The sequence below is a fragment of the Salmo salar genome, chromosome 24 (assembly GCF_965601325.2).
Source record: "Salmo salar chromosome 24, fSalSal1, whole genome shotgun sequence".
NCBI classification, from domain to species: domain Eukaryota; kingdom Metazoa; phylum Chordata; class Actinopteri; order Salmoniformes; family Salmonidae; genus Salmo; species Salmo salar.
Window position 1 is genome coordinate 20,871,853 of NC_138314.1, and position 141,685 is coordinate 21,013,537.

The window sequence follows — 141,685 nt, forward strand, 5'->3', positions numbered from 1 at the left end:
GCAAATGTTGTGAAATGGCTTTCTGTGAGATGTTCTATGAACAAGACAAGTGCCTGGCATTTGGGTGTAAAATATGGATACTGTACTAAACGCTTGGGGGACGTGTCTTGGAGATTTGAGATAATAAACTAAGTATTGATCATTATTTCTATCAATAATCACAGTATTATTTATATTTCCTGGTTTTGGGTGAGAAGCCCACACCACATCTCTCTCCAGTAAAAAGCAATGATCCTGGTGGATTTGACATGATTACTACTCTTTACAGGGTATATTGATTCCCTTTGTCCCCCTGAGACATAACATTTAATAATGCAATAATAAAACAGGGTAAACCTTTAGTGGATTGTTCATTGGAGGAAACGGGGAGGCATAAGATGCAGTATATTGAAGGAAGATTTACACATTCAACCAGGTTAACAAAAGGAAGTAAGGAAATACTTGTAGAACCTGTGCTTTAGGGGCATCTTATTTCAAATCAAATAAATTGTATTAGTCACATGCGTCGAATACAGTGAAATGCTTTCTTACGAACCCCTAACCAACAATGCAGTTTATAAAAATATGGATACGAATAAGAAATATAAGTAACAAGTAATTACAGAGCAGCAGTAAAATAACAATAGTGAGACTATATACAGGGGGCCGCGAGCAGGCGGGGGCACCGGTTAGTTGAGGTAATATGTACATGTAGGTAGAGTTATTGAAGTGACTATGAATAGATGATAACAACAGAGAGTAGCAGCGATGTAAAAGAGAGAGGGGTAATGCATATAGTCTGGGTAACCATTTGATTAGATGTTCAGGAGTCTTATGGTGTGGGGGTAGAAGCTGTTTAGAAGCCTCTTGGACCTAGACTTGGCGTTCCGGTACCGCTTGCCGTGCGGTAGCAGAGAGAACAGTCTGGGGTGGCTTATTTCAGTTTCTATCTGTCCCTCACTGTAGCACTAGCTTTTCTAGAGCATTTCCTCTCCCCTCCTCCCTCTAGTTAACAAGTCAACATCAGAAGGTGTGTTTCAGTTTGGTCACATACTGTATCTCACATTAGCAAGCTAATACATCTTACTGTATCCAGGGGACTGATTGGACAGCTGGAGTGATTTTGGTTAGAGAGAGGAGTGAAGGGAATAGAGAATAGGAGAGAAGTGCACAGGAGAGAAGAGAATAGGAGAGAAGAGAATAGGAGAGAGAGAATAGGAGAGAAGAGGAGAGAAGAGAATTAGAGAGAAGAGAATAGGAGAGAGAGAATAGGAGAGAGAGAATAGGAGAGAAGAGAATAGGAGAGAAGAGAATAGGAGAGAGAGAATAGGAGAGAAGAGAATAGGAGAGTGAGAATAGGAGAGAAGAACATAGGAGAGAGAGAATAGGAGAGAATAGGATAGAGAGAATAGGATAGAGAGAATAGGAGAGAGAGAATAAGAGAGAGAATAAGAGAGAGAGAATAGGAGAAAATAGAATAGGAGAGAGAGAATAGGAGGGAGAGAATAGGAAAGAGAGAGAATAGGAGAGAGAGAATAGGAGAGAGGATAGGAGAGAAGAGAATAGGAGAGAAGAGAATAGGAGAGAAGAGAATAGGAGAGAGAATAGGAGAGAGAATAGGAGAGAGAGAATAGGAGAGAGAGAATAGGAGAGAAGAGAATAGGAGAGAAGAGAATAGGAGAGAAGAGAATAGGAGAGAGAGAGAATAGGAGAGAGAATAGGAGAGAAGAGAATAGCAGAGAGAGAATAGCAGAGAGAGAATAGGAGAGAGAGAATAGGAGAGAGAGAATAGGAGAGAAGAGAATAGGAGAGAGAGAACATAGGAGAGAAGAACATAGGAGAGAGAGAACATAGGAGAGAATAGGATAGAGAGAATAGGAGAGAGAGAATAAGAGAGGGAATAAGAGAGAGAGAATAGGAGAAAATAGAATAGGAGAGAGAGAATAGGAGGGAGAGAATAGGAAAGAGAGAGAATAGGAGAGAGAGAATAGGAGAGAGGATAGGAGAGAAGAGAATAGGAGAGAAGAGAATAGGAGAGAAGAGAATAGGAGAGAAGAGAATAGGAGAGAGAGAGAATAGGAGAGAGAGAGAATAGGAGAGAGAGAATAGGAGAGAAGAGAATAGGAGAGAAGAGAATAGGAGAGAAGAGAATAGGAGAGAGAGAATAGGAGAGAAGAGAATAGGAGGAGAGAGAATAGGAGAGAGAGAATAGGAGAGAAGAGAATAGGAGAGAAGAGAATAGGAGAGAAGAGAATAGGAGAGAAGAGAATAGGAGAGAAGAGAATAGCAGAGAGAGAATAGCAGAGAGAGAATAGGAGAGAGAGAATAGGAGAGCGAGAATAGGAGAGAGAGAATAGGAGAGAAGAGAATAGGAGAGAAGAGAATAGGAGAGACAGAATGGGAGAGAAGAGAGTAGGAGAGAGAGAATATGAGAGAGAGAATAGGAGAGACAGAATGGGAGAGAGAGAATAGGAGAGAAGAGAATAGGAGAGAGATAATGAGAGAGATAAGGGGGTGAAGTATGAGGGTTGGCCCTTTGCCAGTAATTCTGTCCAGAAGTAGACTGTTCACCATTTACATTCTTTGAAAACAAAGCCATAAACTGAGATTAATTAGCTCCACATGTTGATAACCCCCCCCCTCATTTTTGTCACGGGGGTCCCCTATTGCAAACTGGCCCTGCCAAGAACATAGACTGGAGTGATAGAGAATACCCATAGAACATTTCATTCTTTTGTAAAATCATGAGAAATCAAGAGAAATGTTGGGAATTTTCACAGGTGGGATTTTGTTTAAACCTTTCTGTTTATGAGTTATTTTGTTGGCGTGTGTCCAACAGATTGATGATATGCTCAATGGCAATTATAGAGATCAGTATTCTGCTGCTGCCGGCCTTTACAGATGCTATCTGTGTGGTCAAACAGCCTGACCTCAGAGCCATACAAACATACTTTGTATTTCTGAAAATAAAGAAAGTTATAGAAAGAAATAGTCAAAGAAAGAGAATGCCTCAACATCTGCCTTGCAGCTGAGAGGATTTTGGAGAGAGAGCGAGACAGCAGGAGAGAAAGGAATTAAACATAAATGGGGGGAAAGGGGGGGGGGGCCTTGGGGAAGGGTGGGAGAACAGAGACAGAGGAGCCAAAATGGCAGGAGTGGAACAAAATGGCAGGGGTGAGGGAACACTAATGCATTTACTTGCTGAAGTTAGACAGGTTTAATACCCCATGCCATTCACATCTACCCTCCTGTGCCCTGCCCCTATTGGTTGAGTTTGGCGATTAGGCCTTGTCTTGGTGCACCCACAGCTGCAGAGAGGTCAGTAGTGGTAGTGTTTTAGCTTGTTACCTTGGAACTCACAGCACTGAAGTACCCCTTCCCTTCTTTCCCTTGGCTGGCTCGCTGTGTGGCTGGCTGTGTGGCTGGCTGTGTGGCTGGCTGTGTGGCTGGCTGTGTGGCTGGCTGTGTGGGGGGCCCAGCTGTCACTCCTACAGGGCCTGACAGTAATCAGGAGAAGTGAGTGCTGAGGACGTGTCAACAGTAACAAACCCTGCGCTTCGTTTAGACCAGATTAAGCAGATTGCTCATTGCCAGTGACATAATTTAGATGAATGGTGGGTGTAATGCATCAGACGGGTGTGTGGGGGGGAGAGGAGAGAGAGGGGGGCCCAGGGAGTACAACCCTCTCAGTGCCTAGCTGCTAGTAGAGATCCCATTACCCTACACCTGTTAACAACACCAGTCCTGCAGTGTAAACAGTAAAGTGATCGCTTTATCGGAGAGTGGGAACAGGACAGGAGAGGAAGGAAAATAGAGGGAAAGAGAGAGAGGTTTAGAGAGATGGAAAGATGGGAGGGAAAAGTGAGGAAAATAGGTGTTTTCTTCTGATTTGGGTGTTGGAGGGACTAGCACCTCTGGACATGATGGATGAGCTTGGGCTCTGGAGAGACAGGTCATGGACAGACGCTGCCACAACGAAACATGGTCCTGACACTGGGGCAACAGGGACATCTAGTGGCCAGGAGCCAGGAGCATACGAGACCTATAACATGTTCCACAGGGATGTGCTCTGTGTGAGTAGAGAATGACAGCGGTGAGACAGAAGCAGATGAATGCCTCCATTTCAACTTCAACCTGGTCCTGGATAAATATCACTCTGATACGTCAATGATTACAGTTACTGTGACTGCTAGAGAGGGCTCTTGACCCCACAATGTAATTAATGGCACACAAAGAATTCTATCTGTTGAAAACCATGTCAACAACCTTAATGCCGTGCAAGACAGTATCAATGTAACAGACTACAATCAATGAGAGGCAGTATTACAGTTCTCCACAACAGCCTTAAATATATCATAGTACTATAAAGTAACAGCAGATCTTCCCCAGACACGTGATAGAGATCCATGTAAATATGCTGCTGGGAGGTATTGTAGAATGTTCCGAGTTTATTTCTCTCCCCTGGCTGAACCGAGGCCCTTGTGACTGAATACCCAGAGCAATGTGTTAGCACTTACAATTAAGAGGAGCCAAATATGCACTGTGTGATTACTCTAATGGGAGCTTCATCTGCACACACACAGAGCTGTTGGAATTATTCCTGGTTTTGTGGATGCTAGTGGGACTTTTTCTTCAAAGGTACCAAGTCTCAGTTGAAGCGTATGATTATATGAACCTGTAGATTCTAGTGTGAAACACAAGATAAAATACTGACTGCCAGCTAAGGCATTTTGCCTTTAATTGGTAATTGCATTTGTAGAGATTAGTAACAAAATAAAAAAGGCCAAACTATTTCATATTAACTTGTAAATAATAATACCACCTCACTTTATTTGTCCATGTGGAAAAAGCATGTATTCTCCAGTTTATAACATGTCCCTCCTCATAGCCATACAGGAGTATGAAGGTATAGAAGCACATATAATAAATACTTCGGAAAGGCTAATCGTTTTTCCAGAGTCCTCCTCGCTCCCTCCCTCCCTCCCTCCCCACTCTGAACATTGTGTCTCTAACGAGTCACGTCCATCTAGCAATTATGATGAAATTAAAGCTATTTTCCATGGCCAGTGTTTGCCTCGGTAATAATCGCGGTGAGATAGGCTTCATTCATTCAGAATTTTAGTTCAGCTAAATTCCTGTCACATTAGGCAGAGGAGCAAAATCAGTGTCACTCAGATATTCCACTTAATGGTTTGGTGATGGCCTGGGATTTTTTCTCTTCCTTTCTCAATCCTCCTAACCCTATCTCCCCGCCAATTACGCCTTTTAATCTATATGTAGATAATGGTGTCCAGGACCTCCCTGTTGAAATGTCAGGTGTGAAGAGGTTATTAGCTAACTTTTAATTACTGTCCATCATTCAGCGCCGTGCCTGATAGATTGGGCCTCTCTGCCTGTCCGCTTATCTAGCCTCGCCATGTTGGCTGAACGCGGGGGTAAAGGTGACAGTTTAGAAAGCACCGGGTCGCTGACTTAATATCACCATTTTTACACAGGACTTTGGGGTGGGGAGAAATGAGATGAGGAGGGGGGACATGTAAAAGGAAACAAGACAAATTGTGTCAAATGGTACAATGGAGGATATGAGGAGAGATAAGGAAAGGGGGAAGGACATGAAGGAAGAATGAGGGTAAAAAAAGGTTTTTAGGGAACAGCTCTGGAGCAGCATCTCTAGCCTCAGGTGAAGTTATGTTCCAGGAGGTATAGGTGGATTCATTCTATGATCAGTGGTTCAGACATACACATTTTCTCATTCAAACAATGAATTGCAGATAAAACTCATTTTGGCAAGTTTAAAGTCACATGCAAGGTGCACCATCCATCTATTTATATAGACACATACACCTGCCCTTCACTGTCAGAGAGAGATCACGCTGTTCTTAGAAATTACTTTTAAATCTCTCACTCTCTCTCTGACCATTTTCCTGTACTGGCCTGGTGTAAAAGCCCTTATTGTACTTCCAAAAAAAAACCAACCCCATTCATCCTCCCCAATACTTCTAGTCCTAAAGCCCAGAATAACATGACCACTGAGGCTCAAAGCTCTGTCTGTATCCATTAGCAATTTAACAAGCTGCAGATTACTTTGGCTAAATTTATGACACAGGAAGGAATTAGATTACCTAGCAATAAGAAAAAGAATAATAATTAAAAGGAAAACAGATCTTTTGTTTCGTTGGCCATTTTTATTTCAGAAGTGAGATGTAAAAAGAGTACTCTTGCAGTTAAACTTTTAAAAAGCAGTTTGCTTCTCAATGTTATGGGATTGGAATGAATCCATACTGAACAAAAATATAAACATAACATACAACAATTTATATGATTTTATTGAGTTACAGTTCATATAAGGAAATCAGTCAATTGAAATAAATTCATTGGGCCCTAATCTATGGATTTTACATGACTGGGCAGGGGCACAGCCATGGGTGGGCCTGGAATGGCATATGCTCACCCACTTGGGAGCCGGGCCCAGCCAATCAGAATGAGTTTTTCTCCACAAAAGGGCTTTATTACAGACAGAAATACTCTTCAGTTTTGTCAGCTGTCCGGGTTGCTGGTCTCAGACGATCCCGCAGGTGAAGATGTCGAATGTGGAGGTCCTGGGCTGGCGTGGTTACACGTGGTCTGCGGTTGTGAGGCCGGTTGGAAGTACTGCCAAATTCTCTAAAACGATGGCTTATGGTAGAGAAATGAACATTCAATTATCTGGACATTCCTGCAGTCAGCATGCCAATTGCACGCTCCCTCAAAACTTGAGACATCTGTGGCATTGTGTTGTGTGACAAAACTGCACATTTTATAGAGTAGCCTTTTATTTTCCCCTGCACAAGGTGCACCTGTGTAATGATCATGCTGTTTAATAAGCTTCTTGATATGCCACACCTGTCAGGTGGAGGGATTATCTTGGCAAAGGAGAAATGCTCACTAACAGGGATGTAAACAAATTTGTGCACAAAATTTGAGAGAAATAAGCTTTTTGTGCATATGGAACATTTCTAGGATCTTTTATTTCAGCTCATGAAACATGGGACCAACACTTTACATGTTGCGTTTATATTTTTGTTCATTGTAAATGGAATTACATGTTTTATGTTCCCCCAATTTATGGTTCCCCCAGTTTTCAAATCAGCTTGTATGCTTAATTTACTATATGATACATTTTAAAGCTTTCCAGAGCATAACTATTACATTATTTTAGAAAAACCTAAACTCAAATCCTGTTCCCAGCAGCGGACTGAAATGTGACCTGATTCTGTGTGTTTATTTGAGTGTGTTAGCTAGTACAGTATATGTGCTTCATTTGAGAGTGTGGAAGTGTATGTGTGTATATTTTCCAGTCTCCCAGAGTGACCCATCAATAACACTGGAGCAAGATCATTACTTTTAATGTTGTGCCATGGTATTAAACCCTGTGTATTAAACCATAGACGCTTCATCATAACGTTGTTGAGACTTAGTGTACTCCTGGGTTTTTCAGGTGAGTTACAACCTGTAATGTAAAACATGTTTTGTTAAACAGCCTTGGCACAGAAACAGATACATGGACATGTGTTTATTGGCTGTTTTAGAGCACTGAGTAATGCTGCTATTTAGGGTGGTTTTGAGAATGCACCAGGGAGGATTTTATGCAATTTACCCACACTTTGCCCTCCTTCCCCCTCCCCCTAGAGGTGAATTGGGGGTAAATTTGAAATACTAGGCCAACCCCATTACCCTCTTTATTCCCCTTTCCTAGTGCCTGAGGTACATAGATACACACGCTCAAAAACACATATGTGCTTATTCAAAACCACAGTGAACGGGGTTTCTTCCTCTCAGTCCAGTATGGAAAAGACTACAGGACACAGTCTGGGAATTGTAGGTTTCCTGGTTGTCTGATATGATCACCAAAGTGTTAGATAGATAAACATACAGCACATACAAAACATACAGCTGATAGACATACTTGCAATCAAGACATTGGCTAAAACATTCCTACAAGCTCCCAATCACAACTGCACACAGCCTCGCACGGGCACCCTCACTGATTCAGGGAGAGCCATCACTATTCAGCCCTTGAAATGTCTTCGATCAGATTTACTATTTTAAACTGTGCATGGGCAGGCACTGTCACAATGATTAGAGCACTGTGGAAATACATATTTCCCAAGCTTAGCTTCTCTCTCCTCCCTCACCATCTTTTACAGCTTAGAGACAAATTCTGTTTGAAGCAATCTGCTGCTATTCCAGCACACAGTATCTCTGGTTATTCCAGGGAACTCCCTACTTTAGTGTTGAAGAGGAGCGGAGCATACAAAGGGACAGAACTAAAAAAGTAAAAGAATTGGTCAAATCTAAAACATTCTTGCAAGAGGAGTTAATTTAGACCAAGCAAGAAAAGAAATCTAGCCAACCTACTTTTCCCGCTGTCTCTCTCCTTTGTCTCCCCCTTACACCAGATATATACAGCACTGCTCTCCAATTAATTTAATCTTTATACATTTTGAAGAAATGTTTATTTACAATGATAGCCTGCAATATGACAGTGAATCCCTAAAAAGTCATGCTTACTGTGCAAAATAAAAAAAGAAACTCTACTTAATGAATATGCATTCGCGTGCTTACATAAATGACAAACAGTATTGAAAATGATATCTTGTAAGCCCTTGAGTTACCACTTGATATGGTAATGAATAAAGGTGTAACGTGTAAATTCTTTCCTGGCCTGTTCTGTGAACGGGTCCTGTGTGTTTTGACTCTGTGTGCTGAGCTCTGTGGTAAATTAAAAGTGACCCGTGAAGACCCTGGGCCCGGCCTCGCCGCTCCTACCTATGGAAACCCCTCATCTGGATCACATTGGGTTCAAATGGAAAGCAGAACCCCTTTTTCTGATACAGGGAGAGGGGAGGTGGGAGGTGGGAGGTGGGAGTAGGGGTCTATCGGGAGGTGGGAGGTGGGAGAGGGGAGGTGGGAGTAGGGGAGGTGGGAGTAGGGGTCTATCGGGAGGTGGGAGGTGGGAGGTGGGAGTAGGGGAGGTGGGAGTAGGGGAGGTGGGAGGTGGGAGTAGGGGAGGTGGGAGGTGCGAGTAGGGGAGGTGGGAGTAGGGGTCTATCGGGAGGTGGGAGGTGGGAGGTGGGAGTAGGGGAGGTGGGAGTAGGGGAGGTGGGAGTAGGGGAGGTGGGAGGTGCGAGTAGGGGAGGTGGGAGTAGGGGTCTATCGGGAGGGAGCAGGGTGGGGGCACTGCTGTTTCTACTCAAGCCTGTCTCTATGTGTATCAATGTGCAATACAATATCTTGGGCTCTTTCTCTCTCTCACTCACACACACACACACACACACACACACACACACACACACACACACACACACACACACACACACACACACACACACACACACACACACACACACACACACACACACACACACACACACACACACACACACACACACACACACACACACACACACACACACACACACACACGCACGTCACGTTCTCAGTATGGAGAATGAGAGACAGGTGTGTCCTTAAACTCAGTTAACATCTGAAATGGTGTGCAAGTTTCAATGTTCTAATTACCCGAAGCAAATAAATTACCAAGTAAGAAAATAATACGGAGTGGCTGTGGATCAGACTATTCCTGGACCTTTCTTCCTGACAACTAAAGGTCCAAGAGGGCCTGCGCATGTGCAGATATAAGTAGCACAAACGTCTCTGTGGACAAATGGATACTGGTTACCATTGTACAAATGGTGGCTGCATAGCTTTATCATCAGAGAGAGTCTCTCAGTCTCAGAGAAATGCAGACAGCTGACATTTTGACCATGGTTTCCATGGCAACAAGGATGTGAGGAAGAAGTGTATTCCAGGTAAACTTTTTTTGTGAGCACTCCTGAACTGTTTTTCATTAATCGTCTCACAATGTGTATTATCACCAGTCAGAAAAGTCAGAGTATGAAAGAATCATTATCATCTACATCATTTAATGGTCACAATTATGTGTGTGTGTGTGTGTGTGTGTGGTTTTGCTATCCTTGTGGGGACCAGAAGTCCTCACAAGGGATTGTAAAACAAGGAAAATTCGGACAACTGGGGACATTTCGTCGGTCCCCAAAAGGAAAAAGGCTATTTTAGGCCAGTGTGTGTGTGTGTATAGTTGTTTTCCTACCTTATCAGGACCCCAATGTCCTAACAATTAACCCGAATGTCCTGACAACGTAGAACTTTTTTGTTCTGACAACTTTTTTCATGTCCTGAATTTGTTTAAATGCTATTTTAAGCTTAAGGGTTAGGTTTAGGGTTTCGGGTCAAGGTTAGGGTTTTTGGGGTTAGGGTTAAGGGAACATTTTATTTTTAATGGTCAAACATTTTTACTTCCAAAAAAGTCCTGAAATGTAATTAAAAGAAATCTGCGTGTGAGATCTGCTATTATGACTTGTATAGCCATTTAAGGCCATGCGATTGCATATAATATTAGTCCTAAACATCCCTGGTGGGAGGCATTACTGCAACAATTGTAACTTAGTCCAGGATAAACACATATGTTTAAAGTGGAATAAATGACTCCTGTAATGTGATTGAAAATTCTGAGTAAAATAGAGCTTTCTTACATCATAATAGTGTACAAATTCACATATATCCCCAAAGTACATGCAGTGCTGGTTCAGAATGGTATTGCCCAATCATAATATATGATATCACTTCAAAGGGGCAGTCCGCATTTTAAACAAAGTGTTTCCCCACCACTGTTTTGGTAAAAAGCTGAAGGATGGGGCTGGAGAAATGTAACCACTCTCAAAATCATAGACAGACCTGTGGATGCAAGGACTGACCATCTATGATATTAAAAGTATAGTCTTAACCATGTTGAGGCTATACAGTGTTTGGATAGCCTTGATATATTGGGGGTTCTGATGGGGTACATGAGTTGAACTAAGCTCATGAGGCATTTGTAACTTATATTCTTCAAGAATCATTGGGTACATATAACTCAATTATGTAATTTATTTAAGTCCAAAAATGTATGTAGCAACTGCATATTTCCCCTTGACGTGCCATCTATGGAAAGTGTGTTCAATATCAAATTACAGTACTATCATCCTTATCTGCAGTGGTGCAGACCTTGGCCTGGTATGTGTATAGGGACGGATGGGAGGGCATATTGGTCCAGGAGAACAACATAGTCTTATTTTGGCCTAATACCTAACCTGGTTGACACACCTGATGCCATGAGCTAAACCAAGCACAATCATACCTTTATCACCAAGCTGTTGAACAATCACAACCAGAAGAGGAATCTAAGCAGGCGAGGCTTAATTTGCAGACAGCAGCAACACTGTCTTACGTGGGGCGTTACTGCCCCCTGCCGTTAAACCCTAGGAATAAAATATGATAACACAACATGGAGGGAAGGTGGGGGGGACATTGGACACAAACGTATTGTAAGGTGCTACTCATATACAGTACTAGTCAACAGTTTAAACAAACTTACTCATTCCAGGGATTCTATATTTTTGCTATTTTCTACATTGCAGAATAACTGTGAAGACATCAAAACGATGAAATAACACATATGGAATCATGTAGTAACCCAAAAAGTGTTAAATCAAAATATATGTTATATTTGAGATTCTTCAAAGTAGACACCCTTTGCCTTGATGACAACTTTGCACACTCTTGGCATTCTCTCAACCAGCTTCATGAGGTAGTCACCTGGAACGCATTTCAATTAACAGGTGTGCCTTGTTAAACGTTAATTTGTGGAATTTGTGGAATTTATTTCCTTCGTAATGAGTTTGAGCCAATCAGTTGTATTGTGACAAGGTAGGGGTGGTATACAGAAGATATCCCCTTTTTGGTAAAAGACCAAGTCCATATTATGGCAAGAACAGCTCAAATAAGCTAAGAGAAATGACATTCCATCATTACTTTAAGACATGAAGGTCAGACAATATGGAAAATTCCAAGAACTTTGAAAGTTCCTTCAAGTGCAGTCGCAAAAACCATGAAGCACTATGATGAAACTGGATCTCATGAGGAAAAGAAGATCCAGAGTTACACTACTGTTCAAAAGTTTGGGGTCACATAGAAATGCCCTTGTTTTTTAAAGAAAAGCACATTTTTTGTCCATTAAAATGACATCAAATTTATCAGAAATACAGTGTAGACATTGTTAATGTTGTAAATGACTTGAAGCTGGAAACGGCTGATTTTTAATGGAATATCTACATAGGTGTATAGAGGCCCATTATCAGCAACCATCACTCCTGTGTTCCAATGGCACATTGTGTTAGCTAATCCAAGTTTATTATTTTAAAAGGCTAACTGATCATTAGAAAACCCTTATGCAATTATGTTAGCACAGCTGAAAATTATTAAAGAAGCAATAAAACTGGCCTTCTTTAGACTAGTTGAGTATCTGGAGCGTCAGCATTTGTGGGTTCGATTACAGGCTCAAAATGGCCAGAAACAAATAACTTTCTTCTGAAACTCGTCAGTCTATTCTTGTTCTGAGAAATGAAGGCTATTCCATCAACTTTTCAGAGACTGCGTGAATCATGCCTTCATGGTCTAATTGCTGCAAAGAAACCACTACTAAAGGACACCAATAAGAAGAAGGGACTTGCTTGGGCCAAGAAACACGAGCAATGGACATTAGACCACCGGAAATCTATCCTTTGGTCTGATGAGTCCAAATTTGAGATTTTTAGTTCCAACCGCCGTGTCTTTGTGAGACGCAAAGTAGGTGAACGAATGATCTCCACATGTGTGGTTCTCACCGTGAAGCATGGAGGAGGAGGTGTGATGGTGCTTTGCTGGTGACACTGTCAGTGATTTATTTAGAATTCAAGGCACACTTAACCAGCATGGCTACCACAGCATTCTGCAGCAATACACCATCCCATCTGGTTTGTGCTTAGAGGGACGATCATTTGTTTTCCAACAGGACAATGACCCAACACACCTCCAGGCTGTGTAAGGGCTATTTGACCCAAAAGGAGAGTGATGGAGTGCTGCATCAGATGACCTGGCCTCCACAATCACCCGACCTCAACCCAATTGAGATGGTTTGGGATGAGTTGGACCACAGAGTGAAGGAAAAGCTGCCAACAAGTGCTCAGCATTTTCTTTTTGTAAATTCCAGCCCCCGTCCCCGAAGGAGGCTTTTGCATTTGGTAGGCTGTCATTGTAAATAAGAATTTGTTCTTAACTGACTTGCCTAGTTAAATAAAGGTTAAATAAAATTAAAATAAAAAAACTCCATCAAGACTGTTGGAAAATAATTCCAGGTGAAGCTGTTTGAGAGAATACCAAGAGTGTGCAAAGCTGTCATCAAGGCAAAGGGTGGCTACTTTGAAGAATCTAAAATATAAATATATTTTGATTTGTTTAACACTTTTTCGGTTACTACATGATTCCATGTGTTATTTCATAGTTTTGATGTCTTCACTATTATTCTACAATGTAGAAAATAGTAAAAATAAATGAAAATCCTTCAATGAGAAGGTGTCCAAACTTTTGACTGGTACTGTACATATTCCCTGATTTATTTATACTATAAGTAATTCAACCAGATGATGTCACACAAAAATGCCACTCTGATAGCAACTTTATACTATTACCCAATTCATAGGACACAAGATAATATTTCATTTCACTTCACAGGACACAAGATATTTAATTTATTGTGGACATTTTTACCATTATAACATGTTACAAATATTATACTTATGTTAACATTTGGACAATCCGATGTCTTGAAAGTATGCTTTCTTGAATTGATAAGACAAATATTTCCTCCAATTCAAACATTGGACAGGAAATTGTTGTTGAAGTGCTCTCCACAGTTTGAGGAGGATTGTTAAGCACAGGTGTTTTTCAGCATTGTGAACATTAAGGGCTCTGCATGTGTCAAATACACTGTGGTAGTAATCACACGCCGCTATGATTACTGCAATTAGAAGACCAAACACATAGCCCCAGTCACCTGTCTGTCACTCTACAGAGGCAGGCTGGGGTGGGGTGGGTGGCGTAGGGGAGCAGTGACTGGCTGGCTGAGTGAAAGCTGCCTACTGCAGACAGAATGAGAGAGCCTCCATGGGAGCCTTTCACACACTGGAGTACAGAGTGATAACGCAGTACGGTTGAGTGGCAACCTGCTGTTCCCACAGAGCGATAATATACATACAGAAAGATCATTCTTGGACTTAAAATTGGTCCAAGAAACACCAGGCCTAGAGAATGTTTAGCCGTTTTCTAAAAATAAATACCGTAGCGCTAAAACACAAGACAAAGAGGCACTTTTCAAAATGTGTGACAGTTTATTCCACAGAGAAAAGGACATGGGAAATGTGTTTCATCAATTCAGTATTCAGTAATGCCAGTACATAAAGGACAGAGAAGCCAAGGAAGTAAGACCTCTTCTACACTGTGGTGGTCACTGATTTGTTAGGTTGGTCATCCTTAAATCCTATGACTGAGCTATTCTGAAAAACTGCTTCATATAGTAGTTTGATCAATTTCATAGTCAAGCTTTGACAGTTGTTTCGTTATCATAAAATGTGGTCTCATTTTTAGGCTAAATCCCTTGTAAATAGGGGATGAGGACAACCTCGCTATGCCATAATGTTACTCAGCAGAAAACTGATAGATAAACGTTCTCATTAACACTCAGACACAGACAATCACCTCGTCATGCACACAGTTTGAGAATAAATGTACACACATGCATGCCCACACATGCACGCGGACACACACACCAAAGTGAGGTGATGGTTTGCTGAACCAAAACCTCAAAACCTTATAACTCTGAGCACATTATTTCAGTTTGTTTGTTAGATAATTAGTAGGTTCGTTTTTTTGTTAGATAATTAGTTAATTAGTAGGTTTGTTTGCTAGAGTTAATTAGTAGGTTAGTTAGTTAGATAATTAGTAGGTTAGTTAGTTAGATAATCAGTAGGTTAGTTAGTTTGTTAGATAATCAGTAGGTTAGTTAGTTTGTTAGATAATCAGTAGGTTAGTTAGTTAGATAATCAGTAGGTTAGTTAGTTTGTTAGATAATCAGTAGGTTAGTTAGTTTGTTAGATAATCAGTAGGTTAGTTAGTTTGTTAGATAATCAGTAGGTTAGTTTGTTAGATAATCAGTAGTTAGTTAGTTAGATAATCAGTAGGTTAGTTTGATAATCAGTAGGTTAGTTAGTTTGTTATATAATCAGTAGGTTAGTTAGTTAGTTTGTTAGATAATCAGTAGGTTAGTTAGTTTGTTAGATAATCAGTAGGTTAGTTAGTTTGTTAGATAATCAGTAGGTTAGTTAGCTTGTTAGATAATCAGTAGGTTAGTTAGCTTGTTAGATAATCAGTAGGTTAGTTAGCTTGTTAGATAATCAGTAGGTTAGTTAGCTTGTTAGATAATCAGTAGGTTAGTTAGTTAGTTAGATAATCAGTAGGTCAGTTAGTTTGTTAGATAATTAGTAGGTTAGTTAGTTAGATAATTAGTAGGTTAGTTAGTTAGATAATCAGTAGGTTAGTTAGTTTGTTAGATAATCAGTAGGTTAGTTAGTTAGTTAGTTAGTTAGTTAGTTAGTTAGTTAGTTAGTTAGTTAGTTAGTTAGTTAGATAATCAGTAGGTTAGTTAGTTTGTTAGATAATCAGTAGGTTAGTTAGTTTGTTAGATAATCAGTAGGTTAGTTAGTTTGTTAGATAATCAGTAGGTTAGTTTGTTAGATAATCAGTAGGTTAGTTTGTTAGATAATCAGTAGGTTAGTTAGCTTGTTAGATAATCAGTAGGTTAGTTAGCTTGTTAGATAATCAGTAGATTAGTTTGTTAGATAATCAGTAGATTAGTTAGTTAGTTAGATAATCAGTAGGTTAGTTAGTTTGTTAGATAATTAGTAGGTTAGTTAGTTAGTTAGATAATCAGTAGGTTAGTTAGTTTGTTAGATAATCAGTAGGTTAGTTAGTTTGTTAGATAATCAGTAGGTTAGTTAGCTTGTTAGATAATCAGTAGGTTAGTTAGCTTGTTAGATAATCAGTAGGTTAGTTAGCTTGTTAGATAATCAGTAGGTTAGTTAGTTAGATAATCAGTAGGTTAGTTAATTTGTTAGATAATTAGTAGGTTAGTTAATTAGTTAGATAATCAGTAGGTTAGTTAGTTAGATAATCAGTAGGTTAGTTAGTTAGATAGTTAGTTAGTTAGTTAGTTAGTTAGTTAGTTAGTTAGTTAGTTAGTTAGTTAGATAATCAGTAGGTTAGTTAGTTAGTTAGGTAATCAGTAGGTTAGTTAGTTAGATAATCAGTAGGTTAGTTAGTTAGATAATCAGTAGGTTAGTTAGCTTGTTAGATAATCAGTAGGTTAGTTAGTTAGTTAGTTAGATAATCAGTAGGTTAGTTAGTTAGTTAGATAATCAGTAGGTTAGTTAGTTTGTTAGATAATTAGTAGGTTAGTTAGTTAGTTAGATAATCAGTAGGTTAGTTAGTTAGATAATCAGTAGGTTAGTTAGTTAGTTAGTTAGTTAGTTAGTTAGTTAGTTAGTTAGTTAGTTAGTTAGTTAGTTAGTTAGATAATCAGTAGGTTAGTTAGTTAGTTAGTTAGTTAGTTAGTTAGTTAGTTAGTTAGTTAGTTAGTTAGTTAGATAATCAGTAGGTTAGTTAGTTAGATAATCAGTAGGTTAGTTAGTTAGTTAGTTAGTTAGTTAGTTAGTTAGTTAGTTAGTTAGTTAGATAATCAGTAGGTTAGTTAGTTAGATAATCAGTAGGTTAGTTAGTTAGATAATCAGTAGGTTAGTTAGCTTGTTAGATAATCAGTAGGTTAGTTAGTTAGATAATCAGTAGGTTAGTTAGTTAGTTAGATAATCAGTAGGTTAGTTAGTTTGTTAGATAATTAGTAGGTTAGTTAGTTTGTTAGATAATTAGTAGGTTAGTTAGTTAGTTAGATAATCAGTAGGTTAGTTAGTTAGATAATCAGTAGGTTAGTTAGTTAGTTAGTTAGTTAGTTAGTTAGTTAGTTAGTTAGTTAGTTAGTTAGTTAGATAATCAGTAGGTTAGTTAGTTAGTTAGTTAGTTAGTTAGTTAGTTAGTTAGTTAGTTAGTTAGTTAGTTAATCAGTAGGTTAGTTAGTTAGATAATCAGTAGGTTAGTTAGTTAGATAATCAGTAGGTTAGTTAGCTTGTTAGATAATCAGTAGGTTAGTTAGTTAGATAATCAGTAGGTTAGTTAGTTAGTTAGTTAGATAATCAGTAGGTTAGTTAGTTAGTTAGTTAGTTAGTTAGTTAGTTAGTTAGTTAGTTAGTTAGTTAGTTAGTTAGTTAGTTAGTTAGTTAGTTAGATAATCAGTAGGTTAGTTAGTTTGTTAGATAATTAGTAGGTTAGTTTGTTAGTTAGTTAGATAATCAGTAGGTTAGTTAGTTTGTTAGATAATTAGTAGGTTAGTTCGTTAGTTAGATAATCAGTAGGTTAGTCCGTTAGTTAGATAATCAGTAGGTTAGTTCGTTTGTTAGATAATCAGTAGGTTAGTTAGTTAGTTAGTTAGTTAGATAATTAGTAGGTTAGTTTGTTAGTTAGTTAGATAATCAGTAGGTTAGTTAGTTTGTTAGATAATTAGTAGGTTAGTTCGTTAGTTAGATAATCAGTAGGTTAGTCCGTTAGTTAGATAATCAGTAGGTTAGTTCGTTTGTTAGATAATCAGTAGGTTAGTTAGTTAGTTAGTTAGTTAGTTAGTTAGATAATTAGTAGGTTAGTTAGTTAGTTACATAATTAGTAGGTTTGTTTGTTAGTTAGATTGTGGGGAGCTGTCATGTCCCAATAGAGCGATTCCATGCCAGCGGAAAATATTTTTTCTATCTCAGATTGTTCTGGCAATTCTCACAGAAACTTCATTGGGAGATGGATGTTTGACATGCTTTTTACATTTGTATCATCATTTTTTGTTGCTGTTGAAAATCATGATGAAAGTAGCTATTTTAGATCCTTTTTAGACCTATACATGCCTCCTGTAAGACCCCTTGAACAGTACATGACACAGACATCTTGGTGTCATTATTCTTCTTATAGTGTACTGTAAAATATGTATGTCTTGGTTCTGAAATAAAACCTTTCACAACTATTAATATGAATACCTAAAAACTACCTTTTTAGAATTTGTTTCATTTTAAGACATATTGTTTGGAACAATATACTTTACTACAGGAATCATCAACTAGATTCAGCTGTGGGCTGATTTTACTTGAGAGGAAAGTCGGAACATAATTACAAATCATTTGTAGACTGCAAATTGACCGTAAGAAACCTAAACGGATATAATATTTGACTAAAACAATAATTTCAAACCTTGCTTATATTTGTATACGATTACCTGTCTCTCTTATGTGTGGGAATACATTTCCTAAATGAAAACTCACTTGGAGCTGATTTCCTGGTGTTTTTGCAGTATTTTATGTACAACAATGAAAATTCAAAAAAAATAAAAAAAAGTAGGGGGCCAAATAAAACCACCAGCGGGCCTAATTCGGCCCATGGGCCACCAGTTGGGGAACCCTGCTCTACAAGTAAATCAAATTTCCGGAGTGGACTCTGCTAATTCTGAAGGTATGGTCAATTTTATGAGCATCACTAACACAGTGAATGGGAAAAAGGAAACTCTGTCGGTGACCTAAAGGAGGACTGGAATTGGTTAGTGACCTATGTCAATATCTATGTATAAAAATGGATCATATCATTAAAAGTACGATAGAAGCCACTCTGGAAATTCGACATGGTTTGAAGAGTATATTGTTACAATGTCTAAAAATAAGCCAGACTCCAGCTACCCAAGTCATAGACTGTTCTCTCCGCTAACGCACAGCAAGTGGTACCGGAGTGCCAAGTCTGGGACCAAAAGGCTCCTGAACAGCTTCTACCCCTAAGCCATAAGACTGCTGAACAGTTAATAAAATGTCTACCCTGACTATTCGCATTGAGCCCCTTTTTATTTGTACTGACTCTCTTGCACCGGCACTATGCAGACTCACTGGACTCCACCCACACTGACACTTCAACACACACAGACTACATACACTCACACACGCATACTGATGTCACACACTCACACTTTCACATACGCTGCTGCTACTCTTGTTTATTATCCATCCTGATTGTCTAGTCACGTTTAACCCCTACCTACAGTTGAAGTCGGAAGTAAAATTAGGTTGGAGTCATTAAAACTCATTTTTCAACTACTCCACAAATTTCTTGTTAACAAACTATAGTTTTGGCAAGTCGGTTAGGACATCTACTTTGTGCATGACACAAGTCATTTTTCCAACAATTGTTTACAGACAGATTATTTCACTTATAATTCCCTGTATCACAATTCCAGTGAGTCCGAATTTTACATACACTAAGCTGACTGTGCCTTTAAACAGCTTGGAATATTCCAGAAAATGATGTCATGGCTTTCGAAGCTTCTGATAGGCTAATTGACATAATTTGAGTCAATTGGAGGTGTACCTGTGGATGTATTTCAAGGGCTACCTTCAAACTCAGTGCCTCTTTGCTTGACATCATGGGAAAATCAAAAGAAATCAGCCAAGACCTCAGAAAAAAAATTGTAGACCTCCACAAGTCTGGTTCATCCTTGGAAGCAATTTCCAAATGCCTGGAGGTACCACGTTCATCTGTACAAACAATAGTACACAAGTATAAACACCATGGGACCACGCAGCCGTCATACCGCTCAGGAAGGAGACCCGTTCTGTCTCCTAGAGATTAATGTAATTTGGTGCAAAAAGTGCAAATCAATCCCAGAACAACAGCAAAGGACCTTGTGAAGATGCTGGAGGAAACAGGTACAAAAGTATCTATATCCACAGTAAAACGAGTCCTATATCAACATAACCTGAAAGGCCACTCAGCAAGGAAGAAGCCACTGCTCCAAAACCGCCATAAAAAAGCCAGACTACGGTTTGCAACTGCATATGGGGACAAAATATCGTACTTTTTGGAGAAATGTCCTGTGGTCTGATGAAACAAAAATGGAACTGTTCGGCCATAATGACCATCGTTATGTTTGGAGGAAAAGGGGGGATGCTTGCAAGCCGAAGAACACCATCCCAACCGTGAAGCACAGCATCATGTTGTGGGGATGCTTTGCTGCAGGAGAGACTGGTGCACTTCACAAAATGGATGGCTTCATGAGGAAGGAAAAGTATGTGGATATATTGAAGCAACATCTCAAGACATCAGTCAGGAAGTTAAAGCTTGGTGGCAAATGGATCTTCCAAATGGACAATGACCCCAAGCATACATCCAAAGTTGTGGCAAAATGGCTTAAGGACAACAAAGTCAAGGTATTGGAGTGGCCATCAGAAAGCCCTGACCTCAATCCTATAGAAAATTTGTGGGCAGAACTGAAAAAGCATGTGCGAGCAAGGAGGCCTACAAACCTGACTCAGTTACACCAGCTCTGTCAGGAGGAATGGGCCAACATTCACCCAACTTATTGTGGGAAGCTTGTGGAAGGCAACCCAAAACTTTTGACCCGAGTTAAACAATTTAAAGGCAATGCTACCAAATACTAATTGAGTGCATGTAAACTTCTGACCAACTGGGAATGTGATGAAATAAATAAAAGCTGTAATAAATCACTCTCTACTATTATTCTGACATTTCACATTCTTAAAATAAAGTGGTGATCCTAACTGACCTAAGATAGGGAATTTTTACTAGGATTAAATGTCAGCAATTGTGAAAAACTGAGTTTAAACGTATTTAGCTAAGGTGTATGTAAACTTCCGACTTCAACTGTACATGTACATATTGCCTCAATTACCTCGTATCCCTGCAAATTGACTCGGTACCGGTACTCCTTGTATATAGTTTTGTTATTTTGTGTGACTATTTCCTTTTTTGCAAATGTTTCTTACTTTTTACCTCTGCATTGTTGGACTCGTAAGTAGGCATTTCAAGGTAAAGTCTACACCTGTTGTATTCACCGCATGTGACAAATAAAAAACATTTGATTTTATTTGACTAAGATATCTGTATCATGTACGGTTCACAGATCATACGTCTTACAGGAGGCATGTATAGGTCTAAAAAAAAAGGCTTAAAATGGCTACTTTCATCATGATTCTCTCAAACAGTTTGTGATACAAATAAAAGCATTTCAAACATCCTTCCTCCCAATGAAGTTTCTATGTGAGAATTGCGAGAACAATCTGAGATAACAAAAATATTTTCTGCTCCCACTGGCGTGGGATCGCCCAATAGTTAGTGTTCTCACTCCATTTCAGGAGGTTAGTAAAATGTCATACGATCAAGGACACAAGGATGTCTATGCTCATGATGACTCAGGAAGTAAAGACAATATACTGCATGGCCTACTAGATGCTGTTTGATCTCACCAAGGGGCAGGGTGGAGTGGGTGACAGGATTAAAAGAGTCACATATGAAAAAAATACTATAGTATACTATGCTCTAAATACTGTATATTACTATATTTATATACTATCGTATTCAGTGTAGTGTTTTTACGGAAGTATATTATAGTTTTCACTGTAGTGTTTTTGCAGAAGTATACTGTAGTATTCACTGCGGTGTTTTTGCGGACATAACTAATATACTATAGTATTCACTGTAGTTTTTGCAGAAGTATACTATAGGTTTTCACTATAGTGTTTTTGTGGACATAACTCTAGTATACTGTAGTAAAGCTTACTACAGTATAAATACTGAAAATATTACTATAGTAAAAACAATAGCATATAATATAGTAATTAGTGTCGTTTTTACGGATATTGCTCTAGTATTTACTATGAGGTTTTTTTGTAGTATTTTTTTGTACTTTTTACCCCTTTTTCTCCCCAATTTTGTGACATCCAATTGGTACTTACAATCTTGACCCCTCGCTGCAAACTCACGTTTGGACTCGGGAGAGGCTCATAGAAATGGAGGATTTCTCCTTGAGGAAACCTGCTGGGCAAAAATAGCAAATGTTCCATAACCTGTAGGTAGGTAGATAGAACTGGAGTCTGATCAGATAGTTCAGAGCATCTGTTCTTTTTTATAATCTGTAGGGAAGACAATATATGGTCTATACGTGGCATGTAGGTATCTCACTCATAGTTAGCGCAAATTGAGATATGGGGGCAATGATGAAATAAGCACCAAATGTCCATACTTGAGTAAAACTAAAGATACCTTTAAAAGAAATGACAAGTAAAAATGAAAGTCACCCAGTAAAATACTACTTGAGTAAAAGTCTAAAAGTATTTGATTTTAAATGTACTTTAGTATCAAAAGTAAAATATTGTAAAATTCCAGATGGCACAATTTTCTTGTTTTTTTTTTATTTACAGATCGCCAGGGGCACACTACAACCCTCAGACGTAATTTACAAATTAAGCATGTGTTTAGTGAGTACGCCAGATCAGAGGCAGTAGGGATGACCAGGGATGTTCTCTCGATAAGTTTGTGAAATAGACAATTCTCCTGTCCTGCTAAGCATTCAAAATATAACGAGTACTTTTGAGTGTCAGGGAAAATGTAAGGAGTAAAAAGTACATTATTTTCTTTAGGAATGTAGTGGAGTAAAAGTAAAAGTAGTCAAAAATATAAATAGTAAAGTACAGATACCCCAAAAAACTACTTAAGTAGTACTTTCAACTATTTTTACTTAAGTACATTACACCACTGTATGGGGGATGGGAATGTGAAGCATACGCAAATTAAAATAATCTAGTATAACTATAGTTTTAAAAAACTGTTTTTGTGGACATTACTGTAGTATTTACTAATGTTTTTTTCAGATAATGCTGTATTATTTAATCTAGTATTATACAGTATACAATAAAAATATATAGTAAGCACTACACATGATCGAGGGATACTACGGTGTGTAGTATAGTATTCTACAGTATACAAAAAAATTATATAGTTAGCAGTACACGATAGAGGGATATTACAATGTGAAGTGTAGTATTCGCCAGTATACTACACAATCCAATAGTAAGCACTATACAGTCAAGAGATACTACAGTGTGTAGTATAGTATTCCACAGTATACTACAGTGTGTAGTATAATATTCCACAGTATACTACAAAAGTATATAGTAAGCACTACACAATCAAGGGATACTACAGTGTGCAGTATACTATTCTACATTTTTACATTTTAGACATTTAGCAGACACTCTTATCCAGAGCGACTTACAGGAGCAATTAGGGTTAAGTGCCTTGCTCAAGGGCACATCGACAGACATCGACAGATGTTTCACCTTGTCGGCTCAGGGATTCGAACCAGTGTCTTTTCGGTTACTGTATACCGTTATAGTATAACACAAAATTATATAGTAATTCTACACATGATCCAGGGATACTACAGAGTGTACTATAGTATTCTATAGTAAAATGTAGCATTGTTTTATGTGGGAAGATACAGTATGTTAGTAAGAGCAATGAATCAATGGCCAACTTGTTAAGCCTCATATGGGGTGGTTAGTATACCAGTCACCACTCAGTTAGTAGTAAAGCAGGAAAGGGTTGCTATTTCCTTTGGTTTATCTTATAAGATAATACACACCAGTGTCTATGCAGACTGCAAACCAAGCACTGAGCTGCAACACCTTTTGGAGGTTGGCCACACAATGGACAGAGGGACAAAATGTTGTCAGCCATTATTTCTTAAGATAGAATACTACAGCTTTAATGAAATACAATTCTTTAGCTTTAATGAAATACATGAAATACAATTCTTTAGCTTTAATGAAATACAATTCTCTAGCTTTAATGAAATACAATTCTTTAGCATAGTTACTTTACGATTTGTAATATATATTTTTTTTAAATCAATCGTCACCCTGAGCAGAAGTGTGTGGTCAACCTAGGTGCGCTTTTTCTTTAAATCTATTGGTTGATCCAGTTTTCCATCCCAGATCCTGGAATCACTCACCATTGTGCTTTAGGGGGCCAAAAGTAACATGTCTCAAGCAACATATCACACTTAAGGTTATAACAGATTGATAAATACATAGTTCTTGTATATGATTTTGGGTGATCTGTGTCTGGCGGGAGAAGGGTTTCAGGAAAATGTGAGAGGACTCTGTCTCAGACTCAGGGCACAAAGCAAAGGGTTAGTCAGTGTGTTAGAAATCACAAGTCCAGCCAACATCATCCATAGTACAGTTGAGTATTAGTAACAATAGGTCTGTTAGCAGACGTTAGTACTGTTAGGTATTAGAGGGGTATTGTTAGTGTATTTATTAAGGAATGCCAAGAGAGCTGTTGACAGTTGGGGGTTTGGTTTCAGAGTGTAAGAATATTAATGACAGTAACAGCCCCACTCTTAAACACACAATGTACACCCACACACCTTCCCCCCCCACACACACACACACACACACACACACACACACCCACACCCACACCCACACCCACACACACACACACACACACACACACACACAGTGGTTTTAACAGACCATTAGGTTTTAACCAGGGAGAGTCAGACAAGGCACTTCTCCAGTGCTTGGGTTTCAGTTTGGTTGATTAGTGAATGTTAGACTGTTAGTCCAGGTTAGTAAACCAGGATTACCCCACTGTTGGTTAGTTCTTTGCGACTCCAGCTAAGGTTACTCAGAGTTACCAGTACATGCAGCAATCACAAGACAAACAAGGCCTCAGGAAACCATCTAAAAACTACGGCGGTAAGATTGAGAGACACCTCCAACACAAACACAGCTACACACACTGACACAACTGTAACATCCTCAACATTCCTGTAACGTTAGGGTAGACTAATGTTACCAAACCAGCCGCACAGGCTTGTCATGGGTATGCTCCCTGCTAGCTTGGTTAGGAGCACATCATTGAAATGAACAGCAAGGCCATCTCAGCAGACTCAATCTTGTTAGTCATATTAGACGTCCGAGATAGGAGGAGGTGAGTAAGGCGTTAAAGTGTTGCCAAGGTTACAGAGAAGAGAAAGGACAGTGCTGACAGCATGAGGAGAAGCAGGCATCAGAGAGAGGTGTTAGTCAACTGCAGTGTCAGTGCTTTGATCAGCTGAACAGTGTGGAAGGGGGATCAGAACGTGTTAGAGTTATTTTACAAAGGAGGGGAGAGAAAGCATCCCTCAGTTAAACAGTATTTCAGGGAAGGAAATGCAAAGCACCAAAGCATCAGACACACAACACTACAACCCCACCCCTTATGAGTCTCTCTTATGGCATGAAATGTGGTCCTATCCAATAAAGTCCTGAACAATGTGGCATAAAAGACTACAAGTAGCCCTTTGCTGCAGTCAAATGACCAAATCACCCTCTAGTGGACTCATGGGTGGAATGTTATTCATATCTTTCATCATTAATAAACATTATTTCAAAAACCCGCCGAGAATTCTGTGTTTCTATGGTTTCGTAATGTTTCAGTCTTCTTTGATGTATATAAACTGTAATATTGGGATGCAAACTCACAATTGAATACATTTCAAATGTATATCTGATATGGTACAGGTCTTTTTTTAAGCCCATAACCATGTGTGTGAGGTGTATGCTCTTGTTTCATAGCAGATTTGTTTAAGACAACCAAGAAACACTGTGACTGATTTAGCGCATTACAGTAAAAGGTTAAAGGGGAACCAGCAATGTGCCAATGACACTTCCATTTTAAGTAGGCTAAGTAAAATATCCAAATAATCACAGCAAGGTGATACACTTCTAACACATATTGATAGCTAAAGAAGTGTGGCTGTGCCCCATCAGCAGTGGGTGAATGCCAATGTTGTGCCCCTTTCTCAGTGGGTGAAAGCCATAGGTCCCAGTTCCCGTCCCAGTTCGGTAAGGATGAACCGCGTTGACAACTGCAGGGGGAATGACATGACAACACAGTCACTGAGTTCTGTTCTACACAACACAGTAAGATGTGTAGAAAACTGAGCAGCAGAGAAAGATGAGGATGATGAACTGAGTAGTAGACTGTTTGACAGGCTCGGAGAAATAGTCATTGTGGCAGTTGTACTGAGGACACCTCAACTAAGACAAATGGAGGGAGCAGAGAAGCAGGCATTGGTTCAGGCTGACATGGTGCTATGGTGAAGAGGACAACAGACATTTAGTCTGCACTTTACTGTTTCAGTCTGCACATGAAATGTCACTCATTTTGTCACAAACTTCAAGTCATAAGCAAGAGGGCTTGTGTGTGTGCAATCAGGTTTTTGCCAATGGGCAGGATTCTAAGAATTACTACAGTTCCAGGACATATGTATTACCTTGGTAAACCACATATGTAGGCTACCCTTCCAAATGCAGCCTCTATTTCTCTCTAGCTCTTGGTTGACCTGACCCAACCAAACATTTTATAGGCCGATCTGGCATACGTCAGACATTAAAACTCATCAGCCATGAAAGCAGATTAGATTAATCTGATTAAGTTATGGTTCTGCTTTCAGGTTGTTTTGTTCTCCGCTTTTTTTCTCTGGCAGTATAGGTTGACTGCACTGTTAAAATGCGGTGGATTTACAGTTGAATTCGGGAAGGTTACATTCAGCTTAGCCAAATACATTTAAACTCTGTTTTTCACAATTGCTGACATTTAATACTAGTAGAAATTCCCTATCGTTGTTCAGTTTGGATCACCACTTTATTTTAAGAATGTGAAATGTCAGAATAATAGTAGAGAGAATGATTTATTTCAGCTTTTATTTCTTTCATCACATTCCCAGTTGGTCAGAAGTTTACATACACTCAATTAGTTTTGGTAGCATTGCGTTTAAATTGTTTAACTTGGGTCAAACGTTTTGGGTAGCCTTTCACAAGCTTCCCACAATAAGTTGGGTGAATTTTGGCCCATTCCTCCTGACAGAGCTGGTGTAACTGAGTCAGGTTTGTAGGCCTCCTTGCTCACACATGCTTTTCTGCCCACAAATTTTCTATAGGATTGAGGTCAGGGCTTTCTGATGGCCACTCCAATACCTTGACTTTGTTGTCCTTAAGCCATTTTGCTACAACTTTGGATGTATGCTTGGAGTCATTGTCCTTTTGGAAGACCCATTTGCGACCAAGCTTAAACTTCCTGACTGATGTCTTGAGATGTTGCTTCAATATATCTACAGAATTTTCCATCCACACTTTTCCTTCCTCATGATGCCCTCTTTTTTGTGAAGTGCACCAGTCTCTCCTGCAGCAAATCACCCCCACAACATGATGCTGCCACCCACGTGCTTCACGGTTGGGATGGTGTTCTTCGGCTTGCAAGCCTCCCCCTTTTTCCTCCAAACATAACGACGATCATAATGGCCAAACAGTTCCCTTTTTGTTTCATCAGACCAGAGGACATTTCTCCAAAAAGTTCGATCTTTTGTCCCCATGTGCAGTTGCAAATCATAGTCTGGCTTTTTTATGGCCGTTATAGAGCAGTGGCTTCTTCCTTGCTGAGCGGCCTTTCAGGTTATGTCGATATAGGACTCGTGTTACTGTGGATATAGATACTTTTGTACCTGTTTCCTCCAGCATCTTCACAAGGTCCTTTGCTGTTGTTCTGGGATTGATTTGCACTTTTTGCACCAAAGTACTTTCATCTCTGGGAGACACAACGCGTCTCCTTCCTGAGCGGTATGACGGCTGCGTGGTCCTGTGGTGTTTAAACTTGCATACTATTGTTTGTACAGATGAACGTGGTAGCTTCAGGCGTTTGGAAATTGCTCCCAAGGATAAACCAGACTTGTGGAGGTCTACCATTTATTTTCTGGGGTCTTGGCTGATTTCTTTTGATTTTCCCATGATGTCAAGCAAAGAGGCACTGAGTTTGAAGGTAGGCCTTGAAATACATCCACAGGTACACCTCCAATTGTTTCAAATTATGTCAATTAGCCTATCAGAAGCTTCGAAAGCCATGACATCATTTTCTGGAATTTTCCAAGCTGTTTAAAGGCACAGTCAATTTACTGTATGTAAACTTCTGACCCACTGGAATTGTGATACAGTGAATTATAAGTGAAATAATCTGTCTGTAAACAATTGTTGGAAAAATGACTTGTGTCATGCACAAAGTAGATGTCCTAACCGACTTGCCAAAACTATAGTTTATTAACAAGAAATTTGTGGAGTGGTTGAAAAACAAGTTTTAATGACTCCAACCTAAGTGTATGTAAACTTCCGACTTCAACTGTATAAACACACTAAACGAATCCCTTAATTTCTGCCTCACCCTCCCTTTCATATACCCCCTCTCTCAGCACGAGGAGATACTGTACAGCAGTACCTCAATGGTAGCACTGTTCTTTGTGTGAGTATAAGGCCCTTGAACCAGTGTGTAACGAGATGTCTCATTGCTCAAACGCCTAACAAAGCCTATGTCATATCTAGAGAACAGAGAAAACAGTCTACCTCAGTGTCGGTTACCAGTTGGTCTCCTTAACAAGGTCATTTAGCAAAAAATAGTGCCTTCTTAGTCAATGACTTCAATGGAAATCTACATTAGCTTGATAAATAGTGTTACCTGTTTAAAAACAGCTTTGTTGACAGCCTTGTCGGTCAGGACATGTTGTTGACTCGTCTAAATAGGCTCTGAGGTCTGGCACCATCCCAGCATCTTCCTCAGGATATATCTGGAGATAAACACAGAGCAGAGAGCAGCAGAAAGTGGAACGCAACCCCCTGGAACACCTGTCCCCAAAACCCTACCAAGGACATGCTGGACCATTGGCCTTGACTACTGTAAGTCGCTCTGGATAAGAGCGTCTGCTAAATGACTTAAATGTAAATGTAAATGTACTGCCAATAGATACTATGAACTGCAGTAGGCCAGGGTTACTAAATGAATCTGCAAAATCACCAAGAATCATAGGCGTTGAGGAACAGTATCTAATGGACCTGAATAACCTTTTTTTCTAACTTATTTGACATTTTTTTTACCTTGAACTAACCTAATTTAAATGAATAACTTGTTACGGCAACTCCCCTCATACCAACAATAGTCAATAAAAAATATCAAGGAATGGAGCACACAAGACAAAATGACCATCAATAACGGCTGTTAAACCTCTGCCTTTACAAGAACCCCCTCCACAGTATGAGGATATACTGGACACATACCCATTTGTCTCTCCCAACTCCTGTATTCACCAGTCAGTCAGGGACACCAGGGAACCCCAGTCATCATGGGGACTTGCATCCCGCCAGCTGGGCTGTGGGTTTGGCCACTGTATACAGAGGGCATCCATTAGCCAGCAGCACTATTTAAACAGCAGCAGTGGAGGTGGACAGGGTGAGATAAGAAATGTTTGTAATAAATCTAGATTGCAGGGCTAGTGTGCATCATCATCACATGCTGATGCCATAGAGGGGCTGCAAGAATAAATGTCTGCCCAAAGAAAAATACATGTTGATTATTCCTATCCTATGATTACATTTTTAAACTCCATCGTGGAACAGCAGATTGCCAAAACGGACAAGGCATAGGATGCTGTGGTGGCTCACTCACACTCACTGCGCAGTTGCTGCATTCAAATGTCTCAATTATTAATGTAGGGTTAGACTAGTTGGTCCTGCGGAGCTTTGTGTGTGCTTGTCTGCTTGTATTTGGCGTTTGCCTTTAAACTTCACTGAAATGGGTATTGAAAGGGTATTTAGCTCTTATATATCTGTCGAGCTACACGAGCGCATCCTAAAACATCTTTTCAAAATGTACCTCGCAATGACGATTTGTCAAACCCAGCTTGAATGATTAAACACCATACATTATGATTGTTTTACTCATCTTATTTATACCCTATGTTCTCATACGCGTGATGCAAATGCGACAACAATTGTATGTCTGAGGCTACGGTCTTAAAAGCTAATCACATATTAAAATGTTGAATGAAATGTCATGTTATTAAACGAATATCAGAAAATCGGTCAGTGGACTCCTACCTTTTGCAATTATGTAAGTTTGACCACCGGTCCAAAATGCACCAGTCTCGCAGCATCTGTGTCAGTAAGGGTGCGATGAAGCGCTCGAGCTGTGTCCGATCCTCTTCGGGTAGGATGAGAGATGTGCAAAATTATCACTCATATAGTGTTGATATACTAAATTAAAAACGAATCCTTACCAATTGTTTTGTGATGCGCAGTGCACAAAAACCTATTCCAACTTACCCATGCATCGATCTCCTCTAAAATGAGGACGAGCTGTGGAGTGCGTCACGTTGCTTGAGCTGAGGTCTGGCGAGCAGCTGCCTTTGATGGGCGGTTAAAAGAGAGTAAATAAAAAGACAGAAGCCTGGACAAAGGAGTGTTTGGATGGCATGAGGAATTAACCAGTATGCAGATGTCTGTATTTTGTATGCAAGCGCGTGTAGGCTACGGACTCCAGCTGCCATAAATATACGTCCTATTGTTACTGCAAACTCGTGACAGAATGCCCGTAGGTCTCCTCCACCATCTGCGTCCCCTCTGTAATCGAAACGTGTCTGTATGCGCTGTCCCAACCTTTTCAAATGGGCTACAACAACAACATAATCTCTGCGGTGAGATAGAATAGAATGAAGCATACTGTAAATACGGGGCCTATCCTATGCCACAATGTAAACCCAGTGTCCAGTTTGGTAACAAAAAATAAAAAATATGAAATGATCACATTAATAGCCTTGCCTGCACAGCGCCATGGAGAAATTAAATGTAAGCACACTCCTGTCTGTGACCCCCTATAACCTAATCTAAATAAGAGCTTAATCTCATACATAAAGCAATTATATGCACATATACACACACACACACACACACACACTACCAGTCAAAAGTTTGGACACATCTACTAATTCCAGGGTTTTTCTTTATTTTTTACTATTTTCTACATTGTAGAATAATAGTGAAGACATCAACACTATGAAATAACACATATGGAATCATGTAGTAACCAAAAAAAAGTGTTTTGGAAGAATCTGAAGAATCTTATATTTGAAATTCTTCAAAGTTGCCTTGATGACAGCGTTGCACACTCTTGGCATTCTCTCAACCAGCTTCATGAGGTAGTCACCTGGAATACATTTCAATTAACAGGTGTGCCTTGTTAAAAGTTAATTTGTGGAATTTCTTTCCTTCTTAATGTGTTTGAGCCAGTCAGTTGTGTTATGACAAGGTAGGGGTGGTATACAGAAGTTAGCCCTATTTGGTAAAACCAAGTCCATATTATGGTAAGAACAGTTGAAATAAGCAAAGAGAAATAACAGTACATCATTACTTTAAGACATGAAGGTCAGTCAATATGGAAAGTTTCAAGAACTTTGCAAGTTTCTTCAAGTGCAGTCGCAAAAACCATCAAGCGCTATGATGAAACTGTCTCTCATGAGGACCGCCACAGGAAAGGAAGACCCAGAGTTACCTCTGCTGCAGAGGATAAATTCAAGTCAAAAAGGCAAAGAGTGGCTACTAAACACTTTTTTGGTTACTACATGATTCCATATGTGTTATTTCATAGTTGTGATGTCTTCACTATTATTCTACAATGGAGAAAATAGTACAAATAAAGAAAAACCCTTGAATGAGTGGGTGTGACCAAAATTTTGACTGGTACTGTATATACATATACACACATATCAACTGTTGCTAACAAACTTAACTATTGCTAATACTGTACAATTGAAACACTTGCCCCCCCCAATCCCCCCTTCCCTGATACATGTGAAAATATTATACTATAAATTGGACCTTCCTGTATTATACATGATCTACTTCATTCATCGCACACACAACACTTTGTAATTTGGGTGAACTATCCCTTTAAAAGAAACGCGTTGTATGATGTGCTCACTTCGGGATTCCGTAGCTGAGGAAAATAAACAGACGTCACTTTGCTTCTTCCTGAAAAGAATGTGAGCTCGCGCACTGAATTGGGGTGGTTTGTATTTATTTTTTCAATGTTTATAATTGGTAAAGGATATTTTGTTATAACTATTTAACTATTTTAATAAACCGAGAGCTATGATCAAGTTGCTGTTGATTAGCCGCTTCCTAGCAACTGGCTGGCTATGTTAGCTGCATGGAGATATTTTTCCATCCCCCCGGCGGCTCCCCATTAAAGCTCGTTAAAGGGGCAACCGACGCCCTTGCAATTGAATGGAGCATGTTTTATGCAGAGCCGGTCGCCACGTGTGTGTATAGCGGGCTGCATACGTTCCAGTTGGACGCAGATGACAAACGACGTAAAAAGGAATCGCGCAGTCAGCCGTTCGGTTGGGGCTAGAGATTCTGGCTACGTTCCAGGCAGTTAGCTAAATATTTCAGACTCGTTGCACAAATTATTACGAGGTCAGTCATACAGAGAGCTGATCATACATGTTGTTAGTATTTGGGATGCAAGGTCAGGGGATTTGTTTATTAGTGATTCTGCTCAGTCCAATTCCCCTCGAACATGGTGATAAAATAATCAGTTAAAGCTAATTTCCTGAAGTTCTACACTTGCCATGTTAATGTTATCTGAGATGAGTGACTAAATCAATGGGGGTCCCAAGCCCGGTCGGTATTCGGCCATAATTACTTCAAGTTTAGATAGATGGCTAGACTAATTTACCAATCTAAAATATTGTTGAGTGACTGACATAAGACCATAACCACATCTCGAAATTGCACCTTGTGTAGTCTACTATTTTAACTCAAAAATAAGTTGAGACACTGACTGAGTTCCTAAATATTGTTTAAAAAGTCGCAACATATATACTTTAAGGCCGACTTACACAGCTCTAGCACAATATCAGCTCTAGTGCCCCAAAGCCTGTTTTAGCATGGGCAGTGCCACTGAAGACTTGTCAAAGGGATCAGCCAATGAATTATACTCCTGAATAAACATTCCATAACTGAAGAGGGCAGTAAATCAGCAACCTTGTCTTTTATACCTGTTCAGACAACACACTTCAGGTGGCAGTAAACACCCTTGACTACTTTAAAAATGGAGAAAGCCCTCAATGGTGCTGCCCATTTTAAGGCACAGCTGCAAAGAAAGGCCCCCAATATGGTAGGCCTACCTGTGATGTTCAACACCTGGCATGTATTCATTACGCCATTTCTGTTGCAAAAAGTTTCTTAAACGAAACGGTGAGGGGTCTACCTGAATTTACAAGCTGCGTGATGAATGGCACTTTGTCTCCAATCTGCAGTTGCACTCAGCTCAACGCTAGGATTGCTGTGGAGTAAGTTTGAGGGGTGAGTGTAGCACATGGGGATGTCCACATGCACTGCTGAATAACTAGCTTTTTGCGTGGCACAACTGGCAAGACACTTGGTCACATGTGCTAACAAGGCAGAGGTCCTGGTTTCGAGCATTGGCATGAGCCTAATCAGGAGTAGGCGGTACTTGCTAAGCAGGCAGCGTGATGTCCGCTACATATGGCCATGACACACTTATTTACTTCCCTTCAATAATTTGAAAGGAAATGACTGGTCTAAGAAATATAGTGGAAACTTCCCCTAGCCCAGCCCATTGTGCATTCCAAATGGCACCCTATTAGCTGCCTTTTATAGGTAGCTACTTTTGACAGGAGCCTTATGGGCCTTGATCAAAGTAGTGCACTATATAGGGAGATTTGTGGAAGATGGAACCCATGTCTCCACCAAGCCAATGCTTTTAGATGTGTTAAGTAGTCTGCAGGTGCTTGGAATGCAGACAGATTATTCTATCAATTCATGTGTAGTTGCCTAACAAGTGTCTTTCTCCCATCTATTTTAAGTGTCATCTTGTCTGCCAGTCAGCTATCCATGGTCCACACACAACACTGCCTACGTACTTCCTTTGGTTAACCTGTTTCCATGCATCAATCTGGTGAACAGAGACTTGCAGGTTTGTGTCAAGTTACCGAACACCTTTTCCTCAGCAACGGCAGAGCTGCAAATGATAAGGCTGTCATATCTCGTTTCAACATCACCTGCATCATCAATGCCACACAAAACATCACAAACACTTCCACTGCAGAGGTGGAATATGTCCATATTCCTGTTACAGACTCTCCATCTTCTTCTCTGAGCGACTTCTTTGATGAGGTAGCGGATAAAATCCAGCTCGTTGGGGAGCAGTGTGGACGCACATTGGTTCACTGCAATGCAGGTGTGAGTCGCTCAGCTACGTTATGCTTGGTGTATCTAATGAAGTACCATGGAATTACACTTTTGGAGGCCCACAAAAAGGTCAAATCTTGTCGACCTATTATTAGACCAAACAGTGGATTCTGGAAGCAACTCATCCAGTATGAACGCAAGCTCCGTGGTTGTGCCACAGTCACAATGATCACGTCCCCCATGGGTGAAATACCTGACATTTATGAAGAGGAGACCAAAGATATGCTTCCTCTTTGATATGCACTGTTTGTTAAAATGATTGTCAACCCCATTGTAAAAATGCATTAGTACTCTTGTTTTATATCCAGTATGTTGAGTTGGAAGTGGTCCTCTCAAATGTATTTGTAAACTTTGATTCAGAAATAAAAATTTGTTGTACAATGTCACTTTACGATTTACAACTAAACATAAAAAGGTTTGTCTGTTTTGTAAAGGCTACAACTTCAATAGTGTCATCCAGGGTAAGAAGTGTCCACAGGTAGAAAAGTTTAAAAAATAAAATAAATACATTCAAATGACAATGAATATTGTTAAATACATTTTATTCATTTCAACTCCCACCAAAAAAGAAAAACATTTGCATTGTTGTGAGACAGTGACCAAACCACAGCAAGTATAGTATAAAATGTCATTTCTAATCCAATTTATCTTAAATTGGTCCAGCATACAAAAAGGATCTGTGCAAAATGACTACTTCCATTTGCCATATACTCAACTATTGACTATTGAAAAGCACATTGTACGGAAAGATCTCTAGGAAACAAGGCCCTGGGTAGAAATATAGTGATCATTTAGGACGCAGGCACAGGAGACAAATATACACTGGCTCAGTCTTAAAAATATTATCCAATAGATATTCTTCAATCTTCTACATTCCTCAGAATGTTAATCAATACTCTTAATTTTGTCAAACGTCTACCCTACCTAAAGCCCTCAAAGGACAACTTTGTTGAGACCATGAAGTTTGGGACAGATCAGCTATTTTTGGGTCCCGAGTGGTGCAGCGGTCTAAGGCACTGCATCTCAGTGCAAGAGGCATCACTACAGTCCCTGGTTTGAATCCAGGCTGCATCACATCCGGCCGTGATTAGGAGTCCCATAGGGCGGCGCACAATTGGCCCAGCGTCATCCGGGTTTGGCAGTCATTGTAAATAAGAATTTGTTCTTAACTGACTTGCCTAGTTAAATAAAGGTAAAATAAAAAAATCATTTTGTCCCTCTTTAGGAAGAACATAAATTACATAATGCCACCCTTCACATGCTAGATAGCTCAAATCCTGGGCATGAATTTTAGCACTAACCAAGCCCGCCACATTCAGGCACTACCCTACCCAGGCCCAATTACTTTGCAAAATTTAAAGGCCCAGCCCTGCCCGAAACCAGAAATAACTTCCTCACTTAGTAAATCCATTAGCTGCTCCTCTCTGTCCATCTCTCGCTCCCTGCGCGCAAGCAGCACGCTCTGCATGCGCTATGCTCATGGTGGCTCAGTCTGTGTAACCATAGCAACGGCTCCGTTTGGGCTGCTCTGCTCAATGACGAGACATGCGAGAAGTGTTAAAGCCATTGATCCGGCAATGTCGTCAACCAATCATGTCAATGCAGAGCTATACAAAGCTATAGGGAGCCCTCCGCATTGATACAAAATCTGGGAGGCGATGTGGCCTCTGCAAGACACCGGATGAGCCGCAGCTGCATCACACCCTCTGTACAGAGCCTCCGGAGGCCGCATGTAACAATGCTGGGAGCGCCGTACAGCTCCACATTGACATGATTGGTTGATGGTAGGTGGGGGTGGCACATCCCGTATAAACACAAACACACTTCCTTGACAACAACTCTGCTCTACTCCTCAAGAAGTATGAATGCCCTGACTTCTGCAGAGACCACATCGCAGTAAATGCTCTACGGCCAATTCAGATGCCAGATTAACCATACATCGGCTTTTAGCTACTTTTTGTCACTAAACTTCTACAAAACTTAAGGAACATTATTTGTGAAATAAGCTCTCCTGTTATATTTGAAGCTCTTCTGACACCATGTTATGATCTTAGATATGACTGTACGGAGCAGAAAAGCACAAGCAAATGGCTCAGCTTCAAAATGTTACTGATCAATTTAGTGATACCCGAGCCCTGCCCGTACCCTAGTTATTGATGGGGGAAAAAAACAGGCCCTACCCGGCTCTAACCGATGTATAATGTTGGGGCCCATCGGGCTTGGGTCAGGTAGCAGAGCTCTAATCCAGGGGTGACAAACATATGGGCAGAAGCTCATTCAATCCGGCCCGCGGGGGGGGGGGGGGGGGGGGGGGTTGAATAAAAAATGCTATATATATATTAAATTAACTGTTTTAAACGACTTCAATTGACATAAGATTTACTAAAACCAAATCGAAAGTGGAAAAATTATAATGAATCTACATATATATAGTCTCTTCAGTCTGTCCAGCTTGCTAACAGTGATCTAAACCTGGGTTTCCCAAACTCGATCCCCCGGGTGCACATTTTGGTTTTTACCTTAACACTACACAGCCGATTCAAATAATCAAAGCTTGATGATGAGTTGGGGGGGGGGGGGGGTTTGGGAAACCCTGATGTAATCGAATGCTAGACAGTCAGAGAGCATCAAAAATTACCAAACTGATGGATATGGGAATATTTTTTTCTGATTCTGACAGCTAGGAAACATAACATTTTACGTGTGGCCCTCCGGACCTCGTGAAGATAATGCTTTTGACACCCCTGCTCTAATATATTTGGAACTTAGGCCTAGGTTAACTTCAGTATCATTCATCCACATGCATTATCAGTCACACAATCACTTTCACTGTTTCACTTACTCCACTCCAACCAACACAATGCAACTAAAACGTCCCTTTCCTCTGCCATCTCAGAAGGGATTAAGCTAAAAAGAAAATACAACACTCCAAAACATACAAGAAGTACATTTACATTCATCTGGCCAACATTGTGGTCATCATAGCAGGTGTCCAACTACTGTTCAATAGTACTTGCGAACACTAAGGGACCAGTTGGAATCCTCACAATATAACAACTTCTTCTGTGACAAAAAAAATCCTCCTGAGTCAGTACATCAAGGTATTATATCAGTCAGATGGACTGACTGAGAACACAAAGGACTCCCGAAAGTAGCACAATAACACAGGAGTGCAAACACAAGCATGCTTATCTTTCTCAGCAACAGTATCCTCTGCATAGTCATGCAATAAGCATCCAAAGACAAACATCTATTAAGTAATACCCATTTGTTAAAAAAAAAAAAAAATCTATATTGATTAAACCAAGCAAGTCTTCTTTCACCAGGAATCAGTTTGGTGCCTTATTTCATCTTAACACCTATATCCAGTTTTCTGGCAATGACTTCATGACAGTGATGCACCTTCACTACTGAAGAAAATAAACAAAATTAGTGCCAGACAGGGAAAGAACATACAATCTGCTTCTGAAACCCTGCAACACACATAGGGAGCGTCATATCTTTATTCAGAACCCTCCATGTATGGACAGAGCAATAAATAAAACAATAAAAAGGGATTGAACTGACTATGGAATCCATATTTTTCATACTTACATTCTGTTCCAGCTTGGTGTACTCTGCGCCTTTGGGCCGACGTCCCGATCTCGACCTCTTTCCCTCGACGCAATAGGCAATGATCTGACAAAAACAGACAATAATAGGCCTGTGTCACAACTTGTTTCATTGACTGTTCTCTTACATGTTTTTAGCTAACACATTCATATCACTAGTGTCTTGGATGTGCTCGTTCTGGAGGTATCTTTTTATGGACTAATTCATATACTGAATTAAAATATAAAAACGCAACATGCAACAATTTCCAAGATTTGACTGAGTTACAGTTCATATAAGGAAATCAGTAAATTGAAATACATGAATTAGGCCCTAATCTATGGATTTCACATGACTGGGCAGGAGAGCAGCCATTGGCCCACTCACTCGGGACTCAGGCCCAGCCACTGGGGAGCCAGGCCCAGCCAATCAGAATGAGTTTTTCCCCCACAAAAGGGCATTATGACAGACAGAAATACTTCTCAGTTTTATCAGCTGCAGGTGGCTGGTCTCATAATACTGCAGGTGAAGGAGCCGGATGTGGAGGTCCTGGGCTGGGGTGGTTACACATGGTCTGTGGTTGTGAGGCCGATTGGACGTATGGCGGCTTATGGTAGAGAAACATTAAATTCTCTGGCAACAGCTCTGGTGGACATTCCTGCAGTCAGCATGCCAATTGCGAGCTCCCTCAAAATTGAGACATCTGTGGCATTGTGTTGTGTGACAACACTGCACATTTTAGAGTGGCCTTTTATTGTCCCCAGCACAAGGTGCACCTGTGTAATTATCATGCTGTTTAATAAGCTTCTTGATAATCCATCCACCTGACAGGTGTGGCATATCTTGGCAAAGGAGAAACACTCACTAACTGGGATGTATACAAATTTGTGCACAACATTTGAGAGAAATGTGCTTTCTGTCCATATGGAACATTTCTTGGATATTTTATTTCAGTTCATGAAACATGGGACCAACACTTTACAGGTTGCGTTTATATTTTTGTTCAGTATAATAGTGAATGTATTTTATATAGCGCTTTTCATTACATAGAGAATCTCAAAGACGCTCATTATGACCCAGATTATGACCAAGAATCAAAAGCTGTAATGTGTAAATCGATATTAGCCAAGTACCTTCCGCTTGTTGTGGTAGCTAATGTAGAGCACTGCCACCAACACAGCTGTACACACAAGATAAGCAAAGAAGTGACTGCTCTCTGCCTCATCACGTGTGACGTGGGTTTCCTTTCCAGCCGGGTCTACTGGTGCCGTTTCCTTTCCAGCCGGGTCTACTGGTGCCGTTTCCTTTCCAGCCGGGTCTACTGGTGCCGTTTCCTTTCCAGCCGGGTCTACTGGTGCCGTTTCCTTTCCAGCCGGGTCTACTGGTGCCGTTTCCTTTCCAGCCGGGTCTACTGGTGCCGTTTCCTTTCCAACCGGGTCTACTGGTGCCGTTTCCTTTCCAGCCGGGTCTACTGGTGCCGTTTCCTTTCCAGCCGGGTCTACTGGTGCCGTTTCCTTTCCAGCCGGGTCTACTGGTGCCGTTTCCTTTCCAGCCGGGTCTACTGGTGTCGTTTCCTTTCCAGCCGGGTCTACTGGTGCAGATGTTTCCTTTTCAGGAGAGTCTACTGGTGCCGTTGTCATTTCCTTTCCAGCAGATACTCCTGCTTCTGGTTTATTTCCAATAGTTACTCCTGGTGCTGACATGTCCTTTGCAGAAATGATCTGTGCTGGCATATCGCTTACATGTAGAGAATTTGGTACCAGATCCTTTGATTCTCCTTGAAGAGCAGATAGATTATAGATTTAACAGATTAAATGAACATTTTGAGCTGATTTCAAATGTTTTGAAAAACTATTTGCTGAACTGCCTAGTGAAAACTAAACTGACTGCAGCACTTATTTATAGTAAAACCTGGAGCGCCCCCAGGAAGAAATCTGCAGCAGAGTACAGAGTGTTTAAACCAAAATGTGAATAAAAAAAATAATGTGGCACTGGCAGTATAGTGTCTGATTTAGCTAGCTCCCTCCATCCAACAATTATTTGATCAGATTAAATAGCCAGTTCAGTATAACATTAGGACACTAGCAAATCTAGCTTTCAAAAACCCTTCTCCGCAGGGTTTTCAGCTGTTAGCGTTGCCCACGGTTGCCTGTGTGTGAACTACAATTCAGACGCTGTGTTTTAACGTTTAGAAACATCAAAAATCACCACTTGCGAAACATGTGCTGATATGCCCCTTATCTTTCATATCAGCGAGAAAGATACTTTCAAATAAAAAAAATATACACTTCATGTAGCAGTTTTGTACAGATCCACAAGCTGTGTGTGCCTCCAGTTGACAAACTACACTTCCTCCCCAGTTACGCTTACACACAGGTGTTCGGAGCACGCTAGATAGTACAGGTGAGCACCTCTCGTGAATCGCAGACTACTGCCTTGCCCCTACCAAGTCTCTCAGAGAGCCCTCTGTTGTCACCCGTTGCTGACGAAACTCTGAGGGTAACTTCCAGAGAATGGCGGGGATCAATAAACCCGTGACACACTCATGACTTAAATGATGCAATTCATGTTCCACTTTTAAATAATAAAACGAGCATGAAACTCAAATTAACAAATATCCTGTCGTTTTACAAAATATAAACCTCAGTAAGAGTTAAACATTTAATTTGGGAGGTATTTATCTTTTACATGTGTCAAGCCTCGACATCAGACAAACAAATGCATGTGTCATAATTAGGCACGACCTCTCCATTATTTTGCATCAAGTAGTGCAAACTCATGGGATTCCACTTTACTAAGAAGCCGGCAGCGTTGCAGGCTCAGTCAAAGTTCATACCGGAGGGGCTAATTAGTCCTTGCACCCTCAATAATTTCCACGCCCTCAGCTTTCGCAGATGCCTGAGTGAATGTGCAAATGGAGGGGCGAGGGTGATTTGGGATTCAGCCACTGTCTTCAGTCTGTCTGCAGTAAACAAGCACTGTAACATGATATGGCCAGTGTGGGAACAAAACCCTATAAAAAGGGGCAACCTGAGTGGCGCAGCGGTCTAAGGTACTGCATCACAGTGCTAGAGGCGTCACTAGACCCAGGTTCATTCCCGGATTGTATCACAACCGGCCGTGATCGGAGTCCCATAGGTCAGCGCACAATTGGCCCAGGGTCATCCGGGTTAGGGGAAGGCTTTACCTGGCTCACCGCGCTCTAGCAACTCCTTGTGGCGGGCCGGGCGCCTGTAGGCTGACCTTGGTCGTCAGTTGAACGGTGTTTCCTCCGACACATTGGTGTGGCTGGCTTCCGGGTTAAGCGGGCGGATGTTAAGAAGCCCTGTTTGGGATAGGGGGCAGTATTTTCACGGACGGATAAAAAACGTACCCGATTTAATCTGGTTACTACTCCTGCCCAGAAACTAGAATATGCATATAATTAGTAGATTTGGATAGAAAACACTCTAAAGTTTCTAAAACTGTTTGAATGTTGTCTGTGAGTATAACAGAACTCATATGGCAGGCCAAAACCTGAGAAGATTCCATACAGGAAGTGCCCTGTCTGACAATTTGTCGTCCTTCTGTAGCATCTCTATCGAAAATACAGCATCTATGCTGTAATGTGGCATTTTCTAAGGCTTCCATTGGCTCTCAGAAGGCGCCAGAAAGTGTAATGGGGTGTCTGCAGTCTCTGGGCGAAGTACAGCAGCTCTGTTTGTGAGTGGTCAGGCTGGGAACAGTGACACTGGAGATGCGCGTCCACGAGACTACTCCATTTTTTTCTTTCAGCATTTGAATGAATACAACGTCGCCCGGTTGGAATATTATCGCTATTTTACGAGAAAAATAGCATAAAATTTGATTTTAAACAGCATTTGACATGCTTCTAAGTACGGTAATGGAATATTTTGAATTTTTTTGTCACGAAATGCGCTCGCGCGTCACCCTTCGGATTGTGACCTGAACGCACGAACAAAACGGAGCTATTTGAATATAACTATGGATTATTTGGAACCAAAACAACATTTGTTGTTGAAGTAGAAGTCCTGGGAGTGCATTCTGATGAAGAACAGCAAAGGTAATCCAATTTTTCTTATAGTAAATCTGAGTTTGGTGAGGGCCAAACTTGGTGGGTGTCAAAATAGCTAGCCATGATGGCCGGGCTATGTACTCAGAATATTGCAAAATGTGCTTTCGCCGAAAAGCTATTTTAAAATCTGACACCGCGATTGCATAAAGGAGTTCTGTATCTATAATTCTTAAAATAATTGTTATGTTTTTTGTGAACGTTTATCATGAGTAATTTAGTAAATTCACCGGAAGTTTGAGGTGGGTATGCTAGTTCTGAACGTCACAGGCTCATGTAAAAATATGTTTTTTTTATATAAATATGAACTTGATTGAACAAAACATGCATGTATTGTATAACATAATGTCCTAGGGTTGTCATCTGATGAAGATCATCAAAGGTTAGTGCTGCATTTAGCTGTGGTTTTGGTTTTTGTGACATATATGCTTGCTTTGAAAATGGCTGTGTGATTATTTTTGGCAGGGTACTCTCCTGACATAATCTAATGTTTTGCTTTCGCTGTAAAGCCTTTTTGAAATCGGACAATGTGGTTAGATTAACGAGAGTCTTGTCTTTAAAATGGTGTAAAATAGTCATATGTTTAAGAAATTGAAGTTATAGCATTTTTGAGGTATTTGTATTTCGCGCCACGCTCAACCATTGGATATTGGTGAGGTGTTCCGCTAGCGGAACGTCTGTCCCTAAAAGGTTAAGAAGCGTGGCTTGGCATGTTTCGGAGGACGCATGGCTCGATCTTCGCCTCCCAAGCCCGTTGGGGATTTGCAGTGATAAGACAAGATCGAAATTGGGGCGAAAAAAGGGGGTAAAATATACTGCTCAAAAAAATAAAGGGAACACTTAAACAACACATCCTAGATCTGAATGAAAGAAATAATCTTATTAAATACTTTTTTCTTTACATAGTTGAATGTGCTGACAACAAAATCACACAAAAATAATCAATGGAAATCCAATTTATCAACCCATGGAGGTCTGGATTTGGAGTCACACTCAAAATAAAAGTGGAAAACCACACTACAGGATGATCCAACTTTGATGTAATGTCCTTAAAACATGTCAAAATGAGGCTCAGTAGTGTGTGTGGCCTCCACGTGCCTGTATGACCTCCCTACAACGCCTGGGCATGCTCCTGATGAGGTGGCAGATGGTCTCCTGAGGGATCTCCTCCCAGACCTGGACTAAAGCATCCGCCAACTCCTGGACAGTCTGTGGTGCAACGTGGCGTTGGTGGATGGAGCGAGACATGATGTCCCAGATGTGCTCAATTGGATTCAGGTCTGGGGAACGGGCAGGCCAGTCCATAGCATCAATGCCTTGCTCTTGCAGGAACTGCTGACACACTCCAGCCACATGAGGTCTAGCATTGTCTTGCATTAGGAGGAACCCAGGGCCAACCGCACCAGCATATGGTCTCACAAGGGGTCTGAGGACCTCATCTCGGTACCTAATGGCAGTCAGGCTACCTCTGGCGAGCACATGGAGGGCTGTGCGGCCCCCCAAAGAAATGCCACCCCACACCATGACTGATCCACCGCCAAACCGGTCATGCTGGAGGATGTTGCAGGCAGCAGAACGTTCTCCACGGCGTCTCCAGACTCTGTCACGTCTGTCACGTGCTCAGTGTGAACCTGCTTTCATCTGTGAAGAGCACAGGGCGCCAGTGGCGAATTTGCCAATCTTGGTGTTCTCTGGCAAATGCCAAACGTCCTGCACGGTGTTGGGCTGTAAGCACAACCCCCACCTGTGGACATCGGGCCCTCATACCACCCTCATGGAGTCTGTTTCTGACCGTTTGAGCAGACACATGCACATTTGTGGCCTGCTGGAGGTCATTTTGCAGGGCTCTGGCAGTGCTTCTCCTGCTCCTCCTTGCACAAAGGCGGAGGTAGCGGTCCTGCTGCTGGGTTGTTGCCCTCCTACGGCCTCCTCCACATCTCCTGATATACTGGCCTGTCTCCTGATAGCGCCCCCATGCTCTGGACACTACGCTGACAGACACAGCAAACCTTCTTGCCACAGCTCGCATTGATGTGCCATTCTGGATGAGCTGCACTACCTGAGCCACTTGTGTGGGTTGTAGACTCCGTCTCATGCTACCACTAGAGTGAAAGCACCGCCCGCATTCAAAAGTGACCAAAACATCAACCAGGAAGCATAGGAACTGAGAAGTGGTCTGTGGTCCCCACCTGCAGAACCAATCCTTTATTGGGGGTGTCATGCTAATTGCCTATAATTTCCACCTGTTGTCTATTCCATTTGCACAACACCATGTGAAATTTATTGTCAATCAGTGTTGCTTCCTAAGTGGACAGTTTGATTTCACAGAAGTGTGATTGACTTGGAGTTACATTGTGTTGTTTAAGTGTTCCCTTTATTTTTTTGAGCAGTGTACAAAAAAAATATACATCTAATACAAAAATATAAAAAGACGTAGTAATTTTAGCTTTTTCAAAATTGTTAACTTGAAAGATACATTCCTTAATGTTTCCAAAACCGTACCGCAAGCGATGCGTTTTAACGGTCAGATGGAGCGTCTGGGCTGTTAATAAATTTACACTGGACAGAAGATACTACAGATGGGTTAGCTGACATCACAAAAACGATGTGCGCTTCTATCGGACAGAAGTCAGCGTGTTGTTATTCTGGTTGGCCAGAATTCTAGCAAGAATGACAAGAAACTGTCATGTGGGAAATCGTAAATTGCTCGTTTCAGCTCGTTATTGATATCATGTCTTGTTTTGAGGTGTTTTGACTGATTTCATGTCAAAGCTAATATGGCTAATATTCGCTAGCTTGCTAACTAACAACTGTGACAATGTATTTTAGAGGCGTGCTCATTGTGCAAATGTATTTATGTTTTCAATAAATATTGGAGAGGAAATATAGCTTACATGTTGTCAACAATCTAAGGGTGTGTTTGTAAATTCACTCTGTAGAGTCAGAGTACGCTCTGGGCGTTCGTAAATTCAGAGTGTTGTCAGATTGTCCATTCATAAATTCTGTGTTTCGCTTTAAGAGCGCACACTGGACGCTCTGGCCGAGGAGTCGGGTTGATCGAGGGTTCTAACCTCACAACAGCAGTCAAGCACCCAAGCTAACTGGTTAGTTGGCTACCTTGCTACCTACCTACTTCCAGACAAATTAGAGAACACCTCACTCTGGCCATTTTACTACCCCTAGCAGAGGTGGTTCATGTTATCTACAGCGTTGGTGACTAACTGTGTTGCTAACAACAATATAATTACTTTTTTTGCCAGTGTTTACTCACACCAGCCATATTCAACGGGTGTTGTAAATTCATCAGTTATTCTACGCTCTGGCACACTCAAGTAGGCTGGACACATGAAATGTTTAACAAAGCTTTTTTCTAATAAAAAGTAGTTCATTGCATCTGCAGTGAAGCCCAGTTTCATAATATTACCATATCCCAGCTGCCTGCCATAGTTTTGAAGTAATCACGAAAAAAAACAGGCCTTATTTTAGGGCATTTTTCACCCTACCAGCTCCTATTAGTTCTGAGCACTGTGGCACCAACTCGCCTTCCGAACGTTCTAATTCAATTTTGTTGTACTATGTAACAATGGCAGCGTCGCTATAGTTGGCAATGGAGACCTGCTCACGTTGTTTATAGTTCAAATGTAAACAAACAATTACTCATGTTACTCTGAGGTCGGAAATATAGGCATGTCTGTCTATTTTGCCAAATATCTCGCAATGTGTATATTTTGATTTTAATTAATTGGACACCATTTTAATCATGAGAATCTCCTCTCTAATTATGTGAGGCTGGGCAGTGTATCTCGTTGTCATCAAACGCTAGACCAGAAATAGTCAGAAGTTGCCATTTTTTTTCCTACTTCCTCGTTATGCAGACATAAGCACACTTGGCACCATTGAGGTGCGGATGTTTACTTTCTACACAAGTTGTTATTTTTCAGTTTCATCCTAAGAACAGATTGTAGTGGTAAAATAAAAAGGGATACATGTTTTGGTGCCATTTAGGCTAAATGGAATTCTAAGCTTCACTCTAGTCAAAACAGGCCCTGCGAACGTTCCATTCCATTCATTTGCTATGGGCTCGCACTAGTGTTCCAGCTTAGCCAACGTTCTAAAGCCGTTTTTCAGCCTTGGGTGAATTTTGACTTATTCTATTGTCCAGCCTAACTCAAGCTTCATGTCCAGCAGATGCGTTCGACTTGTTGCGTTCCTGCGGAAGTCACGCCTCGATCACCCCAACAGCGTTTTTACATTTTGGTACACCAGAAGTACATTGATTTCAATGGAACGTTACGTTTGCCTTGCATTGCAGAAGCAGTTGTTCCGTGTGGTGAATACGTTGGATTTATCAAACATATGCATCAAACGGCTTGACAGAAACGGTTGAAGGTAAATGTTGAACTTTTGTTGCACACATATCCAGATGATGCTGTGTACCATTTTGCGTAATGATGCTGTCAGTGTGATCAAGGCGTCATTCATTGTCAATGGAGCAGTCAGCAACGCTACGTTTGGGTGCGGTGTATTCCGTGTACCGCATGCATTCAATATTTTCAACTTGAACGCTGCATGACTTTGCGGTGGTACAAACGCAAGATCATAAAAGTTCCCATGGCGGAGGTGACACCATACAGAGGCCAAATGATGATGACTATTGTGTAGTTAGAGAAGAGACCGGCTGAACGACAGGAAAGTTGTCTCAGGTAAGAATGACAGACAATTCATCATTACTACACTTGGGTAGTGCGCCCTATTGGCTAGTTTTCAGGAAACCAGCAAACAGAATGGTGTGCAAAAATTAATTAAGCACAGAACTGTCCTGTGCACAATTTAGCCTGCCATCATGCAGGACAAGCAAGTGATTTGAAATCAGTACTCTATGTGAACAACCAGTTTAATTTATTGATGTCTCCAGTGGTGAGTGACAGAAGAATAGAAACAAACTAGATGAATTGTTGCAATGCACCCTTCTGTTTACCAGCCTGTTGGTAGCTCTACCGGCCTAAAAAAAAATTGTAGGTGAATAGGATAACAACTTTCATCTGTTCTAATTATTAGTTTTGGTCGAACATGGCAAAAATTATTTCAACCATGTTTCAAACCGCTCTGAAGCCTTGTGAAGCACATATGCAGCAAGTACAGACATCTGGCAAAAACAAACAACAACACGCATGTGCCTCTGGTGGGCATACGGCATCAGACGAGAGTGCTCTGAAATTGAAGTAGATAGCCAGTCAATTTAAGAACACACCCTAAACTAACCCAGTCTGTTTGGCCCAACCCGTGTTTGGGGTAGAAAAACTGTCATTGGCCCACGTCATTGGGGTAGCTAGCTAACGTTAGCTAGCTGTGTCATGTTCCAATATCCCTCAGATCAAATCGATTATCTAACGTATAGCCAGTCTCGGTACACAAAACACACAAAAACAAAGATTGGCTGCTCAAAGTTATTGTAACGTTACTTGAGGTAAAACATTTGTTTAAGTAACGTTATATAGGAGGTATGGTATGCACGTGGTCTAAGATTAGCAGATTGAGCGCTAAATTAGCTAGCTAGCTTTTTTAAATATTTGACAAAAACTCTCACCTCTGACACCACCAGACAAATAAACCAGCACGATAAATATAGTTCTCATTGTAGCTTTGAGGCAACACAAACCTAGTCAGATATAAGAAATTACTACGGAAATCTTTCCAAATAATGCCTGGCTCACAGGTGATGACTCAAAACCTGATATAAACACTTCCTCCTTCTACTGTTCATGTCTGCCAAAACCCAGAGTGTAATCCAGTGTAATCATTAGTCCAAACAGTTCCGTTTTGCGAGTAAAACGACAGTTTCTATTGGACAAATTCAGCTAGATCCCGCCCGTTTCTTTCCGTTTGCTTCCGTCTAAGAAACGTTTTGCAACAGAATAGGCGTAATGAATACACCTCTGATTTTACGTCACAGATTGAATCATTGTCAAATAAAACTGAGATGATAAACTCACGATTTCCAAAATCCGATTTTTGTACATTAACAGTTGGCTATGCAACAATGTGATGTGCGTTCACACAACTCCAATCGCTCCAAAATGTCAATTTTTTTGGTCGGCCAATTGCAATATTTAAAGGATTCCAGCAGAGATCAGTACAGGCCTACTGATGATGTGATGAACCTTGAAGTTGATCACCAGTATCACAGAATATCACATTAAACCATATTTTCCAGTATGTCTTAGAAGTGGTTTAAATTTATACCGGTCTGTTTAGACGCCTATATATACAGATTCATATTACATTTGTGATACATTTCCAATCAGCATAGGCCTGATAGCTACTAGAGCCTGTCACAATCTGTATAGGAGAAAGGCCAGTTTGCAGCTAAGGTCTAATGGGAGATGTTTGCAGACCCAAATGCTACCTGGTCTCAGAGCATTTCGTATTATTCTGTATGTAAATCCGAGACACTCCATTTAGTATAATATGTTACATCTGGTATGGTTACATAAGACAGATGTTTACTTGGTCAGGGTGGGTGGATGGATGGATGGCTGGCTGGCTGGCTGGCTGGGTGGGTGTATGATGCAAACGTCTAGTAACCCAAAAGTTGTGAATTCAAATTTCATCACAAACAACTTTCCCAACTACTTTTTAGCTACTTTGCAAGTACTTAGCAAGTTGGCTAACCCTAACCTTAACCCTTTTAGCTAACCCTTCACTTTTAATTTTTTTCATGTAACCTTTATTTAACTAGGCAAGTCAGTTAAGAACAAATTATTATTTAGAATGACGGCCTACCCCGGGCAAACCTGAGCGACACTGGACCAATTGTGCTTTCTATGGTACTCCCAATCACAGCCGGATGTGATACAGCCTGGATTCAAACCAGGGACTGTAGTGACACCTCTTGCACTGAGATGCAGTGCCTTAGACTGCTGCATCACTCGGGAGCCCAAAACCTAACCCTACCCCTAACCCTTTAGCCTAACTCCTAAATGTAACCCTAACCACTAACCCTAAACCCTAGCTAACGTTAACAAGCAAGCTAACATTAGCCACCTAGCTAGAATTCGTAACATACCATACATTTAACAAATTCGTAACATATTGTACAAATCTATACTGATCAAAAATATAAACGCAACATGCGTATAAGGAAATCAGTCAATTTAAATAAATAAATTAGGCCCTATATCTATAGAGTTCACATGACTGGGAATACGGATATGCATCTGTTAGCATCAGATGCCTTAAAAAAAGGGTAGGGGTGTGGATCAGAAAAACAGTAAGTATCTGGTGTGACCACCATTTGCCTCATGCTGTTGATTTTGGCATGTGGAATGTTGTCACACTCACTCCTCTCCAATGGCTGTGCATTAGTTGCTGGATTTTGGTGGGAACTGGAACACGCTGTTGTACACGTTGATCCTGAACAACCCAAACATGCGTAATGGTTGACATATTTGGTGAGTATGCAGGCCATGGAAGAACTGGTACATTTTCAGCTTCCAGGAATTGTGTACAGATCCTTGTGACATGGGGCCTTGGATTATCATGCTGAAACATGAGGTTGATGGCAGTGGATGAATGGCACATCAATGGGCCTCAGGATCTCATCACGGTATCTCTGTGCATTCAAATTGCCATTGATAAAATGCAATTGTGTTCGATGTCCGTAGCTTATGCCTGCCTGCCCATACCATAACCCCACCACCACCATGGGGCACCCTGTTCACAACGTTGACATCAGCAAACCGTTTGCCCACACGATGCCATACACGTGGCCTGCAGTTGTGAGGCCGATTGGACGTACTGCCAAATTCCATAAAATGATGTTGGAGGCGGCTTATGAAAAATAAACATTCAATCATCTGACAGCTCTGGTGGACATTTCTGAAGTCAGCATGTCAACTGCACGTTTCCTGAGAACTTGAGATATCTTTGGCATTGTATTGTATGACAAAACTGCACATTTTAGAGTAGCCTTTTATTGTCCCCAGCACAAGGTGCACCTGTGTAATGATCACGCTGTTTAATCAGCTTCTTGATATGCCACCCCTGTCAGGTGGATGGATTATCTTGGCAAAGGAGAAATGCTCACTAACAGGGATGTAAACAAATTTGTGCACAAAATATGAGAGAAGCTTTTTGTGTGTATTAAACATTTCTGGGATCTTTTATTTCAGCTCATGAAACATGGGACCAACACTTCACATGTTGCATTTATATTTTTGTTCAGTGTATATCAAGTTTTGCAAATTCCTAACATATAACACAAATTGTAATTCGTAACATATCATACAATTTAATACATATAAATGTAAATATCATACTAAATGGAGTGTCCCGGATTTACGTACAGAATAAAACGAAATGTGCTGAGATCAGGTTGCACACTGTTGTTGGTTCAAATCCCATAAGGAGCATTTTTTGATCCTTCAAGGTGGTTTGGTTTAAGAAATCCATTGTTTTCATTAGGTAAAGGTTTCTTATGTATTTTGTCAGCAGAGCCTAGCGGTTGGAGTGTTGGGCCAGTGAACGAAAAGTTGCTAGTTGCGTGAAATAGGACAAATATAATTATTATTTTATGGTGTCATATTAAATTACATTGGGATCCATGCCGATCTTACTGTGAAGACATTCATATACAAATGCAGAGAGATTCAGTGGGGTCTGAGTAGTACCGTGGAGTTGTTTGTCAATTTGTGCGATTAAAAAGCTCTCGATCCTCCTAGGCATAGCAAAATAAACATATTTCAATATGTGCAAAAGCCTTGAGATATTCCTCCTTACGGAATCATCAATAAAATGCAACTTGTTTGAGCACATGACCTAAGATTGTGGGAGTGATAATCATCCAAATGTTAATGAGAGGTATTTTACATTTCAGCTGGAAACGAGAGACCTGTGGATTCTTGTCATGAATGTGTCTTCATTATGGTGTTTGACATTTAGAAAGTTGGATCATCTATCTCATTCTTGAGTTACATTTGCATTCCCTTCTTTAAGGTCAAATGGGTATGAATAATACATTAAGCCGGGGGTTCTTAAGCTCACAGCAAGCGGTACCTGTCTTCATAGAGGTGCCAGCTGAGTCTTGTCAAACTGGGGGGAAACAATCAATTAATATCACGTTGAGAAAGCAGGGTAGAAGCAAACACACTGGAACCTTCCAGACACTTCCAACATCCTGATATCTATCGATATGAGCACCAAGATAATGATAGCAAAGGAAAAAGCAGGCGTGATTGTATAAGTACAGAAATAATGACATATTTGAACCCATATTTGAACCCTGTATGCATGTATTACTTTAGTTGATAATCTGGTAGACTCTTTCCGTTCTGTCTGTAGACAATAGCATAATTGAAATTTGAGATAAGCAGCACTACATTTATTTTTTGCAGCCCTACCCCTCCTAGACAGTCCATGTAGAATGTGGATTACTTACTCATTCTGACTGTTATTATGGCTCATATATCAAATCAAATTTTATTTGTCACATGCGCCGAATACAACAGTGAAATGCTTACTTACAAGCCCTTAACCAACAATGCAGTTTTAAGAAAATACAACAACAAAAAAAGTAAGAGATAAGAATAACAAATAATTAAAGAGCAGCAGTAAATAACAATTGCGGGGCTATATACAGGGGGTGCCGGTACAGAGTCAATGTGTCAATGTGCTAGCCAGACCTGAATATTGTAGCCTATAAGCCACTACTAGGATTTGATATCCTTTTGACAGCATGCTACCTGCATATAATAACAGGATGTTACAGTGTCTGCTGAATGCCAATCTGAATGGATCCTTCTCTATAATCCAATAGTATTATTTATTTAATTCAAGAATTAACCGCTGATATTCTAACCTGAGAGAAATCGTATTAACTTCTCTGTCTAATGGGGTTCTTATTTGGGTCTCTACAGTGGAGACTTGTCTATGTAATGTCTCCATGTCATGCATTTGAAATATCAAAGGGTTAACCTGGAATAAATTTGAGATCAAAGGAGTGCCCAAAAAAGAACCTTGACAAGAGACTGCAAGAATTTAATGATCAAAATGAACATGTATTAAATCTGACCTTGTGCACATGGCAGATATCTAGTAGAGGCAACCAAATACAATACTTATTATTGGATAAACAGTGACGAGTAAGCGCTAGGGATGCACACTTACAATGGGTGACAATAACCCCCCCTCTTTGAATAAATATACAGTACCAATATCTGTTATTTTCAAATGGGATCAGGAAAATGTATATAGGTAGAATGCTATTGCTACATTTTTAGTTACGTCATAAGATTTAATTGTCACTCTATTATAGTTAATCAACGAGGGGCTAACGATTCAGACTCTACAATGTTGTGCAAATAAAATCTAAAATACTAATATCAAGAAAAATAAATTCTGTTTCTAGCCTATATGTATGAAGCAACAAATACGATAGCATTTGTTCAAATATGTATTTTATACATTGCAGCTACATGCACTACATGACCAAAAGTATGTGGACAGCTGCTCGTCGAACATCTCATTCCAAAATCATGGGCATTAATATGGAGTTGGTCCCCCTTTTGCTGCTAAAACAGCCTCCACTCTCCTGGGAAGGCTTTCCGCTAAATGTTGGAATATTGCTGCGGGGATTCAGCCACAAGAGCATTAGTGAGGTTGAGCACTGATGTTGGGCAATTAGGCCTGGATCACAGTCAGTGTTACAATTCATCCCAAAGGTGTTGGATGGGGTTGAGGTCAGGGCTCTGTGCAGGCCAGTCAAGTTCTTCCACACCAATCTCGGCAAACCATTTCTGTATGGACCTCGCTTTGTGCATGGGGGCAATGTCATACTGAAACAGAAGGCCTTCCCCAAACTGTTCCCACAAAAATGGAAGCACAGAATCCTCTAGAATGTCATTGTATGCTGTAGCATTAAGATTTCTCTTCACTGAAACTAAGGGGCCTAGCCTAAACCATGGAAAACAGCCCCAGACCATTATTCCTCCTCCACCAAACTTTACAGTTGGCAGTAGGCATTCGGGCAGGTAGCATTCTTCTGGCATCCGCCAAACCCAGATTCGCCTGTCGGACTGCCAGCTGGTGAAGCGTGATTCATCACTCCAGAGAACGCGTTTCCACTGTTCCAGAGTCCAAAGGCGGTGAGCTTTACACCACTCTAGCAGACGCTGGGCATTGCTCATGGTGATCTTAGGCTAGTGTCTGGCTGCTCGGCCAAGGAACCCATTTCATGAAGCTCCCGACGAACTGTTCTTGTGTTGACGTTGCTTCCAGAGGCAGTTTGGAACTCAGTAGTGAGTGCTGCAACCGAGGACACACGATTTTTACTCGCTACTCGCTGGTCCCTTTCTGTGACTTTGTGTGTCCTACCACTTCGCGGCTGAGCCGTTGTTGCAGCTTGACGTTTCCACTTCACAATAACAGCACTTTCAGTTGAACTGGGCAGTTTTAGCAGGGCAGAAATGTGACGAACTGACTTGTTGGAAAGGTGGCATCCTATGACGGTTCCACGTTGAAAGTCACTGAGCTCTTCAGTATGGGCCATTCTACTGCCAATGTTTGTCCATGGAGATTGCATAGCTGTGTGCTCGATTTTATACACCTGTCAGCAATGGGTGTGGCTGAAGTAGCCGAATCCACTAATTTAAAGGGGTGTCCACATACCTTTGTATATATAGTGTATGAAACAAGGTACATCTAATACTATTGCCTCATCACAAATTGTGCACCTGTATTCCTATGATAATTTTGAAACAAGAATGCAGTGATGGATATTGACTGACATTCATTGACATTGCTTGACGCAGCCATGTTTTGAAGCAGCATTAAATGGCTTGAAGCCAACCTGGAATAGCCAGCATATTTTAAATCATTCACCTGGAGTCTCTCAGTTTTATATGTTACTGACTATAGAGAATGCAACATTACAATAGATGTATAGCCTTGAGGAGAGAGTTTTATCAGCTGTTTTTGACAACTCATTACCTGTCATTTCAGTGATGGATTGGAGAAGTAGCTGAGGGTAGGCAGGCATGGCACCCGAGACCACAGCCTCTGCCTGTGGTGAAGTAAGACAGAGGAAAACAAGGAGAGACTAATAATGAGTTAAAACATTGCTGGGAGACTGACATCTCAGTATCTCACCGCAGGGCAAAAATGGAAACAAATCCTCTGTGTGCACACGTCCGTCAGTCTGTCGTTCGCAGTTCAGGCCATAAAGAACCCAGTCTGAGAGAGAGCGAGACGGCATTGTCCTACAGCTGTGTTGAGGAAATGGTTCAAGTTATCGATTATGGACAACACTAATGAATGAAAGCTATTGGTATTGGTTGCATACATATGGAATTAGAATAAAACTCATCATTTTGTGTACAGAGCCATATTATTTTACTCTGTTCCATCAGAACTAGGCTAATCTGTACGTTCATAGCCTCTCAATCAGAGCTGATAAGGATGCTGAGCATGGCAAGCAAATGAGTGTGCATGTTGTCGACCATTGTTAGTGTTACACAGGAGGGGATACCCTGGGGAAACCAACGAGGAGTGGATTTGGGACAGGAAGGCTGGTCAGTCTCCTACCATCTGGATGTTGCAGGAATACAATGACTAATTGCTTACTTCTTCTATTTGATTTTTAGAATACCGAAACTACCAATTATCTCAATGGCAATCTAACTGTAGCTCTCCTCTCCTCTCTCTTCTTTGTGCGAAGTGTGGGTAAGGACAAGGTAAGGTCTAAAACAGAGTCACAGGGCGAAGGAACTTCAATGTGCTCGTCCAGGCTAGTACCACAGCTAGAGGCTAATTGGACCATCCCTGGCACTGGTCCTCATCTCCAAAGCCACCAACAACTGTAACCTACCTTGTGTATTTTTGACTAACTGAATAGCCTAATGAGGTCCCAGGAGCTACATCCCATTACCTCAGAGTTAATTAAGCCTCAGCACTGTGCCAAATGGTGAATAAAGATGCAGTAAAACTGTGCGAGGGAAAGGGGTTTGGTGTGCTGGGGAGGAGGCTGACCTGCTTGTTTGTGCTTGTTATGGAACTCTACATTCCAGGATGTCTTATTTTTTTATTTGTATTTATATTTGGCTTAAAATGTTGTTACCTTGGCACAGGTTCTCATTTTCCAGCGTGTTTAGCCTAAATTCACCCTATTAAAGATCAACTATTGATTCTTCCCCCACTATCGTCATGATATATTTATTATCCACAACTAAAGTGCCCAAAATACAACATAACTGATGAATGACCACTTCCAATATTTATCTTGAAGAACTTCATAGTGCCTCCATCAGCTGTTGCTAAGATTTAACTCCCAGCAAATAGGCTCCTTCCAACTTAGCATCTGCACCTGTATTTACATCTACCTGGTTTGAATCTGTAGGAAATGTGTACATCGCTTCAAAATTCATATAATGTGACAATTATGTTATTGATTCATATTCAAATGAATGTGCATGATCAGAGAGTGATGAAAATAACACTCGTCTTGCAGAGTGCATGGAAGAAAAGAGAAGCAGGCATTTATAAAGAAACAATCTCAAAGGTTTATTTAACATGTCAAAAGGAAGGTCACACACTTGGGAATTTAAAAGGGATTGTTGAAATTACTGAAATAATTGACAAAAACTATGAATTAAACTCAATACTAACATTAAATCAGGTTTTGGTTAAAAGGAGAGGGTGTTTTTTCTTTTCCTTGTTTTTTCTTAAAGAAACATTTTATACATGGGTTATTTTATACAACTGGTTCATTGGATAAATGCATCAAAAAGAGAAACCAGTTCTGTAGTAAACTTTACAAAAAAATACATTTTGTTTCATTGAGAGTAGAAAAGGACGGGATCAAATATTGACCAATAATATTTCTTCCTTTTCATCATTTAAAAAAAGTTGTTCTAATATCTATTTTTTGAAAAGTAAAAGCAATATACAGCACAATAAAAGAGAAAGGAATTGCTTTTGTAGATTTAGTCAGACGATTTGGTTACCAAGGAGAGGGGCTGTGACTGGAACAGGGCATGATGGGAATGCAGGGCTGCTTGATGGAAAGGAGAGGGCGGGGAGAGCATCGAGTGGTGTAGGGAGCTGAATGGGATTGGCCGAGAGAAAATTGGTGCGGAGTGGCTGGAGTGGCTGCCTGAAGTACCAATAGGGATAGAGATGCTTGGGTGGGACGAGGAGGAAGAGGAAGAGGATGAAGATGACGAAGAAGAAGCCGATCCAGAGGGCTTGCCAGTTAGGAAATGATGGTGCAGGCGTCCCTCTGGTTTGGTGGTGAGGGACAGGGGCTGGGCCTGCTCTGAGTGGGTGGCGGCGGGCGCAGCCGGGGAGGCCAGAGCTGCAGAGGGTGTGGCTGGAGAATCCAGCATGCTGCCGTGAGACGAGGCAGGGCTGTCACACATCTTCTCTGAGGGTAGGTACTGCACACACTGATTCTTGTTCCTGATTGAGAAGTCTGGGTAAACAAAAGGAAGGGGCTTGGTCAATATTGCTGTTAAAGAAGCCGACAATCGTGTCCTTCAACAGTGCCCGTTCTCTTGTACACATGATAGCTGGCCAAAAAATACAAAACATTCACAGACAATGTACAGAACATGGAAAACCAAAAGGTCTGGGACAAACGGATAAACTTTGAATTAATGTATAAAAAAAAGGCGAAGTTGCTGAAGTGAAATTAACAACAAAATGGTATATGCTTTTATAAATAAAACAAATCGGGCGGAAAAAAGTCTGTGCTCATATAAACAAAGTCGATGACACGTTAAATGCCTGCATGTAAATGAGGTTTGAGTGTTGTGCTGCAACAGACCAAACCACTGCGGGTGGAGTGGAGAGCAGTGGCCTGCAGTTCAGCCACACTGGTTCATAACAGCAGACATACCTGCCACAACGTCACTATTAGCACTGAACCTCATATGCTGCTTGTCATAGTATAGAGGGAAGAGAGGAGTTAGTAAGGAGTTAGTAAAGAAGGAAAAAAACTGAAGTCAAAAACATAAAAAGGTGTTATTTTGCATATTGCATGTTGTATTGGACCAATGACAAGTCACATGACCAGCAAAGTGAAGCTTGAGGTACTATTTCACACAGGCCTATAGATGGAGTTCTTTCTGCCCTAAACCGAGAAGAACAGTCCAAGAGAAGGACAGAGAGAAAGGGGCCCCTTACCCTCTGGTGTTGAGTCTGGCTTATTATCTCTCTTCCTCTTTTTCCGCTTTCCCTGAGCAGATAAACAAAACAATGTATTTAGAAAAAAACTGGTCTCTATCCAAGTGACAGCAACATGCTTCAACACTACCTCATACAACTTCAGTGTATGAGAACAACAGTACAGTTATTATTACAGATACAGTATTGAATCATTTTCAAACCAAGTGGAAATGAGGGGGCGCTTAAGCAACCCACATTTCCCTCATTGTTGAAAGATCCATGGAAAGATGTCCTACTCACATAGTTATCTCGTGCTGACCAGCCTGGGTAGAGTTGGGAGTGGAGTTGCCTCTCTTTCCTTGCCAGCTCATAGTATTTCGCTTGCTCTTCTCTCGATAGTGAGTGCCACTGTGAACACAAACATGACAAAAGTCAGAGAACTAGTCGAAGCATGTACAGAATTTACATCCACAAACACATTCCCAAACTGTTGTGTTTGTGTGGTCAGGCAGTGTGCTGTGCTCACCCTTCGGCCCAGTATCTGGTTGATGGCAGCGCTCTCCTTCAGAGTGCACTCAGCCACCACCTTGGCCCTCATCTCCTTCATGTACAGCATGAAGGCATTCAGAGGCTTCTTGATGTGAGGCTTCTTGTCCTCCTCCTTCTTCGCCGGGCCAGGAGACTTCCGGCTGAGACAACAAAACACACATTCAAATGTCACTTAAAATAGTCCTTTTGTGTGAGGTCTGATTCCCTTCCAGAAGACCTGGCTGACCCATTACAAAGAGTCAGGATATTCTTGAATCCTGGCCCTTTAAACGGAATTATGAATAGAGACTGGATACTCAGTCAATAATCCATTTGAATAAGATCAGAGTATAAAGAGTTTATATGTTTGCCTATAAGTATAAGTAAATGTGAAGAATCTGTTAGTTAATGGTCCTTACGAATGCATAGAGGGGCTCATGTGGTCATGACTGTTGGGCTCCTGCTTGATGGCTGGTGATACGATAGCAGGATGAGGGATGCCAGTCTGGTGCATGCCGTGGGGGTGGTGGGGCATCATGTGGGGGGAGAAACGGCTGGACACCAAGCTGGAAAACAACAAAGACAAACACCTGTTAAACTTTTCACAGGCACTTTCTGTCTGCCCTGTCAAGTCAACTTCGACCGCTTTGACTGTCTGTCTGGAGTCTAGACTCAAGTAATGTCCAAAATTAGCTACATATTATTTTTTTATTTTTTTCAAATAAAGGCTCAAAAGCCCCTTTATCCGACCATGCCTGGAGAAAAGTGGAGTGTGTGGTAACCATGGTGACCAAGGGGCCCTGACACCTGAAACCACTTTCCTCCCTGTGTTCCAAACCATGGAGGGACTTCCACAGCTACCAGAACAGAACATTCAGATAACTGTCGGAAAATGAGAGTGGTGCTAACACAACACAATGGTACATTGTACATGACAAAGGGGGATATTAAGGTCCGTGCTCCTCTGCCACGCATTCCTGTTAAATACATGATTGAATGGAAAATCCTTTAACGCTTCATTAAAATCTCATAACATTTAAGACAGATATGGTCCATGATTTACTATAGCCTTGTACTGTAAGTTTGTGAGTGTGCACAGACGCTTCCCTTGCTATACTTCCCCAGAGTCAGGTGAACTTGTGGATGACATTTTTATGTCTCTGCGTCCAGTATGAAGTTTGAGGTTGTTTTGCAAGCTGTTCACATAGACTTCCAATCATTGCGATAATGCTAGTTAGCAATTGCGCTAACGGTAGTTAGCAACTTCCATCAAACTGCACCCAGACAAAAATGGTATCCACAAGTTTATCTGACTCCAGGGAAGTAGATAAAGGGCTTCATTGCCAAAATTCCGAAGTATCCCTATAACAGTAACAAGTGAAACTGAGGATAACCCAATAGGGTAAATTTGATGAAAATAATCTCTTCAATATTTTTTGACTCAAACTATAGTATCATACGTAAGAGGGGCCTCTTCAACCATTACCAACCCAGCAGCCCAAAAAAACAATGAGGAAAAGAAAAATATAAAAAACATAAAAAGTCAAGCGGTCATTTTGCTACATACTGTTTGAGATACAGTACATAAAGTAATATATTTATGACGAAACTGTCAAATATTACCTGACACACGTATCAAGTCTTGTTCAAGGGGGGCGGACGGTAAGACAAACTTTGTAACAATGTGGCAGGATCTGAGAGTACTATTGATCCCATTGAGACCCTGATTAATATTTCATCCCATACTAGCACCGGAAGGCTCGCTACAAATCTTTCACATTTTGACAGTGGGGCAGAGAGTTAAATCAGATGGGAGTTGTCGGTTCAGATTAGCTTTGATTTGTCCTAATCGATTCTTAGCCCTTTCATCTTTGTGTGTGTGTGTAGCAGAGTAACTCAGAACATTGGCCTGAGTGAGAAAACACAGTACCGTCTACGGGGTAGGGTTTTGAATGCCAATAGTCTGTTCTCTTTGGATGGAAGGCTGATCTCATCTTTAGAAGACTTAGCCCCCACATTCCTTTGTAGTCCCTACCCCACTGGCTGTCCATGGTTGGATACCCCTGTCCTAATACTGTTATAAACTAATGAGCAATGACAAGATCAGAAACATGACTACAGAATGTAATGTAACCACTAGATATTAAATATCTCAATTTCTAGGGAGGGTTAGGGGTTGGTGAGACTGGGTGACAAAAAGCAGAGAGATCGACTCACCTGGACATGGATGCATTCATTGCGAGGGCGGGATAGGGGTGACGGAACCCCCCTGGGGGGATAGAGTACATGTGCTGGCCCTGCCTGAGAATGAGGGAACGAGAGGGAGGCAACAGTGAGAAGAGGATCAGACACAGCTGAGAGAGAACGCAACAGCACTAATCCAGCCCTCATCAACTGCAATCCCCTGCGTGAGGAACAGCACCATTCAAATTGATTACAAGACCCATGGCAAAACCCATCGAATGTGAAGTATTTATCATATATATCTCAAATATGACAGTGTTTTAATACTTTAATATCAGAACGTGCTTTAACGTTTAAGAAATGCATCAGACTGTAGTCAATGTTTCTCCTATACAACAGTTGAAGTCGGAAGTTTACATACATCTTAGCCAAATACATTTAAAAACTCTGTTTTTCACAATTCCTGACATTTAATCCTAGTAAAAATTCCCTGTCTTAGGTCAGTTAGGATCACCATTTTATTTTAGGAATGGGAAATGTCAGAATAATAGTAGAGAGAATGATTTATTTCAGCTTTTATTTCTTTCATCACATTCCCAGTGGGTCAGAAGTTTACATACACTCAATTAGTATTTGGTAGCATTGCCTTTAAATTGTTTAACTTGGGTCAAACGTTTTGGGTAGCCTTCCACAAGCTTCTCAAAATAAGTTGGGTGAATTGTGGCCCATTCCTCCTGACAGCTGGTGCAACTGAGTCAGGTTTGTAGGCCTCCTTGCTCGCACACGCTTTTTCAGTTCTGCCCACACATTTTCTATAGGATTGAGGTCAGGGCTTTCTGATGGCCACTCCAATACCTTGACTTTGTTGTCCTTAAGCCATTTTGCCAAAACTTTCGAAGTATGCTTGGGGTCATTGTCCATTTGGAAGACCCAATTTGCCACCAAGCTTACACTTCCTGACTGATGTCTTGAGATGTTGCTTCAATATATCCACATACTTTTCCTTCCTCATGATGCCATCTATTTTGTGAAGTGCACTAGTCCCTCCTGCAGCAAATCACCCCCACAACATGATGCTGCCACCCACGGTTGGGATGGTGTTCTTCGGCTTGCAAGCCTCCCCCTTTTTCCTCCAAACATAACGATGATCATTATGGCCAAACAGTTCCATTTTTGTTTCATCAGACCACAGGACATTTCTCCAAAAAGTACAATCTTTGTCCCCATGTGCAGTTGCAAACCATAGTCTGGCTTTTTTATGGCCGTTTTGGAGCAGTGGCTTCTTCCTTGCTGAGCAGCCTTTCAGGTTATGTTGATATAGGACTCGTTTTACTGTGGATATAGATACTTTTGTACCTGTTTCCTCCAGCATCTTCACAAGGTCCTTTGCTGTTGTTCTGGGATTGATTTGCACTTTTTGCACCAAAGTACTTTCATCTCTAGGAGACACAACGAGTCTCCTTCCTGAGCGGTACGACGGCTGCATGGTGCCGTGCTGTTTATACTTGCGTACTATTGTTTGCACAGATGAATGTGGTACCTTCAGGCATTTGGAAATTGCTCCCAAGGATGAATCAGACTTGTGGAGGTCTACAATTTATTTTCTGAGGTCTTGGCTGATTTCTTTTGATTGTCCCATGATGTCAAGCAAAGAGGCACTGAGTTTGAAGGTAGCCCTTGAAATACATCCACAGGTACACCTCCAATTGACTCAAATTATGTCAATTAGCCTATCAGAATCTTCGAAAGCCATGACATCATTTTCAGGAATTTTCCAAGCTGTTTAAAGGCACAGTCAACTTAGTGTATGTAAACTTCTGACTCACTAGAATTGTGATACAGTGAATTCATTATAAGTGAAATAATCTGTCTGTAAACAATTTTTGGAAAAATTACTTGTGTCATGCACAAAGTAGATGTCCTAACCAACTTGCCAAAACTATAGTTTGTTAACAAGAAATTTGTGGAGTGGTTGAAAAATGAGTTTTAATGACTCCAACCTAAGTGTATGTAAACCTCAGACTTCAACTTCAATATGAGATTTGGACTGTATGATTTAACGCTGTGTGTTACTCACTGTGGTACCAGCCAGCCCAGAGGATGAGGGATCTGTCCCACTGCACCTGGAGACAGGGGGTAGTACGGAGAGAGCTCTGATGGGTGGGGAGTCCGAGGAATGCCTGAAGGGAACACAAAAGGGGACAGTTTAAGCATTTAGGTCATTTTACTAGTCCCAGTCAAGGTCATTTTCTCTAAGAAATTAGCCAATGATTTAAGTCAGACATACCTCAGTTAAAGTTGAATGCACACCATGTCATGCTTTTGGATTAGAGGCTGTACTAGGCAGCAACATGATATTCCATGAGGTTATGTGTACCTGTCTTTGGGTCAAGGATCTCCGGGGAGAGGTGTGAGGGAGGGGTTCCGGGGGAGAAGTGTTCATTGCTGTAGGTGATGAGGGGGGTCAGCGGGTGGACGTGGTGAGCATGCTGCACCACTGGGACCTTGTTGGACTGTAGGAGAGACAAGAGGAACACACAGAGGGACTTTAGACATGGGAGAGAGAGGATAGGTTAGAGCAGGGGTTTACTGGTATCCCTGGGTCTCCAAACACTCTCACAGAAATAGGCTCATTCATAACTTACAGATAACACAGTCTGGCATTTGTAACACATTATGCATGATGTTTGACATTTTCAAGTGCTATGATGAAACTGGCTCTCATGAGGACTGCCACAGGATAGGAAGACCCAGAGTTACCTCTGCTGTAGAGGATGAGGTCATTAGACTTACCAGCATCAGAAATTGCAGCCCAAATAAATGCTTCAGAGTTCAAGTAACAGACACATCTCAACATCAACTGTTCAGAGGAGACTACATGAATAAGGCCTTCATGGTTGAATTTCTGCAAAGAAACCACTACTAAAGGACACCAATTAGAAGAAGAGACTTGCTTGGGCCAAGAAACACATGCAGTGGACATTAGACCGGTGGAAATCTGTCCTTTGGTCTGATGAGTCCAAATTTGAGATTTTTGGTTCCAACCACTGTGTCTTTGTGAGACGCAGAGTAGGTGAATGGATGATCTCTGCATGTGTGGTTCCCACTGTGAAGCATGGAGGAGGTGTGATGGTGTGGGGGTGCTTTGCTGGTGACCCCGTCTGTGATTTATTTAGAATTCAGGGCACACTTAACCAGCATGGCTACCACAGCATTCTGCAGCGATACACCATCCCATCTGGTTTGCGCATTGTGGGCCTATCATTTGTTTTTCAACAGGACAATAATCCAACACACCTCCAGGCTGTGTAATGGCTATTTGACCAAGAAGGAGAGTGATGAGTGCTGCATCAGGTGACCTGGCCTCCACAATCACCCGACCTCAACCCAATTGAGATGGTTTGGGATGAATTGGACTGCAGAGTAAAGGAAAAGCAGTGCTCAGGATATGTGGGTACTCCTTCAAGACTGTTGGAAATGCATTCCAGGTGAAGCTGGTTGAGAGAATGCCAAGAGTGTGCAAAGTTGTCATCAAGGCAAAGGGTGGCTACTTTGAAGAATCTCAAATATAAAATATTATTTGATTTGTTTAACACTTTTAGTTACTACAAGATTCCATATGTGTTATTTCATAGCTTTGATGTCTTCACTATTAATCTACAATGTAGAAAATAGTAAAAATAAAGAAAAACCCTTGAATGAGTATGTGTGTCCAAACTTCTGACCGGTACTGTATATTTCCTGAGTTTTATAATATCTCCTAGATATAGGACAGACACTTGTGTTGTTTTCGCATTGTTATTATGGGGTATTGTGTGTAGATTGATGAGGAAAGTAAATAATTTCATCAATTTTAGAATAATGCTGTAACGTAACAAAATGTTGAAAAAGGTCAATGGGACTGAATACTTTCCGAATGCACTGTATGTTGTTGGTAGTCACCGTGTCACTGAGTCATGTGTGTAATGGTGATGGTGAGCCCCTATGTCTGTGCCTGCCTGTCGCTCTTCCTCCCTGGTAAACAAAGCTGGCTGTGGCTGTGCGTGTGATGGGCCCTATGATGCAATCTGGATCCCTACCAAGGCACAGTGAAAGCCTGCGGATACATGCCAACACCATTACGGCCATTTAGTGGCGGAGAGAACTGTTTGTTCAGCCTAACAGGCAAAACAACAGGGTCCAAGATCCAAAAGTCACACCTGTAAGTACTCTAGGTACCTCAATGCCCATACACATGACTAGATCCCTTATCTCACGTCGCTAACTCACCCACACAATATTCAGCCCTCAGTTGATCAGAGTGTAGGATGACGTTACCCCTAAACAGATTTTTAGGATCTCTCATTGATTTGGTCTGAGTACACTACACTGGCATTAGATCTATCTATATGGTCTACGAGAATAAAATCCTATATACACTCAAAGCACTCACAATACAGCATAAATCACAATGGGAGTTGGGATATACACTTCAAGAAGTTAGACTTTGATTTTGTTGGAGCAGACTTATTGTTATTTCAGCTTTTTTAATAGAGCTGTGTGGTGCCAAAGAAACTCCAGATCCCCATAGCCTGCTAGCTAACTTCACTAGAGCTGGCCAGGACAGCCAGGAGGACGATGATGATGATGATGATAATAATAACCAGCGTCTCTACTTTCATTAGGCAGCGTTCAGCCTCAGTCATTTCCCCTGGCTGCCCGGCTCAATGGAACGCTTGTTGGCCCAACTCGTCACATGGGAGGGTCAGGGGTGGGGGGGGGAAGGAATCTTGTTCCTCCAACCTAACCTTTCTTCAGTATCCCTCCCCAACTCCTTCTCAACCTCTCGTCTAACCAATGCGGTCCAGGAGGGAACAAGGTTTGCATTGAGACGGCTGTACACTCTTACTTCACGCTGCTTAGAATTGTTCCAAATATCAGGCATGCTTTTCTGCCCTTTTTTATATCAGTTCCAACCTTTCCCCCTTTTAAAGTCTTAGCAAACTTGTTTCTCCTGCTTCCAAAGCCTGCTTTGATTTCTGAAATGCCAGTTGTGACGAGGATAATATTTACAAATGCAAAGCGAGATAAAATTAACTTAAAATGTTTAACGCCTTGTAAAAAGGGGAAGTATACATTTGTTCAAAGTGCACATTATGTGTGTAAACAACCAAAGAACCCATGATACGGATAAAGCTATCATATTATATGATGGTTGCATAAAGCATTATGTAGAAAACCCAGTGCTCAAATGTCATGTATACTTTATGCAGGCTTTGTTGTTCTACTTCATGTACAATGTGATAAAATTTCCCCTATATTGTGGATGCTGTTTGAGACCTCTGGACCTGAGTGCCAACACATTTTGGGAAGCACTTCAGTGAGAATTGGAAATGATCGGCATTAATAATTAGTCCTTTGGAATACACCAATCGCGTGTTCACTTCGAACGGATTTTTAAGTTTAACAGCGCCAGCTTCAACATGGATACCAGACTCTGCATTTTAGCAAAGCGTTGCCAAAAAAAGTGTGGAACAGAAATATGTACTGTAGGTGTGGGCTGTTCACATTCAAAACCATTTTGGCCATCGGCCTACCTGCTTAAACCATCTCCAGAGGAGAGGTCCCTCTGTGGTCTACCTTAAGGGACATAGATGGTTACCTCATTAGCTTCGACTGGCTTGTTAGGTATTGACTGAAAAGTAAGTACCTCCCTCTAGATCTGAATATTACGAGTGGCTACAATTAAATAAAAATACTTAAAAAAATTAAGGCAATGGTATTACGCTTCTTCAGTCACCTGAACGTTCAGCTGGAATGCAGTTCAACAGTAATTACCAGTTAGTAAATGTGAATTTCCCACAACAACAAGTCGTCTTAACATGTAAAAGTGATTAAAGAAATACTGATTAAGTTAGTTTAAGATGTGGGTGGGGGGGGGGGGGGGCTTTCTAAGCTGACATATGGAATTTTTTTATGAAGGTCATACCATGGATCATTTAGCCATTTGATTTTGAATTTTAGGACCCCTTTAGGTAGGCCTCAAAAACATGAATTTGATAAAATATTGAATTCGGCCTTTACTACTATAGCCCATAGAATAATACATTAATGAATTGCAAAATAGACAGTCAAAAAATACATCATAAAGTTGAAGGTTTTGAAGTGTCTGTCCTATATCTAAGAGATATTATAAAACTCAGGAAATATACAGTACCGGTCAGAAGTTTGGACACACCTACTCATTCAAGGGTTTTTCTTTATTTTTACTATTTTATACATTGTAGAACAATAGAAGACATCAAAGCTGTGAAATAACACATATGGATTCATGTAGTAACCAAAAAAAGTGTTAAACAAATCAAAATATATTTTATATGAGATTCTTCAAAGTAGCCACCCTTTGCCTTGATGACAGCTTTGCACACTCTTGGCATTCTCTCAACCAGCTTCATGAGGGATGCTTTTCCAACAGTCTTGAAGGAGTTCCCACATATGCTGAGCACTTGTTGGCTGCTTTTCCTTTACTCTGGAGTCCAACTCATCCCAAACCATCTCAATTGGGTTGAGGTCGGGTGATTGTGAAGGCCAGGTCATCTGATGCAGCACTCCATCACTCTCCTTCTTGAATCAAATAGTCCTTACACAGCCTGTTTTGGGTCATTGTCCTGTTGAAAAACAAATGATTAGCCCCACGAAGCGCAAACCAGATGGGATGGCGTATCGCTGCAGAATGCTGTGGTAGCCATGCTGGTTAAGTGTGCCTTGAATTCTAAATAAATCAGACAGTGTCACCAGCAAAGCACCCCCACACCATCAAACCTCCTCCTCCTCCATGCTTCACTGTGGGAACCACACATGCAGAGATAATCCATTCCCCTACTCTGCGTCTCACAAAGACACGGTGGTTGGAACCAAAAATCTCAAATTTGGACTCATCAGACCAAAGGACAGATTTCCACCGGTCTAATGTCCACTGCATGTGTTTCTTGGCCCAAGCAAGTCTCTTCTTCTAATTGGTGTCCTTTAGTAGTGGTTTCTTTGCAGAAATTCAACCATGAAGGCCTTATTCATGTAGTCTCCTCTGAACAGTTGATGTTGAGATGTGTCTGTTACTTGAACTCTGAAGCATTTATTTGGGCTGCAATTTCTGATGCTGGTAACACTAATGACCTCATCCTCTGCAGCAGAGGTAACTCTGGGTCTTCCTTTCCAGTTGCGGTCTTCATGAGAGCCAGTTCATCATAGCACTTGGTGGTTTTTGCGACTGCACTTGAAGGAACTTTCAAAGTTCTTGACATTTTACATATTGACTGACCGTCATGTCTTAAGGTAATGATGGACTGTTATTTCTCTTTGCTTATTTGAGCTGTTCTTGCCATAATATGGACTTGGTATTTTACCAAATAGGACTATCTTCTGTATACCACCCCTACCATGTCACAACACAACTGATTGGCTCAAACGCATGAACTTTTAACAAGGCACACCTGTTAATTGAAATGCATTCCAGGTGACTACCTCATGAAGCTGGTTGAGAGAATGCTAAGAGTGTGCAAAGCTGTCATCAAGGCAAAGGGTGCCTACTTTGAAGAATCTCAAATAGAAAATATATTTTGAATTGTTTAACACGGTTTTGGTTACTACTACTACACCATTGTGTTCAAGAGTGTCTCCCCTTTCTACAGTGGGGTCATATTAGTTTGTAGCCCAAACGGTTCGGACGCAACAGACAAATGTTGGGACATCAACTTTAGATGAGTCCCGTGGGGCTTGCAAGAGCAAAACGGAGAACACCACCGTGTTTGTGAGAGTCTTCCCTTTCTATAGAGTCTTTCTATAGAGTGGTCATATCAGTTTGAAGACCAAACCGTTTAGATGCTACAGTGCTTTTTGTGAGAAGACCAAGAAGTCTCCTCGTCTGACAAACAGCGCTGTAGCTCTGCCACTTTCCACCGCAGGAGTGGAAGGGCGACATATGGGGATGCAGTGGATTGAGATGCAGCCCATTCAAAAAGCTAGATACTATATTTCTAGCTTAAACTGACTGATTTTGATGGGGATTTTTTTTTCTTATGCTGCGTTTAGATGGTACGAGGTAGACAGCAAACCAGATGTCATTCTTTTCAATGAGACCCCGAATGTAAATGCTGTAGAGGATGGCGGCGGAAGACGAGACTTGCCCCCAGAGTTAAAATATTTAAAGTTTTGCCGTCTGCTGCAGCATTGTTTTCTACCGGATGTTGATTTGCACTGTTTGTTTACTGAAATCTCCATAGCAACGCATACTGTCGTTTTTCTTGCTTTTGCTGTCACCATCATTCTTGCTTTCTTGTCCCGCTTTGCCAACAGGTGGTTTTGCATCCCTAAACGCAGCATTAGATTCCAGGTGTGTCAATAGACTCTAGGTCAATAGACTCTAGCCCATCAATACCTCTATTCATCCTCTAATAACCCTCCTACCCATGACAGCTTGGCTTCATGATCACATGGGCATTGCGTATTAAGGAAACCACATGGAACATAAGCCATGTTTCAAATATAAACATCTACGTGACGGCCGGGACAGAGAAAGAGCAATCTGGAGCCAGATGGGCTCTGCAGTGACCTGCCTACATGTTGAAAACTGCCCAATCCACTGTACCAAAACACAATGCCTTCACAAATGGCGTGTGGCAACACTGACTAATGGTATTAGATTTGAGTCGACACGGTAACAGGAAGAAAAGTTGCTGAGCCAGTGCAGATGGGTGTAGGGGTGGATTTCATTCAAGCAAACATGTTTTTGGATCCTGCACATCTGAATTGAATTACTACACAAACCGCCGATGGGGAAGAGAGCGCAGAACAAACTATGTGTATGCCTTTCTACTACGCAATCACTTCAGGTTGGGAAGTTCAGAGGCCTTTCAAAACTCCAGGAAAGAAAGAGTGAAAAGATTGCATGGCATGCTGAGAAATCCAAGCCTTGTTTGTCAATGACAAAAGGAAACAGACGTTAAGAGTTGACTGACCGTATCACATGATTTTAGAATCAACCCACCAAATACTATGCAATTAATCACAGAGAAGCTACGCCAGTTTGTCTGACCAGTCATCCCCTCTGAAAGGGTCAATGGCAATAATGTTTAAGGTTAAGAAAATGGCTGTGTCACTTTGCAGTGGCTAGACACCAATAAATCATTTAGTGTTTCACCTAGGTCACCTGAAGAATTGAGAGGGCAAGCTAAAAACATGGTGAATTGATTAACTTCACTAGGGTAGGGGGCAGCAATCGGAATTCTGGATGAAAAGCGTGCCTAAATTAAACTGCCTGCTACTCAGGCCCAGAAGCTAAGATATGCATATAATTGGTAGATTTGGATAGAAAACACTCTAAAGTTTCCAAAACTGTTAAAATAATGTCTGTGAGTATAACAGAACTGATATGGCAGGCGAAAACCCGAGGAAAATCCATCCAGGAAGTACTATTATTTTGAAAGGCTGTTTTTCCATTGAAAGCCTATCCACCATACAAAGACTTAGGACCCAGTTCACGATCTCTATGGCTTCTTCTACATGTGGCCAGTTTTTAGGCATTGTTTCAGGCTTTTACTCTGAAAAATGAGGGAGATACAGCACTTTCAATGAGTGGACAGTGGAAATTTCCAGACATGAGTTCAGCGCGTGATCGGAAGTGCGCCTTTCTTGTTTCTCCTTTTCTATTGACGAAGCTTTTGTCCGGTTGAAATATTATTGATTATTTATGACAAAAACAACCTGAGGATTGATTTTAAACATGGTTTGACATGTTTCTACGAACTTTTATTGTACTTTCTTGACTTTTCGCCTGGATGTTGAGTGCGCGCTTTGTGCCTTTTGGATTACTGAATTAAACGCACCAACAAAACTGAGGTTTTTGGACATAAAGAGGGACATTATCGAACAAAACAAACATTTATTGTGTAACATGGAGTCCTGGGAGTGCCACCAGATGAAAATCATCAAAGGTAAGTAATAAATTTAACTTTTGTGAGTCCTCTCCTTGGCTGGAAAATGTCTGTATGGTTTCTTGTGGCTAGGCGCTGTCCTAACATAATCGCATGGTGTGCTTTCGCCGTAAAGCCTTTTTGAAATTGGACACTGTGGTTGGATTAACAAGAAGTGTATCTTTAAAATGGTGTATAATACTTGTATGTTTGAGGAATTTTAATTATGGGATTTCTGTTGTTTGAATTTGGTGCCCTGCAATTTCACTGGCTGTTGTCGAGGTGGGACGCTAGCGTCCCAATGAAACCAGAGAGGTTAAAAGAGGTAGCAGAGAATAATTATTCATCAACGTCTAAATCATTAACATGGTATATAAACAAATAATATATAATTATATAATCAAATTCCTATACGTTTGACCTTTTGATAAAGATACCTTCTATGCAATGTTCCCTCTAATCTGCGGGAGGGCGTGCAGCTCCCCTGGGACTGCCTTTCAGAAGAAATATCAGCCAGCGCAGAGAAGCACGAGGTTGAACTTCACTCAACTTTCTATTTTTCCCCTTTAACACTGTCAACGTCTCCCTCTACTGTGGGTATTGCGAATATTAGCCACTTTCAATGAAACATACCGAAACAAAAATAACTATGCAAGAGATTTTCTTGTAGGCAGAACGCACCGGAGTAGGATTCTATTGCATTGACAGGCACGACTCAGCCCATACTCTACAGACCAGTGATGCATAACCAATCAGAGCTGCACTATCCCTATATGCAAATAGACCATTGCCATATATGGATGTGTGAAATTCACTTTTAACTGGACAGTGTTACATTACAGCATTAATGGTGGTGAGTAAATGCGCTTGTTTTGAGATCAAAGCGAGAGCAGCATGTAGCCACACGTGCACATTTGTTCATATACATTGCTAATAAGTGAGTTATTAGCCCAGTTATAGCTCATTTCTAAATCAGCAATGGGGGAGTGGTTGCTTCCTACAAGAACACAAAAAGCATTTCTATCCATCTTTGAAAAGCGAGTCAGGTAAAGAGCATTTTTTCTGTCTTAATGGGACAGTGTTGTACTTTGAGACTAAAGTAGCCAATAGGCAGAAGGAAGCATAATTTTTCTGATTCTCTGTAATAATGGTATGGGAATAATAATTAACTTTATTTTGTAAAGTGGTTTCTTGCATCAAACAGCACATTTTCAGTCACCTCCTTGTCTGAAGGACAAGTGGATAAATGTCAAGCCCTGCATATTTTTTCCAAAAGTATTACGGAATGTTTGCCTACAATGAACACCCCACATTGGCTGCTACTGTAGGCTGAATGATAGAACAGCTATTTCCATGTTAAAATGTTATGGGATGCATTTTCTCTATTGTTTTTGATGGTAGGCCACTTGATAGGCCTACATTATGACCACAGTAGCCTACTTGGCCACTGTTATAACTGTAACTTAAAGCAAGTACAGCCTCAGTCTTCACAATAAACGCGTCCCAGAAGTTGCACAGAATTTTCACAACGTTCAAGTTTGCGCTCAGCAGACCTGAAATTTGCTCAGTGCCCCCAAATATTGAGGGAACAAGTGCACTTTCTTGTTTATTAGTGGCTATGTACTTGGATATTGGGACCTGATTCCTATCGGTGTGTGTCTATAAAAGCAGTGTTTCCGCAGAGCCATGGAAGGACTGCAGCCTTCCCATCAGTATTCAGTTCAGGCTTCCCAAAGCCTTTGATTTCATGATGGACTCTGGTTGTTCAATGCGTAATGCAACACTGGCAAATCTCAGAGGACACCCAGTCAAAGGTCTTTCAAACTATTTTGGACTGCGAGCTAGCAGAAAGTATCTTTGGCAAACCCAACCTGTACCGTTCTCTGTCGACGTCTTTACAAAAACTTCTACTCAGTCTAATGTGTTAAAATGCACGGGCACTTCATGGAGAAGCCATCATTGGAATGGAAATCCATGGCAATGCTGAGGTCTTACCCCTTCAATTCAATTAACAAGCAACCAGGTGACCGTCATACTCCACTAAGTGAATTATGACATGCTGCTGACACACGGGGACCAAGACAGCGCTCCTGTCATCATGACTGCGCTGTAATGGGGCATTGAAACACAGAGAAAACAATTATTCTACCTTCGCCAAATTCAGAACAGGACGCCATATTTGAGCTGTGAGTGCTGCTCATCTGAAGACAGAACCGGGCAGATAGACACTGAAGTCAGGACTATAAGACCTCGTTAGGAAGTCACATTACTTCGTAAACTTGCTTAACAGTGAGTCACTTGTTACCAACGACATGTCTAACATGGAAAAATCAGTAGGAATGGTAGAATGACTTGAATGAGCAGATGTGTGTGCTATTGACACAGCTTGATCACCATGGTGATGATTAGGCAGAGTTAGTCTAGTCTGAGGAGTGTGTTATTGCTGCTGTGATCTGAGGAGCCAGAAGGCAGGCGGCTCTCTCCCTGTCCAGTCTAGTCCGGCTGGCATACTGGTGACTGACAAGGCTGAGGCTGACACCCACAATGCATCACCTGGCCTTCCATCGCCTTTGATGTATAATGCATGAATAGGCAGCTCTCTGAACACAGGGTGTGATATTGGGGCGGTGGGGTGGTATTCACAGACAAGCTTGTTCCCTTCTCCACATCCAGCCCCCCACCCCAACCCCAAACCCCGCCCCCATACTTCCAAAAGCAATACTAACTGAATGCTAAATAAACCTGTCTCGTGAATAATTGAGGATCTCGGCCGGAGCAGGCTCTGATTAGCATACAGGCCTTATGGACCCAATCTGCACAGCAGCGACAGGACAGACAGCCTTCCCTGTTCCCGGGCTTCTCAAATGCACAGAAGGGTTTCATTTCTATTTCAGACTCCTCTCACTCCTGGTCCACTAACACAACGAGAGGAGTCCTAGTGAGACCAGCTCCATCATTCATTACAATGCACATTGTTGTCTGCTGCAGGCCAGGCACCGTGAGGGACAATTAATGATCTGAGGCACCAGGAATCTGATCATAACCAACGGCATCATCATCTCATTACTGCTGTAGTGCTGCAGCTAAATATTAAATCAGCAAAGACACTAAGGGAGGAGAAGGCCTTTCAACAAACACATTCGAGGGCAGATAAGTCATATCAATTAAGAGCCATATGTGCATGAACAGTGGAAGATACTTGACGGTCATCCCCAGAAGTCCCACATAATCAATACCAGACAAAAACTCGTCTCCACACCAGCCGTCATGAATATACAATTATAACATGTAATGAGTGCTTGCAGAAGAGAGCAAGAATACATAAAGATGCTGCTGTCCCCCGGCTCCCTCTCCTCAGGTCCCTCTGGCTGGCTGGCTCTGGCCCCTGGCCCCTGGGCAGTAATCCCTGGACCCCCACGGACCCCATCCGCTCCCCCTGCTCTCATTAGTGCAGTGCCTGGGCCCTGCAGGCCTGGGGTGCCTGCCTCCTGCTCCCCCTCTCTGCTGCTGGGGTAATGAGCACATAATCAGCCTGGCTCCCTGGCAGCAGCTCACCAGAGGGGCATGTGGGCTTATGGCCATGGTGTGTGTGTGTGGGTGGGAGGGAGGTGGTGGATGGTGGGGGTAAGGGCACAGTGGGGCGTTTCAGTCTGAATGGCCTGGGTATCAGAGGACGCTTCTGCTCACACATCTGATGACCTTGTCTCTCAGATCACCGGATTTTCTCTTGGCTACTTCCTCTTCTGGTTAACATGACCACTGTAAAATACGCTGTTGCCAGAAGAGATGTAGCTGAAGGGCAAGAAAATATAAACGAGAAAGGAGACCGTGACTTGAAATCAGAACAAGCAAACTGTCCACTACAAAATCTAAAGTTATGCAATTAAAATAAGTAAAATATTCTCCTTCAAAATCAACTAAATCCTTCACGTCTGAATGTCAAAGTCCTGGTCCTCATTCACTATAAGTCTCTCTCTATCAACCTTCCTGGTTCAATGGACATTCAATAAAGATGAAGGTTGCACAGATATAGAAGGCTCGTCGCAGAGAAACATTCGTAGGTTTCTTTTATGCAAATCTTGAGTTCAGCCAAGGTAGGGCAGCATGGAACCAAGCCAAAGACCTCAGGTTCCTCGTCAACTCTTCAATAGCCCCTTTCATTTCCTCCTACTTCAAATGCAATTACTCTGCTCCTTATTCACATTTTTTTGCTGCCCTACAATACAGGCCCATGCATTTCATAATGTCATATATTAAGTAAATAAAATAAAATCCATTGGCAGGAACAAAACAGGGCACAGCGAGCCCTGTGTCCCGCAGACAAACGAGCCATACTCACAGAGAGTCACTGACAGGTCATCACTGACAGGTCAGCACTGTAATAAAATATATTTAATTGGCTTCCAATTGAGAGGGAAGTCAGCCACAGAGAAGCTCTGGATTCCCCAGGGCAAGACATGCACTGCTCCCACTGACAACAGCTTCCCATTGACGCCACTCAATGAAGACTTTGTCAAGTGCATCATTGTGTTTATGCGATCCGACAAACACACCACAAACTAAACAGACCCGTCTAGCCGGAATCACTAAGGTCACAGGCTGAGTCACTGTGATTATTTAACCACAGTGTGGTAACCATGGGTGGCTGGCTGAGCACAACTACAGATCACTTCCCTAACCCCAGATATGAGGCACGATACGCTGCTCTACTTCCTCCCCACTTCATGGTATGGAATAACTAGATGACTGTTGTAATGATGTAGTAGTAGTAGAAGAGGGTGCTGGGAGCCTTTACTAGACACAGTGAGTGGCTGGATGGCTGGTGTGGTGTACTCACTAGGTGTCCTGGGGTGGGGGAGCGGGGGTGGCTGGATGGATGGTGTGGTGTGGTGTACTCACTAGGTGTCCTGGGGTGGCTGGATGGCTGGTGTGGTGTACTCACTAGGTGTCCTGGGGTGGGGGAGCAGGGGTGGCTGGATGGATGGTGTGGTGTACTCACTAGGTGTCCTGGGGTGGGGGAGCGGGGATGGCTGGATGGATGGTGTGGTGTACTCACTAGGTGTCCTGGGGTGGGGGAGCGGGGATGGCTGGATGGATGGTGTGGTGTACTCACTAGGTGTCCTGGGGTGGGGGAGCGGGGATGGCTGGATGGATGGTGTGGTGTACTCACTAGGTGTCCTGGGGTGGGGGAGCGGGGGTCTTTGAGTCCGGCAGCTCCAGGGACATCCAGTAGAGGCCATTTCATCTGCAGGTACTGTGGGGTGAAGAATAAGTAACATGAAACACACATGTCTGGACATTGAAATAATACAGTAAGGACAAGCATACAAAAACATGTAAGGGGGAGGGGGACGGGGGGGGGGGGGTGAAAAGAGTGAAAAGGCTTTGCTGTAATGTGTTTAGACCAACTCGCTAATACTTGATGAGACTGAATTGCATGAAATATGGTTGATCTATTCCAGAGCAGACCATGTCATAAATGGTGTGGGAGCCAGCAGAGAGCCAGAACTCTGACAGACACCTGTATGAGAATCATGTTGTTGGAGTCAGACACCGGCTTTCGGCAGCGCGGAGGAGAGGGAAGTGAACACAGCAGACTGGAGGGGGACTGTGAAATCGCCCTTTGTCAGAGAAAAAACAAGAGTCCAGCTGTGGGCGCCCATCGACTAGCGGGTGGGAAGGGACAGCTGGAAGGAAGCTCCATCAGAACGGGAGGGAAAGGCAGGGGTGGGGTCTCAACACTAAGCCTATGGCATCCTGGTGAATTGTTTTGGCCTTTTGACCCAAACCAAACTAATCCACTTTCCTTGTTATCATAGTTATCATTATATGGAGCATTAGTGTTTTCCTTTCATTTTGGGGGGGAAAGGAAAACACTAATTGTTATTTTATAGCAGCCCAGCCCATGCATCCTCACTTTGGAACATGATCATGTATACAGGAGTTGTTTTATCTCCTGAAAGCAACATGTTTCAAATATATTTTCCCTATCAGTCTTGGTGCTGTGTGGAGCTGGTGCTGTGTGGAGCTGGTGCTGTGTGGAGCTGGTGATCTGTTCGATGCAGAGCTCCACCATCTGGTTTGTGAATCAGTTTAAATACCGGATACAGCAGATTGTCATGCATGTGGATTTTCTCCATGGTATCCAACGACTTCAAATTCATTAAAAGGGTTTTCATTTCAGCGTATGCTGCATTTGTGCGAGCACACATAGACATGTGGTATCAAAGTTCATCTGAATACCAACGTGATTCCAACACCTCTGCATGTGTCATTAGTAATGTAGCAGCATTGCTGTTTAGTAATGGATCCACTAGTTGCCAGAAGTTTAGCACATTACTCAGTAGTTGAATTTATGTTGAGTGTGACACTCCCCAAAATGGCGAGGTCAGAAGCGGGCTACATAGAGAGAGAATGATGGTCCCTGTAACCAACCTCAGCCACCTATGCTTAGGTCTTATCAGTGGACCTTTGACTGTTTCACTGCACTGATCTAAAAGGTTAAGACCATTTTAACAGCTCAGCTGTTTCAGGGGCTAGTGCACTTAAACATACATGCCCGCTCTCTCTCACACACACACACACACACACACACACACACACACACACACACACACACACACACACACACACACACACACACACACACACACACACACACACACACACACACACACACACACACACACACACACGACTCATACCCTCATTGTGTCCTGCTGTTTAACTTCTCAAATCCACATCCCAGAATCAAACAAATGAAAAATAGTATTTTGCATGGGAAACGGCCATATTGTACAATAAGACATGGCACGTTTCCTCATATTATATAAACCAAGGCTGTGCACTTTCATTAATAAATTATACTGTTGCATAAAGTGATGTATATATGGTGGGGAAAACTCACTGCATGCATGTGAAAGATGGCAAAAGCCAATTCAAGGCTTAAAAGAGTTATCAATCATCTGTGCAGGATTTGATTTTTAAAGCTTCATTCATCACTCCGAGTTTGTAGAGAGGAAGGAAACTTGGATGACTGTGGGTTAAAAATGGAACAGACATTATAGCAGCAGGGGGAAAGGGAGAGAAGGGAAAAAAACATTCAGGAATGAGTTTGTCGGAGCAGGCAGAGGGTATTGTTTCCTGACAGCTGGGGTCCAATAGAGTACTGAGGGAGGAGGGAGGGGGACCCTTATTCCATCTAAAAGGGGGGAATTCTTGGAGTTGACATCAGCCCTTTTCATTTTCACCACACTGCTCAAGGCTGAATCGCAGGTTCCAACTAATGGGCCCAAGTCCATACAACTGTCAGAAGGCCCTTGCTTTTAGAGGCTGCTAGCTCCCCATTGAACATGTATTATGCGCTGTGCATACTGCCTAATGAATGCTGCTTTCTGGGAGAAAAAAAAACTAAAAAACAATACAGTTTTCACTGTCTAATCTATGTCATTCACGAGTCCCTCCACAAACGAAACAAGCCCTATTGTGAGCGTTTGGTCTACCCTGACCATGCCTTCCCCCAGCTCTCCCACCCCCTCCTTCCCTTATTTGACAGCTTCTGCCAGGACTGGGGAACATGCCCTAAGGCACTTTTATATTCAGAAGAGTCAGCCTCCTTTAAATAATTGCCACTGTACTCTATGGAGCGGCTGGTTAGAGAAAGAAACCCTCAAACTACCATCTTCCACTACCCTCCCTACAAATGTCTACTCAACCGTACACACCCTACCTCACTGTAGTCAACTACACACAACTCACTCACTCACTCACTAACAAGAGAGCAAGAACAGTCCAGTGGGCTGTGGTAGGGGAGACAAGGAGAGCAAGAACAGTCCAGTGGGCTGTGGTAGGGGAGACAAGGAGAGCAAGAACAGTCCAGTGGGCTGTGGTAGGGGAGACAAGGAGAGCAAGAACAGTCCAGTGGGCTGTGGTAGGGGAGACAAGGAGAGCAAGAACAGTCCAGTGGGCTGTGGTAGGGGAGACAAGGAGAGCAAGAACAGTCCAGTGGGCTGTGGTAGGGGAGACAAGGAGAGCAAGAACAGTCCAGTGGGCTGTGGTAGGGGAGACAAGGAGAGCAAGAACAGTCCAGTGGGCTGTGGTAGGGGAGACAAGGAGAGCAAGAACAGTCCAGTGGGCTGTGGTAGGGGAGACAAGGAGAGCAAGAACAGTCCAGTGGGCTGTGGTAGGGGAGACAAGGAGAGCAAGAACAGTCCAGTGGGCTGTGGTAGGGGAGACAAGGAGAGCAAGAACAGTCCAGTGGGCTGTGGTAGGGGAGACAAGGAGAGCAAGAACAGTCCAGTGGGCTGTGGTAGGGGAGACAAGGAGAGCAAGAACAGTCCAGTGGGCTGTGGTAGGGGAGACAAGGAGAGCAAGAACAGTCCAGTGGGCTGTGGTAGGGGAGACAAGGAGAGCAAGAACAGTCCAGTGGGCTGTGGTAGGGGAGACAAGGAGAGCAAGAACAGTCCAGTGGGCTGTGGTAGGGGAGACAAGGAGAGCAAGAACAGTCCAGTGGGCTGTGGTAGGGGAGACAAGGAGAGCAAGAACAGTCCAGTGGGCTGTGGTAGGGGAGACAAGGAGAGCAAGAACAGTCCAGTGGGCTGTGGTAGGGGAGACAAGGAGAGCAAGAACAGTCCAGTGGGCTGTGGTAGGGGAGACAAGGAGAGCAAGAACAGTCCAGTGGGCTGTGGTAGGGGAGACAAGGAGAGCAAGAACAGTCCAGTGGGCTGTGGTAGGGGAGACAAGGAGAGCAAGAACAGTCCAGTGGGCTGTGGTAGGGGAGACAAGGAGAGCAAGAACAGTCCAGTGGGCTGTGGTAGGGGAGACAAGGAGAGCAAGAACAGTCCAGTGGGCTGTGGTAGGGGAGACAAGGAGAGCAAGAACAGTCCAGTGGGCTGTGGTAGGGGAGACAAGGAGAGCAAGAACAGTCCAGTGGGCTGTGGTAGGGGAGACAAGGAGAGCAAGAACAGTCCAGTGGGCTGTGGTAGGGGAGACAAGGAGAGCAAGAACAGTCCAGTGGGCTGTGGTAGGGGAGACAAGGAGAGCAAGAACAGTCCAGTGGGCTGTGGTAGGGGAGACAAGGAGAGCAAGAACAGTCCAGTGGGCTGTGGTAGGGGAGACAAGGAGAGCAAGAACAGTCCAGTGGGCTGTGGTAGGGGAGACAAGGAGAGCAAGAACAGTCCAGTGGGCTGTGGTAGGGGAGACAAGGAGAGCAAGAACAGTCCAGTGGGCTGTGGTAGGGGAGACAAGGAGAGCAAGAACAGTCCAGTGGGCTGTGGTAGGGGAGACAAGGAGAGCAAGAACAGTCCAGTGGGCTGTGGTAGGGGAGACAAGGAGAGCAAGAACAGTCCAGTGGGCTGTGGTAGGGGAGACAAGGAGAGCAAGAACAGTCCAGTGGGCTGTGGTAGGGGAGACAAGGAGAGCAAGAGGGAGAAAAACAACTCAGGGATCAACTCAGAGGAGCCTAAGTTATTCAAATGCTTCTTGTAAATCTTTCCTGACACACTCTTACACACACACACACACACACAAATACAGTACATTCGGAAAGTATTCAGACCGCTTAACTTTTTCCACATTTTGTTACAGCCTTATTTGAAAATGGATTAAAATGAAAAAACAGAAATATCACATTTACATAAGTATTTAGACCCCCTGTACTTTGTTGAAGCACATTTACATTTACGTCATCTTTGCCAGTGATTACAGACTCGATTCTTCCTGGGTATGACGCTACAAGCTTGGCACACCTGTATTTGGGGAGTTTCTCCCATTCTTCTCTGCAGATCCTCTCAAGTTCGGTCAGGTTGGATGGGGAGCGTTAATCCACAGCTATTTTCAGGTCTCTCCAGAGAGGTTTGATCGGGTTCAAGTCCGGGCTCTGGCTGGGCCACTCAAGGACATTCAGAGACTTGTCCTGAATCCATTCCTGCGTTGTCTTGGCTGTGTGCTTAGGGTTGTTGTCCTGTTGGAAGGTGAACCTTCACCCCAGTCTGAGGTCCTGAGCACTCTGGAGCAGGTTTTCATCAAGAATCTCTCTGTACTTTGCTCCGTTCATATTTCCCTCGATCCTGACTAGCCTCCCTGTCCATACCGCTGAAAAACATCCCCACAGCATGATGCTACCACCACCATAGGGATGGTGCCAGGTTTCCTCCAGACGTGACACCTGGCATTCAGGCCAAAGAGTTCAATCTTGGTCAGACCAGAGAATCTTGTTTATCATGGTCTGAGAGACCTTTAGGTGCCTTTTGGCAAACTCCAAGCGGGCTGTAATGTGCTTTTTACTGAGGAGTGGCTTCCGTCTGACCACTCTACCATAAAGGCGTGATTGGTGGAGCACTGCAGAGATGGTTGTCCTTCTGGAAGGTTTTCCCATCTCCACAGAGGAACTCTGGAGCTCTCATCGGGTTCTTGGTCACCTCACTGATCAAGTCCCTTCTCCCCCGATTGCTCAGTTTGGCCGGGCAGCCAGCTTAGGAAAAGTCTTGGTGGTTCCAAACTTCTTCCATTTAAAAATGACGGAGGCCACTGTGTTCTTGGGGACCTTCAATGCTGCAGACATTTTTAGGTACCCTTCCCCAGATCTGTGCCTCGACACAATCCTGTCTCCGAGCTCTACAGACAAGTCCTTCCATCTCATGGGTTTTATTTTATTTGTATTTATTTTTAGGTTTTGCTCTGACTTGCACTGTCAACTGTGGGACCTTATATGGACATGTGTGTGCCTTTCCAAATCATGTCCAATCATTTGAATTTACCACAGGTGGACTCCAATCAAGTTGTAGAAACATCTAGGATGATCAATGGAAACAGGATGCACCGGAGCTCAATTTCAAGTCTCATAGCAAAGGGTCTGAATACTTATGTAAATAAAGTATTTCCGTACATTTTTATTTGTTGCAAACATTTCTAAAAACCTGTTTTCGCTTTGTCATTTTGAGGTATTGTGTATAGATTGTGTGTAATTTAATACATTTTAGAATAAGGCTGTAACGTAACAAAATGTGGAAAAGGGAAAGGGGTATGAATACTTTCCAAATGCACTGTATATTGGCAAAAGATCAGTGTTCCTCATGAAGAACTTTAAGTACGGTGAGGAAGCTTCAAATCCAAATGGGAATGACATGTTCTCTCTGCAAAATAACAGAACATTTAGGCCAGAGGTTGCTACAATTACCAGGAATTCTGTTAAAAATGTGTTTCATTTCGAAAATTGGTTCTCCAAGTATTCCCACGAAAAAAAGAAAAAAAAAGAGACAAGTGATCATGTTTCAATGTAATCTAGTTATGAAATGATTCTTATGTTCAAAACAATCTATTTTGGGGCTAAGGTGTAGTCAATTTGCAGTGAACAAATGATTAGAATTCTGTTCCTGCCCATCCGCTCCGACAGAAATCTGCCCGCGGCTGAATCTACTGCGTCCCCGATTTAGGCTAAGAATCGAGCCCCTCCCCCCCATTCAATCAAAATCAAATCCAAATTGTGTTTTTGACTATAACACAGAAACCTTGTTAGGAGACTTCATTAAATCCCCCCCAAAATATAAAAGGTACTTAAAAACCCAGAAAGGAAGGCACGGTAAATAGGAAGATACTATTGAAAAGGAGGTTCCCATGGCTGCAGTTTTATTGAATAGTCTGTAAAAGATTGAAAACACTGACAAACTAAAATCAGCAATTACATTTTACAGTAAACTTCAGGCAGTCCTGTAATGCTTCGCAGATGTCCTTAATTTCATTAGAAACTATTTGAGCAGGCCTATGGTTGGCCTCCATTGAGATGCTGGTTTCACTGTAGAGACTGCTCTAGAGAAGAGTGTCAGATAGAAAGCTGTGAGAGCTGTGCAAATAGTCAACTTCTGCAAATATCTGATCCATTTCCATGCCTCTCTGTCTTCCAGCCTCCAGAACTCAAAATAGACATCAGTAGAATACTGTGCTACATGTCAGGGACCCAGATGCAACAAAGGTGGCAAAGTTGCCACAGAAAATTTCCAAAAAGCCAAGATTAACTCTTTGGTTTTTCGAACAGAGAGAATACAGCATATGCTCTGGGGCATGCTGACTGCCAGAGTTGGGTTCTAATTGTTAAATTTCTCTCACAGAGCAGGGGGGGAACATGGCCAAGTGTCTTTGTCATCTCTGAAGTGTGTGGTGCCATACTGCTGGCCAGGCAACATCAGAGCATGGAGGAGAGGAGAGGCAGATGTCTGGACATTTGTTGTCAAAGTAAATCAGACACTGCCAGAGAGAGAAAAAAACAGGCCAAAACTTTTCCACCAACTATCTGCAGACTTTGGAGTGTTTTAAAAAGTGTTATCAATCTGATGTCAATCTGACACATCCTCAGGGTCTTCTGTTCTAGTCAAACAAAACTACAAAAAAATGTGTCTTTGGAGTGTCTACAATGTCTATTTTAAAGAGCAATCTTGACTAAAAACCCTATTGTAGACCCATTTTTATGGTTACAAATTACTAACCAAATGACTTTAAAATGTTAATACACTGTTCTAAGAGTCCAATGGCAAAAGATGAATTGGCAGTGACAGTCCAGCTCAGACCTGCCTTAAAGCTGCCTTGCACTGTGGCATCAAGCCCCCTCCCACCCCTCTCCTCTCCAAACAGCAGGGCCAGAGGAATGCTTCCAGGGATTGCTCCAGCAGATAATGTCAATCACCTACTGTGTGGTGAGCCCCTCCCTATGGTTTTCTTTTGCCCTCCAACAGAAAACAAATGGGCCACACAGCTTGCTGTTAGAGTTAGGTGTTAATGATCCTCTACCCATATGAATAGCAGCTCCACACATTTGCCTTGTCAAACCTTACACCATAGTCCCCCCCGTTTCTCTCCGCTCAAATCACCTGCTTATGCGAGCCATTGACACCTCCACTTGATCTATGCATGACATACAATTATAAGCTTGCAGAGCAAAGACAATTGCTGTAAGTAGTCCCACCTTGTCACCGAGTTTGAATTAAGACCCATTGTTTACAGACATTGCGGGCAATTACATAGACATAGGCAAAGTCCAGCCCTCATTGTGCTAATTAGTGGTTAATTGATGGGGAAACGACAAGCAGTTCCGCTGGTCAGCTTGGCTGCTACTGGGCACAGGAATAGTTGTTAGTGGGTCGTTCCACCTCAAAAAGCACAAGAAAGAGGACCCACCATCTCAGATTGTTCTGAAATTGTTTCATTATTTTGATGAAACATAATTTGATCTGAGAAGCTAATTTATTGCACCCAAAATGACCATTTAAATGTATAGGATTAATTTAATATTAATTAAATATAATACCTAATATCTGATTTGGACCAAACCTTTTTCTAACAATGAGTTAGACATGAGGAATACAAAGATAGGGACAAAAGCCACCCCCGGACCCTCTACGCCCCACCCCAACAACGAGTATATAGTATCAGTTCTGAATTCTCTATGTCTCACATGTAGTATGGTGATGTTTATTTCCCCTGTTCAGAGAATTTGTCATTTAAGTTAGGTTTATGTCCCATCTTACATCCTGATATTACCAGGTTCTGACCACTAGATGGTGCTGTTCTAAGTCTTTTTTTTAAAGAATCACCACACCTCAATGTTAAAGGGATATTTCACCCAAATTCGAAAATGACATATTGGTTTCTATACCCTGCACGCAGTCTATGGACAAGGTATGACAGCAATCCATGTGTTGGTTTTGTTGCCCACCGTTTCAAATCCAATTAAGGTAAATTGTACCCAAATGCTAAAGTATTAGCATTTGAAACAAAGGCCAGTTAAACAAAACCAAAGCATGTATTGCTGTCATACCTTGTCCATAGACTGTGTGCAGGGTATAGAAACCAATATGTCATTTTAGAATTTGGGTGAAATATCCCTTTAACATTTGGACCAAACACTGAGGTGTGGGGGATTAAACATTTTTATAAAAATCACCTGGTACAGAACCATGTAGTGGTCAGAACATGGTAACATCAGGATGAAGGATGGGACATAAACCTAATCACTTAAATGACTAATTCTCTGTACAGGGGAAAAAACGAAATACATTACATAGGATAAATAAATAATACTCCGAGACGCATCTGCACTGAACACAAATATAAACGCAATTTGTAAAGTGTTCGTACCATGTCATACGCACAAAAAGCTTATTCCTCTCACAAATGTGTTTACATCCCTGTTAGTGAGCATTTCTCCTTTGTCAAGATAATCCATCCACCTGAAAGGTGTGGCATATCAAAAAGCTGATTAAACAGCATGATCATTACACAGGTGCACCTTGTACACAGGTGCAAAATAAAAGGCCACTAATACGTGCAGTTGTCACACAACACAATGCCACAGATCATGTCTCAAGTTGAGGGAGCATGCAATTGGCATGCTGACTGCAGGAATGTCCACCAGCGCTATTGGCAGAGAACAGAATGTTCTGAAACAAAGCTGAAAATGTCCCAGTTCTTCCATGGCCTGCATACTCACCAGACATGTCACCCATTGAGCACGTTTGGAATGCTCTGGATTGACATGTACGACAGCGTGTTCCAGTTCCGGCAAATATCCAGCAATTTCACACAGCCATTGAAGAGGAGTTGGACAACATTCCACAGCCTGATCAACTCTATGTGAAGGAGATGATTTGCATTGCATGGTCACACCAGATACTGACTGGTTTTCTGATCCACACCCCTACCTTTTTATAAAGTATCTGTGACCAACATATGCATGTCTTTTTTCCCCAGTCGTGAAATCCATAGATTAGGGCCTAATGGATTTTTTTAATTGACTGATTTCTTTATATGAACTGTAACTCCGTACAATTTTGCATGTTGCGTTTAGATTTCTGTTCAGTAAACATACTACTAGTCAAACATAGAAAACTGATACTGTATACTTCTTGTTAGAGAAAATTATATTTCAACAAAATAATGTTGCGGGAATGCTAATATCTGTTTGTAACTACAGAAATGATTTCAGAACAATCTGAGATGGTGGGTGTCAAGGCTTGCTGAAATGACATGGAACGACCCTAGCGGAAAAACAGCCCATTATCCAGTCTGACTCTCCGCAGTAAAGTGGATTACCTTAGGAGGAAGTTGTCAATGAAAACAATCCTGAGGAAAACTAAGGAACTTACAAGGAGAAATAAAACATGGAGAAAATATTATGGTGCCTACATAATTTATGGAAATAACAATTCTTTACTGTGAATATATCCACACACTGTATTTATCATGTCATACCTAAACATAGATATACACTGGCCACCTTTATAGGGTTGTCAGTAAATAACAAGATGCTCTTCACATTAAAGACAAATATTGTCTTAAACCGTTATATTCTTAAACTAAACAATGTAGTGTTTACATTTATCTTGGTGTCTCCTACAAATGTATGAACTACTCCAAGGCAATACAAAGAGACATTATCAAATCCCTTTCAATGTCCTTATCAGAGTTGGTACCATAATCCCCCCAAAAACGATGTGCCAAATGCCATTAAATGGATACAATACCAACTAGGCCATTTTGAATATGAGTAAATAAAAAATTATAGATGTGTGTGGTAGGATATGTGAATAACAGAATGATATTTCTCAATGCCCCCCAGCCCAGAGCAAACATCCAGTTTATGTGTGGGGTTAACCATGAGAAGGCCGCTGTTTCCAGCAGTGTCACTAGCATCCTGCTAATGGCTAGCACATTTGAAGTATCCATTAGTAAGTAGAGGAGTGAAGTTAAGTGACTGTGACAGGGGCACTCCCTCCGCTCGTTGGGCCTCTATTGTGACCCGGTTGGTCGCCCTGCTCACTTATTCACAGCCAGGGAAAATGGGTCAAAGGTCAGCCATCCAGAGTGCACTGGTTTCTATGGCAACATGGCCTATGAAGGCCAGGCTCATTTGCCTCTTAACATGCTCTTGTACACAAAATAACTATTAGTGCAAAGAGGGAGAGAGGAGAGTGAAGAGGGAAGGCAGGCTGAGGGTGGTCTTAAAACACAGTGGAGGGGCTTTTCTGAGATTCTCAACCAGTTAGACTGTGCCAAAGAGTCCCAGATAAATCCCACATAACATCCATCGATGCTTCCTCACAACTATCAGTCTTAGTCCAATACAGAGCTGACATCACTGCCACGGTCCTCTACAAGCTACAACAAACAACTTGCTAATTCATCCACACTTTTGGTATTGGTTTGTTACTCAACAGGGAAAATACTTCTAAATATTACACAAACATACCAGAGATTCAATTTCATTGAACTCAATGAGCTTTCGTGTCGTATGACTAGCTCATGCATATTTTGAAAAATGCCAAACTGGTCTTCAAGCCCCGAGTTATTTAGGCTGCAAACATTAGGTTTTGTTTGTAAAGTCCCACTAATGAATTTGGACTTCAGTCTGAATACACAATCTCTTTTTACATGAACATGAAGTGCAAGTCCAAGTTATGTGTTGGATTTTGCTTACTCTTATTTTGGCCTTTCTGAATAGTGGCTTGGGGGTTTTACTAGAGAGGAAAATACTGTGGCTTTAGTGAGACTATGCATTTTTACAGCTCATGCCGTTATTTCAGGGTTAATTTTTTTTTTTTTTATGTGATCCTGAATTATTGCTTCCTGTAGCCAGAGCTTAAAGTGTGTTGCTACGGCAGCAGAGTGAATGTCTGTTTAAGGGAAGCACAGTATAGTTTTTATTCTATTTAATTGACTTTAAGGCCATTTCAATAAGATGTGGTTAAGGAAAATAAGCACTTTGTGAGGCCTTGTTGGGGTGAAAGTTTGGAATAAGTGAGCAATTGTATTACAGAACACAACAACAGGTAGGTCAAATAAAACTGAATGTATAATTAGAGCCACAAGAAAATAATAATGCGTCTGGCATGAGAGGACAGGAGGCTGCCATGCTGTTGCAGTCAGTTATGTGGTTTTCCATACCTGGGGTATCTGGTTTCAGTTGTGATAGGCTTCTCTGTTAAGCTTAGTGTTAATGCAGTCCAATATCAAACCATGCTACACCAATAACGAAGAAGACGTTGTCTGTGTTTCACATCATTTCTACTGGCATTGTTTGTCCAGTTGTGCAGGAACACAACATTTTATTGTTTGGGGAGCAGCCTACTTTCATTGAAATGCACAGCCGTAACCCTCTGTGTAATTAACTCCAGAACATGTGGTGGTTAACAGTGGTTGGCTGGATGTTCACTGTAAAGCTCAACAGAGAAATCAAATGAACTCTATGTGCATGTGTGTGCATGTGTGTGCGTGCATGTGCGCGTGCGAGAGCGAGGGATGGAAATAAAAGTGCAACATCTAAACAAATGTCACATCATTGAAACCTGCATTTTTCATGTTTAACCAAAACACATAGACTAAAATGGACAGCATGGGTTACCAATATAATGGAGAGTGTGGTGCCTGCCAAGCTGATTAAGACGCAATAATAAGTCCACCATACACCCTCACACAACAGGGAAAATACCACTACACAGTAATCACTTCTAAACTGAGGGAGAAACATAAAAATAAACTTTTTACAGAAAATGTAGATAAATATTTACACCTCAGAGTAAATTTGATCTTAAATCGATGATAAGTCTGCCAACTTTTCTATAAGTGCTTTCTGACAGAGCAAACAGGCCGATTTTGTCTAGTCTTTTAAAACTTCCTCAGAGCAGCTGACAGAGGCCGTTTGAAAAAGTGGGGTCAGTGGGTGGGGTGCTGGGGAGAAGGGGAGAGAGAAAAAGGGCCTAAATTAAACACATTTGTTTCTGCTCTCACATACCACAAGTCTTATGAAAACAGAGGGATGATTGTGTTCTCTCTGCAGCCACCCCCCAATGCCACCCAGCCTCCTCCACCAGCTCCACCCTCCCCAAGCCCCCCCCCACCCCCCACCACCACCACACACACACACACACACACACACACACACACACACACACACACACACACACACAGCTGCCTGCAGATGCCTCCAGTCTTTGCACTGCAAGCAGGCACAAATCTCAGGGCCTGAAGTCTCAGCCCTGCCTTGTCTCAGTTTTACTGCCTGACATCCCTCTCACCCCACTGCTAACTTACTCTCTCTCCCTCTGAAACACACACACACACACTGCGGGTATGCATGCCTGAACACTATGTTCCTCTTGCGGTACTACAGCCCATACATCCAAGTCACACTGTTCAAGTTTAATATGGCAGCATTTTGGACTTAAACAATCGTATTCATGTAAAAATTATTAATCAAACAAAGTTAGACTGTGTTGCTGACTCACCTTTCAAGACGAAAATGTTAAAACGGGTCAAACAACGGTTATCATACAAAAGCATTCAAATGTTCACTAGTACAAACGTAAATAAAATGACACTTTCTTAAGAAAGTCAATTTAAACCCAGAGCAAGCAGTTAGCACATACTCCTGCTTGCCGGTTCCCTAATTCCAGAACCATCAGCCTTTAGGAGGAACACGGAGCAAAACGAGCGTGGGTCATAAGGTCCTTAAACCTCTTCAAGGATCACCAAGTCGCCTGACAGCAAAACAATGGAGTAGTAAACATTTGCAGGGGAATCTTCACCTTCCTAAGCACACATTAACCTCTCAGTCCCTGTCAATACTTAGGAAAAACCTCTTGAACAAATACTTTTCAGAGGGTTTGGAGGAAAAGGGAGGCGGATGAAATTCAGTGATCTTAAAGAAATAAAATCTTTACAGATAATAAATGTCAAATGAAATAAAATGATCTGTATCTGAGAGGAATGACGGGAAGTACCAAAGGCACAATGTTAGCCAGTAGTCTTGATGAATGCCAATGATATCATGGAGACTTTTATCAGGGAGAATGGAGGGCCACTAAATGCCAATGGAAAGATATTTAAATCCATAAAGATGCTGTAACTACACCAACATCAACTAAAGGCTGACCATGCCATTTTGCAAAAACAATTCCAGTCGCTGCATATTACTATAATTCAAATCGTTATACATTCTTATGAGAGGGGCAAGGTGATTATGATCAGGGGCTGCAGCAAATATCAGATTCCCAGGCAGGAACAGGGCAGTGTACCAATTACACTGAGAGTGTTCGGGAATGTAGAGCCAAGACCACGCAGCCACAGACCTGAACACAGACCACTCTCCACAATCACCACTGGCCATAGCAATACCGCACATACTGTTTAGCTCACATAGTAGGTTTGTTGATGGAGAGTGGAAGAAAATATATTTATTTCCAGATATATTATTTTTGTTTTTAAACTAAACCTATACTACTTTACAGTGTAACAAACTTCTTCCAAATCCAAAGTGCTCACTCCTGCAAAAAAATGGAGATGACCCAAGCACTGTAAGCTGTGTCTCAGAGTGAGACAGAGACAGAAAGAGAGAGAGAGAGGGGGGGAGAAAGCTGATGGAGGAAAGAAGGGTGAGGGGGGAGAGAAGGGAGAGGGGAGCTTGTGCACAATTACAGTAGGGATTTATGGCCTGAGAAACAATTTATAAATCACATCGCCTGAGATAATGTGATCCAGATTGCTCTCCATGCAGCTGCAATTTTGGTCTGCGTGAAACTGCATAATAATACTGACTGGAGGACATTTTGGGGGTGGGGGTGGTGGGACGGAAAGAGGCTGGAGTTGTTGGTGGGGGCTGACGAGAGAGGTCTCTGGCTCACAAACTTTGGAGGTGTTATGGACAAAAAAGTCTGAGAGTCTTTTATATATGTGGTGTGAAATTTTGCTGAGGTGCAAAACAAGATTGTTGATCTTGAGACGGAGTGTCCTTGCGTAAACCTCACAATATGACTTTTCACATGCAAATAATAAGTCAGACGTTTATGAAAAGCTCAATAAATCTAAATGCCATTATGTATGGAGGTGAAGGGTAATTATTGAGGGAGAGCCACAAAGTAGGCCTCCAGCAACAATACCAATAACAGTTATACAATGGCACTAGCGTAGCCTGCAATAAGACACCATATCCATATCTCAAGCACAAGTTCTAAGCCAATGTCATTACATCCATGTGAAAGTATTTAACCACCATAATCACATCAATGGATTAGAGTGAACCCAAACATTTATTTGAGATAAATCATTGTGATATAATTTTTTTGATTTTTTTTTTTTAAACAATAGAGTGGCTTTTTCCCTCTCTTTTCACAGCTTAGAACTGGTCTGAAAAAGGGAACGGATGTGCTCGGTGGGGTTTGGTGCCCACTCAGCCAAGTGGCCCTGAACCTTGACCTCTCACCCTTTACCTTTGGGGGGCAAACAAAGCTCTGAGTGACATCTGAAACAGGAGACCCTATGGGGAGAGAGTGTCTGGACAGGGCTGAACTGACCCATTAACGCTGCTGATAAGATTGTGCCTTTTTTTCCCCTTATGCGCATCTTAAACCATGGGTAGCACACAGCTCAATCAAAATAACGGAGCAAACAACTAATTAGAGGTCAAAGTCTTCATCTCATTTAATCTAATTTATTTGCCAACACCTCCGTATTATCCGAGAGCAAACAAAACTGTTCCCTAATGAACAACTTCACCCGCCTGACGCCAAGCGAAGCTGTGGTTACCAACAACAAGCAAGAGAGAGGTTCCATGGAGCTAGTTATACATGTTTTTATACATGTTTAACGAGGGGCTTTGCTAAGCCCAGACTAATATGAGTTATGTTTTTATACATGTTTAACGAGGGGCTTTGCTAAGCCCAGACTAATATGAGTTATGTTTTTATACATGTTTAACGAGGGGCTTTGCTAAGCCCAGACTAATATGAGTTATAGCAAAGAAGGAGGGAAAAAAATGGAATAACATGGCAAAACACATTATCGAAAAATAGATGAAACAAACGAATAATAACCAGTCTGTTTATAAGGAACTCACTGAGGCATATGCACTGCTCTTCCAAAGATTCAACACAATAGCTCACGTAAATAGCCTCCAAGCAGTAGCATGTTGTAAAAGAAAAACACTGCAGAGTGTTGATAGCAAATGTGGCATATAGAAGTGAATGTAAGCCTTGGTCTCCAGAAAGCTTAAAGCCACTGTAGTATTTAAATCAGGCAAGGAGAGAGGAACATTGGGCGAAGGCAGCATTCTGTAGCTCAGCTGTGAGGCTCGAAGTAGTTGCCCTGGGGTCTTTGTCCTGCTTTTTAGGGCAAGTCTGAGGTAGTCAAAGACCCTATTCATGACCAGCGCTCTCGCTGCCAACACACCCATACAGCCCCAGTCAACTCAGCCCACAGCTATAGATCCTTCCCATTTCACACGAGAATCAGACCTGCCCCCCAAAGCCTGTTTCAGGGATTTCCAATAGCAGGCCTTTCCAGCCCATGTACAAATCAAACAAAAGGACTCCTTGGCTTACTCCATGTCATATAGGCTTGACTAGAGTTTTTTTAATGTAGCTAACTGGTCTAACTATGCAGGACATTTTTCCAGAATAAATTTGAAGTCTTATCCTTTATTATACTATTGATCATGCTAGGGGACAACTGTTTCAAAGTTTTGAAAACATCTTTAAGCCAAATAAGGACAAGCGTCAAATGAACAAATTACAAGGATAATCTAAAGAATCAAAAACACAGAGAATCTCACTGCTGATAGGTACGTATCACAGTAGGAGGCCATTTCTACTCTTGCTAGAACAAAAGTGATACCTGCTGCGTGCCGACCTGGTAGTGACGAATCTGCCGTTCCCACTTGTAGAATCGCAATGCTAGTCAGTGGCAAACAACTTGACTTTGAGCATATCAGAGAGCACAACCCCCCACGTAGGAGAGCCAACAGGGGTGACAACAAAAAAGAAGAGGGAATTCACAGTACATCCACGGTTAAATGTCATGAGCCAGTCACACTTCATATTTGACATTTTAGTAATTTAACAGACGCTCTTATCCACAGCGACTTACAAGAGCAATTCGGGTTAAGTGCTTTGCTCAAGGGCACAGACAGATCTTTCACCTAGTCGGCTCTGGGATTCAAACAGCGACCTTTCGGTTACTGGCCTGCTAGGCTACCTGCCGCCCCATATGAAAATGTAGGCTATGGGATGGTAGCTAGCTAAGTGCACAGACGCATTTCACACAACACTAAATACTTCCTCCAAGCTAGCTAACCACAGTAGCTAGTATTGCCATTATAATTAAATCACAGTGTATTAGTTTCCTGGAAACAACTGCCTTTGTTAGCTGCCGAGTTGGTGCAATGTCCTTAGCTAGCTAACCAGCTATGTTGTGCTAACTAATGAATATGCTAACATTAGCTAGCTAAACATTTGGCTATGGGCTGGCACTGGCAGTATGTGATTATGGAGAGTGAATTAAATGGTTTCTTCGTCATCTTGGTAGATAATTATCTGGCTAGTATCAACAAGGGCTTTCTACAAAATAGCAACATTAGCGCAGCTAGCTAACTAACATTGGAATCTAGACCATAAACTAAGCAACACGGACAAGCATTTCCAAACAACGCTACAGCCACCTTCTGGTTTGGAGTACTTTAACCAGGCTGAGTGACTGACGACCAAGGTCTTTGCTGTGTGAACACAAAAGAGATTGACTCCCGACACTGTTCAGAGGTGCTAATTATTCGTGGCTGGCGAACGGTAGACAATCCTATGTGCGTGTCCCTGCTAAAAGACAGGAGAAGGGGAAATCCCAAAATCACTTGAAACCAAAGCTTGACGATCTCAGCTGGAATTCTTCAGTGTGTATTATTCATGGAATCAAGTACATTGCATAATGGTTTGAAATATTCCACGAAAGGCCATAAAAACTACAAATCAAACAATTAAAAGCTGTGACAATTTTACATCTCGTCTGACTAACTAGATCCACAAGTGGAGACAACGAAGCTACACATTTCAGATGACTTGTGTCTTTGCTTTAATCAAATGTGATGCTCTGCAGAACATTGTGACTCCTTAACAAGTACAATTGGTTTACAGGGGTTACTTGGAGGCAGCTAAGGCAACCAGAGGCAAATGGGGAATTTAAATGTTAGGACAACATCCACATCAACAAGCTGAATGATAACTAAATAACCATTTCAGTTATGGCATTACACTGAAAGCTCTGTCACAGGTCCAAAAGCGATGTTCCACCTACATGCCTTATCCAAAGAACCTTGTTTGAAAGTCTTGCATCTTCCCCAGACATCCTCCACTGAACAAGTTAATCCTTATCTCCAGAAGCTTAAAGTGATTTAATAAATGTTGACATTCAGTAAAATGGGTAGCAGCTACTCTCTTCCAAGGAACATTCCAATACATCCATCTGCTGCTTGTAAATGTATGCAAGCTTACATTACACTAGTGTACTATAAACACTAGTGTTATTACACTGTAAATATGTATGAAATTGTAATAAGAGTTGAAATGGGAGTAGCACACCAGTTCACACTTTAGTGAACTTGTTTGACATTGTATTGATTACATGGACTGCATGTTCACTAACACACGTTTCTCACAAATCTTTCAGTGTCATGTAATCACCAAGTATGTTGGTCTTTTGACAGAGGGACACTTATGTCCAATGTCCATGTATGTCCAAGACAACATGTCCTCATCTTACTGTGTTACGGTGGTATCTAGGTCCTTTAGAATGCATGCAGGTGCATGGCTCTGCAGCCCTTCACCAGGAGACTTAAGCCGGGACCAGCCGTGCTGGAATGAGACACACTGATTTACAACTTCAACATGAACAACAGCTGCTCTTCTCACTGACAACTAAACTCATGCTGGAAAGATACCCATCCATTTCTTTATATAGTATAGGTTTGGGTGTCTAATCTGGCCATACTAGTATATACACTTCACAAACACAATTAACCTATGGTAACCTACCAGTAGTTAGTATACTTACTTTATCCTGCGTTCCTGAAAGTAAAAGTTGCAGAGTAAGCCTTAAAAAAGAATTTCCATGGCCTTTATATGAACTTAAGCGAGACCAGATTAATATCTAAGTACCAGAGAATCTAGATCTGTAGGATCTGACAGTATCCTGCAGCTCTCTGATTGGCCTGTGAGGAAAGGGCAATGCATTCTGGTCCATAGCAGAGTACTGCAGCTCTGTGGGGGAGAGAATCCCTCAAATAAGAGAGAGCCTCAAGGTCTGGAAGCTGGCCGACCTCGGGATAACAAGCAAAGGAATAGTGAGGCCTATATCTGCCCCAGTTTATGCTCCCACCACCACATCTCATCAACAATCTCTCCTCTTACCTTCTCTGCTCCCCTCTCCCTCTTCTGCTGCATGCACAACTTCAACTGAAAACAGCTGTTTGTAATGCCAGACTGATAAAACCTATTTAGATTTGATTTTTTTTGCTGTACAATCAGGTTTTATTAGTATGGAATGAAAACTTTAGTGTACAGTTTGAGAGCTAACCTTAGTTAATGTAATATAAACAAGTCTCTGCAAAGTGCGGGCCATGTACAAGGAACCCCAAAGTCGTGAGTAGTGGTGTCGTCACTGTGCCCCCGTTCCCATCAATCAGCCATTGGCCCAATCACCTGGGAGGCAGATTGATTACCCAGACCCCCTGATAAAACCAGGGAGAAAAACTCCCCCCTAAACGGAGGCTTACTCCTAATAACGGAGACCATAGACATTAGTGAGCATGAGACATACTGGCATTCATATGATATATGATCCAACCCCCACAACCTCCTGCTCATGTCATGGCAACCTTTTTACTTTCAATACAGTTAACAGCTGTATGGCCTTGCTGGGAGCTCCATTGTTTAGTGGGAGAATTCCACATATCCCGATGGTGGTGTCATGGCTTAGCCCTTACCTTCATGCCGAAGATGACAGGTTTGTCAACGAGAATCAAATTGCATTTCTACTACCTTGACTCCTCTGACTCTCTGAAGCCCATCACGGCCTATCCTAAAGACGCTAGAAAAATAAGAGAATCTGCCAAAAGAGGGCTGCAAATATAAACACACCCATGTACACCACAGTGCTGTGCTGTCTTTTCTTTTCAGGCATGGAGAGGGTCAGAAAACTGCCTTCACAGTAACAATGATGAAGATATTAGGTGAAATGAGTGATATACAGGTATATATGATCGACATGTGGTTTCCTGAAACCTGCTGCTGGGGTTTGATGTTGCACAACATTACATTGACTCAAGCCATTGACTCATGGTCATAAACACGTACTCAGATGCCTTCCAACCTGTTCCTAACTTAAACCTGGAAAACTAGGCCAGGTGACTTGTTTCACAAATAACATATACATTTCTACTTACTGTATCAAGTAAAACGGATGCTATCAAAGTGGATTTGAAAGGTATCCATGCTTTGGTTGACAAAATATCTATCAGGTTTGACAAAAAGTAGTCCCAATTTTTTTCATGAAGACAAGTACTGTACTACATCTCAAACTCTGCAGTAGTTTTGGTTAGACCAAAACACATATCTGGGATAAATTGATAAAAACACATTTGCACACATATTCATATTGGCACTTCAAAAGGATTCATTGATGTCACAGAACGTAGGGAGTCTGCGGCTGAGGGGGGAGTGGGTGGTTATCCTTTCCTCAAAGGGTGCCGAGATGCTCCTGATGGGCCCTGCTCTTGAGAAGCCAGCGAGTGCTATAAACAGAATTTCTAATGGCAGGCGGGAGGGAGGGTGGGTAGGTGGTGAGCTAGCAGGCGAGGGATGGCGGGAGGATTTGACGCCAGCTCATGCTTTCCACAGAGACCAAAGAGGGAGGAATAGAGACCAGGACTGGCACCATTTCACACACTTCAATACAAGTGCTGTTATGAACCGAACATGAACAACCCTGAGTCCGAAAGATGAAATACAGAGAAATATCCATCCTCCCCGAGACACAGGAAGAGATTTGGGCTGAGAATCCAGAGCAAAGACCTAAGTAGCACCTTCACCACTGCATGAAGTAATCAGTAGAAACCAAAATCAAAACAAGTGTAAAACATGGTTTATACTCTATTCATTCAATTAATATGGGTGGGTACTAGAGAAAGGTTTTCAAACCGTCTTTAAGACATATCAGAACTTAATCTGGGTTAGAGCTGTATATTAAAGGGTTAGTAGAACACCGTTCTTCAGATCTGTAGTTTACTTCAGTTTAGCCAAATAATAATGCTTTTTGAGCATTTCATTTCCCCCATTGCAAACAATAAGACCATTTATGACAAATAAATAATTTTAGTTGTGAGATGTTAGCTGGACCTGGCGTTCCTGAGGGCGTGTGAAATCTTTTTTTAATCAAAAAGCTGCTACTAAATTGATGTAGATTTGTTTACCTTTGAAGAAAAAAAAACTTTTCTAAAACATAAACCTAGTAAAAAAATGTTAGCTCTGTTTACACAGTCCTTGTAAAAAAATATTTGCCAGCTAACATTGAGATTACTTTCAGCAGTCGCACAGTATCAAGGCTTGTCAGAATGAGCGCCCTGGACACTGTTCCCTCTGTAGCAGAGCAGCCACAGAACCTCCCCTGATGCTCGTCTCCTCAACCACCCCTCCACCATTGGGACTGCAAGGTTAGTGGAAAAGGCAGTGTCCTACCTGATGAAAAGACTGCTCCACACAAACACTGTTTGCTTATACAAGGAGAGGTCCTTTTATTCATTAGGACAATGCCACTGTTTACTTGTCTTTGTCTACCAATTTTTAAACACCAAAACCATCAGCAAGGCTGGAAAAATGAAGACGTCAGCGAAGCATGCAATCGTAGTAACTGACATGTTCAGACATAGTAACACCCCTATTTCAAAGCCCATGATTGACTAACATACATGCATTTGATTTAGTTGTATTCAACTGACTTTAGCCGACATGACGGACACCTCTCACACAAGAGGTAAATCACTGTTCAATGACAATATTGTACAAAGGGTGTCCCTTTAAAAAAAGAAAACAATCTTGACTAAAATATAATAGGGCCGATGAACATCGTAGTCTGGAACAACTCCTCCAGCACTCGTCACAGAGTTCTTTATTACATCTACACTAGGCCTAAAAACAACACCGTCTGACATTCTACCTCACAGGGGACAGCCTCCTTGGCCCTCCACCCATGACAAAAGTCTAGTAAAACTGAATTCCAAAAGCAAAGTTTCTCCTGAACCCTCAGCGGATTACAGTGGAATTTCAGCTCAGAACAGCCACTAAATCAGTTATGCTTCTCCCTCTAGGGATTTGTGTTGTGCTGAGCCAAAGTGTCTTACCATTGCTCACGATAGGGTTGTCATAGCCACATTCTCAAGTTGTGCCTCAAAACAATTGACATACAATACTAGATTAAACCAGAAACACTGGAAGAAACAAGGCGTATTCTGGGAAAGCATGGTGGTCTCTTGGGAAGCCTCTGTTACTGCTCTCTTCGTTTGGATATTACACTTCTTCTAAAACATGGCATATCAATTGATTGAAAAAGCCCATGTATTATCATAGTATCTATATTACTGGGGGAGGCCAGAAGGGGGAGTTGTCGACAACATTGTCCCAGAGACAGAGAGAATGCACCTTGGGGAGAAAAAGCAAGACTTCCCAAACAATTCCACCTAAAAGTTAGAGATATGAAACACTCACTAATTACTGCTAAAGTTATGCTACATCCATTACGCTTGTTATCAATCGGTTGGTTCAAAGCAAGGAAGGCCATGTTGTTAATGTACCTTTACCGATCCAATATCTGTGTTTACATTCCTTATTCTAATTCTGAACTCTGTTTTAACTGAGCTCGAGAACAGAATATTTGCAACACCAAACTACTGTTTGAAACTGATTTGAAATTGAAGACATGCTCCGGTACTTTGGCAACTAGTAAATATTTTTTTAAACCTCCCGCTTTAGGCTGGGATGTGCCAATGTGTAGTTCATACATGCATAATCTATGAGCAGAATTACAGTTTTACCTCAATTAGCCACAAAATCCCTAGTTTGAAAGCAACATTTACTCCCCCAACGTGGACCTGCCCCCTAGCAATTCGAGTTTCAGCCAATGAGCTTCAGCCCTCGCCATTTGAGTGACAGCTAGTAAGATGCACACACAGTAGAGAGAGAGAGAAAAAGTATGTGGTGCACATATCTGCACATTTGTGACGTAGTATGCAATTTTCGGGGACCACTTTTGGCTCGTGGGCGCTACTTTCAGAACTAATGGCTAAAAAGTATACAAAAGTACCGTAGAATATCTTTCTGCCCTTAATTCATTTCTGCCCAAATCTGGAGCAATGCTGTCAAACTCAACAAGACTAATTATCTACTATATGAGCCTGTATAGAGACCTCAGTCACACTCTCCAGCTAACTAACCAATTAGGAAACCTTGAAGGTATGTACAGAGCAAATGTTACTGTGGAACTCATTAGTTTAACAAACTTGTTAACCCAATGTTTGAGCAGAGACCAGTGACAAGTATTCTCTATTAAACGCAGCTGTATCCAACTTGGCATAACGGTTCAAAAACTGTCATTGTAGGCTTAAAAGATGATAAATTATCAGATTATTCGAATTCAAAGCATTTTCTGTTAGATCCCAGGCAATGAGTTTTATTCAGCTCAATGGGGCAATACCAGTAAATGTGCAGTTTAGGACTACTTGTTCAGTAAATATCCTGAGTATTCCAGCCAGCCATTGTCTCACTGTAGTTTCTCTACCATGGTTGTGCTGATTGACAGAGTGGGCTCAATACATCCCATTGACCTGATTCTGTCCTCCCCATGTCATTAAGGGGATATAGCTCCAAATTGGAAAGGCTTAGAAGGAATGTGGATCCCTCCCTAAAGCATATAACATTGAGAAAGAAAACTGACAGCTATCCTAACTAACTTTTTGTTTAAGAGTTTGTTTTTCTAAACCAAATCAAAACCATGCGGAGGTGGAGCTCTAGGTCCCAGCATGCTTTGTGTGAGGGTTCATGGAGGAACAACGTGAGGTCAAGACAGGGTTAAGTAAAATGTACTTACTTATTATTTCACTAACTCAACATAATAAATAGGCTATTTGATCACAAGTTCTGCTAAAATACCAAGTGCTGCAAGGAATACAACATGGAAGGTTATTAGTAAATAGGCCCTGGCACGTTTGCAAAAAATACCCCGATTTTTTTCTGATATCACTGACCTTGGGTAGGATTTACATTTTGGTCAACTCACAGACAAAAAAAGAGGAAGTGATAAAAAACATTAAGAAGGAAGCAGTGAGACGGAAAATATTGTATATTTGTCCACACAATTAATATTTTTGTGACGTGAGAGAGCAGCATGGATTGCTTGCACAAACATGGCCCATACAACATTTTGTAAAAAAACATTTATCTTAATTTGAAAACCTTTTTTAATCTCATTGCCAAATTCAGGCAAGGAGTGTACAAAAAAATGAGTATGATTCAAACCATAGATCGAAGGAAGCGAAATTAAAGCAAGAATTGGAATAGATCTAGATAATGTCCATGAGAATGAAAATTAAACATGGAAAAAACACAGGCATGCTAATTAAATGCAACAATTATGCTAATTGCCTATCCCTACAAATGGCTTGAGGAACAAAAGAGGATCTCCACAGTGGTATGCAACTTGTGTGTAGAGAGTAGCCATTTAGTTAATGAGCCCCAATGGAGACCTCCAATGAAGCCATCAAGCGCCTGCTCAGAATAACAATGGTCAACAAACGCCTCCCTAATTGAATGGAAGGTACAGGGAGGCAGGGAGAGTTGGTATGGAACAGTGAAAAGGAGGCAGGGAGAGTTGGTATGGAACAGTGAAAAGGAGGCAGGGAGAGTTGGTATGGAACAGTGAAAAGGAGGCAGGGAGAGTTGGTATGGAACAGTGAAAAGGAGGCAGGGAGAGTTGGTATGGAACAGCGAAAAGGAGGCAGGGAGAGTTGGTTTGGAACAGCGAAAAGGAGGCAGGGAGAGTTGGTATGGAACAGCGAAAAGGAGGCAGGGAGAGTTGGTATGGAACAGCGAAAAGGAGGCAGGGAGAGTTGGTATGGAACAGTGAAAAGGAGGCAGGGAGAGTTGGTATGGAACAGCGAAAAGGAGGCAGGGAGAGTTGGTTTGGAACAGCGAAAAGGAGGCAGGGAGAGTTGGTATGGAACAGCGAAAAGGAGGCAGGGAGAGTTGGTATGGAACAGCGAAAAGGAGGCAGGGAGAGTTGGTATGGAACAGTGAAAAGGAGGCAGGGAGAGTTGGTATGGAACAGTGAAAAGGAGGCAGGGAGAGTTGGTATGGAACAGTGAAAAGGAGGCAGGGAGAGTTGGTATGGAACAGTGAAAAGGAGGCAGGGAGAGTTGGTATGGAACAGTGAAAAGGAGGCAGGGAGAGTTGGTTTGGAACAGTGCAAAGGAGGCAGAGAAAGAAAGGGGGTAATTGCTTTTCACTGAAATGCTTGACTGGTCCCATCCAAATCACTCGCTTTTCAGGGTGAGAAGGACTGGGGGATGGAAATGCTCTTAACAACAACAACATTTCATTAGGTGGTATTTTAATGACGCTTGCACTATTGTTTAGTTGATAATGATGCACATTATTTAATTGTGAATTATATACACAATGGATAACATTATCTACATGAAATGCATACAGATATCTAAGGTGATAAGTTATATTATTTCTTAAAAATATATATTTTATGCAGAAAACTATAATTTGCCCGAACAAGCAGGTCTCAGTATTTTTTTCAGAATATGCCACACAACCTGGAATACATTGTGGTATATGGAAAATTACAGTAGGCATAATTTTAAAGAAGAAAATGACTTTCTAAGTCATGGGCATATGATTTTGGGTAAATAACTGGGCTAAAACTAATTTTGACAGGACAGTCAACTCCTGAAAATAAGCACATTCAGAATGACAGGTTATTGGACACTAGTGTGGCCTACTACATCATGTTTTGCTCAGGTCTCTTGACTGCAACATCTGATGATGCCCTGTGCATAAAGTGTCTGTTTGTAAGAGTACATGTTGGCTATCACCCACAAGTTATCATTATTACAAAGTTTCCCTTCATACTTATTGTTGAATTTGGGCTCTATGGAACATTAGATGGGCTTTGGAATTCATGGTTCTCAATGTAGTATGTACTTAGTACCTAATACGTTGATAACCACCCGAATGCCACAGCTTCCGTTGAAGAATCACATTTACAAAACACTTAACTGCTCATATTTATCATAATCACTTCTGCCTCGACATAAATAGACCCAACACATAGATAAATCATGCACTTCATCTGAATTAGAGATCGAGCCTAAAAATGTGCAGTTAGTACCCTACAGAAGGCTGACAGGAGGAAAAAAATCCCAAAAGAACAAAGAACTAGTTTGCCTACTCCTTGAGAGGCCACTCGAAGGGAATATGGCGGTCTGGTTGTGCATAACCAATTTTTACACATGCCTTCAGTGGAAAGCAACGCGGATAACTGGCAACACTGAAGAGTTGCCTGCATTGTAGATGAATGTTGTTATGGTCACTCACCGTTCTTGCGCTAGGGGAGAGGGCCCCATTGGATAGGTAGGGGTTGGTAAGATCTGGGATCATAAGAAACGGGTACCCAGGATAATGGGGACTCTTGAAAAAGCCACCATCTTGCTGTCTTCTGAGTGCTGCAGGGACAGCGCATGAATATCAGTAAAGAGATGGGACATCACTTACATATGAAATGCATTAAACAATAGTAAAGCAAATGTAACAATGTAGCATTGCAAGTGACAGATTTTACCTTCACTAAAGTAATCCCTGGTTTTCTCGTAACTGTCCAAGTCTGGTCTTGGTTGAGGGCGCCGCTCTGCTTGCTGACAAGGACAGAGGCACACACAGAACAAAAAGGGGAAAACATGTAATAGTAGTCTACTTCAGCAATAGGCTATACCAAAAATAATAATTTTTAAATGGGAATGTAGTATAAAGCCTATAGGCTATAGACACGCGTTGCAATAGATCAGACTTCAGATCAGCATATAACGGCCTTACCTCGGAGTCTGACGAGCTACTGTTGTTTTCCGATTCGTTCACTAACGAAGACTTCAGATCATCCAAATCCCTCTCCGCTGATACATTTTCGGATATTTTTTCCTCTTGCTCGCCTTCATCTTTGAATGATATCATTTCATCATTCGCCCCCAAATCATCACCACCACCTCCGTTAAGTTGTGGCATTTTGCTGATGGAAAAAGTTTCTCCTTGATAAAGTTGACAAGAATGCACGATCGCTCCAACAAACCGAAATAAATCGTCTATTTGCAAAGGGGGGGACCGTCCAGTTTGCACACTAGAATAAACCCAAAACTGACAGTGTGAAAACAAAATGCCACGTTTTCACATCTCCATTTTGATATACTGAATAATCTCCAACTTTTCCATGATGATGAACTCTCCAATAATCCAGCAAATGCAACTGTTTTAATTTCGGCGTCAATAGCCGGATAAAGCAACTTCCCAAGAAGTGTCTTCTTCACTCTACCCAGTGGGTTAGTTGTAACCCACTCTCCCTCCGTATGGGTGCTGAAGAATGCAACTTCGATATTCTTCCCGAGACGCTCACAGGCAAACAAACTGGGCACGAACCAATTTAAATTCAAGGATGACGTCCAATTTCACTTCCTAATATCATATGTGAGTTTCAATTCGACAAGCAAAAGATGAGTCTTATTATAAGCATGGAAATCGAACCACAGCTATTGCTTTCTTCGCAGGACACTCTCGTTCAGTCAAGAGTTTCGATCAAAACTATATTTACTTCGAGGAAGTTTACCTTTAATAACCGACCTTCGTATGTTCTTATATTAACTGTCAAATGATATCCGGTGCCAAATCTATATTTTCGGGTAGGTAAAAAAAGAACCCTCTTTCCCTCCACATTAGCTAACGGGGAATGCGCTTGGAAACTACTTGGTTGTTCAAGTGTAAGAAACAGCGCAACTTGTTCAGAATGCAAAGGAGGAGTTAACGCTGAAAAACGACACTTCATTCACTATGTAGACGGGCATGCTTAAAGGAACAGTTTGACCATATTATACATTACAACGTTACCATTCATATGGAAATAGTATCCTGTTGTTTCAACATCAGCAAGATATCAATGGTTATTATGTGACTAACAATGCTTCCAAGATCCATGACAATGTCAACTAATAGGTCTATACTTTAATTTTAAATCTTTAAAATTCAACGTAGCCGGCCTGCAGTAGCTACTTTTTGTTGTATCTTGTTTTTTAGGAAATAGAGAAAGTAATATTCATAAATATTTGTTCTAGTGGGCACTTACTGACAGAATTTCACTTTCTGACAGAGAGAGAAGTTGGGGTTTCTATCAAGCAGACCAAATATTATGATATGATAATACTATACAGTAATCTTTAGAAATACCTAATCCTCCATCAACACTGTATTTATTTTCTTTGTGCTGCTGTATCCATCAGCAGCACTATCTCTCATGCTCATGTCATCCCATGCATCCCTGTCACCTGTCCAAGCTGTGAACCCAGCAGCAGCAAGGAGCCACCATGTTGGGCTAAAGCCATGTGATAATGACAGGCTCAGTAAAAGAGTCTTAATTACACGGTGCCATGCTAATTGTGTGTTGGTGTGTTCCTGGAACAATACACTTGGAAAGGCAAGGCCCAGCAGCATGGGATAAGCATGGTCTGTTAGCAGAGCTTTAGGTTTGGTTTGGTAATGAAATCCTCTTGTTATGAGGTTGGATCTCCAGCCCTCCCACCTAGACAGGACTGTCCTGGCCATTGCATGATGCACTCTGCAGTGAGTTGGGGCTTTTGGAGGTACCATCGAGGGGAATCTACATGTGTGATGTTGACTAATAAACAGGGATGACGCCAACACATATACCCACTCCAGCTAATATAAGGATAAATAAATAATTAAATACATTTTTCTACTATACTTACATATTTCCAAAGAGGTGTGCTATATTCTCGAAGATAAATAGATAGCTTTTTTTTGTAATTTAATCTTTTTTTTAAATGCACCTCCCCCTCTGACCATCACCTATTATGAATTGTGCACGACCTATTATGAATCCTGTCCTATTATGACCTATTATGAACGTCGAATATATACAACCTATTATGAATCCTGTCCTATTATGACCTATTATGAACGTCGAATATATACGACCTATTATGAATCCTGTCCTATTATGACCTATTATGAACGCCGAATATATACGACCTATTATGAATCCTGTCTATAGCTGTGACTGTCAGATCAGTTCAGAAATGTGGCAAAAGAAGAAAAATTGTCAAATGATACCTGTCGCTGTGCATTAATATTCTAGTACCTGTCTGTCGCATGCGATCTTTCCCTAACCCTGGAAACTGTGCATTTTTCTAAGCTCAGCATCATATACTGGTGTAGCCTAGTGCATTTAAGTGCACAGCTGTGAAGCTGAATCTGACCAAGGAAAACTTCATATATTAATTTCAACTTTATATAGTCATTTTTTCCCTGCATGGAATCTATGTACAGCATCTATTGATCTGTACTGAAAACAAAAATGGTGAAGTGTCAGTGAGGAAGGGCATTAGTGATTATAACTGTCAGAAAAGCATCTGTCTGATCATCTAGTTGAAGTCAGAAGCAAGTTGCCCTCATCTGAGGCACATACTTCACTCTCTTGCACTGGCACTATGCGCACTCACTGGACTCTACCCACACACATACTACACTGACACTCCAACACACACACACTACATTCGCTCACACACACAAAACACACACACACACACACACACACACACACACACACACACACACACACACACACACACACACACACACACACACGCATATTGACGCCACACTCACATAAACACACTTTCACACTGTTTATTATCTATCCTGATTGCCCAGTAATTTTTATCCCCACCTATATGTACTGTACAAATGACATCAATCACCTCAACTACCTCGTACCGCTGCAGATTGACTAGGTACTGGTACTCCTTGTATATGGGCTCCCGAGTGGCGCAGCGGTCTAAGGCACTGCATCTCAGTGCTAGAGGTGTCACTACAGACCCTGGTTTGATTCCAGGCTGTATCACAACCGGACGTGATTGGGAGTCCCATAGGGCGGCTCACAATTGGCCCAGCGTCATCTGGGTTAGGGTTTGACCGTCATAGGCCGTCATTGTAAATAAGAATTTGTTCTTACCTGACTTGCCTAGTTAAATAAAAAATAAATATAGAATTGTTATTTTATTGTGTTACTATTTACTTTTCTTATTTACCAACATTTTCTTACTTTTTAACTGCATTGTTGATTAAGGGCTCGTAAGCATTTCACCGTTAAGTCTACACCTGTTGTGTTCCGCGCATGTGACAAATACAATTAGATTTGATTTACTGAATGATTCATAGTAAACAGATCTACAATATTATTCTGGAGGAGTAGTACAACAGAAAATACACTACATGACGCAAAGTAGTGGACACCTGCTTGTCGAACATCTCCTTCCAAAATCATGGGCATTAATATGGAGTTGATCCCTCCTTTGCTGCTATAACAGCCTCCACTCTTTTGGGAAGGCTTTCCACTAGATGTTGGAACATTGCTGTAGGGACTTGCTTCCATTCAGCCACAAGAACATTAGTGAGGTCGGGCACTGATGTTGGGCGATTAGGCCTGGATCGCAGTTGGCGTTTCAATTCAACCCAAAGGTGTTCAATGAGGTTGAGGTCAGAGCTCTGTGCAGGCCAGTCAAGTTTTTCCACACCGATCTCGACAAACCATTTCTGTATGGACCTCGCTTTGTGCATGGGGCAATGTCATGCTGAAACAGGAAAGGGTATTCCCCAAACTATTGCCACAAAGTTGGAGGTACATAATCCTCTAGAACAGGCCTGGGCAATTCCAGTCCTCGGGGGCCTGACTGGTGTCACACTTTTCCCCCATCCCTAGCAAACACACCTGATTGAAACTAATTGCATTAGTTTTGGGCTAGTAACTGAAAGGTTGCAAGTTGAAATCCCCGAGCTGACAAGGTACAAATCTGTTGTTCTGCCCCTGAACAAGGCAGTTAACCCACTGTTCCTAGGCCACTGTTCCTAGGCCGCTGTCATTGAAAATAAGAATTTTTTCTTAACTGACTTGCCTAGTTAAATAAAGGTGAATAGTTTATTATTTGAGTCAGGTGTGTTAGCTGGGGTTGGGGCAAAAGTGTGACACCAATCAGACCCCTGAGGACTGTAGTTGCCCAGGCCTGCTCTAGAATGTCATTGTATGCTGTAGTATTAAGATTTCCCTTCACTGGAACTAAGGAGCCTAGCCTGGATCATGAAATACAGCCTCCTCTACCAAACCTTACAGTTGGCACTATACATTTGGGCAGGTAGCGTTCTCCTGGAATCCAGTGGCCCAGATTCGTCCATCAGACTGCAAGATGGTGAAGCATGATTCATCACTCCAGAGAATGTGTTTCCAGAGTCCAATGGCAGCGAGCTTTACACCACTCCAGCCAACGTTTGGCATTGCGCATGGTGATTTTAGGCTTGTGTGCTGCTGCTCGGCCATGGAAACCCATTTCATGAAGCTCCCAACGAACAGTTATTGTGCTGACGTTGCTCCAGAGGCAGTTTGGAACTCGCTAGTGAGTGTTACAACCGAGGACAGACGATTTTAACACGCTACAGGCAGCACTCGGCGGTCTCGTTCTGTGAGCTTGTGTGGCCTACTGCTTCACGGCTGAGCCGTTGTTGCTCCTAGACGTTTCCACTTCACAATAACAGCACTTACAGCTCTACTGACTAGTTGGAAGGGTGGCATCCTATGACGGTGCCAACTTAAAAGTCACTGAGCTCTTCAGTAAGGTCATTCTACTGCCAATGTTTGTCTATGGAGATTACATGGCTGTGTGGTTGATTTTATATACCAATCAGCAATGGGTGTGACTGAAATAGCCGAATCCACTAATTTGAAGGGGTGGCCACATACTTTTTCCTATACTGTATAGTGTACATTTGGAGGGAAGAAAAGTTTCACCATCATCTTCTCTTCCATGCCCACAATTTCTTTTCATTCATTTTTTTCTCTTATTCATTTTTACTCTTGCCCTCTTTCCTTTTGCTTTTACTCTTCTTTCCTCATGTCCTCTCTCAGCCCTCCCTCTTCGTCTTTCTCACTGAAACTCCTATGGACTTCTGATCCCCTTCTCTTCTGATGCAATCTGACAGGCTTTTATCTGTTTGGGAAAAATATCATTGATGTTGTCGACCGCGTGTCAGCATGCAGAGGCTTGATTGACAATCCAGCAGTCTCCAAGGGCCTCATTAGAGCCCCCCGTGTGTGTGTGTGTGAGTGCGCGTTTTGCACATGCGTACCATATCACTATGAATTGCAGGTATGGTGATCATGAACAATAGACCCAGCTTAGAGTTCCACACACGCAGATTCATTTTTGCCCCAAGGGCTACATCCCAGTGTCTTCTTGCCCTACTGCATGCCCAGCACCTTACACAAAACCTTTTCCCCATGATGCACAGGAAACTTCTGCTCTATTGTATGTCCAAATGGATAACCTAACCACAACCACAATACTTACTCCTACCGACTGTTGGCGCTTACACAATTTTTCAGGCATAGATTATTTTACACAAGTCAATTATCATGAGGAAAGGTACAAATGATTTTCTTTGTTTTGTTCAATTATTTTCAAGGATTTCAATTTCTAATTGAAGGGCACCTTGCATCACATTACATAATAGTCCTTTGACTACTTCCAGAGTGTGTGGTGTGTGTGTGGTGTGTGGTGTGTGTGTGTGTGGGGGGGGGGGGTTGACCAAGCGTGAATGAATGTGTGTATGTGATTTTGATCCTGTGTCCCAGTAGACATAATTACCCTCATTCACACACCACACACTTATGAAGAATTTACCCAAATCAAATATAAAATAAATTAATTACAACGACATAGATTTTAGGTCTTAGATCCTCCTGAACCAAAAATCTCCAACACACTGACAATTCTCATGGATGCATCAATGTCACTGAGCTATGAAGTACTACTGCTGAAAAACATGCGGTTATACACGTAAGAACCAAAAGCAACACACTGCGACATAGCACTTATACCTGAATGATGAAGTGAAAACTCAAGGGAGTATACAGCAAGGTAATGATTAATACAGTAGTGCTTCATTAATACGTACTATATATTCTTGAATAAAATTGAAGGCTGTTTAACCCATTACAGCACTTCTACAGTTGATAATAGAATCCCTCTCTCTTCTAAATATCCACTCTTATCATGTTATTCTATCTCTCATTTTCTCCATGTCTTCCTTGTTAGTGAGCGATTCGTTTTAACTGGGAGCTCATGAGGGGTCAGGAGAGATGCGAACAGCCACAATCTTAGCCTGAGGGCAGATCGACTGGTGGCCAGAAAATGTATTCAGATGGTGCTGTCCCTGCATCTGCCTTACTTTGAAGTTGTTCTCTCAACTCTGGCTTGTCTTACGTGACTTTATGCCCATTTTTCCTTTCTGAAGAGAGAGAGCGAGCAAAAAGAGAGAAATAGAACAATTTTGTGTGTGTGTGTGTGTGTGTGTACGAGAGAGGGAGAGAGAGAAGGGGTGGGATACTCTGCGCCTATCCATCCTTGCTTAAGCAAATTCAAGGTCATTCTTTTATGTTTTGCCGATCTTCACTCAATCAGTTTTCCATCAAAGTAATGTTTAATTCAGAGCTAATTCCAGCCTCCTAGTCAAGAATTTGCCTCACTGTTTTCTAGGTGTTCTTTTCTCTGCTCTGATCTGCAGTGTTATGTTGGGCACATTATGAGAGCCCACGTAGTCGCTGTGACATTTATATATGGCTGGATAGAGACATGTCCGACTCCACACTGGCTGTCCCCTCTATCTCAGTCCTTACAGGTTCAAGTCTCACTCCACTGTCCACAACTTCAAAGCTTGCCTAAATGTACATGTAGATCCACACATGAACATGACACATTTTATTATCCCTTAGGGCCATTCAGTGTGTCACAAATTGAACAATGAAGCCAGTTAGCAACTGTGAATATAAAGCAGGTTGAACTTATTCAGCTGGTTTCACAGGTGGAAAAATAATAAGTTGTTCTTTTCTGTCATACTGATCTTTGATTTGATATACTTCAGAACGTACAAGTTCCCTCTTCAAGTGGGATTTTTCCGTAACACCTTTATTGTTATTCAAAGATCTTGTTTATTAGAATTGTTGCCCGGAAGTTACTCAAGCATTTTCCCTTTGTTATTCAGAGGCAACCACATATTTTTTCCACTTCATTGAGAATGTTTTCTGATGTTTTGTTGATTGACAGGGCTACCCGCAACTCATACAGCCATGTCCCCATGTTTATTTATTTGTCTAACTCCCCCTCCTATCTCCTCCACAGACAGCACTCTGACTTTTAGTGGGAGTGCCTCATGCAATCATATGTTTTATTAAATAACTTCATATCCGTTTTGTCTAAAGAAAGGCCCCTTTTTCAAGCTGGTAGGGCGTACGTGGTAGTTAAGACTGTATGATGACACTATATTAGATGACAGTTTTTTCTGCCAAGAGGGTGTAACTGAAACACTAAACTGTGCAAAGAAGAGAAAATAAAATACTGTTTCAGCGTTTTATTCATTCAGTTTCTCTTGTGTTGCACTTTAAGTATTCATTTTCAAAAGCTATATTTTCAAGATACAGTAAGGTGTTTATTTCTACATTTGATTCAAACTGTGCTTTGTTCACACGCAAGATTCACATTATCTCTGTCTAAATTCAGTGAATCTTAACACTGAATATAATCCCAATTTAGCCGGTTTTAATGCTCACATGAGCACATTTTAATTGTTCATACTGATAATCCTGTCATACATTATACAGTTCTGCTTTATAAGACTCCCCAAAAACACGGTCAAGAGGAAAAAGAGGAAACGTGTATCAGTGCATCTTCCATTGTGTGTTTACGGTTTACATGGCTCCCTAAAATTGTGCCCAGTCCTTTGATTGTAATACCTTTTTGTGTTCTCTGTAATGCAGAGGTTTCTTTTAAGGAGCATTATTACCGAGAACTTCAAAGCCTGCCAAATGCACTCTCCTCTCCTCTTAAAAACATCCTTATATTTTCCAAATGGACAGGAAGAGGCACTCGCTGGTATTGAGGTAATGTTAATGCAGTGCAGCGCTTGTTTTCCACATAACCCTGTTTGTCCCCGGTGACTGAGCCAGTACAGTACTCAGCACTATTAAGATCATTCATATACAATTCTAGATTAACTCTATTTTCACTCTAATGAAAACTGAAAAGGGAAGAGTGCCATGCATGACAACAATTTTACTAACTACCCTGTAAAAATTACTTGATGCTTTCCACATTTGCTTGAAGCAATTCATTATTTTAAAAACGGAAAAAAGCTCTGGTACACAATGTTAAGTTTTACAATCCAGTACAAAATGTAAAGTTACAGTAGTATCAACTATACCCTCTGGCTAGTTTATTCCCAATTAGTGCAGTTGGCATGCCAACGCAAGATTACTGTAATTTACCTAAATCACTGTTAAAAATGTAATATACTCTATTGTCCCCTGTATTGGACTGTGCAAAATAAATTGAGTCTCTCCCATTCTGCCATCACACATTTTATTGATCCAGTTAGCAAGGCAAGCACTTTTTAACTGTCTGGTGTTTTGTCAGCTGAGGATGCACAGCAGAGCTCCTTGGAGGATTGGAGGTCCTTTCCTGTGATGTAAACCCTATACAAGTGAAAGAATGTTGACTTTATTTAATATGTCCACCAGATTTGAGGAGTTTTACGTGTATGAGATGGTTTTCATTATGCATGAACCATACGTTGAGCAGAGGCATGCATAGCTGTAGACAGCTGGAAGTAACTCGAGACTCTCAGTCACTTATCACTACTGGCATCCCTGCCATTTCCCATAGCCATCCTCAACCAAGAAGAATTCACCCATTGTTTTCATCTCTGTGGGCCCTGTGTTAACCCAGCAATGCCTTGCTGATTGTTGCAGAGATATTTAAGAAAATGTCTTTGTCCACATAAACCCGCATCTTGTGACATCCAAGCTCTGTGTGTGTGTGTGTGTGTGTGTGTGTGTGTGTGTGTGTGTGTGTGTGTGTGTGTGTGTGTGTGTGTGTGTGTGTGTGTGTGTGTGTGTGTGTGTGTGTGTGTGTGTGTGTGTGTGTGTGTGTGTGTGTGTGTGTGTATTGAGGGGGGTTAGTTGATAGGGTTCGAGAGAGCAGCTGCACCTGTCCTGTATGTCAGCACAGGGGACTGGAGCAGACACTGAAGTAGAGAGATGGTTTTCACACCACTGCCCTCACTAAAGTTGCTGACTTTGCAAAGACAACAATAACCATGGTGCTCTGCTGTAGAATGGCCAAGGCCATACTACAACACCATAAACTGGGCGCCTGGTCTGTGTGGGCCACGGATTATCTCTTGACTGAGCCCTGCTATGTACAGGCTTACTGGCCTTCCTCATGTCCCCTGATTCTTTTGGGTTTAGAGTTTCCAGGATGCTTTTTGACTGTCTGTTTTACACATAGAGACAGGATCCCCCGTGGGGGTTGTTTAGAGGTTACAGGGGTAGTAAAAGGTCAGGGAGAAACTGTCAGACTATTTCCTTTCTCTGTCCTTGGGAAACTGCACCACAAGTCTTTTGCATATTTTTAGTGTCCGAGCTGTTTTTCTCAGAATGAATCCACAGGAGAAGTTGCAGTTATTCCCAGTTTATAGGATCTTTCATTTCTCTCATGGATTACTTTTTATAGTTTTTTTTCTTTCCCTTTTTCACATAAGATCCTGTCCAATATAATGGACAGTCTGGAAGCCATCATTTTTATGTGTTAGTGTGTAAAGCTCTGGACCATAAAATTACTACGCAACCTTCTTCAGGCATTTGCCTCGTGCTCCTGGGTACCAACCGTGTGTCTACAGCTGTGATTTGGGTGTGGAAGGAATGAATGTTGTGGAAAAATAGGCCCATGTTATTTCTAGGCTTTTCTCTCCACCGTCGGTGAGACTATACTAATGGGCACAGGAAAAATCTCTGTATGCTGATCTACGATAATACAGTATCTTTATTTATTAGCTCAGAGAGAAAACACTCTAGGTGAAAAATAGATACAGGGGTTATTTTCTGGTGATGTGGAATTATACTGAAGGCTCTCTTCAAATGTCGAGGTCATCATGTTTGAATGGACAACTTGTTTTTATTTTTCAGTGTTTTAGGGCTGGCATAGATATTCTGTTTTGGTAAAAAGCAAACCAGGATATTCAATGAAAGGCTGACCCCCTTTCCCTCTGTGACGGATCAGTCCTTCCCAAGGCCTTGCCAAGTATTGAGAGGGTGCATTCAGATGTGAAGGTACTCATAAACCTGCTGAGCGGTCATGCTCATTCACATTCAACCTGTCTGAACCGTCTGACCAATCGCATGGAAGATAGTCCTACCTGCTGCTCCACATTCCTTCTTTGTGTTTAGGAATCACACATGCATCGCAATACCTCCCACTACTTCACCACGTTCTGTCTTTATCTGATGATGGACACACTGACCAATCACCCCACAGTAATAGTTGATAGTGAAGGTCACACTGTTGTGTTAAAAAGAGCTACTGTAAAAAAAATATATAAAAAAAAAAAATATATATATATATATATATATATATATATATATATATATATATATATATATATATATATACTAACAGCACAAAATACTCCAAAACAGAAGACATATTTGCGCACATTAAAATTGTCTTAGCCAGACTTGTTCTTTTCTCCACTAATTCTGCAACGCAATTATCACTTAGTGAAAGGGATCGTATGTGCCAATAAAAACAAGTCATTTCTGCTTAGCACTGGCCTACTTACTTTTAAATGCTTGGCTGTGCAGCTGCACCGTGCTCTGAAAAACAAACAGTGCCGTGCAGCTGGGCTCTTCAAGACACAGCAAAAGGGGAATTTTAATCCCATGTTTTTTTTGTTCTTTGGCACCGGTCAGATTTATTTGGTCATAAAGAGAGTAAAAGCACCCCACCATCTGAAGGGGCTGGGGAAGTGGGAAACCAAGTCATGCCAGACCCAGTTGTAGACAAGAAACACAACGGGCCAGGAAATGTATTCTGAGGGGTCAAAGTGCACCCAGAATATTCAAACCATACATAGACTAATCAGCTCAGATAGTGGCACATTACTAGCATACCTGGAGATTTTAGGCAGATAGCACAGACCACTCATGATGATGAATACTACTCTGGGTTTGTTATCAGTGTAGAACAGATAACATGCAGAAATACGGGTTTTATAATAGTGACATCAATGACAGTGTTGTTTGTCTCATAAAACATTTGACAAAGTACTGAAACCAATAGTTACATGTCTCCAAGATCCATTTCCTGCAGCCTGATATGAAAATAAACTATCCATGGACCCCAAAAGAATGCATTTCCAGCTGTCACCTCCCCCTCCAATAGTTTCAATCTGATACCATTAGGGCAAGAAGGGGTGAGGGTTGAGACTCAAGGAAAATACAAGATATGTAACTCAAACTACAAGTACTATGCTCCGAATCGCTGTTGGATGAAAAACAAGCCACGTGTAACACCTACACTGAATCATATTTCAGTTGCATATAACTTTAAGCCTTCACACAGATACAACTACAAAGCACTCAGAATCATTTTCTGTTTGCAAAAAGTTTGAATGCTTGTTCGAAGTAGAATTTCAATCTATTGAGTAGCAATTGGTTCATAGCAGTCAGAGCTTTAAGGACTTTGAAAGCTGCAGTATTATTACACAAATACTGTTAACAAACTATTTTGCATCTTTATAATTTACTGTAATGTACTAGAACAACCTGTGTGTTGATGACACAACAGATAACATGTCAAGATAAACATGCAGTAACCTGACAATATCCTGGCCAAAGAGCATCTGGAATATCACAGAAAGCTCAAGTCCTAGTACCATAAAAAAATATGGATGTGTCTCTGAGAATGTCCAGAGACCGCACATAGACTCGTCCAAATCCCTCAAGACACAAGGTTTGAGGACAGACTGGAGGTCTTAAATCTCTCTTTGGTTAAAGTGCACTAAGCTCAAGGGAAAGAGCATGTGTACACTGAGCAATAGAGAAATAATTCACTTATTCCCCTGTAAAGCAAGCAGGGCATTTGAATCCCACATCAAACTAATTTAGATTAGGATATGCACAACAATTTACGATAAACTATTTAAACATTGTACTCTACTGATTTAGATGTATTCTTAAACCTCTGCACCACAACCCCTCTGGCTGTCATACACTTCTGCCACTTCTGTTACTCTTTAGAAAATGACTCTTACCCTTGTATACTTGGCTTCCATTATTCCAATTTTACCTGAGGTGCCCACAGGTACCCACTGTGGCTAAAAAGCTCCTATGCACTTCTATCCCCCTGTACACTTCAGTTGAGTGCAAGCATAATAGCGTTAGCATACGCCTCAGCTTGAAGAAAGGTCTGGGAGGATGATGCGTTATTGTTTAGATAAATGCTAATTATTGGGAGAGATCATTACATTATCATACTGTATATAGGTATGCATGACCGCAAGCAGTCACGGTCAGCTGCTGTGCATCAACCTTCATTTTTCAAAGCATAACAGTTTCAAGAGAGCGCAAGTCTGAGACATTTCTCCGATTTTTGTAATGGATGTCTGCTTCTTCTTTGTATGTAAAATTCCAAGTCGTACTATGAGATTCAAAAACTAGCTTTGTATACACAATGTCACACAATTGTATTTAATATTCTGTTGATAAAGCTGTTAATTTATCAACTATTCAGCATGATTTTCAGACAGGACCTTCCAGTATAGACTTTGCCAGGCCTGTCGTTCTGTAGCTGAGGTATAAGCAGCATTGTATGCTAGAGAACCCAAGACACAAGCAGTCCTTTCTTAGTTGTTTTTTCTATTTAATGATCTGCGTTACCCCCAATTTGGTCAAAATGTAATTCCCATTCTATGTCCCCCTTTGAAGGAAATCACTATATTGAAGTACCTAATTAAGACATACATAGAACGCGAAGAGGGAAGAGTGGTCTACTCAGATGAAAAAATAACTAAAGGCAGTAAAGTCAGGAAGTTTATTAAGAAATAGTCGGACGTTCTATTCTAACCAGAAACTCTACTTTAGTTCGACAAAACTCTTGAAATAACGGTGTTTCAGAATAAAAGAGAGAAAGACGAGAGCAAGAAGAGTACATTTTAATGTTTTCTTTTCTCTAGAGGGGAAGGCTCTTTATCATGCTTCACATCCAACCTCTCACCTCCCCCTTTGGGCCTTTAGAAGCATCCTGTGACCCCTGACCCCTGGACAATAGAGGCCAGGACGTTTCCCAGTGAGCAGCGACGTAGCCAACAACAGGAACATGAGGGGTGCTCCTGGGAAACAAACTGTTTATTGTGCGACAGGATGGACAGGGCCCTCACTTACTTTCACACAAACCCGTACACACACACACACACACACACACACACACACACACACACACACACACACATGCTCACATACATACACACTCACAAATGCCTCCTGTTGATTCATAAAATGCAAGAACAGCTCCACACGTCTTGTCAGCTGATGTATGCACCGTCCAAACCTGCTGCTCTGAAATTAGCTATAGATTACTTCATGTTTTGATGTGCTATTGTTACACTAAATAGGGATACGCCCGTCACTTATCTGTGGGATTCAGTGTCTGCTCATGTGGGGGATGGTCCCTGGTAAGGAGTGTGTAGGAGGGAGAGAGGGAGGGAGAGAGAGAGAGAGAGAGAGAGAGAGAGAGAGAGAGAGAGAGAGAGAGAGAGAGAGAGAGAGAGAGAGAGAGAGAGAGAGAGAGAGATGTTAGTAGATGAGGACATGGCTAGGGAAGACCATTTTGTCTCTGCTCACAAAAGATTGCATCCGTCAGAGTGCATCATCTAAACAAATGTAAGGACTTTTGTTATTTTCTTTTTTGTTTGCCTTTTGCCTTTCTTTTTGTATAGGTTGACTGTGCCCTTTTTTTAAGGTTGACTCATGAAGTAATTGGACTTTCTATCTTTTGTTGTTTTTATTCAATAAGACATAAAAAGCCCTCTGTCATGGACACAGTCAATAGAGAGGGTACTTCTTTTGTGGAGAAATAAAGTGCCTTTTCTTACCAACCCCCCTAGTTCATATAGAATATATCCAGTTGGGAACTACATTTGTCCAAGCACTACATTTGAATAAGTTGACGAATACAACGGCCAATGCATATATCAAAAATTCTGTCCACCCTTTAGAAAGAATATATACATCATCTATAGGAAATACGAGTAAAGAAGTAAATAGAATCTTCCAAATTCCACACTTGTGTGGTGGTAGTATTCAGAAACAGATCTTCTTCTCAGAATGGAAGGTGAGAGCGGCAGCATGGTGTCAATAAACACACGGAAAAGTGTACTAGTACCGCCTTCTTTCTGCCTAACACCAAAACATGCCTGAGAAAACGAAGATGAGATGTAGTCTGGTCCCATGTTACAGATTTTTTTATTATCACGTGGCTGGGTTGGTTCAGGTAGTCAACCGTTTACATCTCTGACTGATGTTTTTTCTGATTAGACTAGCACTTGGTACTGCCACCGTCTGTCTGTTTGAGAGGAAATCCCTTCTTTGTTTCTCAAGGAAGCTTAGCGAAATGAGAACCTGAATAAGTCATCAGAAGTCAAACGGCTGGAAAGCATTTACTAATGCTCAGGCTGTGATTGTTCCAGATACAGCAAAAACTGTGTTAGTTAATGCTAAGGACTATACCTTACCTAAGGCTCTGGAGACTACTCATAGCAAGGGCAGTGTAGTAAAACAACTTTTCCAGCAGGCACGTTGTCAGCTTTGCAGTTAAAGACAGACAGAAAGACAGACACAGGGGGTACAACAAGGCTCCTCCCTAAAATGCTTAACCCCCCAAGGATCACTGGCTATGGTTGAGTGTGTTTCAAGTTTTCCTCCTTTCTCAACATGCTCAAAGTCTGCATGTGGTGGGTTGAATATCAACATAAACTACCATTCAAAAGTTTGGGGTCACTTAGAAATGTCCTTGTTTTTTAAAGAAAAGCACATTTTTTGTCCATTAAAATAACATCAAATGTATCAGAAATACAGTGTAGACATTGTTAATGTTGTAAATGACTATTGTAGCTGGAAACGGCAGATTTTTAATGGAATATCTACATAGCCGTACAGAGGCCCATTATCAGCAACTGTCACTCCTGTGTTCCAATGGCAAGTTGTGTTAGCTAATCCAAGTTCATAATTTTAAAAGGCTAATTGATCATTAGAAAAGCATTTTGCAATTATGTTAGCACAGTTGAAAACTGTAGTGGTGATTAAAGAAGCAATAAAACTGGCCTTCTTTAGACAAGTTGAGTATCTGGAGCATCAGCATTTGTGGGTTTGATTACAGGCTCAAAATGTCCAGAAACAAAGACCTTTCTTTTGAAACTCGTCAGTCTATTCTTGTTCTGAGAAATTACGGCTATTCCATACGAGAAATTGCCAAGAAACTAAAGATCATGTACAACGATGTGTACTACTCCCTTCACAGAACAGTGCAAACTGGCTCTAACCAGAATAGAAAGAGGAGTGGGAGGAGCCGGTGCACAACTGAGCAAGAGGACAAGTACATTAGAGTGTTTAGTTTGAGAAACAGACGCCTCACAAGTCCTCAACTGGCAGCTTCATTAAATAGTACCCGCAAAACACCAGTCTCAGTGTCAACAGTGAAGAGGTGACCCTGTGATGCTGACCTACTAGGCAGAGTTCCTCTGTCCAGTGTATGTGTTCTTTTGCCCATCTTAATATTTTATTTTTATTGGCCAGTCTGCGATATGACTTTTTCTTTGCAACTCTGCCTAGAAGACAAGCATCCCGGAGTCGCCTCTCCACTGTTGACGTTGCCAGTTGAGGACTTGTGAGGGGTCTGTTTCTCAAACTAGACACTCTAATGTACTTGTCCTCTTGCTCAGTTGTGCACCGGGGCCTCCCACTCCTCTTTCTATCCTGGTTAGTGCCAGTTTGCGCTGTTCTGTGAAGGGAGTAGTACACAGCTTTGTACGAGATCTTCAGTTTCTTGACAATGTCTTGCATGGAATAGCCTTCATTTCTCAGAACAAGAATAGACTGAAAAATTTCAGAAGAAAGGTCTTTGGTTCTGGCCATTTTGAGCCTGTAATCGAACCCACAAATGCTGATGCTCCAGATACTCAACTAATCTAAAGAAGGCAAGTTTTATTGCTTCTTTAATCACCACAACAGTTTTCAGCTGTGCTAACATAATTGCAAAATGGTTTTCTAATGATCAATTAGCCTTTTAAAATTATAAACTTGGATTAGCTAACACAACGTGTCATTGGAACACAGGAGTGAAGGTTGCTGATAATGGGCCTCTGTACGTCTATGTAGATATTCTATTAAAAATCAGCCGTTTCCAGCTACAATAGTCATTTACAACATTAACAATGTCTACACTGTATTTCTGATCAATTTGATGCTATTTTCAAAAAATTCACAAAAGCTCTGACGAAGGCCGTGAGGCCGAAACGTAAGCTTATTAAATATCAGTGATACTATCAAGAGCTGTGTGAAGTTTCCTTTTTCCTTCATTTTAATGGACATAAAATTTGCTTTTCTTTAAAAAACAAGGACATTTCTAAGTGACCCCAAACTTTTCAACAGCAGTGTATATAGAGAGGATTTGGCTCCCTCTCTCCTCATCCAATGTCTCATCCAATGTCTAGGAGGTCTGTGTAGGGCCGTAATGTGCATAGCTCCTTGGGGGGATGGGTACTCATGTCTGTCTGAGACTATGAGGGTCTGTCAAATAATCTTGGGGGAGGGTGGGGCGGCTGGCTGCTCTAATTGTTGCTACAATGGTCTCCCTGATGAACATGCTGATGTAATCCTGTAGAGGACAATGGGCTCTTATTTAACAAAAAGGTGCTAAAATTGTTTCTGATGGCCTTGTTTGACTTGGCCCACCTCCTCTTCTGCACATCCCCTTCTTCACATTGTCAGTTACGGTGTTATAGATTATACCTTTCAAGCAAACGGTGTGTAGGCTAGTTGTTTTTTGCATAACATATTTGTAACACTTTGAACTACCAATGTGTAATGCATTGCCATATTATAAAAGGCCATGAGTTGTTATGATTTGTTATAAGAAGTCTTACATTGTAGTGCAATATGGGTGCAGTAGAACGCAATATAGATTCATTATACAAAGGCGGTTGGAAGAAAGTGTTACTTTAAAAAGTTATCGGAATGCTTTTGATTGATCCAATTAGGAAATGGTAAGCACAAGAATTAATGAAAAGCCTTCTTAAGAAATGTCCATATTGGAATCTCCAAAGTAAATAATATACCCCCACTCCTATAGGGGGAGCAGTCCCGCTGAAACTATGAAAATACCAGGGGCAGATAGCAGGTCTCACCCCTGAGTTATGTCTATAAATGGCATGTCTGGGATCCTGGGCTTTTAACTATGTTAATCAGGTAAACAAATAAATGAGGCGTTATTGGGCAAGGACCCCTGCTTCTAAATGAGACACCCCCTCAACTGTTCACCAATTAATCCAATTAAACACTGCAGTTCACTCTGGTAACTGTTAAAGCAAATAATGCCATTTAATGAGTACATCCCTGAGGCCATAAATGTTTACACCACTGTATCATAAGATTTGAACATGCCCCTCACACAACAAACCAATGCAGGCTAATGCTTAGTCCTGCACCAGCTGGTTTGAATTTCCATTGTCTAAGATAGGGAGTAACTACTGTAGACTTTTATATTGCACCATTAAAATGTATATATGAAAATATATACAGTGCCACAAAAGTTGTCATCTATGCCTTGGAAATATTTGTTCTATTGTTTTGTAATTTTCATTTTTCATACTTCACAGTAATGTGTGGTATGATGTCCCATGGTCTTTATTAATATATCTGCTTGGTCAAAAAAACTATTGTTTGGATTGCTGGTCTGAGTCCATGTGGTTTGTTGAGGTTAGAACCAGGCTCAATAAAGAACCATTCTATTCATTATATTTCTATGCATTTTAATCCTATCCGATAGATGAAATTTGGATAGGTAACTTTTGAAAAACTGTGCCCATGGAACTCTTGCTAGTCAGTCTGGTCTACCTGTCAGAACCTTTATAGATCAGGGAGGTTTAGTCAATCTGAGAAGGATTTGGTTTGTCGGATTGGTAGGTTGTGGCAAACATCATCCACACGAGTACTTACACTGTCATGAGGAATAGTTGTGAACTGATTCAGACCTCCTTTAGACTGGGTCAATGGGCCATCATCTGCCACCTAAACGTTGACAAACCAAATAAAATCAGAGTCAAGGAAATTGGCCATGAATCAGTGATTGCACTGCACATAATGCCCCTTTTTCAATAGCCTAGTCAAAGAAGGATGGGATTGTGCCCAAAGATGCTGACTTCGCTGCAAACACGAGAATTGGCTGCACACACAATTGAGTGTATAATCAAATCAAGAACATTAATACAGGGAGTGTACACATATCTCTCTGTAAGTAGGAATTATGGATCTTTGTTCCATATAACAACCTCTGAGAACAGCCATGGACTTGGTTAAGGTAGAGCACCTCGAGGGGCTCTCAGAGGCTGAGCTCAACTTTAATTGGTTGAGTGTTTATTGGATAAATCAGACATAAGCAGGACCCATTTGAAATGATTGTGAAAATGATTGTGAACATATGTGCATTGTCACAGCAGATTTAGCTTGGGGTGCTGGCGGAGACTAACTCAATAAAGGAACATGTTAAAATATAGCTTGGGTATGAGAAATGAAATGACAAGAACCCTTCGTTCTTGACAGTGGGACAATCCTCTGATGAAGACTCTTGGTCCGAGAGAGACATGTCATAAGAAACAGACACTGCCATGCTCTCAAATTACACCACTATATTACATTGTCTTCAGTTGAGAGAGGTCAGCCAACCCGCCACCCTACCCATATCCTACCTGTCCCTGGGCATCCACACCAAGACACATACATAACTTTAGGTCTGGGGGCACCAACGTTGTAACTAAAAACTCCCCACTACAAGGGATAGGTGGGGATTTCCCTAACCGCTAGTAATGGGTTACCCAAGAAACAAGGAAACTGTACTTATTCTCTGCCAAGAAAGTATTTTTTTTTTATCCATATCACCCTGACAGACCGTCCTAGACTCTTAGAAAAAAGGGTTCCAAAAGGGTTTTTCATCTGTCCCCATAGGAGAACCCTTTTTGGTTCCAAGTACAACCCTTTTTTGGTTCCAGGTAGAACCCTTTTGAGTTTGTGGAAAGGGTTCTACCTGGAACGAAAAATAGTTATTCAAAGGGTTTCCCCTATGAGGACAGTCAGAGAAACCTTTTAGGTTCTAGATACTGTAGGAACTTTTTTTTTAAGAATGTAGATCGGCTATTGGTGCAGGATGTATGATGGGTTAGGGCTCTCTAGTGGTAGTCACCCAGATAATCTAAGTTTAAAGCCCAAAGTAGCCAAACAGTGCACATTTAAATTTCTAAGAGGGAGACAGTGGTGGAATGACTGTGGGAAGTTTTTCGAGCTGAGGCTTGACGCCAACAGAGAGTGTGGGGGAAACAACTCCATGCTGAATGTTCTTAGCAAGTAGGCAGAGTCAGCACGCAAGGACCCTGCTGCACAAGGCCTGAACTGCTACCTCTACTGCTGGGCTGGCTGAATCTGATTATAGGCATGCCCTGAGGACAGGCAGGTCATTGAGAGCGCGGAGATGAGCAAACAATAGATATTATCTTAAGGAATCTCTAGCTTTCCAAAGGAAAATGGTCCTCAGTGTCACATTGACGATGGGATCATCAACCTGACATTGAATCATTCATTTAAGAAGGATGAACACTGCCACCCATTCATAGATACTCACTAAAATAATGAGAGCTCTTTTTTCACCTTTGTTTAAGACATATAAAGGGAAACTCATAGGGCTTTGCAAGACAAGGCTGTGCAGAAATTGGAGGATGCAGCTGACTCACAGATGAATACGCCTTTACAATGATTGGATATTGACTGAACAATCCCTTGGTCTATCACCATTGTACTTGACAAAGCTATATAGAAAAATCAATTTTAAAGCAAATGTATACATTTAAAAGTTTCTGCTATTGAATGTGCGTGACTATGTAGTGTAGCCTATTGTTGGCTAAATGTTTCATACATTTCTTTAGAACCTAACAACTTGCATAACTGTTGTTTTGTATCATGCTGAAGAAATATAATAGAATACATCTAGAATATAGATGCACCGAAAAATAAGAAATTTAGATATATTCTACTACATGCTTATAAATGGCAAAAAAATATAAATCCAAGGTGTTTATGCAAACTCTGCAGAAAAATTACTTGCACAAATTTGGGATCCAAAAATATTTTTCTCATCCCTGTCAAACTGTGTGAGAGTGGACCCCTATACTTTTGAAATATACACAAATATTGTTGACAAACAATATGGAGCTTCTTAATAGCACTATCAGTATACTTCTGATAATGGTGGGCATGATTCGTCAGCTGAGTGAGTTTACTGCAGGGCCCTTAGATTAGTGGGCCCTGCTTATCCTTGAAGTCAAACAGGGACATCTTGTGGTCAGAGGCTCACATGTGGTTTATGAAGTTTTGTATGTGCTGCTGTGTGCTAAATGGTTGCAGATTACCCCTGTAAATGTATGCTTAATATGTTAATTTTTTTGAGCTCTCCATTAAAATGAATTGGAATGTCTTGTACCTACCACATCTTGGCAGGATCAGACTATTTTTGGAATAACCCTAAATCATGTTGAAAATCAGCTAAAACACAATGATAATCTGCACCACACCTAAATCAAATATGAATCAATATTAACCAAAATAGGAGAAGCATATAGATTTTCTTTACTTACAAAAGTAGGGCAGTCAATAAATCGATGCTCATGTCTATAAAATAACTGCCTTCATTGTCAGATAGGTAGCTAGGCCAAAAAGCGTAGGCCTAATAATTTGGAAAAGGCTATAAGGCCACATCTGACGCCCCAAAACGATTTTTAATTTCAGAATGTATAAAAAATTGTTTACGATACAAATATCCATTAAATTGATCAGATACTCTAGAGGCCACTCTAAGCATGAAAATAAATGTCTTCAAAAAAGGAACGGCAGTCGGGAGGATGTAAGACCGTATGGCACCTAAGTTTTTGTATGGAGGTCAATGAGTGTTTAATTTGGTTAAAAAAACATTGAATAGCTTATTTGATACGTGGGCTTATTTGATCAAATATACGTTTTGTAATGATTAGGTTGTAAAGAGTGTACTGATATAGGTTGTTATCCCGCCAACCTTGAGAAAAAAACACTATATCGGCGTTGTGCCTGGTCGTCACTAGTTATTACAGCCACAAAGTCATAAAACCCGCCTATTTCTACAATTTATCTTCTGAAAATGTGATTTTAAACATAAACCTAACCACACTGCTAACATTATGATATTTGGGCCCTGTTATCCCGCTCGCTTCGCTTCTTCCTGTCTGGTTAGGGTCAGCTGTCCAATGCATTTCTCGTCTCGCGATATTCCGGAACTCCTCTCCAGCAGCAGTCTAAGGAGAGAGGGGGTGAGAACGTTCTTATATTTTACCTCAGTGGGTGAGAAAGCTAGCCAACCTTCTACGGTGGATACTACTGTTATATTCGAAAGATCCCACGATAGTTGCATTATTTATATACACAAAGTAACTGGTTTGAAAAACATCGTAATTTAACCCAAATTATCTGTACCAGTGTATTAGAGAGACATCTAATTAAACGAGCAATGGCGTTGAAAAGAATTCAAAAGGTGAGTGTTTGTTATTGTTTGCTTATTTCTTCCTGTCATCCTGCGTTGCAACTAACGGTAACGTTAGTCAACTAAATAGTTATGCTTACGATCAGTAACGTTATAGTTCTCCACATTTCATGTAACACACTTATTTGAGCCCCCCTTGAATACTTCACATATAGACAAAGACGAGTAACCAATGGTGGCCTTTTGCAATTGACGCATTGCATGCTAGTAAGCTGTTAGCTAGCTAACGTTAGCTTAGCAGGACAGTATTTTTTTTTTTGTTGCTAGTTAGCGGTCCTCCAATCTAGTTAACGTTAGATAATGTAAAGGGGCCTGTTCCCATTACATTTGGTTGGGGTACAAGTAATATAACTACATTGTGTGTATTTTCTTTTTTAATCACTAGTTAGCTAGTCATTTATTTGTCAGACGAACCCGGTGAGAGTACAATTTAGGGCTAGCTTGCTAATGCTAGCTAGCGGTAGCTATCTTTTGCCATCTTTGCCCCATCATGAATGAGTGTGCTGGAAACTAATGCGCACGCGTGACATATGACAGCTGTTTGCAGGTTGCCAAATACTGAACCCCAATGTCAATGTTGCCATATATGGAATGGCAAATGGGGCACTGGGGCAGGCAAGTGTATTTATAACAGAATGGACAGCGTTTGCATAAATAGTTAACTAACTAGTGTACTGATTTTTGTACAACAATAACAGTGATGTCATACCATATAAACTCAAATGGTACACCGCTAGTAAACACCATAACTGCTAACGTGACTTTGGTGAACAATTTAAACTGCAGTGGGCTGTTTTTATTTTGTTTGTATTCTCACTGTAATACAAGTTTTCATTAGTAGGGATATTAGTTTAGTAAATTTGGCAAACAATTGAAACAGTGGTCTGTTTTTCATTTTGTCTCTATTCTCACTGTAATCAAAGTAATACAATTTGTAGGGTGTAACATTATCATCACTTCACAGTATGGTACAGACGGGGCCTGTGTAGTAATTGGTCATGTTAGCCTAAATGTCAAATTTGAGAAGAGGCTCTGATAGTTAATGTTGCTGTTACACCCTTCACCCCAACTCAGTGCTCAACCAGACAACCGTTGTCAAACGATGTGGTGTAGCCTATTTCACAATATCTGAATAATTTGTTACATCAATTTCCTCAGTCAGTGTGTGACTGTCTGAATCAGGGTCGTATTCACTATAAAACAAACAGAAGAGAACAGACCGAAACAGGTAGGGACTACCAGTCCAATAATACGACCGAGTGAACCCAGATGTGACTACCTATGCCAAGTTTTTTTTTCTCCAAGATATGCAGAATTGCAGAGACAACAGCAGCCTGTTTAGAAAAAATATACAGTACTTGTCAAAAGTTTGGACATCTACTCATTCCAGAGTTTTTCTCTATTCTTACTATTTTCTACATTGTAGAATAATAGTGAAGACATCAAAACTATGAAATAACACATGGAATCATGTAGTAACCAAAAAAGTGTTAAACAAATCAAAATATATTTTATATTTGAGATTCTTCCAAGTAGCCACCCTTGCCTTGACAGCTCTGCACACTCTTGACATTCTCTCAACAAGCTTCATGAGGTAGTCACCTGGAATGCGTTTCAATTAACAGGTGTGCCTTGTTAAAAGTTAATTTGTGGAATTTCTTTCCTTAAAGCGATTCAGCTAATCAGTTGTGTTGTGACAAGGTAGGGGTGGTATACAGAAGATAGCCCTATTTGGTAAAATACAAAGTCCATATTATGGCAAGAACAGCTCAAATAAGCAAAGAGAAATGACAGTACATCATTACTTTAAGACATGAAGGTCAGTCGATCTGGAACATTTAAAGAACTTTGCAAGTTTCTTCAGTACAGTCGCAAAAACCATCAAGCGCTATGATGAAACTGGCTCTCGTGAGGACTGCCACAGGATAGGAAGACCCATAGTTACCTCTGCTGCAGAGGATAAGTTCATTAGATTTACCAGCCTCAGAAATTGCAGCCCAAATAAATGCTTCACAGAGTTCAAGTTAGACACATCAACGTCAACTGTTCGGAGTAGACTGTGTGAATCAGGCCTTCATGGTCATATTGCTGCAAAGAGACCACTACACTACATCCTTTGCACCCCAGTATCTCTACTTGCACATTCATCTTCTGCACATCTATCACTCCAGTGTTTAATTGCGAAATTGTAATTACTTCACCACTACGGCCTATTTATTGCCTTACCTCCCTAATCTTACCTCATTTGCACACACTATATATAGATATTTTCTATTGTGTTATTGACTGTAGGTTTGTTTATCCCATGTGTAACTCAGTGTTGTTGTTTTTGTCACACTGCTTTGCTTTATCTTGGCCAGGTCGCAGTTGTAAATGAGAACTTGTTCTCAACTGGCCTACCTGGTTAAATAAAGGTGAAATATAAAAAATAAACTACTAAAGGACACCAATAAGAAGAGACTTGCTTGGGCCAAGAAACACGAGCAACTCAAATCACATTTTATTGGTCACATGCACATGGTTAGCAGATGTTAATGCGTGTGCAGCGAAATGCTTATGCTTCTAGTTCTGACAGTGCAGTAATATCTAACAAGTAATCTAACAACTTCACAACAACTTCCTTATACACACAAATATAAAGGGATGAATAAGAATATGTACATATAAATATATGGATGAGCGATGGCTGTGCGACATAGGCAAGATGCAGTAGATGGTATAGAATATAGTATATACGTATGAGATGAGTAATGTAAGATATGTAAACATTATTAAAGTGGCGTTATTTAAAGTGACTAGTGATACCTTTATTGAATCCATTTAATAAAGTAGCCAGAGATTTGAGTCTGTTGCAGCAGCCTCAGTTAGTGATGGCTGTTTTACAGTCTGATGGCCTTCAGAGAGAAGCTGTTCTTCAGTTTCTCGGTCCCAGCTTTGATGCACCTGTACTGACCTTGCCTTCTAGATGATAGCGGGGTGAACAGGCAGTGGCTCGGGTGGTTGTTGTCCTTGATGATCTTTTTGGCCTTCCTGTGACATCGAGTGCTGTAGGTGACCTGGGGGGCAGGTAGTTTGCCCCCGGTGATGCGTTGTGCAGACTGCCCTACCCTCTGGAGAGCCTTGCGGTTGAGGGCGGTGCAGTTGCCGTACCAGGCGGTGATGCAGCCCGACAGGATGCTCTTGATTGTGTATCTGTAGAAGTTTGGGTGTTTTAGGTTTAAGCCAAACTTCATCAGCCTCCTGAAGTTGAAGAGGTGCTGTTGCGTCTTCTTCACCTTGCTGTCTGTGTGGGTGGACCATTTCAGATTGTCCGTGATGTGTACGTCGAGGAACTTAAAACTTTCCACCTTCTCCACTGCTGTCCCGTCTGTGGATGGGGGAGGTGCTCCCTCTGCTGTTTCCTGAAGTCCACGATCATCTCCTTTGTTTTGTTGCCGTTGAGTGAGAGGTTATTTTCCTGACACCACACTCCGAGGGCCCTCACCTCCTCCCTGTAGGCTGTCTCGTTGTTGTTGGTAATCAAGCCTACCACTGTAGTGTCGTCTGCAAACTTGATGATTGAGTTGGAGGCGTGCATGGCCATGCAGTCATGGGTGAACAGGGAGTACATGAGAGGGCTGAGAACGCACCCTTGTGGGGCCCCAGTGTTGAGGATCTGCGGGGTGGAGGTGTTGTTTCCTACCTTCACCACCTGGGGGCGGCCCATCAAAGTCCAGGACCCAGTTGCACAGGGCGGGGTCGATACCCGGGGTCTCAAGCTTAATGACATGTTTGGAGGGTACTATATGGTGTTAAATGCTGAGCTATAGTCAATGAACAGCATTTTTACATAGGTATTCCTCTTGTCCAGATGGGATAGGGCAGTGTGATGGCGATTGCGACATCTGTGGACCTATTGGGGTGGTAAGCAAATTGGATTGGGCCTAGGGTATCAGGTAGGGTGGACGTGATATGATCCTTGACTAGTCTATCAAAGCACTTCATGATGACAGAAGTGAGTGCTACGGGGCGATAGTCATTTAGTTCAGTTACCTTAGGTTTCTTGGGAACAGGAACAATGGTGGCCATCTTGAAGCATGTGGGGACAGCAGATTGGGATAGGGATTGATTGAATATTTCTGTAAACACACCAGCCAGCTGGTCTGCGCATGCTCTGAGGACGCGGCTAGGGATGTAGTCTGGGCCGGCAGCCTTGCGAGGATTAACACGTTTAAATGTTTTGCGCGAATGCTGCCATCAATCCACGGTTTCTGGTTAGGGAAGGTTTTAATAGTCTCAATACAAGAGAGCCAAGGAAACGGTTAGGTATGCAAAGGGTCATAAAGTTATAGCAGCAATCTACCTCACCAAGCAATGTGTGAAGAATAAGAGCACCACATTGAAGCTGCCCAGCAATACCCGTTGGGGTGGTGTTGTCATCATGTTTGACAGTCTCCTGGAGGGGAAGGAGTCTCCAAGAAATGGCCATATCAAGTTTGCTGATATGGACTACTGCTATAACTTTATGACCCTTTGCATACCTAACCATTTCCTTGGCTCGCTTGTATAGTGTATCCATTGTTTTCACTACCATGATGTCCTTGAGGAGCAGATTCAATGCATGAGCAGCACAGCCAATGGGTGTGATGTGAGGGTAGGATTCCTCCACTTTCGACCAAGCAGCCTTCATGTTCCTCCTGGATGATGTATTTGGGGAAAGAGTGGTAAGCAGCCTGAAACTCCTGAAACCTATAGCAGTAGCCATTGCATGGGTTGGGGAGACAATGCCATCCTGTCTGATGTTCAGACTCCGCTTGCAGATGTAAGAGAAGAAATCCATACTGTCCTGCCCACTTCACTGTTACTCCAAGCAGAGGAAACTGCAGTTCTGAAATACATCAAAAAGCGTGAAGACTTCTGCCTGAAGCCCACACACGCCTCCGCGTACATGTTGGATCCCAAGTATGCTGGCACGAGCATCCTGTCTGGTGCAGAGATCAACAAGGCCTATGGTGTCATCACTACTGTGTCTCGCCACCCTGGCCTGGATGAGGGCAAAGTTCTTGGCAGTCTGGCGAAGTACACTTCCAAGCAAGGGCTTGGGATGGAGACGCAATATGGCAGTCGTGCCAACATATCTCATCAGCCACCTGGTGGAAGGGACTTTGTGGATCTGAGGCTCTTTCCCCTGTTGCCTCCATCATCCTCCAAATCCAACCAACATCAGCCGCCTCAGAGCGCAACTGCTCCTTGTTTGGGAACACACACACACCAAAGCACGCAACAGGCTGACCAATACAAGGCTTGGAAAATTGGTGGCCATCCAGGCAGATTTGAGGCTTTTTGAGCCTGACAATAAGCCATCCTCAACAAGGTTGGAAAGTGACAGTGAAGATGAGGCCTCAGTCTGATGTTCAAGAGGTTGACATTGAGGAGGTCCAGGGAGAAGACATGGAGGCCTGAGAGGAAGAAAACCAAAGCTTTAGTTTCTAGACTATCATTTTACAGATGTATGTTGAAAACGTTTTTTGGAGATGCGATGGATCATTGGGGATCATTCAATATTCCCTTTCTTTTGTTGTTCAGTGAAATCATCCCATGTGAAGAGTGAACTCATTTAGTCCAATTCATAACTAAATTGCCAATTTTTTTTCTATTGGAAGGATTTAATCATTTGCAATTGTCTACTTATGATAAGGTAAAAGGTTTATGTTTCTGTCTCCATATGGTAAATATATCCAATGCAAAAAACATCTTTTGGTATTAATTAGCATATATTTCCGTTAATTCCCATGTATTCCCGTTAAATCCCACGGAAAGTCTCCACCTCTGAATATTCCCCAAAATGTGCAACCCTAAATCCTAGAATGAGTATGTGTGTCCATGCTTTGACTGGTACTGTATATCTGTAACATATGACACAGGTATATATCCATGACAGAATTTTTTTCCTTATCCGCCACATTGGCTAGAAGTGGACTTAAAAAGGTAATTTATCTATTATTGTTCATCTCTTTAGGAACTGACAGATTTGCAGAGGGATCCGCCTGCACAGTGCTCAGCGGGACCAGTTGGAGATGATTGTAAGTAACTATGTGATAAATCCTATATATTGATAACATGAAGGACATATTTGCCATGTTTTTAAAAACAGTCTGTGCCAGTCTGTTAGACATTCAGTAGTGTGAAATGCACACCTATACTACATACATTGAGGTAACTTTTGATGGGGACCCATGCAATGGGCTAGGCTATGACATTGCATTGTTCTGTATTAATTGTAACCCATTTTACATTTTATTTAGTGTTTCACTGGCAGGCGACAATAATGGGTCCGGTATGTGATTTAATTTCCCTTTTCTCTTATTAACATGTAGCTTAGCAACAATTAAGCTTTTACGGGTATTCTTCTCCTTCTAAACATGTTTTTCTTCTATTCTTTTAGAATGACAGTCCTTATCAGGGAGGGGTGTTCTTTTTGACTATACACTTCCCTACAGATTACCCCTTCAAACCACCAAAGGTGAGTTTAAAAAGCACATAAGATCAGTTTACATTAGGAAACAATTCATAGTGCTAGCAGTATGTACTGGTTGATAAAATATGTTTCAATTCAATTGCAGGTTGCGTTCACGACAAAGATCTACCACCCCAATATCAACAGTAATGGAAGTATTTGTCTGGATATATTGAGATCTCAATGGTCGCCTGCACTCACTGTATCAAAAGGTAAGCCCCTATGAATGTTTGTCTACAGTAGAGCTGGGGATGATGAGTAGAAAATTGATACCGATCAAACCAATTATTTCAGACATTTTACTGATATCGATGCACACTATAAACTATTGTTCAATTTATCGTTATTGTGAAAATTCAGTCAATTTATCATGGATTTTTGTCCATATCGCCCAGCTCTAGTCTATAGGATCTGACATGAGGTTGGAATTAAATATTTCCAGGGATTACTTCAATAGAACTTATTATTATTATGATGAGGGAAAATATATTTAAATATAATGCATAGGACCTTTTCAAATGTTAGCATTGTTTAATGACAGAGAAACAGCATATCTCTCCAAACATGCTTATTTTAGAACTGTAGGCATACACATTTAGCTGGTTTGTTTACAAGCCGTAAGGCTTACCATTTTAAGAAACAATTGTTTGACCTAGTCAATGTCTCTCCAGGTAGTTAAGTTTTATTATTCGTATGTAAAGGATACACATGGTATACACCGTCCAACAAAATGTTTACTTGCAGGTTTCTTCTCGACAATGCAACAATAAGAAATAATAAAAGATAAGAATACGAATATAAAGTAAATTGCTCAGTAGAATGTCACTTTTTTTTTGCATAAGTATAGTACAGGAAGGCACAATTTATAATCTAATATTTATGTGTTTTGGGAAGGGAGTATTGGGGGGCAAGTGTTTAAATTGTGCAGTATTTAATAATACGTCTGGTAGCAGCAGTTGTGATGTGTGTATCATGAATGTACTGTATATGGGTGTGTGTGTGGTAATAATGTACAAGACAATTAGTTCAAATTCAGCAATCCATTGTTATTTTCTACTTAAAATGGTTGTCAGAATAGTAAATATATTATTCTTAGACTTGAAGTGAAATCGTTATCATGTGCCACTTTGTCTCTCAGGTGAAGAGGTGGTCAACACAACAACTGTTGTCATAGCAATATGGGTGAAAGCTGTAAGCTGTGTGTAGATGTATTAAAGGCTCTTAGTTCCCCTAAAGAAAATGCATGGTTAAGAGCCGTTACAGAAGTATTTGGCCTCCTTTTTGCATAATAAAATATTTAAAATAACATTTTTATTGACATGTTGTGGGTGTCTGCAGTGTGAGGGGTTTCAGATGTAGTTATTGAATATTGATTTTTTTGTCCATTTTTTTGTAGTTCTCTTGTCAATCTGCTCTCTGCTTTGCGATCCGAACCCAGATGACCCTCTTGTACCAGAGATTGCACACACCTACAAAGCTGACAGGGAAAAGTGAGTGTGCCATAGTGTTTGATTCCTTTGCTTTGAAACTCCAGCATACTGGTATTCCTGAATAGGGCCTACTCCACTAACAGTTAAATGTATCTTTTAATGCTGACATTTTGGTCAGTAGACCTTCATTTGATACCAACGTTTCAGTCAACCCTGGTGAAGGTCTAGAATACCAGTGTGCTAGTTGTGTTTTTCAGGTATAGCGCAAACCTTCCATTTTGTTTTACAGGTACAACAGACTAGCAAGAGAATGGACACAGAAGTATGCAATGTAAGAATGCCTGTGAAATGAAAACACTAAAAGAAGAAACACATGTTTAATATTAACACAAGGCAAATGAACAAGAGGGGAAACATAACTACACACTTTGGTTGGAGAAGGAAGCGATAAAATAAGGGACAGTGCAACCTGGCTGCTAAGTGCCGAGCTGCTACCATGTGCCATTCTTCATGACTTGTATGGATCAGCTGAGCAAGGCCTAAGGGACTCCTGAAAGCACTCCCTTATGGAATACTGGAACCTCCCCATAGTCCAGACCACCACACCCTGACTTTAACTATTACTACTTCTATTGTGACTTATCATCAGTGTTACTATTCATATTCTTATGATCACTTGTTATTATAATGATATCATTGTGTTATTCTACTGAATGCTGAAACATTGGGTTTTGAATTTGGAGGGGACTAGTTAGCAGCTTGGTTCTCACTCCTTTCAAAGGTACTTTCTTTGCCCCTCTGAATGTCTTGTATTACTGTATGTTCATGTATTCGGTGGCCTTGCTGTATTATTGTAACAACCTCCTCTCAGACGTTAGAAGTGAAATTGAGTTGGAGTGCTCAGCACATAATGGTGCATGGCTATATGCAGCAGCCTGGTTCAATGGCTCACTAAGACTCTGGAGATGGTTCTACCCAAACTCTCACACCCGGACAAAATGTGAGACGATTCAGACAGTCATTCTTTATCCCCCTGAGCCAATTTAATTTTATCCGTCAATGTATTTGGAAATGTCCCAAATGCAGTGACAGGTGGTCCTTGGAGAGCCTGGAGAGAGGTGCTTTGAAGGTGAGCTGCCCTGGGTTGGACTGGCATCTGTGCTCATGGGCAAGAGACCAGGGAGAAAGTTCTGGAACCTCCACCACTTCTCTCACCTGTGTCGTCTACGTCCCTGCTTCTTGTCCTAGATCCATCCAGGGCTAGCATCTTACTTCATAAAATCCTACTGTAAGGTAGCACTTAAACCCTGGTAAAGCTCATCTCTGAGTTGAACTACTCCCAGCTATACACTTGAGTACACGCATAACAGAATGTAAACTTGTGAGATTGGGATGGTTCATGAGGCTGGCGTTAGAGTGCCACCCTGTAAATACAGTAGCTCAGGTATATATTGAACTCACCTGTCTGAAAGGGCACTGTAGTGACCTATGTTGTGATGAAAATGACCAGATCTGTGTTGCACACTGACATGCTGCTTTAATCCAGAAGTTGTCTTTGGAGACTTTATCTGACATGGGTCATTCATTAGCTTTCCCTACTCAACTTCTTGCCGTTATCACAGATTGTTTTACTGTACAACACTATGATGTGAATGTTTTCAAACAGTTTTTGTTCATACATGCTATTGCTTTGAATATGCCATTGGTTAAAACTGGAGTCATTTTTAATTTAGATGGGAGCTTAAAAATACATTCTTTAATGACAGCTGTTGCAGATCTATGAATGAACATGTTTTTTTTGTTTTGTTCAAGTGGGTAACTTGAACTCATCTTTGTTTATTGTGAAGTTTCATTAGGTGTTTCACAAATGTTTCCCATGCCTTTTACATCTTAACATAACATGAGCTGTAACCTGGGTCGTGCCAGCTGCATATTTGTTATAGCGCAGGTCTTGATTTTGTTCTTATCATTGGAACTTTACTTTCTCTTTATTTTTAGAGGGTCTGCAATAGTGCACATAGGCAATACATTTGTAACCTAGTATTCTGCAAGCTTGATTGTAGTTTTTTTTATGCCACTAAAATGACCACCGTTGTGATTAATCTGGCATTAGTAATATCAAATTTGAAGTAAACATAATCCAGTGGAGGTGCTGGACTAGTTAGACTGCATCTGTCTTGAGCTATAAATTGTCTGTTGCCATGGAATGGGAATAAAACGTATTGGGTGGGGATAATATGAGGAATTTGGTCATCGAAACGCTTCATGGATTTAGTGAAAGATCATTTAGGTTGATTGGGGTGGAAAAGAGGTTCTACTCTAGTCTACACTGTAGCCTGGTTTGATTTAGGAGCCCGATACATACTGTCATTATGAATTACATTTAGAATTGGTCATGAGGCTATGATTTTGACACAATGCTTTTTCACAATTGTTCTACAATTTAGCAGCAACGAATTGAATATCCACTGAATACAGTCAATCATCTGCCAGTCAAACCATTTCTTAAAAAGACTGAGGCAGTGAGTAATGCCACTGGACAAAACGTATTTCTTCAGCTTGCTTGATTTTGCTCCGTATATTGCTTTGTTTGTTTGGTTATTTATTTTTGTAATCTGTCTTCCAGTTGTCCGTTTTGTGTGCAGTCAGCATCAATCCATCAAATGTTTCTTTCAGTATGACATCCTGGTTTGATCCAAAGAGATACAAACTGAATGATCTCATTGGTCCAATGGGTTCTCAATGGAGGTCATGATAGGCAGCTTGGCATGCTTTGTACTCTGGAGAACATTTTCACAACCATTTGTCAGATATCAGGGATTTCTTTACATTTCATTTGCCTGACACCTCTGACAAAATCTTAGCCTTAACCATCATTTTGTGTATAGATACTGTAAATTGCTATCAGGGCTTGTTTTCCCCTAAATGGAAATCAATTTCATTATATCATTAGAGACTTGCAATTAATATGTAAATTGGACAACTAATTTTTTTAATGTACAGCCTTGCTAACTTGAAATTCAGGACCAGCCTTCATAAATAAATGCATCTCAAATTTCTAGGTATGTCATTAAGACTTCCCATAACCAATTATCTCCCCTTGCATACACATGACAGAAAATAACAATTGGGTTGTCAATTAAAGAAAAATAAAACTCCTTTTTGTTTTATGTTTCTGAAATTAATTCCATACTCATTTCTTGCCTCATCTAAAACTATTGTAAAATATCCGTTACCTCATCTGTGTAGTTTTCAGTGTATATTTTTTTCTCCATGTCTGGTCTGACGGGCTGTTATCAGGGTTTTATCAACTTTGTAACAAATAATGAAATATCAGAGATTAGGGAGTTCAGATTTCTACTTCATGGTTGCATATACGGTGCAGACAAGACGGTTAAGAAAGAGTATGGCCAAAGAGAACCAGCTGAAGGTGATGTTGTATTGTCAATTTTTTCAGAAACAAGTCGGTGGATTTCACGAAACACAAACAGTATGAAGACTTGGAAAATGTGCTTTGTGTTCTATGGAAAACAATGAATGACGTAGAACTGACCTTCCATGGAGTTGCATTTTCCAGAGAATGCATAGAGCCCCGAGTTGGATATGCCTTTTTTACGATGCCTATAATTTAACACATTTGCCACTAGAAATGTGTTAAACATCCACTGCATTAGTTAGCAAGATTACTAGATACCTACAGTAGTTCATTTAGCTAACCAAACCATCAGTCCTTTCTTGCTATTTTGAAAATCAAATTCAACAATGTGAATCTTTTCAATACGACGTTTTCTTTCAAAACCATTGTATTCTACCGTGCAAATATACCATGCATTATAGGGAAAGAATGCACTCTAGAATGCCATTCAAGCCAATTAGAAACAAGTATTCAACAATGCCATGGTATTAAGTTAATTGAGCTAGCTGACCTGTGGCATGGCAGCAGGGGCGATATAGGAACGGGCGAGAAGAAGCAAGACAGGAAAAACGGCACGAGGTGCTAACCCAAACCAACTGATAGACAAGCTAAGTACTTTCTCCTTGCCGAGACAAGTGCAGGAGAGGAAAAATGCATGTTACGTGCCAGAATGCACTAAGCAGTCGATGGATAGTGAACTTGAAATTGATCCTGACAAAAGTGAGGAGAAAGAACCTGTATCAGGTGAGGTGAAGGTTTCATAACCTCACCCCAATGATCAGGAAAATGCCAGAGAGGACCTTGACCCAGTGCGAGTAAGATTCATAGAGAAAGTGGATCCATCCCTTTTGGCCGATCTGTTTGTTGTATCAGGCTGGGTAAAGAAGGAGTTGGGTTCTGTCAATTCGGTCAAAGTATCCAGAGATGGACTTGTGTAGAGTTTCTGCGTATCTGCTGCTCAGTGGGAGAGGACGCTGCATGTTTCGAGACTCGGGATGAAAGTGGTGTTCTGCTTTGCTCTCCGGAGCAGAGCGCTGAAGGAGTGATGAAGGGTGGGGTTGAGTGTTAAGGTGGATCAACTGAAGTTGGGGATCCCCGCCTTTGGTGCGACGCAGACCCGGTGCGGTGGTGAGCGCGAGACTGAGGAGAACCTGTCTGTTCTTTTAAGTTTTAATGTGCTTGCTGGATAAAGTCATGGTAGGGTATATAACATTGGAGGCTGCTGACGGGAGGACGGCTCATAATAATGTCTGGAATGGAGTCAATGGAATGTTATCAATCACATGGAAACCTCATCTTTGACGTGTTTGATACCATTCCATTGACTCCATTCCAGACCTTATGAGCCGTCCTCCCCTCAGCAGCCTCCACTGTATTTAAGTTATCCCGTGAGAGATTTTGTTCTGAACCCACCTTGTGTTTCATGTGCCAAGTTCATGGTTATGTTGCAGCAGTATGTAGTAGGGAGATTGCGAGGTGTGAGAAGTGTGTTGTTTTGTTGGAAAAGATGGAGCGTTTCAATTGTGGGGGTGGCCATGTTGCTGGGGATCAGAAATGTCCTGTGCAAGTAAGACAGATTTAAGTTTCCAGGGTGAGGGCAGTGCAGAAAGTGTCATGCTGAGGCAGTAAGGAAAGTAGAGGATGGTGGGCAAAGGGTGAGGGAGCCTGAGAAGATCCCTGTGAGAAGTAGGCAAGTACAGAGTGACCTGAACAGTTTGTAAGGTTGGCTTGTTGCCGTTTATTGCTATGGTTATTCATTGAACATCACAGATGGAAAGGAAATCCCAGAAGATTGAATTGGTAGCAGATATGTTTTTGGGTATCAGAGATTTTAGTGCAGAAGAACTACAGGTGGTTTGGTTTTGAGAGAAGGGGTTCCAGCCTCCTAGGCTGATGGCCTGGAGTAGGTTCTGTTGGGGCCAAAGTAGTGGGAAAGTAGTGGGAATGATTACCATTCTCTCCCCGATGTGTTGGGGATAGTGGTATATACACTGAGTGTACAAAACATTAGGAGAACCTGCTCTTTCCGTGACATCGACTGGCCAGGTAAATACAGGTGAAAGCTATGATCCCTTATTGATGTCACCTGTTAAATCCACTTCAATCAGTGTAGTTGGAGGGGAGGAGACAGGTTAAAGAATGATTTTTAAGCCTTAAAACAATTGCGACATGGATTGTGTATGTGTGCCATTCAGAGGATGAATGGGCAAGATAAAAGATATAAGTGCCTTTGAACGGGGTATGGAAGTAGGTGCCAGGCGCACCGGTTTGAATGTGTCAAGAACTGCAACGCTGCAGTTTTTTTTCACTCAACAGTTTCCTCTGTGTATCAAGAATGGTCCACCACCCAACTTGACACAACTGTAGGAAGCATTGAAGTCTACATGGGCCAGCATCCCTGTGGAACGCTTTTGACACTTTGTAGTCCATGCCTGATGAATTGAGGCTGTTCTGAGGACAAAAGGGGGTGCAACACAATATGAGGAAGGTGTTGCTAATGTTTTCTAAACTCAGTGTAGATGGAGGTGCAGTATCCTTTTTTACCCATTTCCCCTTTGCCTTTTTTTGTGAACAAATGTGTTATGCACTTTCCAAACTGAAAGGCAGCAATATGCAATATAGCGTCTAGTCTGCCGGAAAGCTACACGAAGAAGATGTCCAGTCTCCCTTGGTCCCTATGGCCACATTCACTTCAATCCTCCAGAAGAGGGAGCATGGTCATTGTATTTTTTCTTCATCCCTAATGGGAAGAGTGGAGGATTGGAATGTTCTCTTCATGATGTGGCGAATTGATTACCGTTCTCTTAGCAGCAGGATATTATGCTGGCTGCACGATCGCAGATAAAAATAATAATAATAAGAGCCCCTAGTGCAGCCAGCAGTTGTGTGCAGCCCCTAGTGCAGCCAGCAGTTGTGTGCAGCTCCTAGTGCAGCCAGCAGTTGTGTGCAGCTCCTAGTGCAGCCAGCAGTTGTGTGCAGCTCCTAGTGCAGCCAGCAGTTGTGTGCAGCCCTTAGTGCAGCCAGCAGTTGTGTGCAGCCCCTAGTGCAGCCAGCAGTTGTGTGCAGCCCCTAGTGCAGCCAGCAGTTGTGTGCAGCCCCTAGTGCAGCCAGCAGTTGTGTGCAGCCCTTAGTGCAGCCAGCAGTTGTGTGCAGCCCCTAGTGCAGCCAGCAGTTGTGTGCAGCCCCTAGTGCAGCCAGCAGTTGTGTGCAGCCCCTAGTGCAGTACAACTGTTTTTCACAGCATTGCAATCACATCTGAAAAAAATTATGGAAAGTTTGACGTATTTTAATATTGTATTATTTATACAGCATTTATTTTTTAACTTTACTCAAAGACTGGTATGTTGAAAGCTATTGTGTAGGCTATATTTAAAGAAATACACTTTTAAGACTTCAAAACATAAATGGGTCTCTTGTGCTGGGCAATGGGTTTAATACAGAGTACTAGTTACTCCTTACTCCACCCACTCCTTTCAATGAAACGCAATACATGGTATATGGGATACTTATTGGCTTGTAGAGAACTTTTCTACCTGTCTCAGCTAAAGTGGGGTGGGAAATACTCAGTAGGGTCTCTACTGTGACTGTGTTGTACATACCCAGCAACACTTCGTCCCCCCCCCCCCTCTATAGCGCCCAATGCAAAATACTGTAATAGACAACATGGGATACATATTGGCTTGTAGAGTCTGACCACTGCCTGACCCTACCCTACTGCCTGCCCCCTCCAGTCCCTCCACCAACACCAGACCTCAGCGACCAATTCCCTTCTCCCTACTCTCAGCTTCCTGGTATGTGTTGGAAAATTGATTAAATAATTAAAAGTTCTCATCAATCTACACACAATACCCCATAATGACAAAGCGAAAACAGTTTTTAAAAAAAACATTTTTGGAATTACAGAAATACCTTTATTTAAATAAGTATTCAGACCCTTTGCTATGAGACTCAAAGTTTCCATTGATTATCTTTGAGATGTTTCTACAACTTGATTGAAGTCCACTTGTGGTAAATTCAATTGATTGGACATGATTTGGAAAGGCACACACCTGTCTATAGAAGGTATCACAGTTGACAGTGCATATCAGAGCAAAAACCAAGTCATGATGTCGACGGAATTGTCCGTAGAGCTCCACGACAGGATTGTGTCGAAGCACAGATCTGGGGAAGAGCACCAAAACATTTCTGCAGCATTGAAGGACCCCAAGAACACACATCATTCTTAAATGGAAGAAGTTTGGAACCACTAAGACACTTCCTAGAGCTGGCTGCTTGGCCAAACTGAGCAATCGGGGGAGAAGGGCCTTGGTAGGGGGTGACCAAAAACCCGATGGTCACTCTGACAGAGCTCAAAAGTTCCTCTGTGGAGATGGATGTCCTTCTGGAAGTTTCTCCCATCTCTGCAGGACTCCACCGATCAGGCCTTTATGGTAGAGTGGCTAGACGGAAGCCACTACTCAGTTAAAGGCACATGACAGCCCGCTTGGAGTTTGCCAAAAGGCACCATAAGGACTCTCAGACCATGAGAAACAAGATTTAATCAATCAATCAAATGTATTTATAAAGCCCTTTTTACATCAGTAGATGTCACAAAGTGCTACACAGAAACCCAGCCTAAAACCCCAAACAGCAAGCAAAGCAGATGTAGAAGCACAGTGGCTAGGAAAAACTCCCTAGAAAGGCAGGAACCTAGGAAGAAACCTTGAGAGAAACCAGGCTCTGAGGGGTGGCCAGTCCTCTTCTGGCTGTGCCAGGTGGAGATTATAAGAGTATGTGGCCATTAAGGCTCGATTGTTCTTAAAAATGTTCAAACGTTCATAGATGACCAGCAGGGTTGTAGAGGGTGCAACAGGTCAGTACCTCAGGAGTAAATGTCAGTTGGCTTTTCATAGCCAAGCATTCAGAGGTCGAGACAGCAGGTGCAGTATGGAGAGAGAGAGAGAGAGTTGAAAACAGCAGGTCCGGGACAAGCTAGCACGTTTGGTGAACAGATCAGGGTTCCATAGCCACAGGCAGAATAGTTGAAAATGGAGCAGCAGCACTACCAGGTGGACTGGGGACAGCCAGGATTCATCACACCAGGTAGTCCTGAGGCATTGTCCTAGGGTTCAGATCCTCTGGGAGGGGAGGGAGAGAGAATTAGAGGGAGCATACTTAAATTCACACAGGACACCAGATATAACAGACTGACTCCAGCACATAGACTATTGCAGCGTAGATACAGGAGGCTGAGACGGGGGGTCGGGGGACACTGTGGCCCCGTCTGACGATACACCTGGACAGGGCCAACCAGGCAGGATGTAACCCCACCCACTTTGCCAAAGCACTGCCCCCACACCACGAGAACGATATCAACAGACCACCAACTTACTACCCTGAGACAAGGCTGAGTATAGCCCACGAAGATCTCCTCCACAGCACAAGCCCGAGGGACCGCAAAACCAGACAGGAAGATCACGTCTGTGACTCAACCCACTGAATTGACGAACCCCTCTTAGGGATGGCATGGAAGAGCACTAGTAAGCCAGTGACTCAGCCCCCATTATTGCGTCAGAGGCAGAGATTCACAGTGGAGAGGAGCTGGCCAGGCAGAGACAGCCAGGGCAGGTTGTCGCTCCAGCTCCTTGCCGTTCACCTTCGCACCCCTGGGCCAGACTACACTCAATCATAGGACCTACTGAAGAGATGAGTCTTCAATAAAGACTTAAAGGTTGAGACCGAGTCTGCGTCTCTCACATGGGTAGGCAGACCATTCCATAAAAATTGAGCTCTACAGGAGAAAGCCCTGACTCCAGCTGTTTGCTTAGAAATTCAAAGGACAATAAGGAGGCCTGCGTCTTGTTACCGTAGCGTACGTGTAGGTATGCACGGCAGGACCAAATCAGAGTGATAGGGGCAAGCCCATGTAATGCTTTGTAGTTTAGCAGTAAAACCTTGAAATCAGCCCTAGCCTTAACAGCTATGTTTAGCACTAACTGAAGTTTATTTCGTGCTTTATCCGGGTAGCCAGAGAGTACAGCATTGCAGTAGTCTACTCTAGAAGTGATACAAGCATGGATTATCTTTTCTTCATGATTTTTGGACAAAAAGTTTCAGATTGTCTCTGGTCTGATGAAACCAAGATTTAATTATTTTGCCTGAATGCCAAGCGTCACATCTGGAGGAAGCCTGGCACCATCCCTACGGTGAAGCATGGTGGTGGCAGCATCATGCTGTGGGGATGTTTTTCAGCGGCAGGGACTGGCAGACTAGTCAGGATTGTGGGAAAGATGAATGGAGAAAAGTACAGAGAGATCCTTGATGAAATCCTGCTCCAGAGCGCTCATGACCTCAGACTGGGGCTAAGGTTCACCTTCCTACAGGTCAACGACCCTAAGTACACAGCCAAGACAAGGGAGGAGTGGCTTTGGGACCAGTCTCTGAATGTCCTTGAGTGGCCCAGTCAGATCCGAGACTTGAACCCGATAAAACATCTCTGGAGAGACCTGAAATAGCTGTGCAGCAACGCTTCCCATCCACCCTGACAGAGCTTGAGAGGATCTGCAGAGAAGAATGGGAAAAACTCCCCAAATACAGGTGTGCCAAGCTTGTAGTGTCATACCCAAGAAGACTCGAGGCTGTAATTGCTGTCAGTGATTCAACAAAGTACTAAGTAAAGGATCTGAATACTTATGTAAACGTAATATTTCAGTTTTTAATTTGTATAAATTTGCTAAAATTTCTAAACCAGTTTTTGCTTTGTCATTATGGGGTATTGTGTTAAGTTTGATGAGGGGGGACAATTTAATACATTTTAGAATAAGGCTGTAATGTAACAAAATGTATAAAAAGTCAAGGGGTCTGAATACTTTCCAAATGCACTGTATAAACCAATAGCAACATGATTTTACCAGAATACTGCCAAAAATGACTTTATTTGTCAGGCCAAGCGAT

General features: G+C 41.6%; 4 protein-coding genes and 1 long non-coding RNA gene across 10 annotated transcripts; 2 read left to right on the forward strand and 3 right to left on the reverse strand.

The window, feature by feature from the left end:
- Positions 1-14,262: 14,262 nt before the first annotated feature.
- LOC106585619 (uncharacterized) lies at positions 14,263-30,480 on the reverse strand. Its single transcript, XR_001323993.3, has 4 exons — positions 30,069-30,480; positions 29,844-29,946; positions 28,429-29,131; positions 14,263-25,792 (listed from the first exon to the last, which is right to left on the reverse strand). It is a non-coding gene; the product is annotated as an uncharacterized LOC106585619 (long non-coding RNA).
- Positions 30,481-31,703: 1,223 nt separating this feature from the next.
- zgc:153044 (Dual specificity protein phosphatase 18) lies at positions 31,704-34,428 on the forward strand. Of its 4 annotated transcripts, NM_001141881.1 has the most exon segments (3): positions 31,777-32,219; positions 33,065-33,110; positions 33,635-34,428. In NM_001141881.1, a coding segment is annotated over 1 exon segment (543 nt). In that variant the 5' UTR covers positions 31,777-32,219; positions 33,065-33,110; positions 33,635-33,713; the 3' UTR covers positions 34,257-34,428.
- A 116-nt stretch (positions 34,429-34,544) lies between these two features.
- tgoln2 (trans-golgi network protein 2) lies at positions 34,545-47,498 on the reverse strand. Of its 2 annotated transcripts, none has more exons than XM_014172033.3 (4): positions 47,270-47,498; positions 38,744-39,387; positions 37,614-37,697; positions 34,545-37,426 (listed from the first exon to the last, which is right to left on the reverse strand). In XM_014172033.3, exons 1-4 carry the CDS (start codon positions 47,316-47,318, stop codon positions 37,424-37,426), a joined length of 780 nt encoding a protein of 259 aa, XP_014027508.2. In that variant the 5' UTR covers positions 47,319-47,498; the 3' UTR covers positions 34,545-37,423. The 2 variants fall into 2 exon arrangements, with proteins under 2 accessions (XP_014027508.2, XP_014027507.2); XM_014172032.3 differs by having other exon boundaries at positions 34,545-37,429.
- Positions 47,499-55,211: 7,713 nt separating this feature from the next.
- Positions 55,212-102,377, reverse strand: tcf7l1b (transcription factor 7 like 1b). Of its 2 annotated transcripts, none has more exons than XM_014172030.3 (12): positions 101,453-102,377; positions 101,202-101,274; positions 100,958-101,085; positions 74,671-74,754; positions 61,931-62,066; positions 61,631-61,733; positions 59,587-59,670; positions 57,789-57,935; positions 57,368-57,530; positions 57,142-57,249; positions 56,860-56,911; positions 55,212-56,146 (listed from the first exon to the last, which is right to left on the reverse strand). In XM_014172030.3, the coding sequence occupies exons 1-12, from the start codon at positions 101,636-101,638 to the stop codon at positions 55,659-55,661; spliced, it is 1,752 nt and encodes a 583-aa protein (XP_014027505.1). In that variant the 5' UTR covers positions 101,639-102,377; the 3' UTR covers positions 55,212-55,658. The 2 variants fall into 2 exon arrangements, with proteins under 2 accessions (XP_014027505.1, XP_082824691.1); XM_082968565.1 differs by lacking the exon at positions 55,212-56,146 and adding an exon at positions 56,160-56,609.
- A 20,773-nt stretch (positions 102,378-123,150) lies between these two features.
- On the forward strand, positions 123,151-131,952 carry ube2d4 (ubiquitin-conjugating enzyme E2D 4 (putative)). Its single transcript, XM_014172029.3, has 7 exons — positions 123,151-123,402; positions 129,410-129,473; positions 129,696-129,727; positions 129,836-129,913; positions 130,014-130,119; positions 131,304-131,397; positions 131,627-131,952. Exons 1-7 carry the CDS (start codon positions 123,379-123,381, stop codon positions 131,670-131,672), a joined length of 444 nt encoding a protein of 147 aa, XP_014027504.1. The 5' UTR covers positions 123,151-123,378; the 3' UTR covers positions 131,673-131,952.
- Positions 131,953-141,685: the final 9,733 nt, after the last annotated feature.

Excerpts from the sequence above, each read along its gene's own strand:
- ube2d4 (XM_014172029.3), top strand. The coding sequence starts at position 123,379 with ATGGCGTTGAAAAGAATTCAAAAG. Across the intron at positions 129,728-129,835 it reads AGGCGACAATAATGGGTCCG|AATGACAGTCCTTATCAGGG; the intron begins GTATGTGATTTA and ends CTATTCTTTTAG. Across the intron at positions 131,398-131,626 it reads TACAAAGCTGACAGGGAAAA|GTACAACAGACTAGCAAGAG; the intron begins GTGAGTGTGCCA and ends TTTGTTTTACAG.
- zgc:153044 (XM_014171389.3), top strand. The coding sequence starts at position 33,714 with ATGCATCAATCTGGTGAACAGAGACTTGCAGGTTTGTGTCAAGTTACC.
- tgoln2 (XM_014172033.3), bottom strand. The coding sequence starts at position 47,318 with ATGAGAACTATATTTATCGTGCTGGTTTATTTGTCTGGTGGTGTCAGA. Across the intron at positions 39,388-47,269 it reads TTTGTCTGGTGGTGTCAGAG|GAGAATCAAAGGATCTGGTA; the intron begins GTGAGAGTTTTT and ends CTGCTCTTCAAG. Across the intron at positions 37,698-38,743 it reads GCTACCACAACAAGCGGAAG|ATCATTGCCTATTGCGTCGA; the intron begins GTACTTGGCTAA and ends TGTTTTTGTCAG.
- tcf7l1b (XM_014172030.3), bottom strand. The coding sequence starts at position 101,638 with ATGCCACAACTTAACGGAGGTGGTGGTGATGATTTGGGGGCGAATGAT. Across the intron at positions 57,936-59,586 it reads ATGAATGCATCCATGTCCAG|CTTGGTGTCCAGCCGTTTCT; the intron begins GTGAGTCGATCT and ends GTTGTTTTCCAG. Across the intron at positions 56,147-56,859 it reads GCCAGACTCAACACCAGAGG|ACTTCTCAATCAGGAACAAG; the intron begins GTAAGGGGCCCC and ends TTGTTTACCCAG.